The 143,456-nt window shown below is 35.0% G+C and overlaps 3 protein-coding genes and 1 pseudogene across 3 annotated transcripts; all 4 read right to left on the minus strand.

Annotated features, from left to right (window-relative positions):
- Positions 1-24,746: 24,746 nt before the first annotated feature.
- On the minus strand, positions 24,747-25,649 carry LOC145661791 (glucose dehydrogenase [FAD, quinone]-like). Its single transcript, XM_081727128.1, has one exon. It carries the CDS (start codon positions 25,647-25,649, stop codon positions 24,747-24,749), a length of 903 nt encoding a protein of 300 aa, XP_081583254.1.
- Positions 25,650-25,705: 56 nt separating this feature from the next.
- LOC145661792 (glucose dehydrogenase [FAD, quinone] pseudogene) lies at positions 25,706-26,656 on the minus strand (annotated as a pseudogene).
- A 28,649-nt stretch (positions 26,657-55,305) lies between these two features.
- LOC145661793 (zinc finger BED domain-containing protein 5-like) lies at positions 55,306-55,962 on the minus strand. Its single transcript, XM_081727129.1, has one exon. The coding sequence runs from the start codon at positions 55,960-55,962 to the stop codon at positions 55,306-55,308; it is 657 nt and encodes a 218-aa protein (XP_081583255.1).
- Positions 55,963-62,850: 6,888 nt separating this feature from the next.
- On the minus strand, positions 62,851-115,566 carry LOC145662182 (uncharacterized). Its single transcript, XM_081727514.1, has 3 exons — positions 115,435-115,566; positions 73,232-73,313; positions 62,851-67,360 (listed from the first exon to the last, which is right to left on the minus strand). The coding sequence occupies exons 1-3, from the start codon at positions 115,441-115,443 to the stop codon at positions 66,369-66,371; spliced, it is 1,083 nt and encodes a 360-aa protein (XP_081583640.1). The 5' UTR covers positions 115,444-115,566; the 3' UTR covers positions 62,851-66,368.
- Positions 115,567-143,456: the final 27,890 nt, after the last annotated feature.

Below are 143,456 nucleotides of genomic sequence, written 5' to 3' on the forward strand. Positions count from 1 at the left end.
CGACGCTTACGGCATGGGGACAATTCAGTGTGAGTGGCGAAACCATTCAGCAGCACCTTCAACTGAGGAAACACTAGAAGTTGGGTCGATGGGTCCCACATAACTTGATTCCGGGTCAAAAGGCAACGCAAGCAGACACCTGTGTTTCTTTGCTGTCTCGTCTGAGGAAGGAGCCATTTCTGGACAAGGTGTTGTCATGTGATGAGAAATGGGTCCTGTACGAAGTTCCACGGCGCCGTCATAATTGGTTAGCATCCCATGAACGGTTCCAAGACAGCCGAAACCAGTACTACACCAGAAGAAAGTCCTCCTGTGTGTTGATGAACTGCTCGTGGCATCGTGCATCGGGAACTGCTACCAGCTGGTCATCGCATCAATCCAACTGTGTACTGTCAGCAGTTGAGCCGTGTTCAAGAGAAACTCAAAACTCCCAAAGGGGTCCTTATGTTACAGGACAACGCTAAGCCCCTCGTGGCTAGGATGACCCGGGACACCATTTTACACCTTGGATAGGAAACACTATTGCATCCGCCATACTCCCTGGACATTGCACCGTCCGATTATCATCTGTTCCCTTCCTTGGACAATCACTTTAAAGGATGCCAGCTCAAATCCCAAGTAGACTTGCAAAATGCACTTGATAACTTCTTCACTTCACGGAACACCAACCTCTACCGCGATGGAATAAATGGCCTTCCAGAACGTTTGCAGAAGGTTGTCGATCTATTCTTGATCTTCCAGATACGTGTTAGGTGACATATGAATGTCCGGAGGTGGTGAGTGAGAAAGCGATAGAACTTTCTTGTTTACCTATATAGATCGGTTCTGTGTATTGAAATAGTTATACACAAAAGTATAATGTTTGGTCGGGGGCAGTAGTTCTTGGTTAAACATAATACAAACTATCTGTAATATACACTGAGAAAAAAAAAATGTAGGTGGCATACTTAAAAACGTAGGTTACATTCGTAATTCCTGTAGTTTCTGGACTTAACGTACAACCGTATATAACATCCTGCAGCAAACGTATAGCTGAAAAAGTATGTATTATACGCACTGTCTGCATGAGTGCAATGACGTCATTCGTGTGACGTCATCTGCAGTAACAAATATATACGGAGGTGATATCTAGCTTTGTGACGTCAGGATCGTATGTAGCATGTGGGTTAATAATGACGACACACACTGACTATCAGGACGGAGCATAATTTCAAGAAGTATGCAATATACGTTCTTTACGTATGTTTCTTTCGTTCAACCCCAAGACAGCATCTATATTGTACTTGTGCCCCGTACGTACGACTAGATACAGTATACGTATTGTACGTATGTATTATACAGATTTTCCTTATGTCGCACACAGCTTGTCCAGATACAGCATACAGAATATCCATATGCACCATACAGAGTGCACATATGTAGCTTACAGACTGTATGCATGCAGCATATAGATTATACGTATGTCGCGTACAGGTTGGCCATATGTAATGTATGGATTGGATGTATATAGCTAATAGGTTGTCCATATGAAATATACGGATTTTACCTGTAACGCATACGTATTGCCTTCTTGTAATATATGGATTGGACATATGCAGGATCTAGATTGTACGTATAGTGCACCATTATTAAAGTGCTGCAACATACTGCAAAATGCATGATACATTCTTACTGTAATGTTGTCAAATATTGTTTTACTCTGTATGAAAACTAAATAGCTTAAAATATGTTTGATCTCCTTTGTGCCAATAATAATAAAATTAACAATCTTAGTTTGGAGCAGTGAAAGTGTCCAAAGAAATGTATTTACCTGCAGGGTGTCCTATAAGTTTGGATTTCCTGCTAATTCGTTGGGAAGCTACTGCAAAGCCAAGTGTTGAAAAGTGACACGAGCGTTAATTTTAAAATTATGGGCACAAAGGAGGTTAACCATATGTTAAACTATTTTCGTTTTCATACAGAGTAAATCAATATGTGATATATTACTGTAAGAATTTATCATATGCTTTGTTGTTAGTTAGTTCCAGCACTTTAATAATAATGCAAAATGCACAGCCATATACAATCCTATATTCAAACTCAAACAACTTCTCTGTACATTTTAATTAACAGGTATGTTTTTTTTTTTTTTTTTAAATGTCGCAACAATTAAAAGTATGGTGTCAGCTGAAAACGTGTTCGCTCACAAGATAATTTCTACTCAGTACTCGCCATAAAAATGCAACACCAAGAAGGAGGCTGGGTAGCTGCGCCAAAGTTCCCAGGCCGATACCTAATAGTAAGTGCAGAATACTCTTAAACGTCCGCCGTATTCGCTGTGCGACAACGTGGTGACAGCGGAGGCGTTGTGCAGCCATCGACTAAACATATTTATCCTTCCCTGCTCTAGACATTCTGCAAATTTGGATTTTCGTGGGTGCATCCTTCTTAGTGCAACATTTTAAGCAACGAGCGGATTAACAGTCTCATAGATTGCTTAAAGAAAGAGCAATGATTCTCAGAATTACTCGGAAGATATTATATATATATACAATAATTTAAAACTGTTATTTCAAACTTTGCAATTCAGAGCACGAAAAGAACTATAGCTAAAGGAACACTGATTTTAGCCAGATAGTAACTAGTAAACTCAATCACACTCAGTACCATTAGTTCATGGTGTTATCCGTAAGTCAGAGATCATGGTATCTCATTTCGTGTAGACTTTTGCATTTGTTTAATGCTAAAAATGTATTTTATCGCTACTTGAACCCAGTACCATATATATATACCGACAGGACGTACCTTAGTCACAAGGTGACATGAGTGAAACACTAAACTATTCGATTGACACCTGCGGCCTTGTCAACACTAGAGAAAGTTACAAAGTGATTAAGTAAATACGGAACATAGTTCATACAAAGTATAGCGATGTATGAAGTCTCCGTTTCATACGACTTGGATAAAGGATACATCTGAAATTGCAACAAAAAATATATGATTTCTCTGGATAATTTGGATTAGTCCAGAATTCGAACACATATACGTTGGTAAGTCGAACTTTTTTTTTTTTACTTCTTTCTTCGGATTCCCAATAAAGTTGACTACTGAAAAGCTGAGTTACAGATTCTGTATTAAAACAACACCTTTGCTAGACATGTTCAGTATACACATTGTCTTACATACAGAACAATACATTAGTTATTAATGCATGTCTGAAATAATAGTGCTTCGTATAGAATTTTACTTCATTCAAACGTAATAGCACGAAGATAAAAAAATATTGCGAAAGATAATGTTCTTATTACAGAGAAAAAGAGTTGAAATGACTTAACAGTAACAAACATTTTCTTTAAACAGAGACAATATTTTATTCTAATTTATGGAAGAAAGAAATAATTTGTAGTACAGTATCTTTATTAGGGTTATATGTTCGTACAAAAGAATGTAAGTACAATTGGGTCTGTCTTCAGAAAGGACGTACTTTTAGCCACAACCTACACTGCTTCTTTTCACTGTCTTTCAAGCAGAATCCTGGTTTGATGCACGAAATACCTGAAACAAAAATCAGAAAACATTTAAAATGTTACATTCAGGGTGCTCAACTTGGTTGTACTTAACAATACAAAGTATCTTAACATTTTTGAGATTAAATGGACAAAATCTGTTCGGACAGGTATGGACTTTTAGGTTGCACATAGAAAAATTACGAAGTGTTTATTGATGCTGAATAACAACTCAAAATGTATTACTATTCAAAAGTAAGTGGGTACCCCAATGGTGTTCGGGGTACCATGGGGTATCTAATGTCTGTATTTTTTTTAGATATATGGAAATGTATGTCTCTAAAATGTAAGGAACTGACATCTGTTTACCGAAAACCTCAACTCGGTAAGCCTTATGGATATTGAGATATGGTAAAATAAAGAGCGACACCATAGAAGTGTGGGGTTTGAGTACTAGATGGTGCAGTTTCGGAAATGTAATTACGAGGGCTTACAACAACCTCAAAAGTAATTTCAATTAAATACACTACACACACGCCCTGATGGGGCTTTTCGGGTACCATGATATTCGCAGAACTCTCATTTCTAAATATTCTAAAATATGTCTTAATAACGTTTTAAAGAACGTTAGAGGTGTGTGTTTGCCGAAACTGCAAGTCGGTACGCCTAACAGTTACCGAAATATGGTGAAATAAAAAGCGACACCATAGGTACGTGGAGCTTGCATATTAGACAGTACAATTTAGAAAATTAATTAAAATATGACTATCAAGATATTGTCAAATAAAGGGAGGATCCATACAGTTATGGGATTTTCGTGTTAGGTGGTAAAGTTTCCGAAACCGGTCATGGAAAGTTAATAAGCATCAGTAGCAATTTCATCTTAAAGTAATTAGGTACTTCCATGGAGTTTAAGAACATCATGGGGTCTACCAAGGTTAAATTTTAAAAGCTTTGGAAAATATATTTTGACATTTGTAAAGAGTATTAGAAATATGTATTTACCTAAAATTTCCAGCTAGTACATCTAGCAGCTAGAGAGACACCATACAATAAAAGCGTATTAGATCTTGAAATTTCAGAAAACAATTATTGATCCTAACAAAAGTTAAATAAGATGGTACTTCTATGGGTTAAGTGACTACCTCAGACTTGTCAGTACAATTTCGATCGAAAGATTAATTCAGCTCTAAATTTTCTTTGGACAATTCCAAGCGTTCATCGGGCTCTGAAATAAGTGAACATTTTTTGTCAATATCTAATATAGCAAGCGAGATATAAGAAATTATTTTATGACGTCGTAAAAATAGAGACCCACATGGATTTGTACTTTTGAGTCTTTGCTGTAAGAAGAAATTTCAGAAAACAACCGTATATACCTTAATAGAAAATTAAATGGGCGGGAGCACGGTGGCTTAGTGGTAGAGTGCTTACCTCTGGTGTATTGGGTTCGTGGTTCGATCCGCGGCCGTCAGTTTGTAGTGGACATCGTATTCGTGGGTTTTCTAGGAGTACTACCTCTCCTCCCACCTTTGCATTCCATCAATTCTGTCAACAACATTCACTTGCTTTAATCGTAATCTCCCTGAGACTAAAATGCATAATCGTGGGTCGCTACACTGAAATATTTCCTTTTATTTAATTTTAAAATGAAATAGGGAGTTAAGTATGATCGTATCTCTATGGGATAAGTGAAAACTCCAATAGTTTCTGCAAAAGAAGACTAGTTAAAAACCCTACCACTAAGCTACTGTATCCCCGTCCATTGAATTGTCTATTAAGGTATATACAGTAGTTTCCTGAATTTTTTTCTTATGGGAAAGACCCAAAAGTACAAATCCATAAAGATCTATTTTTACGTCATAAAATATATAATTCCTTATATTTTCTCGACTATCTTAGATATTGACAGCGACTTTTCATTCTTTTGCACAGCTCGATGAACCCTTGGAATTGCCTGAAGAAAACCTAGGACTGAACTAAATTTTCGATCGAAATTGTACTAAGGTACTCATTTAACCCATAGAAGTACCCATCTGATTTAATTTTGTTGCGACCAATAATTGTTTCCGAAATTTCAAGATCTCATACGCTTTTATTTCAGTGTTTCTCCAGATGTTAGATGTACTAGCTGGAAGTTTTGGGTAAACACATATTTCAAATATTGTTTACAAATGTCAGATTATATTTTCAAAAGCTTTTAAAATTTAATTTTGGTAGACTCCATGATGTTCTAACACCCCCTGAAGATATCTAATTACTTTAAGATGAAATTGCTACTGGTGTTTATTAACTTTCTATGACCGATTTCGGAAATTTTAGTATCTAACACTAAAACCCCTTAACTGTGTTGGTCCTCCCTTTATTTGACAACATCTTGATAGCCGTTAGTCATATTTTAATTCAATTTCCGAATTCTAGCGTCAAGTATGCAAGTCCCACATACCTATAGTATCGCTCTTTATTTTCCCATATCTCGGTATCCATAAGGCTTACCGAGTTGCAGTTTTCAGTTAAAAAAAAAAAAAAAAATCAGTTGTTTACATTTTAGAGACATGTATTTCCAAATATCTAAAATGCAGAAATTAGGTACCGCATTGGAACCCCATTGGAGTACTCACTTACTTTTGCATAGCAGGGTAAAAACGCCAATGGTTCTCACTTTAAGGTTGAAAACATACTATTTTGTCTCTTCTCTGAGCATCGTGAATCTGTCGGAGCTGTACCATAGTTGGAAGGACTCACTGATCCTTCCTATAATGACCATATAGTCAGAATTCAAAAAGGAGTAGCTGTTGAAGGAAAAACAATATTTTAAAATCCTTGCACCAGTAGTCGTCACCTTAAAATCAAAATGTTCCAGTAGTAGTCAGGATTTTCTACCAGTATTCGTCACTCAAATAACTTGATATAATTTATTCAAAAACGCACTGTGTATCAGTTTAGGGTTAAGAATACAATATAAAGTAGTAAGCTTAATAATTTTGCATCACTTTTAGCACTCAAGAAAGAAAATAGAAACGTTTTTACATACTTTTTAAAGCAATTTCAGAAAGAAAAATGTTAACTGAATTCAAAAGTTAACTGTATATCACTTTCACGTTAAGAGTACAATATTAAATACTATGTTTAATAACTATACATCACTTTAAACACTCAAGAATGAAAATAAACGTTTGTACATTCATTTTAAAAACAATCTGAGAAACAAAATAAGTTAACTGAATTCAAAATTTAATTATACATCACCTTAAGCTTAAGAATACACTATAAAATACTGAGATTAATAAAAAATGAAATCTTTAACGTCCCACGGTTATGCTGGTTAGGCTAAAGGAGACGGTGATAATGAGAAATGACTGAAATGGTGGAATAAAGAAAGTGGCAGGAAATGGGAGAACCCCGAGAAAACCCACGAGCACGGTGTTTGTCCACCACAAAGTCCACACGGCGCGAGCTGGGATCGAACCAGGGACCCCCTGCACCGGAGGTGAACGCTCTACCACTGAGCCACCGAAGAGTAGACGACTGAAGGCGCAAGTAGCATACAAATTTATGATGCTGAAGGCGTTATTTTTCACAGCTATGGAGGAAAGAGATAGAAACAAAAAAATAACAGGAAATCTTTGTTTTACGTCCTACGAATATGCTATGTAGGTTGACGGTCAGAATTGAGTAATGAAAATTGATGATCTTGGAATACGATTTGGCCGAATAACGAGGGAGAAAATAATCATTGATTAAATATTAAATTGAAAAGAATTAAGAACCTGACGCTTAAATACTTATCTATCCGGCACCCATCTTGATCCCCATAAAATATCATGAAGTGCTTGATTGATTCTAAACCCAAGTAATTTAACAAGAAACACAGAATATATAATTTACGCACCTTGAAATGTAGAAATTAATGATTGTAATCCCCAGCTTTCCAATAGACCTTTGATTTCTTCAAATGAAGATTCGGATATCTTGTTTCTTCTCAAGCAATAATGGGTTACAATAATCAGTTGCAGTCCAAAGCCAAGTCACTAAGTGAAGCATGAATATAAAAGAATTCATTAGTTAGATGCATACAAAATCCTACGCATGTAAATCCGAATCTACTTATATTAAATTGTAAATTTAAACAAACTAAATTATACTACAGTTATAGTGACATAAAACATACATTAAATAAGGTATACAGGGTGTCTCAAAAGTCCCCTGACATAGGGTAACTCTGTTATTATCAGAGTTACAACAAAATGTAGGAGAGGAAAGCATCTCCAAATATGATGTTTTCAATCTAAAGTGAAGGAATTTTTAAAATCGGATGACTCGTTTGCGCTGTACACTCTTTATGCGCCTAATGTGAAATGAAAATGCAACGTTGCCATTTACCTGGACCTACAACATAAGTGAATGAAGTTACTTTCTTTTGCGCTAACATTTCGATGGCCAGCCCCCGTTTCAAACAGGAACTTCATTCACTTATGTTGTGGGTCCAGGTAAATGACAACGTTGCATTTTCATTTAAATTTGGGTGCATAAAGAGTATACAGCACAAATATCTCGTCCGATTTTTTTTGAAAAAAAAAAGTGTTCACTTTAGATTGAAAACGTCATATTTCGATATGATTTTTCCTCTTACATTTTGCTGTAACTCTGATAATAACAGAGTTACCCTATGTCAGGGAACTTTTGAGACATACTGTATACATCATAAGAAGTTCCTTTCTAAATTCTACACGGATGTGGTTTCATTGAATGTGAGGTGGGTGATACACATTAGGCCTTTTGGGAGTACATCACACGGACGACCGTAATTTTGTGTTCAAAATTTTTATTATGAACTGGTGGGATATGTGATACATATGGCCACGGGCTAGAATTTTCTCAGTATGTCAAAAATGCAATCAGATTTCATGCAGCTTAATTTGGTGAAAAGCTATTGCCAATTGAACGTTACATTTACCTCTTTCTTGCAGATGTTAAACCATGCCGTTAGCACGTGAGGAATGGATCGAAATAATAAAACTGTGGGACTGGAGGAGTATATGTGCAGTGGTTGCCGATTGCAGAGTCATCCACAATGTGACTCTGTGTCACATGTTTCAGTGCTACAGTAATTAACTAAATTTGAGAAGACGAGCACATTCGTGAACATACATCGTAACGGTTCAAACTCGCGGGCCCTTTTTCCTTCCCCATTTTGAACCGGTACATGAAAATGCCATTTTCTCTATGTTTGCCTGCGCCGATTTTGAAAATTCCTTCACTAATCGATTTCTCTCGACGAGTACTACAAGAATCAGTTAAAATCGCACGGGCCCTTTTTTCTTCCCCATTTTGAACCGGTACATGAAAATGCGTTTTTCTTCATGCTTGCCTGCGCCGATTTTGAAAATTTCTTCACTAGTCGATTTCTCTCGTTGAGTACTACAAGAATCAGTTAAAATTTCGCGGCCCTTTTTCTTCCCCATTTTGATCCGGTACATGAAAATGGGTTTTTCTTCATGCTTGCCTGCGCCGATTTTGAAAATTCCCTCACTAGTCGATTTCTCTCGTTGAGTACTACAAGAATCAGTTAAAATCTCGCGGGCCCTTTTTCCTTCCCCATTTTGAACAGGTACATGAAAATATGATTTTCTCCATATTTGCCTGCGCCGATTTTGAAAATTCTTTCAGTAATCGATTTCTGTCGTCGAGTACTACAAGAATCAGTTAAAATCTCGCGGGCCCTTTTTTCTTTCCCAACCCAATATTTTTATATATTTTGAATGTATTCAAGTATGGAACAAAAGTGTTTAATTAATTCCCTTAGTAGGCTTCTCAACTTAATATTTTTCAACTTAAATTTTATTTGTTTTGATTATTTATTTTCTTGTGACTCAATATTTAATTGCAATCGTTCATTGGGGAGAAGGGTGGCCATTCTCAAATATATAAATATAGTATTCTTAAAATTTATGTCTTCTCGTATTATTAGTTTCTTCCACTAGACCTGGAAATTGCAAAATTAATACCTGGAAAACCTGGAAAATTCAGGGAAATTGAGTTCCATATTTATGTATGAACCCTGCTATTTACAATTTTTTTCGAATAGGGAGAATTGTACAAAAGGGTGTTTTGGGAATGGTATAACAGTAGGTTTCTGGGGGTGTTGTTCGAAATGAAATAAAATCTTTAAGTTTTACGTCCCACTATTATGCTTGCTAGGCTACAGATGACTTGGTGTTGTTCGGTGGGGGTCAATGTTGCCAATTTTGGGAAAAGTCACTAAATCAGGGGAATTCGACCTCAACGATAGCGTAGGGTGACCATAAAATTTTCAGTTAATAACGGGATAGGTTCTGGCTTTTAGATCTACCTTTGTTCTTACCAGTGCCTTGGGGCCGCGGTGGCTCAGTGGTAGAGCGTTCACCTCTGGTGCTTGGGGTTCCGGGTTCAAACCCTGCTCCCGCCAAGTGAACTTTGTGGTGTACAAACACCGTGTGCGTGGGTTTTCTCGGGGTTCTCCCGTTTCCTCCCACTTTCTTCATTCCACCATTTCATTCATCTCTCATCATCACCGTCTCCTTTAGCCTAATCGGCATAACCGTGGGACGTAAAACTCAAAAATTTCATTTCATTTCATTTATCAGTGCCTTGATATCAGAGTTCCCCTCTCTCTCTCTTTGTTACTGAGCGGGTACTTATGAAAAAGGAAAGACACGTTGAAGTTTGTTCAACACACAACCAACTGCTAAATCTCTGCTGTCTTTCGAGCAGTACTACGAACTATAGAGTATGTTTAATATAGAGAATTTCAGTTCAATTTTTGCCTCTTTGTTGTTATTAATACTTTTAAAAGGAGTAAAGGTACTGGGTTTGTTATTTACTTCTTTCATTTACATAAAATGGGACGAATACTACTTTTTTCCATCTACTGACGGGAAGGCCGGGAAACGCCCCTAAAACGGGACTGTCCCGGTCAAAACGGGACGTATGGTCGCCCTACGAATAATTTTTCCGATTGGAGACTTTTATGGGTGATTTTTAAATGACGATTCAGCTACTTATACATTTAGCGACTTTTTGCTGCAAACAAAATTTTCATCTGTAGAGAAGCATTATTAGTTCAAAACAGTTTTTGAACTAATAATGCTTCTGTTTGTTCTTTTTTCTGTTTGTTTGTTTTAATCAGCGCAAGTGATGAAGAGTTTGGAAATACAGCGTACCCACTGGCCCACAATCCTGCATTGTTATGTTGCCCTTGTCCTCTAACGAAGAAGAACTACAAACTTGATGTCCTTTAGTTCGCAGTTTCCGTTGAGAGACACACGTAATACATCTTTACCGATAGCAAAAAGATTAGCTATAGATGCGTGAATAAAGGCGATGTGGATGTTTGTTATATTTGTTCTTTGGGGTCTTTTAATTATTCTGCAGTTTTTCTTTTACAAAAAATTGCTTAACGTAAGTACTGTAGTGTTCATTATTTCGGAACTATTTTGACTCCACAATATGAACAAAAGTACCCGAAACAATCTGAAATGATCCCTGAATTCAAGGATTGGTTGCGCCCTGTTTACAAAGATGTGAGTAGAGCCAGCGGCGCAAATCTGTCTTCAACATTGGGGGGGAAGGGTAAGACCGTTACCATACTTTTTATTTTGCGATGTCCAAAATAGTTATGAAGTTGAAAAACAATGTTGTGGAGTATCAGAGTTGTCTTCAGCATTGGGAAGCTGCAGATTTGAGGCTTATTCTGGGAGACGTCTATTTTATCTCACGTTCCTTTGTAGCAATTGGACAAAAATCATCAAATTTCTCCCAAAAAACACATTTCAAATCGGATTATTGGGGAAAACTCCCCCTCAGTTCCAAGATTGGAGGGGACATGTATCCGTCATCCCCCCCCCCGGGATTTGCGGCAGTGAGTAGAACATATTGTTTAGTTTACATCTACAACTTAAAACAATGCTTATAGACAATGAATTTCTCGATTATTTTTTATAGCGACTTTTCACCCAAAATTCGAGTCGCCACCTCTCGTTTCGCAAACTTATTGTCAACATTTTGGCAACACTGGTTGCGGGGAGAGCTACAATGGAAATGAAAATGAAATGAAATCTTTGAGTTTTATGTCTCACGGTTATGCCGGTTAGGCTAAAGGAGACGGTGATGATGAGCAATGAATGAAATGGTGGAATGAAGAAAGTGGGAGGAAACGGGAAAATCCCGAGGAAACCCACGCACGCAGTGTTTGTTCACCACAAAGTTCATTTGGCGGGAGCTGGGATCGAACCCGGGACCCCAAGCACCAGAGGTGAACGCTCTACCATTGAGCCACCGCGGCCCTAAGAGATTGAGAGTCATAAACTTAGACACTTTCAATTTTGTAATATATATATATATACTGTATATATATATTACAGTATATATTACTGTATATATATATTACATCACTGACTGATAACTAAAATGCTTGGATTGTATATATAAAAGTCACCCCCTGCCCGTAAAAAGCTCCATTCAAACTCGGAATCGAACAATTGCATCTGTAAAGCAGTGCTGAGTTGATTTTAACGTTCCTTTCAGCAGCAAGGCTGTATGAGACATGGACTTACAGATTAACGTGAAATCCGAACCACATAAGCTCCGGCCGGGAATCGAACCCGGGTGTCCCACGCCAAAGGCGTGTACACTAACCACTTAGCCACGAGGGAACCCATCTGGGTAATAGTTAAGAACAGGTACTTCTCATCTCCCGTGCACGAGGATACATCTTATTGTTGCACTACCTAAACACCCTAAGTACAAGGGCAAGAACTCAGTCTATTACCTGCTTTTTAACATCCTAGATCAGCGTTTCCTAACCTTTTTCAACTTGCGGCACACTACGGATGTAACTTGAATTCTCGCGGCGCACTCATAGATAATATTATTTGTAAATATAAAACTAGTATTTTTTCTGCGATTATTGATCTCCTTCTCACAGAGAAGAAAGCTCAATCACTGTTTTTTCCCCGTGGTAAATTATTATGCTTATTTTTCATTCTAATTTAAAAATATAAAACAATTGCAATGAAATATTGGACTCAGGTTTTTAAAACTAAGCTTTCTTGTTCGAAAACTGTATCCAACCTTTCACTAAGAAGTAAGATCACTAAATAACGAACGAACAAACAAATCTTTTTTACTTTTAAAATACAAATGTATTTAATTTGTCGAAAGGATTGAATGTTATTTTAAATTTTCAAGTTACAAAATAGTCTGCAACAATAAAGAAGCAATAATAGTTACAACAATGATAACCAATATATATTTTCAACATTAAAAATGTACAGAAAAGTAACACGGTATGAAACTTAAAGTTGTAGATTCATAGTAGAGGTTCATAGTAATGTGAAATAAAAATATACATTTTTCCTTCGTCTTGCAATTTGATTGCTATAGAATTAATAATTTGCTTCGACTTCCTCGCGGCACACTAGCGGCCCATTCACGGCACACCAGTGTGCCGCGGCGCACCGGTTGGGAAACGCTGTCCTAGATAGTCAATGAATAATTCCTGAAAGTATGGCGTTTCTCGTCCTTCCCTAAATGGGAAGTACGGCTCCTTAACTATAACCCTCATCTGTAAGGCAGTGTAAGCAACAAAAAATTAAAAAAAAAAAAAAAAAAAAATCGCACACTGGATGTTTGCGCAACTGAGGATCAAAACATCCTCAATGGAGTATGAGAAATCGTAAACGTCAATCAAAGTGTGTTTTTGCTTATTCATTACTTCGTTAATAGTTAATTCCTTCTAGAAATAGTGAAACAATACTATGAAGAAACACTAATTAAACTAATAACTATTACGTTGTGTTTCTTACCATACCGTTTTTACCAGCCATAGAATTTGAACCTAGTACTATACTGCATTAGTCACGCCGGAACGAAGGGTGAAATTCAAACGCCTGGCACTCGTAGGTGTTGAAGCTGTGTTGTAGTTACGCGGCCTGCGTTGGTACTCCTCAACATAAATACGTCACTGCCCAAAACCAGGAAACATCACAGACAGAAGACAGGGGCACAATCAGTGCCTGACACTTCACGAACTCAAACCCGCCAAGACTCAACTCAACATGACCTTCAATTACGTTCTACAGTAGAAACCAAACCAATGCTAAGGCACAAACTTACCAACTTCCTATATGAAAACACAAGAAAAAAAAATTCAAACTTTTTGGTTCCAAAGTGATGCCATAACAATAATACTAAAAAGGTTTTAATTCTCAGTAACCCAAACATTAATTAACTAGGGAACATAACAAGCAAAAATAAATAAATAGAAATCAAATCAAATTAAATTTAAAAAATAAAAACCTGACAAGTAAGCTCTCCCTGACTACTTTTTTTTAAAATTTCAGTGAGGCTGTAAAATATATCAATATCTTCGTCAAATATATATATTTCAATGTAAACAAGTTCTTTAAACAAAAGAAAGCTCTGTAGTAGAGCGCTTACCTCTGACCTGTTAGGTCCCTGGTTCGATTCCTGCTCCCGACAAATAGCCTTTTGGTGAACACTGTAGGTGTGGTTATTCTTAAGACTTTCCAGTTTCCTTACATTTTCTTGATTCCACCATTATCATGTATCTCATCGTCACCTTCTCACTTACGTTTATGTACAATCATGGGGCGTTAAACTAAAAGTAAAAAAAAAAAAAAAAAAATGCAAATATCCTAATAAAAATGAGTTTTCTAGACTACACAAGTGGCCCCGCGTAGCGTAGTTGCTAATGCTCTCGCCTTCGGTGCGAACGGTCCCGGGTTCGATCCCGTTGGGGATCGATTTCCTCAGTCGAAAAAGTATCAAAAGATTTTAAGTCCAGCCATCCTGAATGAGATTTCCTTGGGTTTTCCTCATTCACAGCAGGAAAATGCCGGAGTGGTACTTAACATATAGGTCCCAGGCCGTTTTCTTCCTTCCCCAATCCTTTCTTCCCTTCCTTTACCCGGATAGTGTGCTCATCGAGGACGTCATCCCTCATATGTGACGGGCTAACAAGGCCATTGATGCCGAAAGCCCAGAGACCTAAAGCCTAAATCTTCACTACACAAGGGAATTTTCGCGCTGAAAACGGTTTCTTAGCAATTATGTTAAGCAGTCCTGTAGTAACTCTGCACCACGTAATAAATCGTCACATATAAAACGGAATGAATAAACACATAACATTCATTTTGCTACCTTGTAACGTAAAATGTTTCAAAACATTAATATTCAAAGATTTCTCAAAATTCAGATTCACCCATTCCATTCTCCTCAATCATTAACGAGTTGTAGTCATAAACTATATTACTTACTTAGTACTATACTAAAGCAAGTTACACTAAAAGAATATATAATTAATGGAATATTTAACTAAAGTAATAGTTAACTAGTGCACTTACCCAGGTTTTTGTTTCCTTCCTGTCTTCTTTTCAGATTGTAACAACCTCGTTTCGCAAGAAAAAGACGGTAGTTCAATGACGTCAGCCATGGCGAAAGAAAGAGTGTCTATAGGCGGTCTGGATCTCACGTACAGATGGACGTATATAACGTATAACTGAAGTACTTAACATACGTATATGTATGTAAAATACAGAAGATTGTTAGATATCAGACATCCTGCAGCGAAATGATGTAATATCTAAGCGGGTAAAAGGCAGTACCTGTGTAGTATATGGATAAAGTACGCTCCGTACAGATTTCCTTAGTAAACATAATGAATCCTTGTATTTGTACAATATACCGCTGTCCGGATAATGGATTTTTCTCAGTGTAATTTATGAAATTACTATTATTATTATTATTGTTATTATTATTATTATTATTATTAATAATAATAATAATAATAACAATAATAATAATAATGATAATAATAATAAGCTAAAACAGTGTTTTTAGTTTTCCGGAAGGAAACCAAAATTTTCCAGTTTTTTTTCAGGCTTCAAAAACACTAGCTGTAACACATTTTTTTAGATTGTAGCTGCCCCTCTTCAAAAACGACGGGCCCCTCCTACAGAAACCTGCTGGCTACACCCCTGGTCTTAGGTGACATATCGATGTTCTAAGATGATAGGTCAAAAAGCGACAGAACTTTCTTCGTTAATTTTATACATACTATGTAAAACTACTGTATAAGTTCTAGTATCTCGAGTTCGGGAAGTCGGAATGTCAAAATTCCTTAAGATTCGTGTTCCTCGTGCTCTACTTTACAAAATATATAAAAATCAGGTGGGGTCCAGTTTGCTTCCCTGCAACCGAAAAGTACCTTGGAAGTGTCATCAAAGAAGTAACTAAAAAAAAGAAGTGCAAATGATCCCAGGTCAGTATTTGTAACACACAAGTTCACATCAGTACTTACGGAGTTCTAAACCGTAAGAAAGTGGTAGGAAACGGGAGCAAATAAAAAAAGTTGAAACACAGACATAAATCAATACAATTGTCTCGATCGATAGATGCTTTCACAATTGTTAAAACGTGAAATTAAAAACATTGGTTTCGGTTTTGAAAACCGCATTTGCGGTTTCGGTTTTGAAAACCGCTTTTGCGGTTTCGGTTTTGAAAACCGCTTTTGCGGTTTCGGTTTTGAAAACCGCATTTGCGGTTTTCGGTTTTCAGAAAATCGGTTTTCTCAAAAACCGAAAACCGCAAATGTCACAAAAATTCAACAGCACTAGTTAACACCCTAATAAACCCAAAAGCGGTACAAATCAAACATTTCTGGTTTCAACGTTTATCGCGATAGAACAAAAACTGTAACAAATAGTGACAATCGTTTTCCAGAAATCGATTCATTATCTCAAGAGAGCATACCATTATCACTAGCAAATCTATACTAATTACAAGTGGTTAAAATTTATTTGTATTTTCAGTTTCAATATTGAAATTCGTGAGAACAATGGACATTTCCACTGATTGATTTTAATTGTTCTATTAAAAAAAAAAAAAACCTTCAGAGCTAGCTGATTACGGAGGACACTTCCTTTCGCTCATTCGACGATTCTAACTAGTCAAAATTTGGAATTGAATTCCTGTCTGCTACTCGTGCGCTTAAGACAACGACCATCATGTTTGTACGTCACAGATCGGTACAGGGGAAAAGGCCTGGACCGCTCGAGCGAAACGACTTAGCGAAAGATACGATGCATGTTTTTCAAATGTGTACGACATTACTAATAACACAAAGAATAAGAAAAGTAACAGAATTTAAGGTTTATTTAAAAACCAAGCTATTATTTATTTATTTATTACTAATTATTTGAATATACTTGAATATCTTAGGACAAAGTTGAAGTATACTAATTTGCTATATTGTTGACATTGTTTGCATCCTGAGGTAAGAAACTAATTAATATTCTCATGTTTCGGTCACCGACCGACCTTATTAAGCGAATTTTATTCATTCTTAAGGAAGAATCAACAATGTAAAAGCATAGTTATTTGATAGTAGAGTACTAATTTCTTACATGCAAGTTAATCATGTATTCAATAGTTATGCGCTCAGGGGGAAGCCCAAGGAAATTAATACATGAAAAAAACATTTTTCCAAGTAAAAATAATCTAAATTCTTTATTAGTCCAACACAAGTACTCACAAACTTACGATCATAATTATGTTCATGAACATTCTGATAATTTACCAGTGCTATTATCGAAGTACTTTACACATTAGCAATATTATTTCATCATAATATCTTCGCGCTTACTGTCGTTTTTTTTTTAGCCCATGGAACATACTCGTAAATTGTTTATATTAGTCCATGTGAACATTTAAAAATTGGCTGAAGTGTTTTGAGCACATGAGTTAACATTTATACCAACAAATAAACAGATATGGCCTCACAGTAATGGTAACAAACTAGTTACAGTGGCTTATTACTGGATGAAATAAAATGAAATTCCTACTTTTATGTTCCATGAATATGTCCTGTAGGCAAAGGGAGACGGATGATTAATGAGAGTGAATGATTATAAAAGAATCGGTGGAATGGTGATATGGGAGGAAACGTCTGAATCGCGAGAGAACCCATGGACACGATGTTGTCCACCACAAATTCATATGGCTAGAATTCGAACCAGGGACCCCTCACACTAGAGGTGAGTGCCCCACTACTGATTCACTGTGTCCTTTGATAATGTTTGTGATATGTCATGACGAGTAATGAACACAATATTCTGTTCCAATGAGTGAGACAATATAAGAGAAATCAATGTACTGGACGAAACTTAACAGAGGCTGAACTCTTCAAACTTTTTTTTTTTTTTTTACTTGGGACCTCAGAACACAACGCAACACTTTCATGCTATACATACTTTTGCAAATGTACCACCATATACTAATCATTAATCATGTCAGAGCTGAGGGCAGCCTTGTAGCAACCCCAAGAATGTAGGGGAGCCGCTAGAAGTTAGTTAGGGGGAACACCATATTATAGTTTGTTTGCAAGCCTACCTTGAAAATTTTAGGGGGCCAGTAAAAATTTAGGGGGTTGCCTCCCGTGGATATGGGCCTGGCTAAAAGGGAGAAAGATTATAAATATAAATAAACTTACGTTTTTATACTTTGAGCATTGTTTCGTGTGAGGTTATTGAAAAGAAAAAGCTGAAGTTTCAAAGTAACAACATAAGTAACACATAATAAATTTCAATCAATATTCCTCTTATTCAGGTTCGAAAAATTCTGGACACCAGGTAGTCAAGGCGATTGGAAATAGGAGTCTGGCTCCTAAATAAGTTAAATCAAAAATAAAATTATAAAGGCCTATGTATGAAATTGTATTGTTACTGTGCCTAGGTTTGAGAACTGGTGCCTAGGTCACAATAAAAATTCTCGAGCACTTATCTTGTTTATGATGGTCTTTCGGCAGTCTAACCATCTGTCTGCCTCTATTCTCTAAAGCTTTCTTCAGCTTCAAACCAGCTCGGTGACCACAAAGCATTTCTCTTGTAGACACATAGTAAGAAAGTAAAGAACTATATAATACGATTCTTGTAGCATTAAGATAGGAATAATTGTAGCAATGGTGTGGGGTGACCAATTGCTAATATGCAGATCTAATAGTAGAAAAATAAAAGGATGTAAAAGGATATGAATATTTTAAAAGGGATTAAGAGCTTTTTGGTGCAGAAAGTGCTTATTTGTAGCCATAGTATAATAGCATAGAGATTCACGACAAATCTTCAAAATAAAGAAAAGCTATAATATGGTGGCCTAGATATTCTCAATCTATGCATGACTTAATTTGAACTGATATAGTGCTTAGACTCTAGTGTGTTTGGGGTAATACAATAGCAAAGTAATCCTGCTTAAGTGTACAAGTATCTAAAATATTTGTAATAATAGAACATTAGAAATGACCATTAATGCATTTCAAGCTAGGAAAATAGGTCTCATTAACACGTTACGTTTATATACAGAAAGTGTATTACTTATTTTGCCATTTTTCCTTTCACTATTCTACTAAATCTCTTTGTAATTTGCAGTAAGAAACTGTAATATGAAAAGATTCCCTGAAGCTTCCAATGAGACTCACAGAGCGATACGGACCTGTGACGTCACGCGAAAACCCTTGTCTGTGCTGCCGTGACGTAAGCAGCTCATTTTCCATTGTTTGAAGCGTTGTATTTATACCGTATAACGAAGAAATATTTTTCTGAGATTTTTGGTATGTGCTATATTGAAGACTAGTTGTACACGATGATGTTTTTAAATTACAACATTTGGTCAAAAGAGAAATGTCCATTGAATGGAGCTCCCTCGTGGCTAAGCGGTTAGCATACGCGCCTTTGGCGTGGGAGACCCGGGTTCGATTCCCAACGGGAGCTCATGTGGCTCGGATTCCACGTTAATCAGTAGGTCCATGTCTGACATAGCATCGCTGCTGAAAGGGACGCTAAACTAAAATCAACTCAATGCCATTGTGTAATGAAATTAAGGAATGACAAATGATCGGCTTGGGTAATGTGTTGGATAGACGTTGCAGTGGACCTTGTATCAATATCAAAAGCGAAAATTTATTGTTGGGTAAGACTTCTTACGCATTTATGACTGATGTTAGTCCTGTGTGTTGCTGCCTTTATAAACTCCGGAAGATGTAACATAACCGATTGATTCTACATCTGCAAATGACTTACTAGTGCCAAGGTAGAACAGTCTTTCACTAATGAAAGTAGTAACACACAATCGTCTTTTCATTTTTTTTTTACGACACCATTCTAGGTGGGCTGCATGTTAAACGGACAAACATGAACGTAGTTCTACATCCACAAACTTTTAACATGCTCTTTGGTGCAACATTGGTAGTAATGTGACCACAATGCGAACCGAATTGCAACTCGACTCATGAGGATATCCAGACTTGCATCCGTTTGCTGCTGCTGTTCGAAATATGACAGACATGCGTGTGAAACATTCTTGGATCAATAGTTCCAAGATCGATTCATACAATATGATAGGTGATTTTTGGAAACGTCATCCGTCCTTCTGCAGGTGTACAATATGCCCTTGCTCAAATTCCATTAACAGCACGAGCTGAGCTCGCCAAGACCGTGTCAATATGTCTTCAATGTTCAGAAGTTTGTCACAGAGTACACGTAGGAAACATTGGACTACTTTTTGACAAGTCAGCACCTGCTGCTATATTCTCAGATTTTCTGTGACTAGTACTCTTTCCGTTATGCGTCCAAAGTTATAATCACATATAGACAGTGGTGTCGTTCGAATAATATAACAATCAGTTCTATGATTAGTATTTGTCATAATATTAAGAATATTACTATATTATATTATTATTACGATGAAGGCGAAAGGTCTTAGTCTGTGAGTAACGATAATTTCTAATTAGAACCTTTCTATTTCAAGTGTGACCCACTGGTGCTCTTGTTGATGTGTTTTACGTTGCTATGGCCGTAGTTGGATGCGGATAGGATTGCCGTATTGAATTGTTTCACAGGGTTCTCTGTGAACTGTCTTGTTAGCCATTGTAAGTAGCTTACGACCTTCACGCGCCAAGATGACATGACTGAATGACAGATTGGCAACACAGCCGAAGTCATTCTCTTTTTTTTTTTTTTAAATCAAAGGGAAGGTTTCAACCATAATAGGGTGACGAAGGTGGGGCCGAAGTTTGTTTCACATATTTTCCAAGGGCACATTTGAAATAGGAAGCCTCTAACACTAGCCTTTCCACTACGTTCGCTGCCCACCTGCCTTTATTTGAGGTTGGCTAGTGACTACGCACAGCCCGAACTTCCTTTGCTTTTTATCATTAAGATAATGGTAGTATTAAATATAAATAGGGTTGCAACTACTTACATACAATCCACAGATATTTTATGTCAAGCACAATAGAACTTCATTAGTAACTAAGTAGCATAAACACATTATATAAACAACAGAAGTTGTTACCGTTTATTACCTGACCAGGATAGCAGTGCGGTTTTGGGAGGATGGCGCTGCTGTTGTGTTTACATCAGTTTCTTGGCAAGCGCTGTGAGACAGGGGAACACTCTGCAGTGTTTCCAACGGTTTTTAAAAGTTGCAGTTTAGATGTTATGCATAGCCTAATTTCTTTCCGCTTAAAAAAGAACGCCGTAAGTTATGTGATTGTAGTGAACCATTCATGCAATAATGCAGATGTATTCTGAATAGTGATATATGAATGGAAATTACCAATTTAAGAACAACACACACAATTGACAATTCATTGAGCTTCTACCGTGTATTAAAAAAATGTATAAAAATTGATTACGTTTTATTCGATGTCATTATAAAACAGGAGCAACCTGTAAAACGCTGCTCTCGTTAGTTTGTTCGCAAGTTAACATGGAGTTATATTTTTTGTTGTTGATGTGTTTTTGCTTGTTACTTAAGATGTTCTGCAAATAACTTCAATAACTTTTGAGACTATTTGTCTTAACTTGAGCCAAGGGCGGATACAGGCTGAATGTTTGGGGGGGGGGGTCGTTCGAAGTCAAATTAAGGTAAGAGTGTATTAAAAAGAAAGTAAAACAACTTTAGAAAAGGAGAAGTAGCTATTGCCTGCAATTTCTAGAACAGAAATGGCCATCTGCGATTTTGAAGGTGGACATTTTTTTGAGCAAGAACGTCAATGTAAGTAATTTCTTGCAATTTATCATTGCTTTATTTGACTTCTGTAACGTAAAACAAAAAAAAGTAAGACCTACCTATTTTAGGTTTTATTTATAATACAAAGGTGAAAATTCTTAGCTTTTATTTTTAAAATAAAAAAAAAAATATCCTATTCTGGGGGGCAATCGACCCGATTGACCGCCCTGGATCTGCCCCTGACTTGAGCATATGCGTGAAGTGGTTTATTACGAACAGGAAAAAAAAAAAAAGAACTGTGATAGATTGATTACAAGTAATCCAGTTAGAAACACTGCTGCTTGCATTTTAGTTCCAAAACTGGCCGCCCGCACTCGTTCGCTGGTCAGGTAATACCTCTTAGCAAGGGCAACGTAATATTAAACATACTTTGCCAAGGATCTACATGAAGCATACCACCATTAACAGGCTTTGTCAACCATATTTAGATTCAAGTATTAATATTTGGATAGACTGGATGCCAAATGGTATAACTCCAAATTTGAAATTTCACAGGAGAGTATTTCGAACCTCAATATCTCATATAAATCGCAAGCAGAGAATACTATTCACTATCAGCATTAAGAAAAAGAAGTTCATAATTAGGTTTTTGTTTGCAACCATAAAATAAATAAGAAACTTTCATGAGACATTGAACTTTAACAGGTTGACTACCATGAGCATCATATGTGGCTCTGTGGGGGCATGAGCACCATATATGATGCTCATGCTCGATATCACAAATTATTAACCTATTCAGGTTCTTGAGCAACATATATGATGCTCATTATCACAAATTAGTGTGAGACCATGAGCATGACATATGGTGCTCGGCCCCCATTGCTACATTTTTGGGAGTAGCAAAATATAGCGACAAAAATTTGACATGACTATCCATAATTGAGCCAAAGGTAAGAAGAAATTTATGTCCTCCTGGGAGCAGTACCCTCAAATCACCTTGGCAGTCAACCTGTTAAAGTTCTATCTGGAAAAAATCCACTTAGGAGTTATACCATTTTGCATCTAAGTGTCCCATTTGTGTAACCACAAATTAGTTGGTGGGAAAAAATAGAAGTTAAATATAAATAATTTGAAATCAAATAAGCCAGATCTTAACCTAGAGCGTAGAGCGAGCCAAAGCTTGAGAACAACAACTAATTACTATTATTATAGTATTAAAATTATGTATTATTATTATTGTTAATATTAATTCCAGTGATACTAGGAACCATGGTGACTCAGTTGTAGAGCGCTCACCTCTGGTGCGTCGGGGCCCTAGTTCGATCACCGCTTGAGCGAAGTGAGCTTTGTTGTGGGCAAACACCATATGCGTTGGTTTTCTCGGAGTTTTCCCGTTTCCTCTCATTTTCTTCAGTACACTATATTGCCCATTATTATCATCATCATCGTCTACCTTAACCTTGGTGCATTGTCATCATAGGAAAACTGAAGAAAGAAAATGACACTAATCACAACCGTAGCACAAATTTATCAGTTTTGTTACAACAAATTTTCCCTCCAAATTCATATAATTTTCAGATTAGATGCGCAACTTTCTGCCAACTAAAGTAGATGCTTCTTCTGGCTAGTGAAATATAGAAGTGGAAGTGAGGTCTGCATAACTGAAAGAACACAAAAGCATTTGGAGACTCATTACGTGTCGGTTTCCGTCAGCGCGAAACAAAATTTATTTTTCTGACGACATCATGACATTTTGAGTTTTACGTCCCACGGTTATGTCGGTTAGGCTAAAGGAGACGGTGATAATGAGTAATGAATGAAATGGTGGAATGAAGATAGCGGGAGGAAACGGGAGAACCCCGAGAAAACCCACGCACACAGTGTTTGTCCACCACAAAGTTCACTTGGCGGGAGCAGGGTTTAACCCGAGACCCCTAGCACCAGAGGTGAACGCTCTACCACTGAGCCACCGCGGCCCCAATATTTTTCTGACGAGAAATTAAACGCATGTTACAATAGGTCTAAGCAATTACATTTGCAGAGTTATTTTCCATTGATGCAGACTCGCAATTAGGGTTTATGTCACATAGGGCAAACACGAAATTCGGCGCTCTCTAAATATTATTTTAGGTATCCCACCAACCACACGCCCGGAGCAGGTGTCTTGCCCGATCTCCCTTGTTTGAGGCCCTGCATTGATCAGTTGCAGTAGATATATACGTTTCAAAGTATTCATCAATTTTATTTTCCTCTAACCAAGCTCTACGCAGATTAGACACTGAGAATAATTGAAGAGCTTCAGTCTAATCTATCTTAATGCAAAATAACAATAAATAAAACATTCTAATTGAGATGCAAAATAATGTTATGACTTTTGATTTATCCCATAAATTTACAATAAGAAGTAAACTTTTTATTGAATGAATCAGGTCACTCAAATTTACAGAAACAACAAAATTATGGAATATTAAGAACAATTTAAATTCTTTGGAAAAATTTCAATCATTTACTACTGACAAAACACCTATGAATTTGTCCACACACTATAAACAGACAACAAAACGCACTAACATTGTCTTATAATTTAATGCGCTCCCTTGTGACTAAGTGGTTAATATGCACCTTTGGGATGGGAGACCCAGATCGATTTCAGTCGGGAGCTCATGTGGGTCGGATTCCAAGTTAAGCTGCATATCTATGTCTCATGTAGCCTCGTTGGCAAAAGGGACGATAAATACAAAATTAGGTGAGATCAAGTCTTTCAATTAAGTGATATCCTAATTTAAGAAGTAATAAAGCAATTTCTTTCTTGATACTTCGATTAGGATTCCTCTTAAATTGAATACGTAAATTAAAATTGAACTCTACTATTCATAAACTTTTCTGTTCCAAATTGCAGAGCAAAATAAACGTTGATAAAATAACTTATAAGAAAATCCCTTATCCAAGAAACAGTTTAAAATAATTAGAAGAAACTCACAATAAGTTTTACACTCACATTAGATAATATTCTATACAAAACGAATTGTAACTGATAGAAACGTTGCAAAATGACGCCGAAGGACGAATAAAACTTCAAATAACCAAGCAGTGCAAATGAAATCTTCAATAACTCAGAAAACATAATACATCTAAACACTAATCTATTATTAAATGTACTGCTACTATTAAATGCATTATTAAATGTTACTGCTCTTATAGCTTCCCGTATTCTAGCTTAATAACATCAGATGCTTTCTCAGCAATCATAATCGTTCCAGCAGCTGTATGACCATGAACAACAACTGGCATAATAGAAGTATCAACTACTCTTAGACCATCTACCCCATAAACTTTTAAATCTTTGTCCACCACAGCAGTTGGATCTGAAGGCGGACCCATTTTACAAGTACCAGAGAAATGCCAAAGTGTTAAAGAATAATGTCGTGCACAACATTCAAAGTATTCATCCGACAAAAACTGTAAATGGTCACATCCGGGATATTTATTAGGGTTAAGTCTAGCTCCATACTTTTTCATTGTCTCAGTTTGACTTAATTTCATCACGAATTTAGCTCCTTCAACGAGTCTTTTGAGATCTATGTCTTCTGCGAAATAATTTGGATCTATCAATGGATGTTCATACGGATTATTACTTTTTAATCTTATGGTACCTCTACTTTCAGGTTGTTCGTTTACGATTATGACGGACAAACAGTTTTGATACAGAATTGGTTCATATACAGCAGCGTAGAATTCATACGTATATCCGAAAACTCTTGTACTGAAGACTCCTCCATCCGTAGAATCACAGAACGAGCCATAAATGATTTCTAGATCTGGATACTCAGTATCATTTGCATATTTTGTTGGTATAAAAGATATAGCTTCAGCTTCTGGTACTTGCAACACTGGTCCTTTGTTTTTGAATAAAAAATTGATTGTATTGAGCGGATTGATTAATGTTCTCGGAAGTACGAATCCATCAGGTTTGTTTATAAGGAAATCTAATCCACCAAGGGATATATGATCCATTAAATTATCTCCTACCCTAAGATCTTTAATCACATTAATTCCTAACTCTTCCAAATGATCTTTTGGACCAATTCCAGAAAGCATTAATAACATAGGAGACTGTATAGCTCCAGCACATAATATTACTTCTTTCCTAACTCTTACCTTGCGTCTTTTTTTCTGTTTACTATAAACAACACCATAAGCTCTTTTGGTTTTTCATTAATCAATACACGTTCAACGTATGTATTCATAGATATATGTATATTCTTTCTACCTTTAGTTGGACGAAGAAAAGCTTTAGAAGCACTACAACGTAAGCAATTTCGCGTCATAGTTTGAGGTATTGTGAACCCAGTCTGTGATTCACCATTTAAGTCAACGATTTTGTAACCCATTTCTACTCCGGCGTCAAGAAACGATGGTGTTATAGGGTCATGATAACAAAATTTTTCGATTGTGAGATATCCACCTTTACCATGGTATGGTGAATCTTGGTATTCAGAGAGAGTCATATTTTCAGACTTCTTAAAATAAGGTAAAACGTCCTCATAGCTCCAACCTGGATTTCCTAACGCTTCCCAGAGATCAAAATTTCTTTTGTTACCTCGAACATACAGCATAGCATTGAGAGATGTGGTGCCTCCTAGAACTTTTCCTCTTGGCCATAGACATTGATTTCTTTTCATTGCCTGACACCCTTTCTTTTGAGGAACAGTTTTAAATTTCCAATCCAGTCGAGTCCCTACTAATGCTGGCCAAAATAGCGGACAGTCTGCAACTACTGGTTCATCTTCTCCAGCTTCTAGCAAAAGTATTTTCCAATCAGATATTTCACTAAGTCTGTTGGCCATAACAGAGCCAGCAGCTCCTGCACCAACAATAACAAAATCATATTCTTCGTCCGGTAAGGGATAGTCTTTAACACGGTTTTCTTTATCAACAATGTCAGGTCGAAAAATTAGTATTGGAATCGTAAACGCTTGAATAGTCCAAAATACAATTGCATAGGTAATTAATATGCGGCACTTCGTATATCCTGGTCCTCCATATCTAAATATTTCAGGTTGCACCGAGTTGATCTGCTCCGGTTGGTGCACTCCATCTGCCATCTAAAAGAAAACGAAAAAAGATATCTGTAAATTTTAAAAAGCAGTTAACTAAAATCAGTATTTACAACTGAAGCTACTTTTTAAAGAGTGAAAAAAAATATATTTTGAACTGACAAACCTTTTACGGCGTGATTTTCTTGTTTCTTGCTTTATATTGAATTAATTCCTAACTAATCTTGAGAACTTTTGAAACAATTACATTAAAGAGCCATACTTCCTGTTTATATATCAAGAACTACCAACATTTTGCATAATCTACTATGAGCATTTTCAAGATAAACATGAAAGTGTTCAAATATTCAGACGGGATTATATCTTCCGACTTTTCAAGGTAAACTAAAACTTTGTGGTAACTCCAACCTGCATTTCCTAATGCTTTCCATAGATTAAAGTTTCTCTAATTATCCTATTAACATATGCCAACATGTTGGACCCAAATCCGGACGTTGACATATACAATTTTATCCACACATAACTCAATGTATTAATAACCATATTAGCATGGGGGCAATTTGAAGAGTTTTCTCATAGTAAACTTAACCATTTAAATTTTAGGTAGAGCAAATAATTAGTTAAGATGGATGAATTAGATTGTAGAAATAAAAGTAGAGATATCAGATTAGAATATTACCCAAATCTGGTGCTGAGGCCTTACGTTAAAATTTTTAATAGCTGTCATATGAATTTTGAAGATAGGATAAGAATTAAACGAATTTTGAGACAAGGTCGAATAATAAAGTGTGATATCAATTAATAACCAGCATTGTACTCACCCAGACTTTGACGAGTGAAAATTTGAGATGTCAATCCTTCCAGTCAGACGGTCACTTCAGAACTCTCTTTGAGTTCCCTACTCTTTTTTCCACCTACCTTTTCTTCCTAGTTTTGGTAGCGTCATTTCTTCCGCTTACCATTACATTTTTAGACTTACTTCATAACGTGAAGTGGGAAGTGTTATTATTTCCTTGATACATTGCTACGTAACATATTTTTATATTTCCTATTTAGAAGAATGTTTTAACTAGACATAGTTTTAAATTATTATGAGACTTCCTTGATTTCTTTGCATGTGTGAATGACCTACAGCACCAGACTGAGAATTGCACTTTATTTACATTTAATATAACAAGGTTTACAAAATATTGAAGCCAAAACCAATAAAATATTAATCGCCCTTCACCAAAATGCTTTAGTCATATTACATTCCTCCCCGCTTGGATATTCGGCATTTCCAATGTCGATATAAATATTTAAAAATCAAAGTAACACCAAAAGCCTAAAAAATTGAATATATGTATATGACGTTTTGTTAAAGTAAAATTCAGTTTGTGGCAAGCTGAAATAAATGAATTATAAAACACTGCTTAGTCCCAGATAATCATATCAAACGTAGAAAGGAAGACGTTATGATTACGTTTGCATATTGCAAGGTCAGTAATACAGTCACAAGAATATGCATGCGTCCTTGCAATGTCACATGTAAAAAAATCTCCACACAGCAAAACAGAATATAGGTCAGTTTTATATTGTTTGTGTTCTGTGATGGAGTGAATTGTATTTGCTTTTTAAGATTTGTTCGCTGATATATTGGTAAGTAAGTATTTATATCATTATATAAAAACAAAATTCACTTGTTTTTTTTATATACACTGATTGTATGTTATGTGAATTTTTCACTGATGTTCGCAACTGTACTACACTAAATAATTGTGAATATATGTATATATGTGTATAAGTAACATGAAGATAATCATAATTATATCCATCACCATAACTATTCGTGAATTCACTCTCACTTTTCTTTTTGCTAGAATTTAAAAATATGCACTAAAATCACCACACTATTTTACATAATTATATATATAACATTTCACTATTGATACGACATTATTTCACACATAATCACTTAACACTGTTCATTTACACATATAGACTTGGGGGGGAATCACACTAGGGGGGGTTCAGACGAGTATTTCCTGGTTCATCCTATTTCCAGTGGGTATGGCAGGAATCCAAATGTGTCCTCTTCCGTTGTACTTGTTGAAATTTTTAGTGTCCATGGAAAATATATTGATGGAATTTAGTAGTTAATATCGTCTTGATGTAAAGAATGATTATTTATTAGCATATGGTATGTCGACATAGCCGTCTTGAATATATATTCTTTAAGGTCAATGATTGGTGATTTGTAACTTCAAAACTCTTGGGATATTTTAGAGTACATGCATGCTGGTTTGATTGACACGACACAAATTCGACTTAAGAAGAAATATTTGAAGTATAGTTGAAATAAGTAACTATGTAATTTAAACCATGAACGTGCAGAGAAATATTATCTGAAGAGAAATTAGGAATGTTTTGATTTTGTTCATTTTCGTAGTAGATATCATCATATATAGGGTCTAGTTGAGGTAAAGATGGGATTTGAATAGAACAAATTTTCTGTTTTGGCTGTTGAATTACATTTTCTGAAGATTTTCTGCATTGAAAGTAAATAAAAATGGCTAACATAAGGAGAATTAAGATAGAAATGACAGTGAATATAATTATATAGAATATGGCGAAGTTCATGTTGATTATTTGCCCAGACTTTGACGAGTGAAAATTTGAGATGTCAATCCTTCCAGTCAGACGGTCACTTCAGAACTCTCTTTGAGTTCCCTACTCTTTTTTCCACCTACCTTTTCTTCCTAGTTTTGGTAGCGTCATTTCTTCCGCTTACCATTACATTTTTAGACTTACTTCATAACGTGAAGTGGGAAGTGTTATTATTTCCTTGATACATTGCTACGTAACATATTTTTATATTTCCTATTTAGAAGAATGTTTTAACTAGACATAGTTTTAAATTATTATGAGACTTCCTTGATTTCTTTGCATGTGTGAATGACCTACAGCACCAGACTGAGAATTGCACTTTATTTACATTTAATATAACAAGGTTTACAAAATATTGAAGCCAAAACCAATAAAATATTAATCGCCCTTCACCAAAATGCTTTAGTCATATTACACTATTGTAGTATTGAAATTCAATATTCAACAAGGTTAAAATTAGTCAAATATTAAGCTAATTAAAAAAAAAATGTTACAAAATTTGCAGCATGAACACACATGAAATTACTTACGTACATACACCCTCAACACTCACATAGTACGTTGTATTTTATAAATAATGTCGTTATTCATTGTATTCATTTTCACTTCATGTTATACTCAAATTTTTTATCTCTTTGTTAAATGATTGGTTTTAATTTATGTCCTTTGTCAGCAGCAAGGATATATATAGGACAAGATCTACATTTTAACCGACGGGTTTGTATTACATCGTTTGTCAGCAGCAAAAATATAAAAGAATAGATCTACATTTTAACTGATTGATTTGTATTTTATTCGTTATCAAGAGCAATAATATATAGGACAATACCTACATTTTAACTGATTGACTTGTATTTACGTCCTTTGTCAGCAACGAGGCTGTTAGGACGAGATCTACAATTTAACTGATTGATTTGTATTTACATTATTATCAGCAGTAAGGATATAGAGGACAAGATTAGAGGATTTTAACTGACTGATTTGTATTAACGTCCAATGTCATCAGTGGGGCTATATAAGACGAGACACATTTTACTGCTTGATTTTAGTTTATTCGTTATCAAGAGCAAGGATATATATATATATATATATATATATATATATATATATATATATATATATATATATATATATATATATATATATATATAATATGGTATATAGGACAAAACCTACAGTTTAACTGATTGATTTGTACTTACATCATTGTGAACAACAAGGATATATAGGACAAGACTTACAGTTTCACTTATTGATTCGCATTTACGTCCTTTATCAACAGTGAAGACATGTAGAACGAGAGCTACGTTTTAACAGATTAATTTATATTTACGTCCTTTGTCAGCAGGGAGGCTATATAAGACGAAACCCAGAATTTAACTGATGGACCTATATTTAAGACGGAACATACATTTTAACTGATTGGTTTGTATTTACGTCCTTTATTAGCAGCAAGGCTATATAAGACAAGATCTACGTTTTAATTGATTGATTTGTTTTTACGTTCTTTGTCAGCAGCGATGCTATATAGAGTGAGACCTACAGTTTAAAATGGAAAATGAACCATTGCAGTGTGTGTTGTCGAACCCTTGGCCATCTGAACAAACGATATACATGATAGCCACTGAACCAGAGAGGAGAGCACCCTTATTTTATTTGGTTGAAAACGTTAATAATGAGTATAACAAAAAATTAAACACCCTTTATTCAACCAATTATCTTCGTACAATCAATAACAAAAGAACATAGCGTATTTGAAGTTCAAAGTGTAGGGGTCTATGCATACAACATGCTATTGTGAGATTGTAAATTAGGTAGAAGTGAAGTTTGGTAGTTTCTGCAATCTTCACTATTTCCAAAAGTTTTAAATTAAACACATTTTCCAATTAAACTATTGTTTCTTTCCAGTTATTTGGTTTTTCTAGTCACTGACTGTAATTTAAAATTTCACAATGCACTTATAAAAGTGTTAACGTTGGTTTGCTTATCGTAGCTAACGTCAAACGTTACTTTGTATTTCTTATCATAAACAAGTAATGCCTTAAGAACATTAACTACTCGACTATCAAGTAACATAAATTAGTTATTGCTACCGGCTTGAAAATTATATAATATCATCGTCTGACATTCAACACTACGTATCTTCAATTTTGGCGAATTTGAGTTTTTGATACCATTAGAATTAGTATAGGATCGTGCACAATGTAGTTAAGTAGTGTGACGACATATGGCTCTGTTATTTCCTCAAAGTAATACGGTACCTAGTATACTGAGGCTGAAGTTATTTTTTAAATATTTTTTTGCCTCTCGTGTAAAATTGGTGAAATGTTACTTACGCGGTGTTGAATCTCAGACTCGAAATATATACTGTATATTGTAAAGTGTGCCTTTTAATCTCAATATCCAATTTTTTCCCACCTATTCAGTTCAGTAGCGGCATCATTTGATAATGATAGAGTTACTACGGTACTTTCGGTTTGTAATCCGATTTCATGCAATTTTATTTAATTTTTTTTGAAAATATTCATGCAAATATTTGGTTATTTTGTGCAATAAGAATCAATCTTGTATAATATTATAAACAGATTATGATAAGTAAGCTCTTCTTGATTGTTACGACAGTTTTACGAATTTATGTACTTTCTAATAGTAATTTTGTTAGAAAAAACATTTATGCGTGTGTGTATGTCTGTCTGTTAATCACTTGGATAATAATTTTCTTAATGGTTTTTCAATTTTGAATTTTTTAAAAAAGCTTAATGCCTTTGTCAGTTCATTCTACCAGTTAAGGTAATAGTTGATCAAGATAGGGAGTAAATTTGACAACGATAAAGGTTTACTTACACATATAATGTCCTAAAATTGTTTTCCATGATAACATGTCAAAGTTGTCCGACTTTAATGGTACATGCTTGAGTTTCATTTTAGATTTTCGATTATTGCTAAATTACATTTTCTTTGAGTTATAAACCACTGTTTGAATTGTTTGGTTAGAATTTTAGAGAAAACTATACGCGTGTATAACCTAAAACTAGCAAAATAAATATAAATAAATAAAATCGAAATCTCCATTGCATGAAAATAGCTGAAAATAATAATAATAATAATAATAATAATAATAATAATAATAATAATAATAATAATAATAATAATAATAATAATAATAAAGCATTATTTCTTTACGTGCTTAGATTTTCATTACAGTAAACTACATACCGTACATATCGACCCTCCAATACGAAGTGACGTAAACTGGAAGAATTTTGAGGTACGCTGAGTACAGGGATGCGATAACATACTCTCCCACATCACGAAGTGTATGGCTTAATTCATAACCTTTCTGAGATATAAGTCGTTTTCGATTATGATACCCATCAGACATTTGCATTTCCGGTAACCCTCACTGTCATTTACCCTCAAATTTTTCATAGTTTATTTTTTGTACTTTTTTCTTGCTTTTTTGTGCTGTGGTTTTGTTTCCTTACTTTCTCTTCCCCATTTCCTGTTTCATCTTCCAATACAAAAATGGATATGAAAAAAAAGTAAATAGAGAAGAAATGGCGAGGATGATAAACCCATTCCGGTTTTAATTTTCAGATACCGGATCTGAAAGCGGGTCTGAGCCAAAAAAAGCTCACCCTCAATCAACTTCCTCACACTCACCCTCATTCGATTCACTCGTCCTCGCACTCAAATGTCGTTGATGCCCTCACCTTCACCTTCAATCAACTTACACTCATCGCCCTCACCCTCAAACATTGTTCACGCCCTCATCCTCACTCACACTCACCCTCACACTCAAATATTGTTGATGCCTTCACTCTTATTCTCACCTATCTTCAATTAACACGTTCACACTCACTCACTCGCCCTGACTTGTTGATGCTCTCACCCTCAATCAACTCGCTCATACTTACCATATTCGTCCTCACACTCACCGTCAATCAACTGACTCACACTCTCACTTACCCTCACACGCAAATATTGTTGATGTCTTCACCCTCATTCTCACTCACACTGAGTCTCAATTAACTCTTTTACACTCACACTCACTCGCCCTCACTTGACACCATCACCCTTACTCACACTCACTCTCAATCAAATCGCTCACACTTACCACACTCGTCCTCACACTCACTCTCACTCAATCAACTGACTCACTCGCCCTCACACTCAAATATTGTTCATGCCCTCACGCACGCTCACCCTCAATCGACTCCGTCACATTCACCCTCATTTATAAAGCGAGGGTGAGTGAAGGTGAGGGCGCTCAACTTGCGGGCAAAAAATGAGTAAGGGTGCCCATCTCTGATAATTATACCTTAAACATAAGCGCTTTTTTTTCTTTTCGTTCTCCTGCAAAGCTGACTTTTCACAATCAGGGCCTACTTCACATCATGTTTGAGGAGTCGATACAATACATTTGGAATGACATTATATATAACGTTGTGTTTCGCAATTTCGACGGTTTATAAGTCAAAAGGAGGTGTTTCCCGACTCATGTTTATTATAGTTTTCTCTTCTTTTTTCCTTTCGTTTCCTTTGATGTAAGGAATCATATCCTACATTTATGACATGGTGTTCATTGAGAGCTCCTTCGTGGCTAAGCGGTTAGCATATAAGCCTTTGGCGTGGGAGACTCGGGTTCGATTCGCAGCGGGAGGTCATGTGGTTGGGATACCACGTTAATGAGTAGGTCTCGTCTCATATAGCCTCGCTGCTGAAAGGGATTTTAAGCTCAAAATCAACTCACCTCAACTCAATGCTGTTCATTGACAACCTGCATAGCTGTATATTAATTTTTCCTAATTAACTGAACGTCAGGCAACGTTATTATGGCAGCACTTGATTGCATACCAGTAACTTAATGCTTATTATAAGGTTCAGATACAAAACAGATTCAATCGAGACAAACACGTATTTCCAGAATCACAGCAGCAATTACTTGATACATGTGTAATTGAATCATGAGTCAAGCACACATGAGACGGACGGGGCAATGCACATCTAAAGTACTTTCATAGCATGATCATGATATGATGAATTTCGAATGAATACAGAGGAAGTTACAAAGGTTGAAATTTTGACTCCTTCAAACGCCCTTATTAAAAAAAAAAAAAAAACTTCTCACATAAATACATCATGCAATTACATAGATGGCTTTTAATAGATGTGAAGATTGCAATGGCGTTCACATCAACTTGATATCTCCTCTCGAGATATAGTAAAAGTTGTTCAAGTTTGCAACACTGCTTAAAATTATGTAATTTCGAGAACTTGTACTTATATCTATTGTAAAGTATTGTTGTGATGTTATAGAGCCAAAGTAAATCAAAAATTGTTTTAAAAAGTTTCCACAAATACGCCAATTTAAGCAATATATCAATTTTTACAATTTCTCCCGGATGGTATGATATATCAAATTGCTGTAAACGGCTTTATAATCTTTATTTCTATTGAAAACCATGTATATGATTGGATGTGATATTTATTCAACCACCCTTTAAAAATAAAGTCCTCTTTAAAAAAAAAGTCAAATCATCTATTCCTTGTAAGTTTGTTTCTTCTTGTTCAGCGAACGTCATATGATGACTGTAGTATTCGACATTAAGGTACTTTAGATCTGCATTATTCTTCAAGTCTTTCTTTTGTTATTACTGTCGTAGGACCCTCTAAAATTGGGTTACAGTCGAAGTTTGTGATACTATAGTGTCCTTAGTTTTCAACACTGAATGCAAAGTGTGATTCTGTAAGTTTTCGTTCTATATGTACCTACATTTGAAATATGAAATAAACTGGTATAGCAGCATTTGAAAAAATACAATTGTGTGTTGGGTTATTAACACTGTTAAGCTTGTGGTATCACAGAGTATGCCAGAGAATGTCCTCCTACCGATGTTTGCATGATACAAAATTCCATTAGTTTAAAAATTACAAGGGAATATAAAGATAAATGTTTCACTAAACATGAAGGTGCTAATGCTATGCTAACAAACACTATTATCTCATCTTTTTTTTAAATTAAAAAACTATTATTTTCTTTTTCTTTTATAACCCTCCAAGTTGGTCTAATTGCTCGCACACATGCCTTAGGTACACGTGGCACCAGGTTCCATTTCCTTTGGAAAAGTGTTGAAATTTAAATGCGCTCTGGTGGTTCAGATTCTATCTTATATTGTAATTACACGTCTCATACAGCCTCAATACTGAAAGGGAACGTTAAACTTCAAAAAACAAACCAACTAAGTAATTTTATGCCTTGTATGCGTGTGTATAACAAGGATTACACTGAAACATAACTGCAAGCGACGTGGGAATCACAGAGAAGAAAAGCTGTATGCCTTTTCTTTCTTATGAACATGTCAAATTTTAATGGAGCAAACCCGTGTAGAACACGAAAGATGCCTCTGAGCCTATTTAGTCTGTGTTCAAAACTACTTATTTTTTCAGTATGGCATCACGAATAAACTTAAAGTTATATTTGAAATATTTAAGACATGCTGCCGAAGTAATAAATATCACATCGGAATTGAAACATAAGTAATTAAGCTCAGTAATCAACACGTACGCGCCTTTGGCGTGTGAGATCTAGGTTCAATTTTCCATGGAGATCATGTGGTTCGGATCTCATGTTAACCTGTATGTCTACGTCTAATAGGCCTATAGGCTTGCTTTTAAAAGGGACACTAAATTGGAAATCAAATCAAATCAACTCAGTACTCGACATTATTAATATATATATCTTGAAATTCTGAAAATATGCTGTTGAGTTAATATTATTTTTGCTACTTTCATGAAACTGAGTCACCATGTCTGTCCGGATTTCAAATCAAGGTAAAGCTGGGCAAGTCGAATAATAATCATGACTCAAGGATAATAATTAGTGATGAGCAAATGCAAGATCAAGACCAAGACCGGAGTGGTCTTGGTCTTCCACATCCAGTCTTGGTCTTGGTCTTGCGCTGGAACCGTTGGTCTTGGTCTTGCGTACCCAGTCTTGGTCTTAGTTTTGGTCTTGCATGCAAGAGTCTTGCAAGTCTTGCATTTAAGAAATCTCAAACTTTTCATAGGTAAATTTTACTATGGATGTAAAGGATAATAAACTTTACAATGCTCCAATAATAACGGAAATATAATGCGTTTCTAAATGTAATATAGATTAACTTTGTGTAAGTATCATAATAGCGTACAACATAGGTGATGACCTTTCCTTTTTTAATGGGTGCCCACGCTTCACTACTTGTAAGATATGCCTGAATCACAACGTTTCGTAGTCTGTTTATATATTTTTTTTAACAAATCCAACACTCCACTGGTTCCCAAACTGGGGAGGCTACTTCTGAGAGGCATGAAAGAAAATCAAGACGGCACATATTATTGAAATACCAAGAATTGCAAAATTATTTTTACACTCTAAAGGAGCCGGATTTTTCTCTCCAACCACGATTAGCTAATCTTTGTATTAATTAAACTTCCAATCAAATATTCCAGATTCCTATTTTTACTCTATGGGTGAGAAACATTGACATTACGCAAAAGTGATGAAAAAATTGCAGACTTTCGATACATGGGCATGGAGAAAAAAGGAGAGAATTAACTGTGTTAAGCGGACAACGAAAGAGGAGTTAAAAAAATAAAAGTTGGGAAAAAAAGAATTTTAGATATTGTTAAGAGGAGGAAGAGGAACTGGTTAGGATATTGGCTGAGGAGGAACTGTATTATGAGGGACCTGCTGGAGGGTATTGTGGAAGGAAAGAGAGGGAGGGAGCGAAGGAGATTAGTTGAAGGAAGGTAATGAAACAGAAAATTGCTACGTCAAGACGAAGAGACTAGCTGAGGACCACTGAACGTCGAAGCTTCTCAGTTGCAGCAAGAAACCTGCCAATAATGGCAGAGTAGCTATTATGAAGATGATGATATATTTAGCAATATTGACTAAAAAAGAGATAGAGAAAATTAAAATAATAATTATTATAATCAAATCTCTTAATATTTTAGAATAATTTGAGTGAAAACTGAAAACGATTCAACTGTCTATGTTTCTTTTTGTGTAAATTCAATCTATATAAATACTTTTGACCTGTATTGGAAATACAAAATAACGGCATCAAACTCCAATGTTTTTTTAGTTTTATTTGTGAATATGGATTACTAGCATCAATTACCCAGTTCGTTGGGTTAAACTTAAAAATAATAATAATAATATATTTCGTTAGTCAGTCACTTTTTACTATTAGTAAAGCGCTCTCTGATATCGGTCATTTTCGATTATATTTATATTTCTCTCTCCTCCTCCTCCTCCCCAAGTTGCGGGGCTGAATTTGAATTTAAACGGCATCAGAAATGTCACTGTTCGTCTCAGAGACCCCAAAAACTAAGGATTCGCCACTAATATCGGTCGTTTTCAATAAACTTATACATCTCCTTCATCCCCAAGTTGCGAGGTACGGCATCAGATGTGTCATTGTTCATCTCAATGACATTGAAAACCATGAGTTCGACATTGATAATGGTAATTTTTGATAATTTTATATATCTTGTTCCTCCCTCAAGTTGCGGTGCTGAATTTGCATTGAAACGGGATCGGAAGTATCACTGTTCACCTTAGCGACGCCGAAAACTATGGATTCGACACTAATATTTGGTCATTTTTTTAATCATTATTATGTATCTCCCTCTCCCCAAGTTACGAGGCTGAATTTGGTCGTAAACTGTATCGGAAGTGTCAGTATTCAACTCAACGAACTGGAAAGCTATGGATTCGACAATAATATTTGTCGTTTTCTATCGTTTTTATATATATTCCCCTCCCTCCGCCAAGCTACGGGCTGAACTTGGATTTAAATAACATCGGAAATGTCACTGTTTATCTCAGCGACACCTAAAACTGTAGACTCCCTTTTAGTATCTGTCATTTTCGATCATTTTTAAATATCTTTCATTCCCTCTCCCCTAAACTGCACCGTCAAAGTGATATAACAGAAACCACCTCAGGTCCGATCCTCATCTATGTTGAAAATGAGATCGAGTTCGGTCGGGTGGTTCAAGAGTTATTAAATTTTGTTTATTTTTGTACATTTTCCATCCCCACCTCCTACCCTATGTTCTACCGTCAAAGTGATTTGATGAAAAAAAAAAAAAAAAAAACGCCCCAAGTCAGAACCTCATTTATGTTGAAAATTTGATTCAGATCTATTGGCTGGTTCAAGAGTAATGCAGTCACAAAGATAGCCCTTATATTTTTTTAAATTTTTTACATATATATATATATATATATAGATAGATAGATAGATAGATAGATAGATAGATATACACACAGTATATATATATATATATCCCTCCTCCCCCTCCCCTACATTGCACCGTCAAAGTAAAATGATAAAAATCGCTCCAAGCCTGAACTTCATCTGTATTGAATATTTTATCAAGATCGGGGGCCGGGTGTTTCAAAAGTTATTAAGTTTTATATATATATATATATATATATATATATATATATATATATATATATATATATATCCCTTCCTCCTCCTCTAGGTTCTAGCATTAAAATGAAACAAACTCTAAAAAGCTTTCCTGGACCGAACCTCATACATGTTAAAAAATTGATCGAGATCGGTTCAAAAGTTATTGTCACAAACTTAGTCATTTTTATTTTTATTTATATTGATTTTTGTACATATCTCCCTCCTCCTCCTCCACTACATTGTTCCGTCAAAGTGAACTGACAGATAACATTCCAGGCTTGAACCTCATCTATGTTAAAAATTTAATCGAGATTGGTCGTTTGGTTCAAGAGTTATTAAGTTTTGTTTATTATTTTATAACTCCCCCTTTCCTCTTCCCGAAGTTTTACCGTCAAAGTAAAATAATAAAATTACTCCCAGGCCCAAACCTCATCTATGTTGAAAATTTGATCGAGATTGGTCGGCTGGTTCAAGAGATTAGGGGTCACAAAAATAGTCACTTTCAATTTTATAATATAAATTTATTGTTGTAGTATAATGTTATATCGTTCAATCCTCGATGTGCCGTATACCTAAGGAGGCTAAAAGTTATATTAATAAACTATTATTCAATGTATAAGCATCCGCCCATGAAATCAAACTTGCGGTCTCATGTACTAAGTTTTTGTCAATGTCATGAAAATGTTATTTCGATATTAGTTTTAAAAGTTACACATTGAACATTTCCAACAGATTCTTGAGTCTCGGAGCCAAGCCCATACCCATGTAGTCGGCACCTATGGTGTACGGTTCAATACTACATTTCTCTTTAGTTTTGAAAGAAGAACATCACTAATATGATTTGGAATGAAATGAAGTATCTAGTTTAACGTCCCACGATTGTGCACCAAAGCTAAGGGAGACAGTGATGATGAGAAATGGCTGAAATGATGGAATGAAGAAAGTAGGAGGAAACAAAAGATATCGAGAAAACCCATGCACACGGTGTTTGTCAACCAAAACAGCTCACATGGTGCGAGACGACACTTGTGTTGCTTGAGAAAACACGAACAACCAATTCAGAAAACGACATACTGTTGCTGTAAGCTACAGGGGCAGATCGACTCACACGGATTGCATAAACTACTGGGAACATATTCACTCCAGCAGCATTTTTACTGAAGCCAAGAAATCCATCTCCGTCTTTTTTACATTCTATAAAAAAATTCAAGTAGTGCCGGTACTAGTGCAAGACTCTTGCGTAAGAGTCTTGGTCTTGCAGGTATGGTCTTGGTCTTGGTTTTGGTCTTGCACCCCTTGGTGTTGGTCTTGCATCGGGATTCCTGGTCTTGGTCTTGCATGCAAGACTCTTGCAAAAACTGCAAGACCAAGACTCTTGCGCTCATCACTAACAACCAATTCAAAAAACGACATACTGTTGCTGTAAGCTACAGGGGCAGATCGACTCACACAGATTGCATAAACTACTGGGAACACATTCACTCCAGCAGCATTTTTACTGAAGCCAAGAAATCCATCTCCGTCTTTTTTACATTCTATAAAAAAAATCAAGTAGTGCCGGTACTAGTGCAAGACTCTTGGGCTTGAGCTTGGTCTTGAAGGTATGGTCTTGGTCTTGGTCTTGGTCTTGCACCCCTTGGTCTTGGTCTTACATCGGGATTCCTGGTCTTGGTCTTGCATGCAAGACTTTTGCAAAAACTGCAAGAACAAGACTCTTGCGCTCATCACTAATAACAATCGCCAGGATCATGTCGGATAATAATCACAAGGTCGTGCTATTACTGCTATAAACACTTTAATACGTCCCTCATTTGGATCCAGTGTTTCTTCTAGACATGTTTATGTTTGGGCGACAGCGCCTCCCGGAGCTCTTCGAGTGCCCCCGGAGGAGATCAATATAATACGTCTACAATATAATAATAAATACCAGCAGTGGGAGATGTGTTGCTCCGAATACTAAGTGTACCCCTCCCCCGGAACTTTGTTTCTGAAAGAAACACTGGATCGGAGTCGAAAAAGAAGTAATCTCAGCACTGTTATATCAAGTACTAATATTAATTTTAAACGAATTTGCAACCTTGTAACTAATATTGTTGTAAACAAAAACTGGCACTAACAAAAATCCAGGAAAGCATAATATACCAAATAAAAGTCAAATATAAAACCAAATATACAAATAAATAAATAAATAAAGAGAGAGAGAAAGTGAAAGAAAGAAGAAAATTCTTATATATATATATATATATATATATATATATATATATATATATATATATATATATATATATATATATATATATATATATATATATAGAGAGAGAGAGAGAGAGAGAGAGAGAGAGAGAGAGATGTATAAAATAAAGGAAAATATGCAATATTACCTCTTAAAGATTTTCAGAAAGAAACAATTTTCTGAAATATCATTAGCGATAACCGCAGTTTGCACACAGCTCCAATCATGCACATGACAAACTGTAGTCACACCTATAATATACTCAGGGAACGGATGTTGGGAAGAAACAGGAATTGTTCGCTTATCTACTATTTCCGCTACCAATCGATGAAATCGCATTATCTCTATTCAAGTTCTTGATTAGTAGGCATAATGCTTTAAAAACAAAAATTATTAAATAAAGAGCTAAGATATGTTCTATTTTCTACATTATCACATGATTGAATAACATGTATTAACATACTTATTAATAGTCCGATATAAAACGGAAATAAATATCTTGATGAACTAAAGGAAATAGATTAATATTGTCCTTTTTAACGTTTATAAGTTGCATGTGCAGTAGAAGTCAAATTGCAATCTATATAAATAAAAGTGAAAGTGAATATGTTTGTGACTTAACTCTTGAACCACCAAATTTTTGAACAATGATGAGATTCGGGCCTGGGATGGTTTTTATTATTTCACTTTGACGGTGCAGCTTAGCGGAGGGAAGGGAAAGGGAGAAATATATAAAAATGATCCAAAATTAGCAATATGGTAAAAGTGGGTGAATAGAGCCACCGTTTGATAAGGCCACTCTAAGAAAATTCAATCTGGCAACGCTGGACAGCAATTCAGAATGTAAAACGCCACATGGGTGGAGAGCTAAGAATATGAGGAGTGTTACTGAAACAGATGGATAGGTGTTGGTTGTACAGTTTTCATTGTATGAAGATTCAAGTTACGCTCTTGAAGTTAAGTTGTTAGAATTTGACTACAAATTAAAATTCAGTGTGGAGAATGTTGTGTATCATATAACATGTAATTTTCCTAACAATGAAATGTTTCTCTCTGTAAGAGCTATAATTATGGGGCAACAGACAGTCATTTGTTCAATGTCAGTCAGTGCATGGAAGTAGGGTTGCCATCCAGTGGTATGAAAATATGTGTAAATTGGATGAATAGGGCCTAGTTATTTGGGGCGAATAGCACCACCATACTTGTAACATATTTTATATACTTTAAATTATTGTAGACATGTTTTGAAGATGTCTTCACATATTAAGACACCTTTAAGAAAAATATTATTAATTATTTTGTTACTGTTTAATTTCAGATGACCAGACACAAAAGAAAAACTAAAGTCAAATGGACTGAAGAAGTTGTTCAGGTGGCATTGTAGGCAGTTAGAGACCGTATGAGTCAAAGAGAAGCAGCAAGAGTGTATGGTGTTCCCAGAACGTGCTTGCTGAGAACAATTGAAGATAAGGCTGGTTTCAAACCAGTTAAAAAAGAAAGAAGACAAACATATTTTACAAATGAACAAGAGCAGGAGTTGGAACGACGATTAGTAAAAATGTCACCGGAATTCATGATCGAGCACGAACGAAATTTTTGAAGACCAATCATCAACCATGCTGTGCTACGCACCCTGAATTTTCTATTGGAAAATCGAAAGGAAGTCAAAAACGGAAGGAAAAAACAAAGAACATAAAGTTTATGACAATAATTGTGCATTTTGTGGTATTTCGTATTACCACTCCAAATCTTCATCCTTCGGCGATTGGATATCTTCTGAAAATGTAAAGCTTGGTTCCATGCACGATGCATGGGGGCAGAGAAGGAGATTGACATGCGGACGATGCTTGATTACCTCTACTTCTGAAATACAAGTGTAACTTCAGATTCAAGTGTAACTTCAGATTCAAGTGTAACTATTGAGTCTCGAGTGATTTTATTATTACTTTTATTTCGTGCGAGCAATATATACGGTTTACCCAACATTGTTAGGGTCGTCAAGTCTAGGAGGCTTAGGTGGGCGGGTCATGTAGCTAGAATGGAAGAAAGTAGAAACGCTTTCAAAGTTTTGACTGGTAGACCCATAGGAAAACGACCATTAGGAAGACCTAGGCGCAGATGGGAGGATAATATTAAGATGGATCTCGCAGAGATAGGAATACAAAGTAGAAACTGGATCCAATTAGCTAAGGATAGAAGTCAGTGGAGAGCTTTTGTGAACGCGGCACTGAACCTCCGGGTTCCATAGGCCATAGAGTTAGTTAGTTAGTTAGCGAGCAATATAATTTCATATGATATTATTTTCTAATGTGCTATGTTACGAATAACCTACTAATGTTTTTGTGCTTACTCTGAATTCTGAAAGATTTTTTTTTGTTTTGTTTTTACAATATTGTTCTTTGATAACTCATTATTTCATGAAAACTTCGTAATCCAATGTATCACAGTGGGAGTAACACATTATTCATTAAAAATAACTGTTCTTTTTCGCATTAATGCTCTTTTTCACACTATTGGTAACATATATATTTGTTGCCTTGATAAATAAATGTATTTTCCAAATATATTCATTCAGTGATAAGTAAACCCAATGGCCCTATACGCCCTTTGGGTGGCCCTATTTACCCAATCAACAATGGTGAATAGGGCCAATCGTAATACTTTGTCTTTTTTCAATTTTCTGTCCCAACCTTTGAGGATGTGTAAACATTTCTGGAAGGAATCAATGGCTAATCGATGTAGGAAGTATATTTCCTAGAAATTCGGAAGATATAACAATCAGTGAAGAAGCACTAGGTATTTTTTTTAAACACTGGCCCTAATCACCCACAATTATCATATCAGTGTCGAATCCGTACTTTTTGGGGTCGCTGAAATGAACAGTGCTACTTCCGATGCCATTTAAGTCCAAATTCAGCCCCGTAACTTGGGGACAGGGAGGGGGAGATAAACCCTATATGCAAAAAAATATCGAAAATGGCCGATACCAGGGAGCACTTCAGTAATATTAAAAAGTGACTGAGTAATGAAACATATTACTAATTTTTCTTATTTTAACGCTACAAAGCGAGTAATTAACGCTAGTAGAACATAAAACTGGGCTGTAAAGTGTCCAGTTGCCCTAGGTCCCGCATCATAGGAACAAAGAGAGGTAAACAACGTTAATATCTGTAATTCATTTCTGGAATTGCAAATATTTAAAAATGAACTATCATTTGTAAGACTTTTCTTTTCTTTTTTCTTTTTTTTACTGTAGCTATACTATTTATGTTGTGAAGTGTACTGATACTGGGATATCAGTATCACTGATGTGAAAAGTTTAAGCTGTCGCACAATTATACATGGATATGTAATTCTTACCTGCAGAATTAATGAAACTAAGCATCACAAATTGACGAGACGGTTCTGGTATAAAGTAGGTATTATTATGCACATTGGTAAAAATTTATTTGTTGTCACATATCTGAAATAATGTACTTGTTTCAGCTCAGTTCCTAGAGTTATCTCCATCTCAGTCAACGCCAAAGGAATTTCCGGGCCTCGACTCTTATCGCTTCCGTCAGCTGAATTAATATCAATCGGTTTTTCATCTTTAGTAGAAAATGACAGTGAATAAGAGCCTTTTCGAAATTGTTCATATTTGCCCTTCAACTTAACGATATCAATATTTTTCATAAATTCTGTCACTCTTGGATTAAACATGGAAATAATTCTTATCATTATGTCTGTATGAATTAGCCTTTAAGGGAACATACTACTAAATATTTTTCAAAAGCTAACAATTTTTCTTTTGCCAGTTTTTCGTAAATGAAAAGAGATAAGGAAATGTAACTTACCTGAATAATAGATAATGTTATTCTACATCCGAAAGTACGAATCGGAAGAATTTTCAGTGTTGCCACCCATAGAAATTACAGTGTGATCAGAATTTGAATTTGAAAGGCAACGTCTAGAAAGATGAACTCAATTGATGACTTATCATACTGTGTTCTTTGTTAACTACTTTTTAAATAATATTTGTATTTATTTTGTAATAACGTATGTAAGTTATTACATAATAAATACAAATATTATTTAAAAACTAGTTAACAAGGAACACAGAAAGTATGATAAGTAATCAATTACCGTTGAGTTCATTTTTCTAGTTGTTGCCTTAACCTAGATTTTTGAGTAATTCAAAATTTAATCACACTATAATTTCTATGGATGTCTACACTGAAAATTCTTCCGATTCGTATTTTCAGGTGTAGAATAAGATTATCTATTATTGAGGTAAGTTACATTTCATTATCTCTTTTTATTTATGAAAATCTGGCAAAAGAAAATTTGTTAGCTTTTGAAAAGTATTTAGTAGTCTGCCCCCGTAACGAGCAGGAATGGATCATACTCACTGAAGCAGCGCATAAATTAATAATTGTTAACATGAAATTAACGAACGATTATTAGTAATAAACAGAAAAAATAATATTGCTGTCCATTGTTACAGCAAACTTTCTGCCTTCTTCCTCTTCATTAATTTTAATCCTAAATTACGCATCTAATGTCCAAAGAAACATATACACTATGTTCTAAAAAAAATAATTGTTTTTAAAATAAATTCTCATCGAAAACTATTTTACTAAAATTGTGGAGAAATTATTCCCTTATTACTGATTCATATCAACACTAATCAATAGAGATTATTGGAAATCCTCAGAAATTACGCCGTATTATATATATAGGGTGTAAATTAATGTAACAATTGTTGGGAAATGATTCCTGACCCCGAGTTAAGCAAAAAAAAAAAAAAAAAAAAAAAAAAAAAAGATCCTATAAACATATAGCACATTGACAAAGTTAGCAAGGACGGAAGCATGGGAATAGTAGATTTGAAGTGCTAGGTATGGAAATCCAATAAGCTTAATGATAGCGGTCTTGCGACACACACGGGGCAATCCAGGTTTCCCCACGCTAAGAAACTGTCGAGATCAGAGATCCCTTAGCAGTTGTATGAAGTGTAATATCATGAGAGGAAGTATGATCAGAACATGATGGAAACAATTTACAGAAGGCCACACAAATGTGCAAGACGAACATCACAGGGGCCGATCATCGATGCTTACGCCTGCATTAGTTTAAAATTTGCATCAAGCAATTCTGCATAACCGGCTGTTCACGATGTCCGAACTCTAATGTCATTTCCCTCAGATCTCCCGTTCACTGCTGCATTAGATCGTTACAATAAATACTTCAACAAGAATGGTGCATTATGTTGAAAAGTATCTTATGTGTCATTAACTCTACAGTAATGAAATCATTTTTTTTTCATCATGTTCATCTTTTATCTTACAGTCTATTGGAACTTACTTTATGGATGCACCTAGTCGATAATACATTCTTTTATATTCTGTGTTTAACAAATAAAAATCATGTTATTATCATTTATAAGATGATTAGGGAATACTTTCTAATTTCTTAACTTGGTTTTCTAATGTGGTTTTCACTTTTTCAAGAGAATATATTCGCAAACAGATCTTTCTCTCTTTCCATTAGAAATCAAGTAAGTGCTTCTAGGAAAGAAAAAACGAAGTTTAGTTCTGCTCTTATCTTAAAAAGTTAGTGCACCCACAAAAAAAAAAAAGCTAAATCAAGTTCTGTTTTATGAAGCAATATCAAATATATTTCAGATATAATAGACAATTTTGAGAATTCATAATAGTATTAACACTAAGAAAATCAAGCTTGAATATACACTATTTAAACAAATTACGCCTTTTGATAAACTATTAGAACTAAAATCTTCTATATTCTCTGATTTCCGCAGCTAACTTATGAAAAATGTTTAAATAAATTGGATTTAACTTTCATTGTTATGTTGTACAAAATTGGTTTAGTGAAATCGGTTGTTGCTACTAAAATTAACTCTGAAAATGTATATATATATATAAACAAATAAATAAATAAAGCTAATAATTCCTATCTATAGTTTTATTTTACAGTTTCCTTGATTAAAATGCATCATACGTTGGTTGATTAAAATGCATGAAATGTCGCTCATAATTCTTACACGTGCTTCCTGCAGGAACGTGCATAAGCTGGATTGTACACGTATCATTGTACACGTGTTGCGAGATAATAAACTTCAACTAATCTAGACACCCTGGCGGTTACAGTGAACTAAGAGCTATGGGTAGCTTGGACGTTTTTTCTACCTAGTTAGTTTGACTTTTCGTGTTTTGATTTGATTTGATTTGATTTGTGAGTTTAATGTCCCGGGTAGCAACGAGGATATATGCGACGTGTACCTACAATTTAATATGGGATCCGAACCCCATGACTCCTACCGTGAATCGAACCTGGGTCTCTCACGCCAAACGCGCGTACGCTAACCGATTAGCCACAAAGGAGCTCATTTTGTCTTTTCCATCCTTTTTCTACACCGAGTTCATAAAAGACGAGATGTGTGCTCTTAATATGACCTCCGAACGGCCACTGAGACTTAAGTCTGGTGCAGTTAATGGCTGCATAGATAGAGTAGTCACCCGTGCCGATTTTGTTGGGACAGTCCTGATTTTGGAGAAAATGTCCCGCTTCCCGACGTAGCTCTGTCGGGACTTTAAAATTTCCAGACTTTTATATTTATTATTGAAGTTAATAATTATTCTTATAATTATAATAATAATTATTATTATTGTAACTCAGTTTTGACATTATATTATTATTATCATCATAAGTATTCTGCCATTATTGGCAGGTCACTTGATGCAAGTGACAAGCTTTCATGCTCCACGGTCATCCGTTAAACTCTTTGTTTTCATGTATGATATTTCTGTTTTAATATCGTCCAGTAATTTTAGTATCTTTGCCCTCTCCCTCTCTTTCCTGCCACCATAACCTCTAAAATGATATTGCTCCTTCTTAGGTAACGTTCCAACCAGTTTCTCTTCCTCTTCTTAATAATATCTAACATTGTTCTTTTCTCCCCCACTATTTATAATACCCTCTCATTCGTTTTCCTCTTGACCCATCTATTTTTCTGCATTCTTGTCCACACCCACATTTCAAAAGTTTCTAGTTGTTTTTAATCATTTCATCGTAATGTCAATACTTCTAACTTATACAATACAATACTCAACACGAAGCATTTTATGACTCTTTTGCTCAAGTCCGACAAAATAGACTTTTCTTCCTTGTAAAGGCTTTTATACTCCACACTATAAGAGCTCTCAAAAATAACAGGAAGTTTGACAATCGGCAGACAGGTAACAGTGTGATTGGCAACAAAAAGCAAAAGTTCACTTTGTAATTGGTGAAGAACTGAAGATGGACTTCTCAAAACAGCAACAACTACACACATATGAATGTGAGCAGCAACAGCGGCAGTACTGACAGCAACTGAAGCAATAATAATAACAAATGATTCTGCTGTTACAACAAACATTATATCTATTATTATTAAATTATTTGAATACTTAACTATTTCTAATTTTCATTCTGCACGTATTTAGGTATGTAACATGTAGGTCGATACATACTCTATATAAAGGGTGACCCATAATTGTGTATATGATCTTCAAAAACTGAGGTAAAGAAACTAGCAACATAACTTGAACATAAACACATTACTCTCGTACTTTTCCTTACAAGAATTTTAATCTGTGTTCTCCATGGTATGGTCCACCAAATCGATACTATCCAAATGGATACATGCCAGGAGGCGAAGAACAACGTTGTCACAAGCACCTTGACAGACCCGTACTGGTATCCTGTGAAACTCTCCTGTGATAGCTTTCCGTAGTTCGACCAAATTGCGTATGTGATGTTGATACACTTTGTCCTTTACTACTGCCCAGAAGAAAAAAATAGGTGGTAAAAATCGCAAGATCGAGCTGGTCACTCCACAGATCCAAGTCGATCGACCCAGTGGTTTGGAAATGTTTCGTTCAGCCCCACCATCCTCTCTGGCATACACTAGCAGTCCTAAACGGCGTGACAAACATCTTGGCATTTGAAGGCGGCGCTCCAAGTTCCCTCCAAATGCTGCTAGCAAATGAGAGGCCAGCGGTATTGCCACGTTTATTTTGTACACATCCACGTCTATCCCCTGTCACCTGATCACGCTGTAGTTTGTCAGCTTAGCCATAGCCACACCCCTTTACCACTTGGCAACGTCGCGTTATAGCTTGCGTTTTATTCGTGTAGCTGAAGTACCAAGATGTTTGTCACAGGCTTTAAGTTCAGTAACCGTTAACTCCACTCTAAGGCCACACAATGCTGCCTTTTCAAAACTTTTTGTCCAGAATTACAAATATTATAATCAGTCAAACATCATATAAATAATCATGGGCCATCCTGTACTATTGCAATTGGTCACATTTTTATTACATTTTATGCTTTATACCTATGGCCTATGTGACTTAAATTGTCTCAGTTTCCTTTTATTAATTAGATACTCACGATTCGTTCTTCACTATGAAAAGACTTTTGTTATGGTATGGAAAAAGAAACGCAGATACTTTCACCCCTCGCTCCAAATGCAGCATAACGTGTTCCTTCAGTTTGCTTTGGAAAGGTTAGAATCGTACGAATACCTGTAGACCATAATTCAAATTCAACGTTTCCCACCACAGTTTCTCACCTACAAGATAGAGTACTACGCAACTGATGCAAACAATGGAGATTTTCGTTACTATATTTTATGTTATAAAATTTCATGTGAATCTTTTGATCACATAAAATAGCATATTGTTCTTATACAAATATGCGTACACTTAGTTTTTATACATATTATAGTGAGACAAATGAGTTGAGGCTTTAAGAGATACTCAAAGATTATCATCGATATGATAATCTATTGTCTTGAAAGTTCTATGTTGCGGAATGCATGTACAAAATAAAATAAAGTAGTTTCCATCAATTTTCTCACGTGAACTGCCTAAACAATTCCTCAACGAAGAGAGTCTGTAATTCTTTACAAGTGGAATACACATAGTTGTAAAAAAAATAAAATCAAATAAAAAATGCTTGATTTTGATTTTTTTATCTGTCTAATACTGACCTTTAATTGCTAATTAAACAGTACTTACTACATTTTACTATGCCGAATGAATTGATTTAGAACTTTGATTATCCATAATTTAGGAAGTAAAATTCTACATACAATAATATTTCACATACTTATAGAGATTGTCTAGATCTATAACAATGCTAAGCTTGGTCCAGATTGGTTGAGTTTGGCTCATGCTTTTCTTTTCTCCAAAATCCGACTCAGAGTTTGGTAGTCTGTAACTCGGGAGTCCAAGGCTTTCAGAGGTATTTCACGTGCTTCGTATAACAGGTCAAGATCTACATCATACCAAGTTGGATACAGAGAGGTTGAGTTTGGCTCATACATTTTCTTCGAAAAACATGAGTCAAAATTTTCGGGACATCAAGGCTTTCACAACACATTTCATATTCTTATACAGCACGTCAAAGTCTATCACCATGCTAAGTTTGGTTCAGATTAGTTGAGCTTGGTTCATGCTTTTTTTTTTTTTTTCGAAAATCAGAGTGAAAATTTGGTAACCTATAACTGGGACCCCTGGGCTTTCACAACACATTTCACATTCTTATACAGCAGGTCAAAGTCTATCGCCATACTAAGTTTGGTTCAGATTAGTTGAGCTTGGTTCATGCTTTTTTTCTCGAAAATCTGAGTCAAAATTTGGTAATAATTTATCCCAATTATGATGACATTTAAGCCTAAGTTTAGGTAAGGACGCAGATGTCAGCTGGACCGGGAATAAGCAAGGGCAACACCTAAGGCTTTGCGCTTCTTTAATTATTTATTTCACTCATATTTAGGGACAACACTGAATGTCTTACTAACTATTTAATTTATTTCACTTACATCGACAAGGGAAATGCCAGGGTTTCTCTTCGGTGCTTATTTAATTCATTCATATCGACAGAGGTAACGCCAAAGGCCTTCCTCTTCCTTATTAATTTATTTATTTACTCTTTTTTGTTTGTCCTCGTCTTCTGAGGATTGGCGGGGGATTAAAAATGCATCAAAGGAGATAATAAATACCCGATACGAAGGATACTAGTGTAAAATTGTTAGTTTTCGGGGTCGCTGAAATGAACAAATGGCACTTCCGACACAGATTAAGTCCAAACTTCACCATAATCATTTTTGCTGGGGTGGGTGAGGTTAAAAATAAATGTCCAGATGGCCAATATTAGTGTAGAATCCATAGTTTTCAGGGTGGCTGAAAAGAATAGTTGTATTAGTGACGCCGTTCAGGTCCAACTTAACCGTTAACGGGAGCGAGCGTATGGGTAAAATAATAGCATGTTCAAAAATGATTGATATTAGTGTAGAAACAATAGTTTTCGGGATCGCTAAATTGTTTGACGAGATCCTAATGATATTTAACACCAAATGTAGGCAAAAAAGAGGCATGTCAGCTGGCCTGTGCATTGACATAGATAAAACCAAAGGGGTTATTTGGTTATTTGGGTTCGTTATTTATTTATTTAACTCATGTGCACAGAGACAACGGCGAATGATTTGGTGTTTCGTAATTATTTGTTTCACTCATTTCTTTACTTTGAAATATGATGTATTGCATAAACCTCATCCTCCCCGTGTAAAGAATGGGTGTTTCAGCTAGTTTAATGTAATTAGGAAGGCCGCAGTGGCTCAGTAGTAAAGTGTTCACCTCTGATACGTCGGGTCCCTGGTTTGATTCCAACTCGCGCCAAGTGAACTTTGTAGTGGACAAACACCATGTGCATTGGCTTTGTCGGGGTTCTCCCGTTTCCTCCCACTTTATTCATTCCACTATTGGATTTTTTTCGCATCATCACCGTCTCCTTTAGGCTAGCCGGCATAACTATGGAACGTAAAATTGAAGGATTTCATTTTAAAATAATTAAACATATTTATTCATTTCTTAATATTTGTCCAAGAAAAAAAAAGAGAAAAAAATTACAAGAAAGATGGGTGAGGTTGCAATTATTAAAATAATATTTAAACAACCTTCAACGAGATATAAGCGAAATCGATGAAGGGATGGGCAAAAAAGTTATGAATTTTCACCGACAGAGTTAAGATCTGTAAAGTAAGTTGAGTGAGGGACATTAGCCCAACGTCGTATTTCATTCTTAAATGGGAACCTTTTCCGCCCGTAATAATGTTCTCATGGTTGTAGATTTCCTAAACAACAGATTTTACAGATATGTATTGCTGCAATGTTCTCTATGGTAGAGTCTTAACAACAGACTCTTTATTTGAACCCATCACTTTTTATTATAAAAAAATACTCTTATAAAAGTTTTTTTTTAAACATAGTTCTTGTAAGTTTCTAAATGTTTTCAACGTAAGTGATCTCGGAATAAAGGTTCAATTGTCTTTAGCTCGTAACGGCCTTTTGCAGGTATCGGGGATAACTTCTTCGCTCATTGCAGTCCCAGAATTGGGTGGTTAAAGGATATCTGCTTTGCTCATAACAGCCTCGGGAGATAATTATAGGAATTTTCCTTAGCTCATAGCACACTGCGGAGAATTCTCCGTACTTCATAGCAGCCTCAGAAGATGATTTTAAAGGAATTTTCCATAGCCCATGGCGGCCCCAGGAGATGTTAATGGGTGAGTGATCAACGGTAAACTGGTAGCTTCCTCTTCTTGAAGTATTCTTCTATAGGCGTCTTCTTGAAGGAAGGGCCTCTGAGGGGAAGATCGGCCTTCTTTGTAGTTTTTCCCAATTCTCTTCGTGTCTTTCTGGTGTTCTCCTTCCGTCGTCTGGTATTGTTTATGTATGAACGTAATAACACGTAGTGCTTGCGGAAACTAAATTTTTCAATATATATATATATAGGCTATAGACGCACGACAGTTCATATTTGGACTTTTAATCTAAAATATCATAATTAAACATTATTTCAATATTTTTAGGTATTTGGCATAGAATGGAAATAAAAGGAATAGTGTCCTCCCTAAATACCAATGAGGGATGTTCGAGTTTTTTTGCTAGACCTCTAGTTGAGACGAATGCTATATGAAACGCGCAGAAGGAATGGTAACACGTCCACAATAGTAACATGTGGAGAATGTTTCTTAGTTTTTTATGTACCATGCTTCTTTAGACGCTACAGTGTATTTGTACTGTTATTTATCACTATTGGAACATTGAACATAGAACGTTGAAAATAGAAATTAATATCGGAAAGACGATCTGTTGGACTTTACCAAGAACATCAGAACATGTTGAAAAGTAGAGAAAAAAAGGATACCACAATAGAAGCGACGGATTCATTAGGTTCAATATAAAATTAATATAAACACAAAATGCCTGATATTTTTTTATAATTACATAGGGTAGATATTCCGATGTTAAAATATGGGTTTTAATTTGCGCAGAACCTCCTTTTGTCGGGTAGGTAATACTCTTGTTAAGAGCATGTTGTCAGGGATTGTTGCACGTTTGTAGGCATATGGAGCGTAAGTACTCATTCACAATAGTGATCGGAAGGCATCTTCAAGATTATGAGACTTTGGTCTGTACGACTACTTCCTTTGAGAATTTCTCAAGTCAAATGTACGAGTATACGAAACTATATCTCGAACAGTACAAGAACTTCAAGAGAAAATTCTTCGAGTAATCAGTGCAATGGATGGGTGGATGGGCAAGAAAGTTGATATGAATTTCATTGAGAAGGTAAAAGACCTGTAAAGTAAGTCGAGTGAGGCACATTATGCCTGACATCATATTTTATTCTTAAATCGGGACCTTTTCCGTCTGTAATAATGTTTTCATATTTGTAAATTTCCTAAACTACGGTTTTTACAGGTGTATTAAATCCGTCACATTTATTAGGACACCTTTTATACATAGCTTGTTTACCAGTGATCTTTTGCACATATCATTTGCTGTTTGTGTTTGACACCAAAACGTTCTTTACCCTAGATCAGCCTTTCCCAACCTTTTCTGCACTGCGGCTGCCTATGCAGTCAACAATACATGTAAAGGACCCTTGCAATATATACGGTTATACGGTTAGTATTTATATTTTTCCCCATGTTAGTATATATATATATATATATATGTAAATGTAGTGTTTTTGTTTCCATTTGCAGTGGTTATAATCATGTTAGAGTAGTATGATGCCTACTCCGTAATGGGGTGATCCTGGATTTCAAACTTCGGGCCGGACATCTTGACTAAAATGTTGCAAATATGTAAAAAAAAAAAAAAATCAGTACGTAAACAAAACTAAATCACTTACCTTACCCATCAGGTATAGAAAAGAGTATTTTTTCTGAAAAAAAAATAAAATAGTTCAACAAGTTAACATGATAATAAGTGTAAGACTTACCGAGGTAGACAACTTCAGTCAATGTGATGGTTGGTGTTGTCTTTCAGCCACTTACTTAAAAATGTCAGGATTAAACGTAGGAACTTTTAAGCGAAGATCAGCCTCAGCATCAAGTCTATTCCTGTACTTGTTCTTCAGATAACAAAGAGCAGAAAACGTTGATTCACAAAGGTATGTCGTGGCGAACGGCATTAAGCATCGTAGCGCCCTTTTCGAGATTTTGGGATACACTGATCGCGTATGTAAGCAGAAATTAGTCAGTATGGAAGATGAACATTTCATTTTCATAACAGAGTTACACGAAAGTTCGAACAACTGATTTTCTTCTTTGTTTGGCAACTAAATTTCCGTCCCTAGAAAAGGATTTTTTATCCACTGCAGTTTATCTCTGTTTAATGGGAAATATTCCCTGAATTTTAAGGCCATGGTTTCTAAATGTTGTTTCATGTTCATAACAACATCAGGAGGAAGATCTTCGGTTGTTGACAAGAAATCGCTAAAGGTAGAGAAAGAATCATATTCTTTTTTGTCTAGGCGGTGGAACCAAAAGTTTAGTTTCTCGATTGCTGCTTCAATCTTGTCTTGAACCATAAATATGGTAACACTTTTGCCTTGAAGGCATGTATTTAGGGAGTTTGAAAAGCTGGAAACATCTGACATGTATGCTAGAATTGAGAGCCAAGTGAAGTCGTTCAGACGGCAACTCAATTCAAATTTGGAGTCTAAAAGAAATAACCTCACTTCATCGCGGAGGTCGAAAAGACGGGTCAAGACTGTTCCACGAGATAACCATCGAATTTCGGAATGTAGCAGGAGGTGTTGGTCACTCCCCATTTCATTGCACAGTGCATTGAATAATTGAGAGTGAAGAGAATGAGACTTGATACACAGTAATTCACAATTTTCACTGCATCGTCCAGAAGACTTTTCATTTTGTATGGCACATCACGTGAAGCTAACGTTTCTCTGTGGATACTTCAGTAGGTCCACTTCACTAAGAGAGCAACCGATTAAATGCGTACTATCAGTCCTTTATGTTTGCCAGTCATTGCTCGAGCACCGTTTGTACTAATGCCAACACAACATGACCATTCTATATGGTTCTCCACCATAAAAGAATTAAGAATTTCGAACATAGCTTCAACCGTTGTGTGAAGCGGAAGCTGTTTACAGAACAAAAGGTCTTCTTGTATGGCACTATTCTGTTCATATCTGACAAAAGCTAATAAATTTGATTTATCAGAAACGTCCATACTTTCGTCCAGTTGCAAAGTGAAGTATTCATTGTCCATCACTCGTGCTATTAGCATGTCCTGTACATTTCCAGCCATTTCTTTGATTCTTCTTTTGATGGTATCGTTAGATAATGAAATTAAAGATAACTCGTTTGATAATTTTTCCCCAAACATTAGGCGTGTCATTACTTTGGCACCTGGAAGAACCAACTCTTCACCAATTGTGTGAGATAGTCCTTTTTTCGCAATTAATAAAGTTACTTCATAAGAAGCCAACACTGCCTTTTCGTTATTTTGTCCAGAGGAAATGTCCTTAAGTATCTTTTTCGAAACACTAAGTTGTGTCAGCCTATTTCTAAAATACTCAACCAGTTTTTTAACCAGCTCAGAATGTTTACTTTCGACATGTCTTTGCAGTTTCGATGGTTTCATACACTCATTCGATAACACTTCGCCACAAACAACACTGCGGTTTATGAACACCGTTTCCCTCAACTACAGTAAATCCCATCCCAAAATATTTATCACAATATTTGCGTAATTTCTTTTGAACTCTCACAATTTCCTTGTTTTCTCCTTCTATAGTGTCGCTAGTTTCACTTCTTCCGCGTTTTAGCGAAGCTGATTTTAGCCACCGATCTATTATGTAGAATTCACATACACATAAACTCCAGATAAACATGATGCCTTATCTTCAAAAGTATATTAGCGTCCGCTAACACCAATTATCAAGTGTAGCTCTGTTCTGGAATATGATTCAGAGTATTTCTTTCCAACCCCTTCAAGATTTGCATTCGGAACTAGATAAAGAAATAGTCAGGTGCAAGCCTTTCCTTCCAGATGTTCAAGAACCACAGGATAAGTTCAACGCACCCAGTTTGTCAAAAATATGGACGGGGTTGTAGTAGCCGCATCTCACTCGCCAGATTTTCTTTCATCACCTACCTCATGCGGCAATTCAGTAAAATCATTTGTAAATAAATAATCTGGAGGAAACAGCTCTTTTCGTACTTGGACAAAAGCTATTGAAAGGGTGCAGTAGGAAGGGGGGAAAATGTATCTATCGCAGAAAATACCTTGGGTCAAGGGTTTTTGACAAGTGAAAGAATGCCGAGCAAGAATTTTTCATTCCCTTTTTCCTTTTCAAGTCAACTATTATGTCAAAGGAGATTATCGTTTGAAGATATTTTACAAACACGTACATCAGTCTCTACATACTTTTTGGCTGTCAGAAAAGAAAAAAACCGTTGGAGTATATGCAACTTCTTGTAGGTCGAATATCACTTCTCACGCAAATTGACTTATTAATTCGATCATTTAACTTAAAATTTTGTATTTCTCACCACTGTGTGCGCCTTTCTCAGATTGACTTGCGGATCCTCTGATATAATCCTCCGGACCCCAGGCTGGGAAAGGCGGACCCCAGCCTAGATGACCATTGTATAGTGGGTTGACAATACTTGAACGGAACGTTTGGTTTTCTGGATATATGTTAATAAATAAATGTTACCACTAATTCAATTAACTTTCGGAAGCAATGTCTTTATTTGCTCGTATATTAAGTGCATATACGATCTGCAATTGAGCTCTTTACTTTCAATTGGAAGTTCTTGAATGTAGCATAGATTTATATGACCAACATTTCTAATTGATTGATTGATTAATTTTTTTGAGTTTAACGTCTCTTCAGCAGCGACGCTATATGAAACGTTGACCTACTGATTACGTGGAATCCGAACTACATGAGCTCCACCGGGAATCGAACCCGGGTCTCCCACGCCAAAGGCGCGTACACTAACCACTTAGCCGCGAATGAGCTCTCAACATTTCTAATATACTAGCAGCATTATTAAGTAAAATTACATCGAGACATTGGCAAAACATACTTCCATATGAGCATTGCTAAAGTACTTCTAAGGAATGCAAAACTACGCTATCATACTAACATTGTTAAGTTGAAGCGGTGCGTGACGTCATGAATGAAGCTGATATTCAGGAAGATAAAGAGAGAAGAAAGAGAAGGAAAGACTGAAAATAATATAGTCTGTACATATAAAGGTTACATTGCGTTTATATAATGATTAATTTTATGATTTGAGTGCCAAGTTTATGCCTGTTTCCACGCTTAGCTGAAATTTAACTGCAGTCATGTCAGTGCATTTAAGCAATGATTTGTTGTAATTTGACTGGGAAAGCTTGCAGTTTATGTGTATATTATGCACTTTTCTCCCTGGCAAATGGAATATGTGAGAGGTCTACGACATTCATTTCAACTCTCTCTGACCTCATGGTTTGCTCCTCGTATCCACAGTAAATCAAACGAACTCACAGACGGACCAGATAATAACTTCAAGTACGCCACTCATGGATTTATGAACCGTCTTGGAAAGAACGAAAAGGAAGATGGAAAAGAAAGTTAATGCGAAGAAAAGGAAAACAAAAAAGGAAAGAAAGAAAATAGTTATATATATATATATATATATATATATATATATATATATATATATATATATATATATATATAATTACGGCGTTCTTTGGGCTGGATTCCTGATGAACACATTACTTTGGTTCAGAGAAGCCTACTTTAAACTACAGGTCCTTTCCAAGACATCTCTATACGTACAATAGAGTAATCTTGGGTCTTATACCGTAGAACCTCTTTACTCACAAAGAATGTAAATGCAAATCATTCTATTAAACGCACTCGTAGATCAACCTTTCCCAAACTGTGCTCTGCGGAAACCTTGCAGTTCCTCCCCATCAGTTACGAAAATGACAAAAAAATTTGAGGTGCTAAACTAAATTAAATTGATAAAAAATAAATTGCTGTTTCCATCTTGCGGGGAAAACGAGACTACCGCTTTCGAACGAAAAATATTTGTACTTTCTGTGATGGTAACTTGCTAGATGGGAACAGTATTAATAACTCGTCACTAGAATTATCTCGATCTTTCTTGCTTGCAAAGTACAACTTTCTCGAATCGTCGAGATCTCTTTCATTTGTTATATATACTATATCAGGCAGCCATAATTTATTATTCATTTTCTTTAGTCAAAATCTCGTGAGCGTATTTGTTGCTTGGAGAAGATAGCACCTAAATTGTCGTTGAAATGGAACTGTGGCTGAAAACGAACTCCATAAGACTTGAGAGTAGTCAGTGCTCAATCAAAGGGGGATAACAATAACTGTAACCTTACAATGGAAGAAGATAGTGCAATGGAAATTCCTTGGATTTGAGTTCGAAATATGTTGCTAATCATAGATTGTACTTCAGAATCTACGATGCCTAGTGGAGAAGAACCGAAAAGAAGTAGAAAAACGAATTGCTATTAATATTTTACATGAGATTCACTAAGTTTGCTGATAGACGTCGATAGTGTGCCATATGCAACAAAGTTTTGCCCAATAGCTCTGCGTTCCCTGCTCAACTTAGACAGCATTTTGGAACTTATTCTAACTTCACAAATAATACTTCAAACTATTTCAAACGAAAAGGCGACGAACTCCATGCAAATAAGACGAAATTGATCTCATGTAATTTTCATGTGATTTTGTTTAGCTTTCTTTTCAGTAGCGAGGCTATATGAGACGTGGGTCTACAATTTAACGTGTTATGCAAACCACCTGATCTGCTGCCTGGAATCTAACCCGAGTCTCCCATGCCAAAAGCGTGATCACTAACCACAGCTCAGTTGATCTCATGTAAATGCAAATAACCAGAAAAAAACTGAAAGCATCGTACTTGATTAGTCATGAACTGGATCTTACCGGTAAACCTCACACTTCTGCAGAAACTATTATAAAACCACTATTTGTGGAGGTAGTAAAGTGTATGGTGGACGAGAAAACTGCGAACTTGATCTGCTCTGTGCGTAATCGAATGCTGAATCTACCAACTAACTAACTAGCTATATGAATTTTGGAAATCCGGAGGTTCAATGCCACATCACAAAGGCTCTGCGTTAGCTTCTGCTCTTAGCCAACTGGATTCAGTTTCTACTTTGTATTCCTATCTGTGACAAGTTCAGCTTAATATTGTCCTCCCATCTGCACCTACTTCTTCGTAATGGTCTTTCTCTGATTGGGTTTCCAGTTAAAATTGGGAAAGTATTTCTACTTTCTTCTATTCTAGCTACATGGCCTGCCCACCTAAGTCTATGTTCCTCCCTTAAAATATGTAACCATCTTTCGCAACAATACAGTACAAGAGGCATAATTATCGATTTATATATTTTAAGCTTCAAATTCTCCAAGAAGATTAGCGAAAACAAAACATTTTGAGCTGAATAATAACACGAGTTCCCGTCTTTCAGTCAACATTTAATTTCTTCGCGGATTCGGTTTCGGTCTGTTAATGTTAATCATCGACGTTTAAAAGTATCTACTTTGTTGAAAGTATTGCTGTTTTAATGTATCTATAATTTGCAGTATTATAGTCACGCTGAACTTCCACATATTTAGTTTTCTCTGAATTTACTTCTAAAGAAATGTCCTATTGGCGTTTAAGAAAACTTCTGTATTTGTTTCTGTTGTCCTCATATCATTTTCTATAATTAGCATAAGCCATAACTTAGTGAGTGCTTCAGACTCTGGTTGCAATCTTTGATTTTCGTTCTAAGTTATTTTACACCAAAATTGGACAATAATGGAGACAACGAATCTTCCTGTTTCTGGCTATTTTTGACGTGAGAGCTTGTGAACAAATATTTTCCTACTCGGACTTTACTTTGGGATTAATTTAAACACATTTTAATTAAAGTAACTAGTTCATTTTGTGTTTCAAATTCAGTAAGAATGTCAGCGGCGGAAATCTGTCTTCAACATTGGGGGGACAATTAAGACTTTTTTTTTTTTTTTTGATAAGCGATGCTCAAAATATTTGTGAAGTTGGAAAACAATCTTGTGGAGGATCAGGGAGCAGAGTTGTCTTCAACATTGGGAGGCGGGCAGATTTGAGGCTTATTTTGGGGGGGAAATCAATTTTATCTCACTTTCCTTTGTGTCAATCGGACACATCATCACATTCCTCCCCCCCCAAAATACATTTCAAATCGGATTATTGGCGGGACAGTCCTCCCAGTTTCAAGATTGGAGGAGACTTGTTCCCCTCATCCCCCCTGGACTTGCACCAGTGAAGAATGTTACACAATGTTTTCCCTCCTAAAAGAGACGTTGGCTTTTCTGAAATCAATAAATAATTGATGCGCCGGAGTATTACTGTATATTCCCAATTGTTTTCACATATTTGACGAATAGTAAATAACTGATCGATAGATTATCGATTTCGCCTAAATTTACTGAATAATTTAAACTGTATATGGGGTCAATCTTGTTAATGATGTTAAATATAGCCTAATTTCCTATATGAGTCAAACTAAATTTGCGCTGCAACTTCATGAATCCACGAAAGTTATGCGACTTTTCTAGTTCATTTTCATAAATATGTCTTCATAAATATATAATTCTGTCCTTTTCTTGAACTTCGAACGGACGTTTCTTCACTTTTGAATGACCAAAATAGTTTGCTAGCACATTTCATGAGAAATTGTTGTGCAAATTATGTTACTTGGCAGACATTTTTTCTCCAATATAAACAATTTTATCATACCCATATAAGGGTAATGGAAGACAATATTCGATGTTAATGACAAAGTTGCTTCGCTGAAGAAAAAATAACACTCTACTTAGAAAGAATTGAGGATAAGGATCTAACATATTTCAGATTGACTTCAAACTTTTTAGAACAAAATAACAATGTATGATTCATTGTTAGCACGAATAAAAGAACACTTCAATAATTTGTTTCAAAATTTGAATTCATATTTTCTAAGGGCGCCCAGGAATAGATTCAAAAGAATTTTGATTGAATATTATGTCTATTTTTCAGTTATGTCATAACAACAAACCTTCACTACGGCAGAGTATGAGGTCCATATAAACATGATGTCGGACAGCTGCTGTAAGGCATTATTTAAAAAGAAACCCTTTCCCGAATTATGGCCTCAGTTGGAATTTCTTTTTCGATCTTAAGTTTCAAAGCTAAATTACTCTAATGTAATTGTATCGTCTTACACCACTACAAAAACTTATTTGGACGTAAAAGACGACATGCGTCTTTCACTGACCTCTGTGACATTGACAAGCTCTGCTGCAAGAAGGAGGCACATTGTCCAAATGAACTTTTGGGTGTACACCAATATCTTAACAGTTATATAATTTTGTAGATTTCAATAATAAATAATATTGTCTTCAGTTCTATTTCACTGTTGTTACTAATAATACTTGAATAAAAATGCTATTTTATTCATAGATTCACAATAGACATAATAGATTTTCAATTTATTCAGAACACATACTGATAGAACTAAACACTTTTTAGAGATATACATTTTTGCTTTAGAAAAGACTCCCAGCTGAAAACGTTTGGCAACCGTTGTCGTACATTTATGATTAGTACAATCACAACAGCTATGTATACGTTTTTCTTGCTGAAACCCCGTTGCCTACCTTTCTAGGTTCTTAATTATTCATAATACAGTTTCTCTGGTGTAAAGTCATGATATGTTTTTAAAGTCAAAAGAAAGTTTAAAATAGTTAAAAAAGAATAGGGAAAAATAAAGAGAAAGAAAAAGATAGTAGAAAATAATTGATAAAAAGACAGTAACTAGTCTAGATGCAAATTTCATTTTTTCAAATGAAATGGTTTTAGCTTTCAAATATAAAAGAATTAGTTGAAGAGCATCAGCATAACTTTTATTAGTTTTTCCTTATCGTTCTTCTATCAGTCTAGAAAATTGAATTTATATATTAGTTTCAAATGTTTTGTCGACAGATTCTCGCTGCGAATAAAAATAAAACGAAATTTTGTTAGTTTGAACACTTGAATTTATTACAAAATTTGAAAATAAATACAAATCTTAATTTTCAGTTGTTTTATTAGAAAGCATACAGGCAAAGTAATACTACTACTCAGTTTTTACGTATATGACTGACCCTTCTTGAAAGTACATGCCTAATGTAACTACATTAGTACTGAAATATTATTTAACTTACAAGAATATACCATGTTTCTAATATTGTTCTTAAATGAATTCAAGAGCAGTAAAAGAAACGAAAAAGCTTAACTCGATTTTTAAAGTAGTTTCACAGAAGGGTCTACCAATTAGCTTACGTTACCAAACCCTACCAACAATTCTATGTATTTGTGTTGGTAAAATCACATAAATGTTGAACGATTACTTACTCTAGGTGTGCAGACAAGACCAAATTTAAGATCTTGACATTCTTCAAATATCTCAATGCACAAGTTTTAAAAAAAAGATTCAACATACTTGGCATCTTCTTTAGCGATGTAATGGTTATTTCGAACAGATATGGAAGTACAATTATTCTCATAGAATTTTGTTTTCCCTTGAAATCTTTTTTTCTTTTTGGTTTAATGTCCCATGATTATGAACCGAGGTCAAGGAGACGATGATGATAATGGACGAAATGTGGAATGAAGAAAGTGGGAGGAAACGGAAAAAAACCGAGAAAACTCACGCACACGAGGTTTGTCCATTACGAAACCTATTTGGAGGGACCAGGAATCTAATCAGGGACCTCACACACCAGAATTGAGTGCTCTACCACTTAGCACAGTCTTCAGGAACCCAGATTCGTAAGTGAATGTATCTACATAAAACTAACTTCCCTTCTTGACTTTTTTCCTTAGGATTTTTCTAAGTCACCCACTCCATTTCCACTCTAAAAATACCCTTTTGGCGCTACTTCTATTAATACAATTCACTTATAAGTTACAACGATAACGTTTATGTATATTTAGTTACAGGGCAACAAGGCCAATACCTTATGATAACAAATCTTGTTTACCAGACTTGTTTAAACTTGCTTTATTTATGCTGTTAAAGATGTAATAAGGGGGGAAACCATATGAAGTGTATTTTTTATTTCTGTGAAATGAATGATAAGTATTAAGGAAATACAAAGTTTAAAAGTAAAAAGAAAGTTTAATTTATTGATATAACTATCGTGAGAAGTTTTGGTGATAATTTAAGTAATTTTAGTCGAACTGGGACTGCAACATTTAATTATATATGTATGTCATACAGTTATGCTTTGTTTCTCCATATACATAGCATTGCTTACGCACGCTGGTATGATTCTAACGATACATTTATCATTCTAATAGAGAACCTGATCGGAGTCAAAACAAGTTTTCTTCTTACCACACTTACGCACCAGGTCTGATAATCATTAGTTTTGACGTTCTTTACTTTCCACTGTCAAGTCAACCTCAGCTCATGTACGTACAGAACGTTTGTAAATACTTCTAAAGAATTAACTAACTTTATAATATCGCTAATATTTTAACGCATTATTACAATAATCTGTATTACTGAGATAAGTAACAATCTTTTAGTATAACTGCAAATTCCATTTGTTTGGTAGTCGGGCATTATGGGATACCGGTAACGTTGGAATGACAAATGATGGTAAGAGTTGTGAATTGACAGGATAATTTCTGTATTCAAGCGATAATTTCACCTAATATGCAATTCAAAAAAGATATTGAGCCTGCTGGATGTATCAAAGTGCCAATATAATAATGGCTGAACTTCAGATTAGGAAACAAGAAGTATCTAGTGGGACCTCCACTTTTTACATTAAAGTTTGGTTAAGTACAAGGCTTCTAAATAGCAAAACATGAATGCTGATTTCGCTAAGGACTAGATATGCAATATGCTACAAATTAATATACACCTTGTTTACAAATAATACATTTTCAATATTTGTAATTACATCTTCAATACATAAATAATAGATCTACTACTTAAAAGTTGAACATAGTTATAAATGGTAGAAGTTGTTGATAGTAACTAGAAAAAGAACAATGACAGGATGGATTTAGAGTTCACACGGTTCTGTATTATAAAACATTTCCCTCCCTAGCACGATCCTTATTTTTCTCTTTTGCAATGGCAAAGAGGGGGAGTAAGGGGGTTCGTTTTGATCGTCTATCTGGTTACAAAGAATGAATTATAAGTCCTCTCTATAATTTATTAAATATTCACTATTGGATGCTTCACTTTGTCGCAAGCGATATTATTTGCAGTTGACATTAGGGAATCAATTTGCGCCGTATTTCGACTGAATTATAAACTTCCCATTTTATCAATCCTTGACCAGTTGATAGAAGTTCAACATGAATTCTCCCGTTAATTTCTGTATATATCATTTTTCCGTTAAGATTTGGTTGTGGTAGACTGAACAGTAGTGTTATCACGTAAGTACTATTTGGTGCACAATTTACAAATATAAAGATTCAAATTCAATGAGCGAGGGCCAGAATCTGTCACTGAATGGAAAGTATGTACAGTAGTTTCGAAGATGGAGAAGTCATGAAATAATGTGCGCGCTCGCAGGAAGCATTAAGTAAACACATGTAATGTAGATGTAGTTACGTTCGAACGAAGAGGACTTATTGTGTTCTTAATGAATGGCGCCGGGTAATCATGTCAACTGACTTGACATTATGAAAGTACTATTTGCACACTACACGCGCTTTTTCACAAACTCGAGAGCCTAATAAACTCTAACATTTGAACTCTTACTATTATCTACTCAAACTTATTCATAAAGGTTTGAACTAGTGGTGGGCACAAAAACCGGTTTTTCGGTTTTTGAAAAAACGAAACGGGTTTTTGAAAATTTTCAAAAAAACGGTTTCGGTTTTTCACCGAAACCGGTTTCGGTTTTCTTCAAAACCGGTTCTGTTTTCACCTAAACCGGTTATCGGTTTTCTCCAAAACCGGTTCGGTTTTTCAGCTGATCCGGTTTCGGTTTTCTTAAAAAACCGATTCCGTTTTTTTTTCAAAATTTGTTTTATTTCTGACCAGAATGGTGTTTCGTTGTTCTCCGGAAACCGAATCCATTTCCACAGAAATAGTTTTATGTGTTTTCGAAAAGTTTTCACCGAAACTGGTTTCGGTGAAAACCGAAACCGGTTTCGGCGAAAAAACCAAACCGGTTTTGGAGAAAACCGGAACCGGTTTCGGTGAAAAACCGAACCGGTTTTGGAGAAAACCGAAATGTCGGTTTTTCGGGTTTCGGTTTTTATAGAAACCGGTTTTGCCCATCCCTAGTTTGAACACAGTTGGGCAGTTATTCTTCGACCGAGGACACAATCCATCCAAAGCTGCTATTTTTTTTCATTAAAACCAAATTTTATACTAGGACGACTTACTTATTCTGCTGCCTTTCCTCATATTTCTTATGCCAATAACTATGAAAAGGTGTGCAGAGCAAATAATCATGAAACTTGAATTCGACATCCGAGTAGACTCAGAATTTGCATCAAGATTACAACTGTGGCTCAGTCTTTGAAAGACTAAAATGATTTGACAACGTTGCTACCCCAGTTTGGAAGCAATATCCTCATGATCTATACCTAGATCTCGTTCTAATAAGAAGGTAATTGAAACAATTGCTGTTGCATCAATAGGAATCACTAAAACCTTTTACAACTTTAAATTATATTTTATCTTTTAAAGATGTCGGATTCGTTTCATTCGTTCTTGCTTAGAACATTCTCACAATATATTTGTCAAGTGACAATAATCAATCAATGGGACCGCAAAGAAATAAAATAGGTAACAGTAAACATTTTATTTCTTTGTCCAAGTCTTATAAGCAATGATTACTTATTACTCATTACGTAATAGCAGCCATCAGATTTATTTCGTTGAAAATAGGAAGAGATGCTTGAGCTACTTTTATTTGCAACCATTGATGTAATCAGAATAATTTCAATAGTAGAACTGGGTATTGGATTTCAAATAGGTACATCTCTTTTCCTAGTAAAATGAGATTCAATACCTGAAGGAGATATATCATCATTATTTTCATCTGAATAGAACGTTCCTTGCGGACTTTGGTATGAATTGTAGATATCCCCTAAGTTCGCAGCCGAATAAACATATAAACCATGAATAATATTGTCATAACCATATATAGTACTTGCTTTACCGTCATCACGAAAAGAAGAACTAATACTCTTGGTTCCACTGTCAAATTTAGTTCTCTGTGACTTGAATACAACATTACTTTTAGAAGAAGGGAATATTCGTTTGTGTATTCTTCCTTGCTTATAAACGTACAGCGCCCTATTTCTAATGCCGTTTCTATTATTTGGGATCACATTTTTCTCCACTTGAATACTGGAACTGTTATCGCTTGAAAAATCGTTGAAATTATCGAAATGGTGACCAACATTCCAGGAGTATTTACCATATATTAAATTCTGTTGTCCATAAGTAATCTTGTCTTTAGATTTTTCTCCAAAGTTCTCCCCAACTTTAGTTAGGTTTTTCACTGGCTTTGTAAATGACTGAAAGTTGTTATATTGGTCAGTTTGCACACCTACATCTTTGGAATATTCATTAAATACTATATTTTGTTGTCCAAAGACAACATTGCGACCATTAGTTTGTTTAGCCTTACGAGGTTTTGGAGTAAAGCTGAAAGGACTATAAGTGGGTATAGGGTTAATATTTTGGACGGGGAGAACTTGAAAACGCTGGAAAGAAGTGACTGGACGTGTATGTGTTTTCTGATTAGCATTTACATAAAAGGCATATTGTGCTGGTTCTCTGGTTCTATATAGCGTTGGGTTGAGTTCCCATGTTCTTCCAAAATGGTTTCCCGTTAATTTCTCAGCTTCATTCAGGTAATGAAAGTATAATGAATATGGTAATTGCCTTCGTGTTCTATGGCGCACAGTATCGTTGTAATTAGTTAGAGTTATTTTGGCTTCCGTATCTCCTCCTGTAAAAGAAAACAATACGAATATAAAACTTAAAAATTTGTCACAAATATTGACTTCAATAAAAGTAAAGTACCAACATTCTCTTAAGTCAAATCTTACATTTAATACTATCAAAAAAATACAGATATCACACGCGAGATTTATTACAAACGCTGATAAGAATAAAACCCTATGCCAGTATTATCTAAAGTGATACCTTACGTTACAATCAAAGCAACACGGAAGTCAAACGCCAAGATTTGTCACAAATGTTGATAAGAATAAAACTATTATGCTAGTATTCTCTAAAGTGATATCTTTCGTTCAAGACAATCAAAGCAACACGAAGGTCAAACGCTGAGATTTATCACAATCACTGACATAAATAGAAGTAAGTGTTCCAAAATTCTCTTAAGTCAAACCTTATGTTTAATACTATTAAAATAGAAATCAAATGCTGAGATTTATCACAAATGTTGATAAGAATAACACTATCACGCTACTATTCTCTAAAATAATATCTTACTTTAAATACAATCAAACCTACACGAAAAACAAAGCCGAGATTTATCACAAACACTGATATAAGTCAAAGTAGTGCTCCAAAATTCTCTGATGTCAAACGTTGTAACTTACTTAAATTGTACATGTGTTGATAATAAGAAATGTGTAATAAATTACATAAATTGGATTATTTAATATTAGATCGCCATTTTAGCACCCATTGGGAAATATGTCACTACAAAATTTTACAACAAAATTCTACTTAAAATAAATAAAAATTGATTTATTATTCTTTCGCAACTTAAATCTGACTTCGAAACCTACAGGCTCGGACTGGCCAGGGCAGAAGGGCAGGGATACCTGCCGCTCTCTCTCTCTCTCTCTCTCTCTCTCTCTATATATATATATATATATATATATATATATATATATATATATATATATATATATATATATATATATATATATAGGGTGTTGCAAAATAAGTGGAGGTGACTCCTGCCACTGAGACAAGAAAAAAAGTTCTCTTGAACTTTCGGCTATCAGACATAGTTTCGGATCTACAAGGTACCGAAAGCGTGGGAAAATGACTTTCGGACGCCAATAGTTCGAAAAATATCCAACGTAAAGAGGGCGGGTAAAAAATTCACTGAAGAAGTCATACTTGCTGTATTGAATTTTGCATGTTTCACAATCCTACCATGCACGCGCAAGGGATTCCCCAAAGGAACGTAGGGAGTTCCGGATAATCTGCCAAATGAAAATTGGTTTAAATGGATATGGATGATAGGGTTTCTACTAGGTACAATAATTCGTTTGTATTAAGTCGATATCTGGAACAAATACGAAATGGCGGACACCTTCATACCCGTTGTGTGTGGTTGCATAATCGCCAGGTACTGATGCTGGCCAACAGTGACGTTCTGAGTATTAAGTTTAGCGAATTTGTACTCAAATTCTCTAGAAAGACATCTGGAGTGTCGGTAGAGCACAAAAGATGAAGCAGGGTGATTCACATGTGTGGAAAAACTTAACGGAAAATGCCCAGAAATGCACTAACACTCAGTAAACATGAGTTCAAAGCGTCGGAAATGTAAGGAATATCATCAAAAACATGAAAGCCATTGCCAATTCACCAATAATATTCCATCAATCCGATGCAATATGATGTGTACGATTGCATACCAATAAGGATGCAACAACTGAGGCCAAGTTGAAATTGTGCAAGGGGACTCACAAAGAAACTGGGTAAACTAAAGGAATGTCACTAGTGGGATTGCATGATCGATATTGAAATGTGGCCAATGTGTATGTTGATATCAATATGTAGCTAATGGACAAATGTCAACTGTCCCACTACTGCTGGGACACCGTACCACGTGCGAAAAATAGGAAAATAACTACTCGGGTCTTGAATCTGAGGCCGTGGGCTCCCAGTAGGATTGAAAACCGCGACCACGCGAGCGAAAGCGAGCGCTCTAGCCCCCAGGCTCCAGGGAGCCTCACTTTCTCTGTATTCATTTCTTTATGGAGTACCCATTTTGTTTGGCAAGCGCTCTTGTACAGCCTCCCGACATGCTTGTGTGTTTCATTTTCTTACTCCTACTGCACAGTTGTAAACAATCAGAGCTTTAAGACGTTTCTTCCTATTTTTCATGTCGTTTTATTTTCCATATGTATAGTGTTCCAGCTGTAGTGTTATATGTGCCAAATTGGTTTCATTCTCGTATTTGTGTTGGCATGTCCACTGTGTGTAAGATACGAATTTCTGGAGGTATTTTCCTATATTTTGAGTACGTCATATGCTCCAGAAGACGTGGGACATAATACAAGTTTGTTATTTTGCTCTATCAGAATTTGAACCATGTATTAAGAGACTTCTTTTCATATGCGTCGACTGTGGGACACTCTCCCAAACAAAGAGGGACGTTGATACAATCGTGTTCTAGTTACGTTCTACCGAAAAGTGCACAAGATGTAATAGCAGAATGTACAACGTTATTTTCCTAGTTTTCGCACGTGATACGGTGAAAAAATGAAATGAAATCTTTGTTTTACGTCCCACGGTTATGCCGGCTAGGCTAAAGGAGACGGTGATTAAAGAAATGAATGAAATGGTGGAATGAAGAAACTGGGAGGAAACGGGAGGACCTCGAGAAAAACCACGCACATGGTGTTTGTTCACCACAAAGTTCGCTTGGCGGGGGGTGGGATTGAACCCGGGACCCCAAGCACCAGAGGTGAACGCAGTAGTGGGACATGTTGACATTTGTCCATTAGCTACATGTTGATATCAACACATACATTGGCCACGTTTCAATATCGATCATGCGATCCCACTAGTGACATTCCTATAGTTTACCCATTTTCTTTGTGAGTCCCCTTGCACAATTTCAACTTGGCCTCAGTTGTTGCATCCTTACTGGTATGCAACCCTGTACATCATATTGCATCGGATTGATGGAATATTATTGGCGAATTGGCAATGGCTTTCATGTCCTTGAGGGTGATTATTTGAGATAAGTTGTGATATCAATCATTAGAAATTTAAAAATTTGAATAGAAAAATAACTAAATAACGGCATTTTAATATATAGATTTAGAGCTAGAAAATGTAGAGCGGAGACTACTTATGAAATTACTTTCCACTAGGAAAATCTAACCATAAACATAAGGCAAATTGCAATACAAATTAAAGAAATATTTGATTTGCTAAAGTTAATCAAGCTCCATAAAATTAACCGCAGAAGGATAAAATATTTATAAAAGGGAATAAATGACCTTTCTTCTGTACTTGAAATGAATTACTAGTTGCTACAAAACATTTATTTATTCATTCATGTTTAGCGTCTCTTTCCATCACTGGGGGTTTAGAGATGTGGACTTATAGTTTACAGTGGAAAACGGAATCACTGTAAAGTGTTCCATACTCGCACATCGGAACCTAATCACTGTAAATGCGTTCCTTACTCGCACACAGCAATTCAACTATAGTAATCTGTCCCAGGCTCGCACACGGGAATTAAACCCATGTATTGTGTTCCATATTCGTACATGGAAATCGATCCACTGTAATGTGTTTCATATTCGAATATGGGAATCAAACAACTGTACTGCGTTCCATACTCACACATGGGAATCTAATCATTGTAATGCGTTCCATACTCGCACGTAGCAATCGAACCAGTGTAATGTGTTCCATACTTGCACACGGGAAACGAACCACTGCAATGCGTTCCATATTTGCACATAGGAATTGATTTACTGTAACGTATTTCATACTCGTATATAGGAATCAAACCACTGTAATGCGTTCCATACTGGCAGATGAGAACTGAATCACAGTAATGTGTTTCATGCTCTCACGTGGAATCGTACCATTGTAGTACGTTCCATACTCGCACACGGCAATCCATCCGCTGTAATGTGTTCCATATTCGGATATGCGAATCGAACCACTATAATGCGTTCCATATTCACACATGGAATTCGAACTACTATAATGCGTTCTATACTCGCACCTGGGAATCTAATCACTGTAATGCTTCCATACTCGCACGTAGCAATCGAAAACGTGCAATGTGTTCCATACTCGCACACGGGAATCGATCCACTGTAATGTGTTTCATACTCGTATATAGGAATCGAACCACTATAATGTATCCCATACTCACACATGGGACCGAATCACTGTAATGTGTTTGATACTCGCACGTGGGAATGGAACAATTGTAATACGTTTTATACTGGCATATAGCAATCGATCCGCTGTGATATGTTAAATATTCGCATATGATAATCGAACCACTGTAAAGCGTTCCACATTCACACATGGGAACTGAACCATTGTAATTTGTTGCATACTCGCTTAGAGAAATCAATCTGTTGTAATGTGTTCCATACTCGCACACGAGAATCGCTTCACTGTAATGTGTTCCATACTCGCACATGGAAACCGAACCACTGTAGTGCATTGAGAATCGAACCACTGTAATGCTTTCCAAGGTCGCATATGGAACAGAACCACTGTAATGGGTTCCATACTTGCTCATGGAAACCGAATCACTGCAATGCGTTCCGCGCTCGCACACAGAAATATAACCTGGAACCATGTGCACCAAGACTAAACATTTGTATTGCTTACTTATTCAAGAAGAAATTTAATTTGTTTTAAACCGACTTCAAAAAACGGAGGAGGTTCTCTACTCGACCCATTTATATAGATACAGCGTGGCGCACATTGTATCTACTAACTTCAAATGATAACAGAGACATAGTGAATGCAAGTAGTAATTTAGAACAGTTATGAATTACAAGTATATACTGGCAATTACTACGGGATGTAACACATATTGATAGTCCTCAATACACCTTGAAAATAATTTCCTTCCAATTTTTTCCCGTTAGACTGGATGCATTGCTAAAGGCGACGCGGGAAGACTTCCATAACACACCTTAACACACTTTGCGAAATGGCGCTTTTTTTTTTTTTTTTCAGAGCGAATGGCAGACTTCATGTCATGAATAATCTGCAAACGATTGTCAAAGACACTTTCCTTCACACAACCTTGGAGCTTTCAAATCTGGATGAAGAGATGGCGACGTTACATCGCTAAAACGACATGTCACACGATTTGGAAATATCTGTATGACTACAGCTATACTTTGGCGTGCTGTGTGTGTCGTTGCAATGTCCTGTTGAAACCGAATGGTGTTAATCAATTCTCCTGCCTGAAATTCAGAAATGAGGAAATTCTGCTACACTTCCGGAGTCATGCTAAGGAAAAAGAAAGAAATAAGAAAATAGCAATAAACTCACAGATGCCAACTTCTCTTCGTATCACAAGTTTTGGACGTGTAAACATTGTGAATTTTCCTGAGACAAATACGGGAAATTTTGCTTAATAAGATATCCATTTGTTTCATCGGACATCAGGAGTTGTTGGAGAAAAAGTAGTTCTCGGTTATTCATTGCAAAAATGTCACTACAGCTGGCGAGTGTGTTTTGCTTATCAATGTCTCTCAACATTTGAACCGTTTACAGTTTATACAGCCTTGTTAAAATCCCTGGAAAGTCCACTTTCTTTAATATCTCTGAATATTTATCCAGAGGTAAAACACAATCTCACAAATGTAAATCTCTTTCGACCAATTGAAAATCTTTGCAAGGACTGCTAAAGTATTAAGGTTTCCTAGTTAGGGTTGTGAGAGTATAGTCTTCGAAAGAGATGTGGGTGGCCAGGATTTTTTGCACAAAAATAACTTTTTTTTTTTAATTGTTAAAGATATGGCAGTTTTATCAAAAATACAAGCTAGAGTAGAGGCTGTGTCAAGTTCCATGCCTGTGAATTATACCTTCTGTTTACCTCTTTATTGTACTCTCTTACCTTCAATTTCAATCTCTGGAATTGGAAGGCCATGTTGAAGTTGTGCAGCGAACCAGAATAAAAAATTGGCAAAGAATATTTTCTGCAAAAGAAGAAATAAATAAAATAAGCTGTAATAGCATTTGCTGAAGCTATTGTCTTCGTAAATACAAGTTTATGGTATCTTAAGTTTATGGAAGACTGCAAAAGTTATTTATTATTACTGCTCAAGTTATATTTGTTGCAATTTAAGTTGTTTTCGTTTTCACGAATCACCTAACTGGAACAAAATGCAACTTTTTTGCTGATTTTTATGTAACGAAGCGTGAAAATAACTCTGTTTTTATTATTTTATGATCTTTTCTTCTAAGTGTAAGGTTGCTCCTGGTAGGAGGGGCTGCTGACCGTTGAACATAATAATTTGAAACTTAATATGTCCAACTCTTTAGTACATACGTCGTACATGAAGAAAATGAACATTGTAAAAGCATGGAAGCATGTCCTGATCTGGAGTATATGTTTTTATCACTACGTATATCAAGGCATTCGAGCATAGAAACGGGAAAAAAAAATATTCATTCACAAAATCACATTTTACTTGCATATCTGTTCTTCATTTTCAATTTTTTTTGTAGAACTAGAAGACCAATAATATGTATTAAGATTACAGAATCCTCTTCTACCTAGTCATATCTCGTTTTTTTTTTTTTTTGGGACCTAAAATGATCCGAGCAGGCTTTTAGGAAAATGGGGTCCTTTGTCATTTGGTACAGACAACTACACTACATCAATTTCAAGGTTCTTATATATATATATATTGGCTTAGTGTAAGTTTAAGAGTAAAAATTGTGAGTATAGTAATAATATACACAATACAAAAGTTATTTTATAATTTACTAGAATCGATTACCGTTTCACTGGGCTAAAATATAAATTTTAAATGCACAGCTCCTTACCTCATGTGTTCGGTACCTGTGAAATATGCTATTTTTGTTTTTTGGTAGATTTAAACGGCACCAGAAGTATCACTGCTCATCTCAGTGACTCCGAAAACTATGGATTCGACACTAATGTTGGTCATTTTTGATAATTTTTATGTATCTCCCCCTGCCCCTGCCTCAAGCTGTGGGGTTGAATTTTGATGAAAATGGGATCGGGAGTGTCATTCAACTCAACGACACCGAAAACTGTGGACAGTCGACAGTAATATTAGTCATTTTCGATCATTTATATATAATATACTATATATCACCCCTACCCCAAGTTGTAGAGCTCAAAATGGATTTGAACAATTGAAGTGTCATTGTTGTTCTTTTCTGCGATCCCGAAAATTATAAATTCGACATCAATATTGGTCATCTTTGATCATTTTAAAATATCTCCCCTACTTTCGCTCCCGCAAGTTGCAACCGTGAAAGTGATATGATAAAACCCATTACAGGTCCGAGTCTCATCTATGTTCAGAATTTTATTGAGATCGGTCGGGTGGTTCAAGGGATTAAGAGTCAATAATATAGTAACTTTCAATTTTATAATATAGATATTGAAACACCAAATCTTCAAATGAAAGAGAAATATTACATCTATAAACTTTAATTAAAAATTATGTGTACTTTAAATGTTCACGTGAAACAATACATTTATGTTTATGTAATTTGTATTGATGAAGTTTAGTTTTACGTTTACTCGTTGTCCTATTAAAAGATTTCTCGAGTAACATAGTAAATCATTTTTTGAAATCTAAAAATGTCCTTATTTTAAAAGTCGTTATATGGCAATCTTTCCGAATATGTACTGTAGCTTAAGGTATCTTGGAATGTTCAAGGAGGGACACTTTCTAGACGTCCATAATCAATGATATTACTTTGTCTTATACATATTTTTATACACTGAAGATGTAGTAGTCATACATTTTCGCAGCACAAACTACTACCTGGACAGAGCTAATACGATTTAAATGTTAACGATAATGTAAAAATTTCTTTGCAGTAAGATTATTTCATTTTTCATTTATTGCGCCTTGACTCAGTTTGTTTGTGTGGTCGAAGAATAATATTATTTATGGTATGAATGGTCTCGGTATGTGTTTGACCTTAGAATGAAGCATATATATTTTTTCTTTTTTTTAGATCAACATCGTAATGCAATTTGGGGTGTTTCTTCAGTTAGGAGATTAAAAAAAGTCCAGGCTAAAAATCCAGAAATGTAGTCGATAGGAACTCAATTCCGAGCCAGCTGACATAAATGTCCGTGTCTGAACTTCTACTTAAATGTCATCAAGATTATAGCGAATCACCTTAGTGAACCCAAAAACTATATATTCAACACTAATTTCATGCATTGTGTAAATTTAATTTTCACCCAATTTTACTACCCCGATTCCGATGTGGACTCCAAAGATATCGAGGTATCACTATTTATCTTAGAAACCCCGAAAATCATGGATTTGACAATGATATATTTCATTTTCGATTATTTTTACATACTACTCCCTTTTCACCCGTTAGCGGTATCTCACTTCTTGACTAAACTTATTTATTTATTTACTTATTTATTTTTGAAATTGTTCCAGGCATTCTAGACTTATGCTGGAACACACACACATACATAGGCTATATCAATTTATGCACACAGATTTTAAGAGCACTTTTGAGAGATTTGTAATTTAGGGCCCTCGGCCTTGGGCTTTTTCCTCAACCGCCGTACAACAAATTTGGTAAATCATGTAACTAGCTCATGAAACAATCTTCATCATTCTTTTTTTTTTTTTTATCTAAATTGGTCAAACCATTTTTGAAGGGGAAAATGGTAATAGTGGTGTGTGTCCGTTTCTGAGCTTGTTCGATCCCCCAAACTGAGATTTACAGCAGTTATACTCTTTACCATTCTTTCTACTTTCAAATATATGTCGGTATCAAAGCTTGAATTTGGTAATTGACTGACTTGAAAAGTCAATTAACAGGAAAACAGGGGTAAAAGTGCCGTAACCCTACCTCGAAAATATATGTACAGCGTCCCCCCAGTTCCTAAAAAATTACAATGGGCAAAGATAGACAGGGGCGACGGCGTGGCGTCATGCCGCTACCTACCGTCTCCCCACCTTTTCAAATCCTCATTTACCTCTGCAGGAAACCAACCCATAGAATTAATGAACTACATGGCAATTATAGCGAAGTCTTTCAAATAATTTGGGCCAATCAAATTATGCAGGTTACATATCCGGTCAGCAATTATCTTTATGCCAAGATTCCTCCAAATTGAACCTCATATTCATCAGAAATAGAAATACACTTTAGATTCGGTCTTGGTCTAATTTAGTTTCGATAAGAAAAATCTTTAAAATATATAGAAGACTTACGATCCTTTGGTATTGTTATTTTCATTTTTATGTTATTTTAAAGATGTTTGACAGCTTCAGCTTTAGCACTCAAGATATTTGTGCATAAATAATCGAATTTGACAGACCATTTAAGTAATCACTACTCAGTAATGACACTCGTACTAATTTTAACCTCAATCGGCCAAGCCTTTGGGTTTTGCTCTCGATCAAATTTGAACTCGGTTCACCAGTTTTGAATTCCGAATGTTCCGTTTTATTATTAGACAGAAAAAAATCCGTTCTCCGGACAGCGGTATATTGTACAAATATACGGTATCCTCTTGCTTACTATAGAAATGAGTACGGAGCATACGTTATCCGTATGCTACATAGGCACTGCCCTTAGATGTTATATCATGCCGTTGCAGGATGTCAGACATCTAACAGTTTTCCGTATATCACGTACATATATTTATGTTACCTTCGTCAGCTATATGTTATATACGTGTATTTGTATGTGAGATCCTCACCACCTACATTGTCTCATACAGAAAGTACGTATAGATGAAACACTTATACAGAAAGTGTTATAAAACACGCGTTTTCAGTTATACGTCTGCTGTACGTTAAGTCCAAAAACTACAGGAATTACGTATGTAACCTTTTTAAGTACGCCACCTACAGTTTTCTTTCTCAGTGTAGGGTTGTCAGATTCTTGGGCGCTGCTTGGAGTCCACGGCAGGGCCGTAATCACGGGGTTCTAGGGAAAGGACTAAATTTTTGTTGCCCCCCTAAAATTTTCACGGTAGGCTTGCAAATGAACAATAATATGGTTAGATCGGCCCCCCTAACCTCTATCGCTGCCCCTACATTTTTAGGTTGGTTACTGGTCAAGAAACTAAATCAAAAGACTTAAATAGTGCATTATAGTACCGGCCAAGAAAAAACAACCAAAATCGCCGTTAGTTTTAATGGCATTTTTGGTCGTTTATTCTTGTCCCACACTTTACCTGAAGTTAATTATACTATTTATGCCTTATATATTGTACTTGTCTATTATTTACAAACATAATATTTATTGTAACAAAAGGCTAAGTAATAAATTATTTTGATTGTTGCTTCTGTGTCGTCGCTAGGCACCAATACTTGTTTTCGTATTGATTTGACAAGTCTGAGGATGAAACATAAAATTATAGTGACCGAGACGACTCGTGAAGCCTGTGGTCTACACGAACCATTGAACTTTTTTCCTCACGTGTGATGCATCGGAAGAATTCGGTACGATTCGTGGAGCTGCTTTCGGAACGCACACTTAAGAAGAAAAAAGGGTAAATCCATATCAAGTGGTCCAATGCATGTTGCTCGACAATTTTTAAAAATTCTGATTTTTTGTGTGCTGTTACCTTAACATGTCATTAGTCCAAAATTAGCATGATTTTACTTTTATTGGCTTTTGGTTTCGAGTGGCAGCCATATTTGTTTTCGAAGATGTGCCATTTTGTGATGTTGTAAGGGATTACAGAATCTGAAATATCTCAGCCCCTAATTACCCTATCGGTGTGAAACGAAAACCAAAATGTTCAGTAAGTTCTACACTTTAAGAGTGTATATTAGTTATTGTCATTCATAATTTATGAATGGGTAAAATTAAAATTTCAAAAAGTAGGTGATTGACGTTAAAAATCCCAAATTTGGCTCCTATTATTTTTAAGAAGGAAAGGGGTCAGGAAGTTGAGCTTTACTGAATAAAGAGGTTTGATATGGTTCTTATCACTCACCAAGCTTCAACTCTTAGACGTGTCCCCCTTTGTTTCTAGAAATTATCAAAAATTCAGAAAAATGGAAAAAGTGCATATTTCACAGGTATATATCTCTGGTGGGGGACCTGATAAAAATATACAATTCCTCTCCATAACAGGTCTACATGATATTATTCTATTCCCAAAATTAGGAGTTTCAGATTAGACTATAAGTACCTTTATTATGAACACGAAGTTATATCTATAAATAAGCATAGGCAAAAGTACGGATAAACGAGAGTTTACTGTATATCCATCATAAATCGGTTGGCATTGGATGAATAATGCATAGAGTGGTTAAGCACAACATACAAGAACAAGTGTTATCCTGTTAATAAGCAAACAGAACAAATGTACTGAAAACAAAATTCAGCAGAGTTCTTGTTCCAAGGGGTGTTCGATAAGGCTGAAGACCTATCGAACTTCGGGAGTGAAAATTTATCGAGTTGTCATCGGTTACTCGAAACCGTTCGAGTATTTGAAATTATCCATGTTTCGTTTATTACCAAAATTTCGAGTATTATCGAAGTTTCGGGTATTATCGACATTTCGAGTAGAATATTATCGAAGTTTCTGGTATTATCAACATTTCGAGTATTATCGAAGTTTCGGGTATTATCAACATTTCGAGTATTATCGAAGTTTCGGGTATTATCGAAAGTAATGATGAACAGTTCGGTTCCCTCACCTCTCCAATGATTTCTTCTTGCAGCCAAACTAGTCGAACAACTTTTTTCATCTGATAAGTTATTGCAAAGTTGTATTTGTCGAGATCATATGTAAAATTATTTTTCTGCCTGCCCAGTTAGCGCAATCGGCAAAGTGACTGTTGTTGTCTAATGTTGTCTTGGATTCCAATTCCTTTCGGGTGATGCATGTTTTCTCTTTCTCTCTTCTGACAGTGCTTAAACCTTGTAAAGATCTGTGGGAAAAAAAATCCTTCACTACATTGCTAAGAAAAGGAGTTTTAAAATGAACACTTTGCATATACAGTATGTAATACGTATTATATACAACTATGATAACCACGAATACATCGTTTCTTTCGAAAACTCCGATAATCCCGAACTTTTCTGAATATTCAAACGACTCGAGAAATGCGATCATATTAATATATTTCTGTATTTGCTGCTTTCAAACAATTCGAGATTCTCGAACAGTTCGAGTGTCTCGAAGTTGTCTAATGTTTCTTACATTTCCAGTGCCTCGAATAGTTCGAGAGTCCCGAACATTTCGGGAGTCTCGATCCTTTCGAGAGTCTCGAACATTTCCGGAGTCTCGAACATTTCGGGCGTCTCGATCATTTCGAGAGTCTCGAAAATTTCGAAAGTCTCAAACATTTCGGGAGTCTCAAAAGTTCGATAATTCGATAAAATTAAAATTCTTTATCGATGAAACGGTTTTGAAATTTTATCAAATTGTTATCGATTACTCGATTATCGGAACAGCCCTAGTTCCAACATGCACAATCGTGTTCAGACATCATCAGATAGAAATTCACTAATAGTGCTTCACTCAGATGCTTACAGCGCAAGAAGACGGTTGTGTTTCTGCAGATCTGTGTATCAATACTGCATCAAATTAGTGAGGAAAATGGAATGTGATGTAGGCAAATGTATTAGTGAAGAATGTCATAAATGTGTGTATGGGCCGGTAGCAAGATGCATTACGTCCCTTAGTGACTTCAGTGAAGAGAAGAGGAATCTTCTGCTAATGCGAACAAGCAGTGGCATTGCAAACATATGCAACTACCATGAAGTGAAGTTTTCTCGAAAGTATTATCACCTTTTTGGTAATTCGTGTTGCGACCTTCTAAAAATCCATAAAAAAAACTATAACAAAAGGACTTTCAGAAATTTCGAGTGCACATTTACTAAAGGGCAAGAATTATACAGTAGATCTGATTCCTGGAAAATCATTATGTGCTACATGCTACACAAAAATCTTTGTTGTACAAGAAAAAAGCAAAATCGAAAACAATAATGTTGAATCAGGCCTTCAGTTTCTACTGACTTTCAGGAAGTAAATGTGAGAAAAGCGTCCTTGCACTGCATCCAAACAAGTGACACAGTTGCATGTATCTTTAAAGAAAAGTGGTACATTGGAATTGTTAAAGATGTGAGTATCGAACATGATGACGTGAAAGTTCATTTTTACGAACCCCCAGGACAATGAACTTCATTCAAAATTTCAAGAGACGACAAGACATGGGTACCTTTCAAGAACATTTTACGAAAGCTTACACCCAATGAGCTTACAACAGCAACGGATCGGTGTCATACTATAACTCGCAGTTGTGTGATCAAATATCCAAACTTTTTGTGGAACAGACTGTTTAAGTGGTACGTAAGAGCCAGCATTGTTCTTGTATGTTGTGCTTAACCATCTATGCATTATTCATCCATTGCCAACCGATTTATGATGGATATACAGTAAACTATCGTTTATCCGTACTTCTGCCTATGCTTATTTATAGTATAACTTTGGGTACATCATAAAAGTACTTATAGTCTAATCTGAAACTCCTAAATTTCGGTATAGAATAATATCATGTAGACCTGTTATGGGAAGGAATTGTATATTTTTATCAGGTCCCCCACCAGAGATATATACCTGTGAAATATGCACTTTTTCCATTTTTCTGAATTTTTGATAATTTCTAGAAACAAAGGGGGACACGTCTAAGAATTGGAACTTGGTGAGTGATAAGAACCGTATCAGACCTCTTTATTCAGTAAAGCTCAACTTCCTGACCCCTTTTCCTTCTTAAAAATAATAGGAACCAAATTTGGGATTTTTAACGCCAATCACCTACTTTTTGAAATTTTAATTTTACCCATTCATAATTTATAAATGACAATAACTAATATACACGCTTAAAGTGCAGAACTTACTGAACATTTTGGTTTTCGTTTCACACCGATAGGGTAATTAGGGGCTGAGATATTTCAGATTCTGTAACCCCTTACAGCACCACAAAATGGCACATCTTCGAAAACAAATATGGCTGCCACTCGAAACCAAAAGCCAATAAAATTAAAATAATGCTCATTTTGAACTAACGACATGATAAGCTATCTGTACATAAAAAATCAGATTTTTTAAAAATTGTCGAGCAACGATTTATTCCTTTTCTGGACCACTTCAAATGGATTTACCCAAAAATGAAATGAAATTTTTGAGTTTTACGTCCCACGGTTATGCCGGTTAGGCTAAAGGAGACGGTGATGATGAGTAATGAATGAAATGGTGGAATGAAGAAAGTGGGAAGAAACGGGAGAACCCCGAGAAAACCCACGCACACGGTGTTTGTCCACCACAAAGTTCACTTGAAGGGAGCAGGGTTTGAACCCGAGACCCCTAGCACACTTAAGAAGAAAGTTAAACTACAGAAGTGCACTAATAACGTTGCCAAACTTAGAAGACAAGGCAAACGAACCACTATAAACACTTAAAGAACTATAACACCAACACTAACAACTATTTAAATTAAACCATACAATATTAATAGTAAGAAATGTAAATCAACGACACCAACAATAACAATCAAACGAAATTTAGCGGCAATCCGACAACACTGCTCTCTCAGGAAAGGTTCTGCGTATAGATCGAGAGACCATACTGGCAAAATTTTTATGGTTGGAGTTGACGACCTGGATATACCTTCGCATTCGGTGATGTAATTCCTACGTCTAGGTCAAGCTTAACGACTAATCGCGATCACTTTAGTTTCGTTGGAAATGAGCAGTAAATGAGTTCTTCGTTTACAAATCTAGCTATAATATCAACACCTGATAGGAAGGATAATGACAATTGTTGTAAATTATGGACCAAGTTTCTCGAGAAAGCAGGTGCATGTAATCTGTTCAAAATAATGCAGTATTTTTCTCGTTATACCAGTCAGTAATGCTGATGTCGAACGAGTGATTTGTGCAATGGAAGATTTATGCTCAGATGATAGAAATGAAATATCAACAGAACTTGTGTTCACCGAAATTTGTGTTCAGATGATCTTAAAGATGTCCTAGCAATTGGTCTCTTCTTGACGCATGAAGATCTCCAAAAAATATGATTAATAAGGTATGTGGCTATAATCACCAATTTATTTTCATTTAATTCAACACAGTATATTTTTGGTTATAAGTAATAATAGTCTTTTTTTTTGCGTATTTTTGGTTAGTAGTGTTAGTAGTACTAGCAGTAACGATTGTAATAACGTGCAAATCTCTTCTGTCTCAAATTTGTGTCTTCAATCACATCAGCATTGCTGTTTCCTGACTTACGGGTAGCTCAATATAGACACCCTAACCATTTATTCTTGCTATTGTATCGTTATTGTCCGAGTTATTTGTCAGTTTCTACCTGTGACCTTTGTAGACTTTAATCGGATTTAGTTAAGACATAAATATCTTTAATGACAATTTTGAATTGAAATAATCAAAGTGTTCATGCAACAGAAAACGTCACGTTGGTTTATGATTTCGGCATTTTCAATATTTGGCTTTTGTTGATCAATCTTTGCCTTAGGGACTTATAAGATTCCTAAGACTCATTAAGATTATTACGTGTGTAGTGTGTGTATGTTTAAAACTTATTTAGGGACGAGTTTTTAAATATTCATTAGTTTCTGTCTTTGATTCCGGTTGCGCTCTCAACGAAACTTAACGGTGCATCCATTGCTATCAATGATCCTAATTTTGATTCAGATCTATCAAGACGTTCTTTAAGAAGTCCCGTCGGATACCTTTGGCTATCAAGTTTCTCTATATTGAACTATGTCAACGAAAGGTTAAGAATTGATAAGACTCATTAGACAGAACTATTTTTGTTTCATTGTAAAGTTAACATTCCCTCCTCATTTAATTTCGTAATATTTTTGATCCTTCTATAGTAAATGCATTACATGAACTTTATAGTGACAATATTTGTGGTAATCATTCAATTATTTTTTTTCATCAAATGAGTGGCTCCACAGATGGGTCTGGGTTTCCAATTTGATTTTTGTCAAATCGACTTTTCTTTTCTATTTTTATTATAATATATCCTATCATTTCTCAACTTTCTGTCTGTGAACTTTCCTATTCTGATGATCTGGACTTTTATACGCACGAAGTCATTGATGATCTAGCAGGATTGGAAAAAATACAGTTTTTTTTGTAAAAGAACAAAATTTGCGTTTAAAACATGAAAAAGGTGTTTAAAATGTTTTAAACACGTTTTAAAACACAGACGAAAAAAAAATGTTTTAAACATTTTTAACAGTTTAAAACATGATTTTAAACATATATTTCAAAATCGGGTAATAACTTCTTTGTTAAGATTTCTTGCTCTTTACTAGCAATCAGTGATGTTATTCTAATTCTTTAACAACCGGGTATATATATTAATTAAGCCCAATTTTAACCAATAAATGATAAATATAAAGAAAATTAGAGCTATTAATTAAGCTCAATTTTAACCAATAAATGATAAATATAAAGAAAATTAGAGCTATTAATTAAGCCCAATTTTAACCAATAAATGATAAATATAAAGAAAATTAGAGCTATTAATTAAGCCCAATTTTAACCAATAAATGATAAATATAAAGAAAATTAGAGCTATTAGTTAAGTACAATTTTAACCAATAAATGATAAATATAAAGAAAATTAGAGCTATTAGTTAAGTACAATTTTAACCAATAAATGATAAATATAAAGAAAATTAGAGCTATTAGTTAAGTACAATTTTAACCAATAAATGATAAATATAAAGAAAATTAGAGCTATTAATTAAGCCCAATTTTAACCAATAAATGATAAATATAAAGAAAATTAGAGCTATTAGTTAAGTACAATTTTAACCAATAAATGATAAATATAAAGAAAATTAGAGCTATTAGTTAAGTACAATTTTAACCAATAAATGATAAATATAAAGAAAATTAGAGCTATTAGTTAAGCTCAATTTTAACCAATAAATGATAAATATAAAGAAAATTAGAATTATTAATTAAGCACTATTTTAACCAATAAAAGAAAAATTTATACAAAGAATTGAGAGGTCAAGAGGTCAAATTTACAATTTGAGAGGTCAAATGATGTTGTTTTTTAATTTAGTAATTTATTTAATTTTTATCAGAATGATAAACTCTTAAACTAATCTTGAACAACTTGCTAATCTTACAACGCTAAATAGAAATTTGATATAGCGCTTTTAATCATTTCTTGTATCACGATAACATAACATACGCTCCGAATCATTATTCAAACCTTGGGGGAGAATTTGAATAATGATTAATAGCAACGTTTTTGGCTACTTTTGGGCTATTAATAAATAATAGGACAATTTGTTTACCCTCTTTTTTTCTTTATTTTTGTATGAATGAGAGCTCAACCGCAACCTAGTTTAGGTTTGTAACTGAACTATAATTTGATCAAAATTTGATCACTAAGTACAATATATAATAAAACGTCATATTTTTAAAATTTGGTAAAAGTTACGCTTTTTGATTACTTTTAATACTAATATTTATAGATAGGCGTCACGTAATAATTACATTTATACAAGAAATGATAAACCTGTTAAACTACAAAACACAAATATATACATTTTACTGTCGTATTCCACATTTGTTTGTTTGTTTGTTTTTTTTTTTAATAAACTAACAGTATTATTATTAACACATAATAATTACTTTGTTTTAGCCTTTCGCAGTTTTGTGGCTCTAAATATATATAACGATAGAACCTGACAACGCTAATACAAGTACTGGGACGGTTTGAATAGATAGTACAGATTCTTTGCTAATACAAGTACTATCCAAGCACTGTCTCATCACTGCATTTTTTTACAGCTGATTTGCCTCTAGAAATCTGACTGCTATAGTATAATTTGTTGATGAAGTGTTTTTACTTATAATTTGTCTTTACCATATCTTATGATAATATTAATTATCTATGATCATATTATAATGTTTCACTGGATTGTATGTTTGGATGAAATTTACTTTTCAGTGTCTTTTGGTGAACAGCATGGGCAATAGCTGAGTCATGTGTCTGCCCAACAGTAAGAAAGATTATGACCACCTAGCTGTTTAGGTACTGCCGTGATATGTTTAATTAAATGTAAGTTTCCGAGCTTTACAAGACAAAGAGAAATGAAATGAAATGAAATCTGTAAGTTTTACGTCCCACGGTTATGCCGGTTAGGCTAAAGGAGACGGTGATAATGAGAGATGAGTGAAATGGTGGAATGAAGAAAGTGGGAGGAAACGGGAGTACCCGAGAAAACCCACGAGCACGGTGTTTGTCCACCACAAAGTTCACTTGGTGGGGGCTGGGATCAAACCCGGGACCCCAAGCACCAGAGGTGAACGCTCTACCACTGAGCCACCGCGCCCCCCAAGACAAAGAGAAAAATTGCGTTCTACCCTAGTATGAGAGAACTCAAAACACAATTTTTATGCTACTTTATAAAGATAGATCTTTCTTTTACACACACAAAAATACATTTTACTTTTGTTGCTACTTGGTTTTAAAATATCAAAAGCATAAGGTATCAGTAGTGCTAATTTCAAGTCACTTTTACGAAACTGGATGAAAATAAAAGAATTTTGTAATGAAGTTTTATTAATTGCGAGGACGAAAGCCTAATCGATGGCACCCTAATTAAGCTTAATCAGGTTTGACGGTCTAGATCACAGGGTTGTTTTGTTTAAAACAAATGATTAAAACTTGTTTTAAACAATTGATTTTGTTTTAAACAAATTTTATATACGTTTTAAACATTGTGTTTTAAACACGTCTACTTTTTAAGACTTGTTTTAAACATATTTTTATTTTATTTCATTTTTGTAAAAGAAAAATCTGCCAGAGAAAGAAAATGGTCGAAGAGCGCTTCTCATTCAAAATACTATTTTCTTCCCATGTGAATGTTTTGATTTTTCGTGGCTACAGCAGGTCAATGTGGTGATCTACAATTTCTTTTATCTCTTTTTTCCTTGTTTTTAATGTTTATTGTACTGTTTAAATGCTTATCAGTTAACTTGCGATAAAGTGTCGTAGTAGAAGGTTGGACTTCTTATAGAACTGATATTAAAAAATAAATAAAAGAATTATAATGGAAACAAGCTTTGTGTTATATTCAGAAAACAAACAAAGGGTTCTTTGCTGAATTGTGCTTCTGAATTATCGCAGGCATTCGCTGATACAGTGTTGGTTCTCAGTCTTCATATATACGTACATCTTTAGAGAAAGAACCCAAAATTAAAGAAAGAAAAACTACATGACAAGGTGCAATCTAGAGTGTTGTATGATTGCCGCTAAAGAGGGACGTCCGTTTAGAGGTCATCCGCCCCCTAGCCTCAACTTCAGATGTTGGAAGCAGTAATGCTGATCTAGAAACCCTTTGCTGAGCAAAATCCGCAGAAAAAATTTGAAGTCCTTATACCGAATAAATAGACTTTGATCACCATTCCTATTGACCGTAAGGAACTATAGGCCTAAATTGCTCTCTTGTTTATTTTCTGGCCTAGGATTTCAAAGGTGGATCTACTTTCGAGTTTCGGGCCTGCTTAAAATTCTGGAAATTAGGCCTAAGCAACGTTCCAGTTTTGATCATCTATATTTCCTACGTATTTATTCGGTGTAAGGACCAGGGTTGCCAACTCCTCTTAAGAAGAAATCGGGACGGAATAATCGGTGTTGGAACCCGCTCCCCCCCCCCTAGAAAACTACACATACGGTGAGTCATTGAAAACAATGTAAATAATCAGCTGAATAACACGAACCTGAATGAATGCGGCACCTTATTATTATTATTATTATTATTATTATTATTATTATTATTATTATTATTATTATTATTATTATTATTATTATTATTATTATTATTATTATTTTTCCAGCCCCTGCTCATCATTAAGTATAAGCAATATATGCAACAAATTCAAACCAAAACAACTGCAATTTATTTAACATAAACAAAGCTTAGAGAGAAAACTGTATAGATTTTTTTATCACAAATGAGTGCATGACATTGTTGAGGAATTACTGACGAAAAGAATTACTGAAATCAAGTCTTGTTCTTTGGCTAATAGCATGGAAAAAAATCAAATCAAAGTAATTGTAATTTATTTAACATAAACAACGTTTAAAAGAGGTTGCAAAAACAATATTTTTAGTGCTGCATGGAATATACTATCATGATAATCGGTTGGATTATCAACTCAAAACAATTATGGAATAACTATAAATTAAAGACGAGCTGCTATTTTTTATGAGTCAAATTAAAACACACATTTGTTACAAGTCATTCTGTACATAAAACTGCATGTAAAAGAATGTTATTTCTTTGCAAAAATGGCCCAGTAAAATATTAATTAACTTTGAAAATCGATAAAACGGGACAATATGCGTCCCGACGAGTGTCCGGTCGGGACGCTGGACAAATAAGGCAGAAATCGGTACAGTCCCGACAGAATCTGGACGGTTGGTAACCCTGGTAAGGACCTCAAACTTGTTCTGTTGGACTTTGCTTATCTAAAGGTTTCTAAAACTGCCTTACTCTCCCCAAAATCTGAGATTCAGGGTGAGGTTGGGGGCAGCTACCACCTGCCCCACTGATGCCCCTGTCTAGCGGCTGTCATATGAAACTATCCTACGCCATTTTACGTGGTTTTAGTTACATTTATTTCGATCTCTTGACTGCGAAGATATTACGTTTTGAAATAGAATTCATTTCCTGGTTAAAACTGAACCTTATTGAAAATTGACTTGGATCCATTGTGCTGTGAACGCCCTAAACATTACTTTTCTTCAATAAATTATTGGCTTGAAAAAAGGAACCAATCACAAAGGCTTGCGGAAAATATTCTAAAGTTAACACAACGCGAAGTGTGCTCCAAATATTACTTTTCGAAAATTTATTATTTTAAAATAATTTTATTAGCATCAGTGTTCTGAAATAGTAATGAAATTTTTCAACTAAAATATCACCCGCCTCACGATACGTGAGTTTAGCCCCTGAGGACTAACTAGAAAACTTTCAGAAACAGTAACTGTGAAATTACTTGTCTTAGTGCTAAAATAACCCCAGAAGCGTATTTCTGGTAAAATTCTAATCTTAAAACATGTAAAATGATTCCATTTGCATTTAAATTTCGAATTGCAATCAAATATGGCCGCCATGATGCTTGATAGTACCATCTGATGTGTCAGACCAATTTCAAGTTTCATCATTCTCCCTCAATCCGTTCTCAACACACAAGGGTGGTGATGACTTTTATTTCACCATGTATATTGATAGATGGTGTGAAATCTCCATAGTAGGTAGATTTTAAAGTCTACCTAAAAAGCTTATTACAACCAAGCAAAAAGTCAAAATATTGAAGAAATAATTACATGTTTGCGTTTTCTTTGTCATTTGTTACAAAAATGTGTTTTCCATGTTTACTGAATTCCAGCAAAAAAGTAATTTTAATATTGTCATGCGACACGTTTCCCTTTTAACTGTGTCAAAATGAAATAAAAATGAAACTTTTCAATTTAACGTCCCACGATAATGCCGTTTAGGCTAAGAGAGACGATGAATAACTATTTCCCAAATGGGGAATATTGTCGATGCCAACTTGCTTGTTAAAAAATATACTTGCAAATACATGTAACGGACGCTGTAATTGGGTTATGTAGCCTGTTATGTCTAGAAATAAAATTAATAAATAAAAAAAGAAAAAAAAGAATATATTCCTTCTGTTACTATGAAAGGATATAATTAACTGTTTAATACTCACTCCAAAGAGGAATACCCAATGTTTTATTGGTGACGTAAAACTTGATATTGTGGAATAATCAAAGAAGACATTTTAACTTAATGTAAATTTTGTATTGACTAGATGCCCTCTCCCCTACTTCTTTTGTGCCTATTATTGAAGTTGAAACTAAAGAGTTCTATTTTCAGGCTAAATGAGAAAACCTCAGAAAAAAAAATGACAAGCATTTTCCAGCATAACATAATACATTGCGAGATTGAACTAGAGACAATAACCATAGAAATGGGCGCTGTACATCTTGATTACCATGTTCCGTTGTTGAATATACATGTTAACAGAATTTTTAGTTGTTGCATTCAAGGGCGCCGATCCTAGGGAGGCCGAGGGGGCCCGGGGCCCCAAAGCTAATGTGGGCCCCTTACTGTATTTGTGAATATACAATATTTGGCATAATTTGAGTGCAATTTGTCTTAAAATCTTCATATATATATATATATATATATATATATATATATATATATATATATATATATATATATAGAGAGAGAGAGAGAGAGAGAGACAGCGAAAAAATTCCCGGAACGGTCCAATATGTCGCGAAGTATAAAGATAAACAAACCAAAAATAACACGTGTTAAATTGGTTTTAAAAATCTATCCAACGATACCAAACGCAACCCCCTATCCCCACCCTCTTCGGGGATACTGTAGTAACTTTAAAATTGTAAATGGGAACACATAATTTTTATTGCATATTTGGATTCTCCAGAAAAAGTGACAGTAATTTGACCCAAAAGTAGTAGAAAATGGATCGATCTGGAACAGACCTGGCTCAGATCTGGCTCAACCTAGGACAACTCACAAGCCACTGAGAAAATGACCACCTTGCACCGTGAGACCACGGCCTTTTACGACCTCCATTTTAGGGGTGAATTCGTTCCCTTTTATGAGCACTTTTAAGGGGGTGACCTCGTTCTCTTTTACGACCTCCATTTTAGGGGGTGAACTCATTCCCTTTTATGAGCCCTTATTTTAATATAGCAGAAATTACGAACACATAGAAGAGAAGATAACACATAACACTACGTAACATACAGCAGAACAGATAATACATAGCACAGCTAATAAAAGAACATGGCTTATTTTCCAACCCCTATTTTACCATAGCAGAAATTACACTGAGATTATGAACACACAGCAGAACAGATAATACATAGCACAGCTAATAAAAGAGCATGGCTTATTTTAACATAGCAGGCCTCCATTTTTAGGGTGAACTCGTTCTCATTTTTCAACCCTTATTTGAACATAACAGATAATACATTCGAACCCTATAGCAAAGATTCTTTTAAGGAGTGAACTTGTTCTAACCTATATTTGAACATAACAGAGATGATTATTTAAAGAATGCGAAACTTCCGTGTTTTGTTATCAGTTACATAATAACTTCCGCCATATGTAGATAATTCTCATTACGTCATTTATCCGGATTTGAAAAAACATTGACCTAGTTTTCTCTTTAACAGACAATAACTTGTCATTCAACGATAGGAATCCCTGAACGTAATGTAATCAATCACAAAGGTATAAAAAAAAAGAGGGGAATCCCCCAGAGGATGACTCATACTATTGCGCAATATTACGCAATGCTGTCAGACAGGTATAAAAGACTGCCCGACATGTTTTTTGTAATCACTTCCTGTTCACCATCCGAAGAGTAAAGTTCAGATATTTTTTGTGTGTGTGTGCGTTTATATTATTAGTGTGGTTTATTAATAGTGTGGTTTTGTTTTCTTTTGTAAGTAAGACATTTTATAATAATACTATTAATATTATATTATAAAAACTCAGTTCAAAATTATTATAGTAACTTTGAAGAGTTAGTTTAAAAAAAAAATGGCAACAAAAAAGGTTAAATCAAATACTATCAATTCTGATACTCTATTTAATAATAATTTAAAAAAATTTATTTTAAAATGTGATACTGATTTAAATGAGGATAGTGGATGTTTTTTAAATAATAAAATAAAAGACTGTTTAGATATATTACAACAAGAACAAACTAAGACATCGTTTAAAGTAAATTTTTCTTTGGGTACAACTTTTGTAAAACCAGTAGATTTAGAAACATGTAGATTCTTTGTAAATAGTGGTAACGAAATTATTTTACCGAGTACAGATGTGAATTCTATAATAGAAAAATTATTTAATAAAATTTTAGTTGAACAAGAAAATAGGGCTATTAAGAAATCAGGGTGGTCTTTATGTTCTGAACCAAACCATCACTTAGAAATTAAAATCAGTAAATATGATCCGCTTTCCGCTTCTTCTTTTATAAAATTACCTCAATGGATTTTATCCAAAAAATGTGTTATAAATATTCAAAATAATGATAATAGATGTTTTATGTACTGCATTCTAGCTGCGTTGCATCCAGTAAAAGAACAACCAAATCGTGTGAATAATTACAAACAATATAGTAATACTTTATTACCATTATTTGAAAAAACCAATATAAAATTTCCAGTCGAAGTAGAACACATAAGCAAATTTGAACATATGTATAATTCCATATTTCCTAAGGAACAAATTTCCATTAATATATATGGCATTAACTATGATAATGAAACTATTTTCCCATTACATATAAGCGAAAATGCAGGTGTATTTAAACATATTGATTTACTGTATTGTGAAGAAAATTCCAACAGTCATTATTGTCTAATAAAAAATATCAATGCGTTATTGAAGAGTCATAAAGAGAAAACTTATGTAAAATTGCCTCAATGGATTTTATCCAAAAAATGTGTTATAAATATTCAAAATAATGATAATAGAAGTTTTATGTATAGTATTCTAGCTGCTTTATATCCAGTAAAAGAAAATCCAAATCGTGTGAATAATTACATACAATATAGTAATACTTTATTACCATTATTTGAAAAAATCAATATACAATTTCCCGTCGAAGTAGCACACATAAGCAAATTTGAACATATGTATAATTCCATATTTCCTAAGCAAAAAATTTCCATTAATATATATGGCATTAACTATGATCATGAAACTATTTTCCCATTACATATAAGCGAAAATGCAGGTGTATTTAAACATATTGATTTATTATATTTAAACTCTCATTATTGTCTAATAAAAAATATCAATGCGTTATTGAAGAGTCATATAAAATTGCCTCAATGGATTTTATCCACAAAATGTGTTTTAAATATTCAAAATAACGATAATAGAAGTTTTATGTATAGTATTCTAGCTGCGTTGCATCCCGCAAAAGATAATTCAAATCGTGTGAATAATTACATACAATATAGTAATACTTTATTACCATTATTTGAAAAAATCAATATACAATTTCCCGTCGAAGTAGCACACATAAGCAAATTTGAACATATGTATAATTCCATATTTCCTAAAGAACAAATTTCCATTAATATATATGGCATTAACTATGATCATGAAACTATTTTCCCATTACATATAAGCGAAAATGCAGGTGTATTTAAACATATTGATTTATTATATTTAAACTCTCATTATTGTCTAATAAAAAATATCAATGCGTTATTGAAGAGTCATATAAAATTGCCTCAATGGATTTTATCCACAAAATGTGTTTTAAATATTCAAAATAACGATAATAGAAGTTTTATGTATAGTATTCTAGCTGCATTGCATCCCACAAAAGATAATCCACATCGTGTGAATAATTACATACAATATAGTAATACTTTATTACCGTTATTTGAAAAATTTCCAGTCGAAATAGCACACATAAGCAAATTTGAACATATGTATAATTCCATATTTCCTAAAGAACAAATTTCCATTAATATATATGGCATTAACTATGATCATGAAACTATTTTCCCATTACATATAAGCGAAAACACAGCTGTAGGTAAACATATTGATTTATTATATTTAAACTCTCATTATTGTTTAATTACAAATTTAAATGGTTTAGTCAGACATCAGTTAGGTACTCATCAAACATTTATTTGTAGACGATGTTTAATATCTTTTTATAACAAATCAAAATTAGATGAACATGACAAATTATGTAAAGAACACACTCCAACCAAAATTAACATGCCGAAACAAGGAGAAGTTTTAAAATTTCGAAAATTGAAATTGTTATTACAGAATGATGTGATAATAATTGCAGATATGGAAAGTTTATTAAAACCTATAAATAAACAAAGTGGATCTCATACAGTAGAAATCCACCAACATATACCATGCAGTTTTGGTTATATTGTATGTTGGAGTAACAACTATATGAAATCAGATTTAGTTATTTATCGGGGAGAAAATGTATCGATGAAGTTTATGTCTGCTATGGAGAATGAATTAAGAAAAATCATAAACATATTAGATCAAGAAAAACCATTAATACCATTAACTAGTTCTCAGTTACAGGAGTTTAACCTATCCACTGAATGCTCAGTTTGTGATAGTAAATATACGAGTGACAATAGAAAAGTTAAACATCATAACCATTTAACTGGTCAATTTATTGCCACGGTGTGCAACAAGTGTAATTTACAAATTAAGCGTCAAAGTAATTTTATCCCTGTCTTCTTCCATAATTTGTCTGGGTATGATGCACATTTATTTGTGAAAGAATTAGGTTGCACCCCGGGAAATATTTTTGTAATTGCTGAAAGCACTGAGAAATACATAACATTCTCTAAGCACTTTAATTTTAATGGTAGACCTATCGAGTTACGTTTTGTAGACTTATTTAAATTCCTGCCGTATAGTCTCGAAAATTTGGTGTCAAAATTAAAACCTGAGCAATTTGTCTATACAAAGCAATATTTTTCTGATGAAAAGTTTCCTTTAATTCTCCGTAAGGGAATTTATTTTTATGAATACATAACAAATTTAGATACATTTAAAGAAACTGAATTTCCTGGAAGAGAGGCGTTTAGTAGCAAATTGAATGGAACACAAATTTCCGAGACTGATTATCAATATGCAAAACTGATTTGGCGTGTGTTTAAATGTGAAAATTTAGGGGACTACCACGATCTATATTTAAAATGTGATGTACTTCTCACAGCAGATGTGTTGGAGAATTTTAGAAAGACATGTTTAAATGCTTTTTGTATTGATCCGATTAATTGTTTTACTGCACCTGGGTTGGCATGGCAAGCCATGTTATATAGAACAAAAATTGAACTTGAACTTTTATCAGATATCAATATGTATATGTTTGTAGAAAAATCGATTCGCGGAGGTATTACTCAAGCTGTGTTAAGGTATGCCAAAGCTAATAATCCTTACGTACATGATTTTGATGCGGAAAAAGAAAAATCTTATTTACTGTATATTGACATGAACAATCTGTACGGACTATCAATGATTGACTATTTACCATATGGTGGTTTTCGGTGGGAGGATAAAATTGACAACTGGCAAGACAAACATAAAATTATCAATTGGCCCACGGATAGTGAATGGGGATTTTTTCTAGAAGTGGATTTAGAGTATCCAACTGATTTACACGAATACCATTCTGATTTTCCGTGTGCTCCAACTAATGAAGTTCCATCGAATGGTAAATATTCAAAATTACTATTGACACTTAAACCGAAATCGAATTATATCTTGCATTATAGAGTATTACAATTTTATCTAAAACAAGGTTTAATATTGGTAAAAGTACATAAAATATTATGGTTTCGTCAATCTAAATGGCTTGCATCTTATATTCAAGAAAATACTCAACGCCGTGCAAATGCTACAATTGAATTTGAAAAAGATTTCTATAAGTTATTAAATAATTCGGTATACGGAAAGACAATGGAGAATGTACGAAAACGAATTGATATAAAATTAATTAACAATGAAAAAAAGTGTAAAAAATTAGTAGCGCAAAATCAGTTTGAAAATTGGGTAAAATTGGCTGATAATTTGGCATTGTTTCATATGGTAAAAAAATCGGTAACCCTTAATAAACCAATTTACGTAGGAGCGACAGTTTTAGAATTATCAAAATTAGCAATGTATGAATTCCATTATAATATAATGAAACCGCGATATGGAGATAAAATTAGAATTGCATATATGGATACTGACTCTTTCATTTACCAAATTAAAACTAACAATATTTATAACGATATAAAAGATATGAATGAGTATTTTGACACCTCAAATTATCCTGAAAATAATTCTTTATATAGCACAAGAAATAAACACGTTTTGGGTAAAATGAAAGACGAATTAGGTGGAGTTCCTATGATTGAATATGTTGGGTTACGAGCAAAAAATTATGCTATAAAAACTGGTGAAAATAAAGAATTGAAAAAATGTAAAGGGATCAAGAAAAATATAGTTAAAGAACAAATTACGTTTGACGATTATAAATCATGTATATTTAAAAACGAAACGATCTATAAAACACAATTTGAAATTAAAAGTAAATACCATAATTTAACAACAAATCAGGTAAGAAAATTAGCATTAGATCCGTATGATGACAAAAGAAAAATTTTAAATTGTAATATACACACTGTTCCTTGGGGGTATAATAATAATAAAGATGTAAAATGTACGATTTGTATATTGTAAATACGATATAATTTTTTTTTTGGATATATTAGTATTAAAAAAATGTCACAATCAGTTCGAGAACAAATAGTTGCAGAATTACATAAAAGTGCAAGACGAAACTATCCTCGAATACCCGTTATAACGAAAGGGATTCATGATTTATGGCAAGCTGATTTAGTTGAAATGAATAGTGGAAAATTGAAAGGTCTAGCAAAAATTAATCGAAATTTCAAATATTTATTAACTGTGATAGATACATTCTCGAAATATGCTTGGGCTATTCCTGTGAAAAATAAAACTGGGAAAGAAATTACACAAGCATTTATAACAGTACTGAGAAAAGCAAACAAAAGCCCTAAATTTTTACAAACTGACAGGGGTCGAGAATTTTATAATTCAGAGTTTCAGAAGGCGATGACCCAAAATAACATTAAACATTATTCCACGTACAGTGATGTGAAAGCAAGTATTATTGAAAGATTTAATAGATCGTTACGTAACATAATGTGGAGACAATTTACACTGCAGGGAAATTATAAATGGATTGGCATTCTGCCGGAATTACTACATAAATATAATAATACTATTCATTCCACTATTAAAATGAAACCTATCGACGCTGTTAAAAAAGAAAATGAAAAACATCTATTGACAAACATCTATTGCAAAAAGTTTTCTGTGATAAAAAGAAAAAGTAAATTTAAGATAGGTGAATATGTAAGAATTAGTAAACTTAAGCGTCCTGGTTTTGATAGAGGTTTTACACGCAATTGGAGTACAGAAATTTTTCGAATTGCTAAAGTTTTCTTCACTAATCCTCCGACATATCACTTAGTAGACTCAAATAATAAACCTATTGAGGGAAGATTTTACGGACACGAATTACAATTAACGAAATTTCCAAACACATATTTAATTGAAAAAGTGTTGCGAAAGAAAAATAATAAGGCCTATGTGAAATGGTTAGGTCTGCCAAAAAGTGAAAATTCTTGGATTGATTTAAAACATACTATATTGTAAAAAAAGAGAAGTCAAGAATTTATAGGTGAAGCATGTCGTCACAATATCTGTAATAGAAATGGAATGGAAAATTCCTTTTACATGTATGGTAGCAGGTCCTACAGGTTGTGGAAAATCATATTTTGTTAAAACATTTCTTAACCATTATAGCAAGTTATTTAAAAATATTGTATGGTGTTATGGTGAATGGCAACCGTTGTATGATACTATTTCAAACTGTACGTTTAAAGAAGGTTTACCTCAAAATAATGAATTTCAAGCACATGAGGGTCCACATCTTGTCATTATAGATGATTTAATGCGTGAGTGTGACCATCGGATTGTAGATATTTTTACTAAGGGTAGCCATCATAGAAATATAAGTGTAATATTTATCACACAGAATATTTTCCATCAACAAAAAGGAATGCGGGATATTTCGTTAAATTGTCATTATATTGTTTGTTTTAAAAATCCTAGAGACCAAGCTCAAATTAATTATCTCGCACGACAATTGTATCCAGGTAATACAAAATTTATTCAAGAAGCATATCAAGATGCAACTCGAATTGCTCATGGTTATTTACTTTTTGATTTAAAACAAAATACTCCTGATGAGCAGCGAGTTCGAACAAATATCTTTCCAACAGATTCTTTTAATTATGTTTATGTACCTGTAAAAAAATAATAATTGTAATATGGTTTATATTCTAACAACTATTTGTGCTTTAATAGCCGTAAAAAATGATTAGTAAGGAAAATGCACTTTTGTTAAAACTTTTAGCAAAGTCAAAACCGAAAGCACGTAAGGCAATTTTACAAAATGCAGATCCTGATTTAATTCGCTCTATCTGTGAATGTTCCTATAACGTATTACAGGGAAATGTTCCATTAAATAAAACAGAGATAAATAAGCTAAAAAAATATAAAAAGGAACTGAGATATTTGGTGAAAAAAGGTCCGTCATTAAAACAAAAGAAAAAACGAATAATTATACAAAAAGGTGGTTTTCTTACTGCTTTGCTTGCACCTATTATTGGAGGTATACTATCTAGTTTAATTAAATAATTATGCAAAACGCACAAAAACTTATTTTAATCACACCAGAAAAATTACATCATTATCAAACGATATTTAATCTTGATGATGAAATGAAAGAAATTTTAAATAATAAAAGTTTAAATGTAGAAGATAAATGGACAAAATATAGAGAAGTCTTACAAAAATATTTAAATATAATTCAAAAACCGGCAGCAGTTACAACAACAGCAACTACCACTACTACTACAGAGGAAGAACAAGGGGACGAGGATGAGGAGGATGATGATGAAATAATATCTACTCTCCCTGAAATTTGTAAACGTAAAGCGAGACCTTTATTACGTAAATTGAAACAAAATCCAAATATTCAATGGGACGATAATGGAAATGTGAATATTAATAATAAATTAATTCCAGGTGCAAATATAGTGGATTTGATATCCGATTTTGTTAGATGTCGTAAGAAAAATATTTCAGTTGCTGGCTGGAAACCTTTTGCTACATTATTAGCAAAAGCCAATATACCTTTAGAGTACATTGGTAATCCTCAACGAATAGATTATATTAGAAAACTAACAGAAGAAGACGAAGAAGACGAAGAAGAAGATGGTCCTCCACCCCGTAAACGCAAATGGTGTACTTATAAGCAATAATAATAATAATAATCTATTGTTATCTATTGATATTTTTAAGTATATAGAAAGAAAGAAAGAAAGATGAATGAGCCCTATCTCAATTACTACATACACCAAGCAGGAAGTGATTATAACGTGTATAGAGGTGCACCATATCAAGAAGGTTATGGCATTGGTAGTTTTCTAGGAGGTTTATTTCGTACTGTATTTCCTTTATTAAAACAAGGTGCAAAAACTGTTGGTAATGAATTGATACGTACAGGAATTAATATAGCAGGAGATGTACTAGATAATAATAGACCTATTGAAGAGTCTTTACAAGATCGATGGCAAGAAGCCAAAACAAATTTAAAAAACAAAGCTCAAAATAAATTAAATCAGGTGTTGGAAGGATCTGGAAGAAGAAAAAGAAAGAACGTTCATTTTAGTGGTGGTGCTGGTGTGAAACGGATAAAAAGATCCAAAGATATCTTTGATTGATTAATTATGGAGCAAAGTGATAGTTTTTATCTCACACTTCCTAGCAATAGTTCTATGAAATATTTTCCTCAAAATACTCTTGCTTGTTATACTACTAAATTATATCAACCTATTGTACTGGAGAAAGGAGTGTGGGAAACAGCTGTTGTTGAAGTGCATTATACAAGTTCATTTCAGAATGTTTCCAAATATACAAATAATATTTATTATCGTCTCATGAATACAGAAAGCTGGAACATAACTAAAATCTTACCAGGACACTATTATAATGTTGATGATATTCTATCTCAAATTAATCATAAAAGTGATATATTAAATTTACAATTAAAAGTCAAAGCATCAGTGAAACGAATTGAGGTTAATAGAGTAATAAAAGATCAAGAGAAGCATATAGAAGTACGCCTATCTCCTGAACTAGCCCAAATACTAGGTTTTGATCATATTCAACAAGAAGATATTGCAGTTGTTCATCATGCTCGTTATCCACCTGATTTACAAAAAGCGCTACCTACACTTATGTATATTTACAGTGATATTGTAGAACCACAAATGGTGGGTGACACCGTAGCTCCATTGTTACGTATTATAAATACAAATATTACAGAGCATGGTATTAATAATGTACATATTTTTGATAATCCTCATTATGTCACTGTGCAACGTAAACAATTTGATCAAATTATTATTGATTTAAGAGATAGTACAGGTAATCCACTTCCTTTCCAATATGGTAGTGTATGTGTAAAATTACATTTTCGTAGACGTAATACGGTATTGTAAATTTTACCATGTGTGAATATAATAGTAAGAAAAGAGAAAAAAGACAAAAATGCAGTGTGAGTGTATGAAATCAGAATTAGATTTATTTGCTGGTTTACCCACTCAAACCAGTATTATAGGTAATAAAATAGTTCCATATAAACCTGTGGCTTCATTAGCTGATAATGCACCAATAGAATTTGTAGTCCCCGGTCATGGGGATGACTATATTGACTTACCGCACACAATGTTATATGTTAAAGGTAAAATTACTAAATCAGATGGTTCTAATTTAACTTCTGCCGATAAGAAAATCGGCCCTGTAAATGATTTTCTCAATGCAATGTTCAGTGAATTGCAAGTATATTTAAATAATCAACTTATTTCCTACTCTTCACATACATATCCATATCGATCGTATATTGAAAAACTACTAAATTATAATGCTGAAGCTAAATCAACGCATCTTCAAACATCAATGTGGTTTAAAGATACTGCAGGGCATATGGACAGTGTGGCTGATGCTAATGTAGGATTTAAACAACGTTTTCTTCTCACTGCTTTAAGTCAGTCATTTGAATTATTGGGTTATATTCATGCTGATATTTTCAATCAGGATAAATTTTTACTGAATGGTGTACAATTGCGTATTAAACTAATTCCAGCTAAACCTACATTTTGTCTAATGGGCGACGCAGATGCTGATGGAAAAGTTGTAATTACAGATGCAACATTGCTTGTGAAAAAGGTTGATGTATCACCGGCCGTTAAAATAGCACAAAATAAAGTATTACAAAATCCTAAATTTAGAGTAAAATATCCTATAACAAAAGTGCAAGTGAAGACTGAAACTCTGCCACAAGGAATTATGGATAGTACACTTCCAGATCTATTTTCAGGCCTAGTGCCTAAACGTATTATTATTGGTTTTGTTACTAATACTGCTTTTAATGGTAATTATCAAACAAATCCATTCAATTTTCAACATTTTAGTATGTCATTTTTTACATTGTATGTTGATGGAAATCCAGTCCCCTTCAAACCATTACAAACGGATTTTGATAATAATCTATATGTACAAGCATATTCTACGTTATTTACAGGTTCAGGTATTTATTATTCTAATCAAGGTAATGATATTTCACGTGCTGAATATCCTAATGGTTATACTCTACTGGTGTTTGATTTAACTCCTGATTCAAGCGCAAGTGCTGCATTTCATACTAGTCCACAACGGCAAGGAAGTGTACGTTTAGAGGTTCATTTTAAAGAAGCACTGCCATCTCCTGTAACAACAATTATTTATGGTGAATTCTCTTCAGAATTAGAAATTGATTTTCAGAGAAAAATATATATTAATTAAAGAAAGAAAATGTTAAATACAATTGAGCTTTATGAAGCATTACAACAAAATTTGCCTAAAGATCATTTTATTGGTGTGTATGCTGCTGATGAGTTACCTTTGTTTATTCATACATTTCCAGCCGCTATAATTATAAACACTGATTCTAGTGATAAGCCTGGTGAACATTGGGTTGCTGTTTATATATCTAATATGTGTGTGGGAGAGTATTTCGATAGCTATGGTATACCTCCCTATATACAACATCATATAAGGTTTTTAAAACGAAACTGTCTGTATTATACATGGAATAATAGACGTATTCAAGGTGATTTATCTCAATTTTGTGGACATTACTGTTTCCTATATTTAGCATGTCGTGCATCTGGTTATTCGATGCAGGATTTTTTAAACAAATTCTCACTCACTACTATTGATGCTAATGATATTATGCTTCATTCATTTATGAGAGTATGATGATGATGTTATTTTTTTAAACTCCGCCATTGCCGGTCCCAAGCCCTGGATGAGAAAGGAGGAGGGTTGGGGGTGTTCCTACCCCCGTAAAAGAAAATATGCTCATAAAAGAGAACGAATACACCCTTGTTGTGTTATGTACTCTTATGTGTTATCTAATCTTCATGTCATGTTAAAATAGGGGTTGGAAAATAAGCCATGTTCTTTTATTAACTGTGCTATGTTCAACTGCTGTGTGTTCGTAATCGAGTCCACCCCTATTCTCTGCTATGTTCGTTATGTTCACCCCTGCTATGTTTCGTAGTCTCTGTCTGATGTGCTATGTAGTCTGATGCTAAGGGGTTGAAAAAATGTGCTCATAAAAGAGAACGAGTTCACCCCTGGCTCTGTCTGATGTGCTATGTTATAATAGGGGTTGAAAAATATGCTCATAAAAGGGAATGAATACACCCCCTAAAATGGAGGTCGTAAAAGACCGTGTGTAATTTCTGCTATGTTAAAATAGGGGTTAGAAAATAAGCCATGTTCTTTTATTAGCTGTGCTATGTATTATCTGTTCTGCTGTGTGTTCATAATCTCAGTGTAATTTCTGCTATGGTAAAATAGGGGTTGGAAAATAAGCCATGTTCTTTTATTAGCTGTGCTATGTATTATCTGTTCTGCTGTATGTTACGTAGTGTTATGTGTTATCTTCTCTTCTATGTGTTCGTAATTTCTGCTATATTAAAATAAGGGCTCATAAAAGGGAATGAGTTCACCCCCTAAAATGGAGGTCGTAAAAGAGAACGAGGTCACCCCCTTAAAAGTGCTCATAAAAGGGAACGAATTCACCCCTAAAATGGAGGTCGTAAAAGGCCGTGGGCTCACGGTGCAAGGTGGTCATTTTCTCAGTGGCTTGTGAGTTGTCCTAGGTTGAGCCAGATCTGAGCCAGGTCTGTTCCAGATCGATCCATTTTCTACTACTCCCAAAATTAAAACAGTGTCTTCGCAGATGGCGCTTGAATCGACATACAATAAAAGGTGGTGCAGCAAAACGTTATGAAAATGTGCATTGTCAGTCCCTTGCTCTGTGGCCGTGCGGTTAGCGTATTGGTTTACGGGGTCAGAGATTGTGAGTTCGATTCGCGTTCAAGGCAATCTTGTTTCCTTTATTTCACCAAATAAATTCCATATGTGTAACTTCAATTAATACTTTTTTGAAGTTACATAGAATAGAAATTTTGATGATTGTTTTGCAAACTAGCTTTATGAAGTAGTTCTTAGTAATAGGGTTACTTACAACAAAAATAAACCTTTTTTGAAGCCATTTTTTTTGCAAATATGGACAAATACATTATTTTTTTATCGAAGTTAAAATGTATGAATTCGTTACTTGGGTGTAAAAAAAAATCACATAAAAATGTTAATCTGCGCGGGAATCGAACTCAGGACCTTTGGTTCCCACTAACCACATGGCCACAGAGTACGATGCCGAGATACCACATTTTGATAACGTTTAGCGTTCCTTTTTGTGTGTGTGTCGATTCAAGTGCGATCCGTGAAGGCACTGTTTTCAATTTTGGGTCAAATCACTGTCACTTTTTCTGAATACTCGAAATGTGCAATAAAAAATTGGGGTTTCCATTTAAAATTTTAAAGTTGCCCTCGTATCCCCGAAGGGGGTGGGGATAGGAGGTTGTGTTTAGTATCATTGGATAGTTTTTTGAAAACTATTTAACACGTGTTATTTTTGTTTTGTTGATCTTTATACTTCGCGAGATATTGGACCGTTCCGGGACTTTTTCCGTACCCTGTATATATATATATATACATTCTGCATCTGAATGCCCCTCCCCCCAAATTTACAGAGAAATCGGCGCCGTTGGTTACATCTCAAGAAATATAAAAGAAAGTATTGACGAGGTTAAAACTTCACAAACTCCGAGCATAAGAGCGTATTTAATAATACTGCCCGCTTGCACAACCTGCACAGATTCATTCATAAATGTAAGTTTGCGTGATCTTCTTTACTGTGTTTATCAAAGTTTATTCTCTACTAGTGTTCAATTTGAATTTTTATGCACTGATTTGAATAATCAAGGGGAAGACAGAATAGTAATCAGTTTCACTCTCTAAAAAATCGGCCTTCATCTTTATTAAAAGTAAACTGTCCTTCATTGATTTTAGGTAATCTTTGTTAAAAGTAAACTATCTTTCATTGACTTTAGCTAATATTTATTAAAAGTTAACTGTCTTTCATTAATTTTAGTTAATCTTCATTAAGAGTAAACTGTCCTTCATTGATTTAGCTAATCTTTATTAAAATTGTCCTACATTGACTTTAGCTAATCTTTATTAAATGTGAACTGTTCTTCAATGATTTTAGCTAATATTTATTAAAAGTGTATAGTCATTCATTGATTAGCTAATGTTTATTAAAGGTATACTGTCCTTCAATGACTTTAGCTAATAATTATTAAAAGTATACTGTCCTTCGCTGACTTTAGCTAATTTTTAGTAAAAGTAAACTGTCCTCTATTAACTTCAGCTGATCGTTATTAAAAGTAAACTGCCCTTCATTGATTTTAGCCAATCTTCATTAAAAGTAAACTAGAATTCAATTTCTTCCCACAGAGGGCGAAACTTACGCTTATACGGCCAGTTCAATGTCCCTCACAACTAATACGCGCCGTCCGCTACATTTCCTATACTTGTGACACTCTTGCCGGCTCTTGCATGTAACTTATCGCATTATGCTTACGTTTTGGACACTAGTGTACTATGCGTGTGATTGATTTATCTGTTTTTTACGAATATGGAACGAATATCGAAGGACAATAAAAGTATTAAGATACTACTTAATCAGCATTACTAAATATTCATCTATAACTCTTTCAAATATTTGTTTGGTATATAGGTAAAAGCAAGATTGTAACATATGACAGTGAAAAAATCCTACTAACAAATTGTAGTTGTCACTTCGAAAAGTTAGCTAAGTTTCCCAGTCAGTGCCGTACGCAGAATTTCATCAATTGCGGGAAGGGTTTAAACACTCAATCTTATGTCTTTTCAGGACATATGTGATTTTTGTTTGTACAGTGAAACCTCTACTAACGGACACCTCTATAAAGCGGATACCTCCCATAACGGACATATTTTGTAATCCCCAAACACTGTAATAGGAAATAACACATTGGCAAAGCTCTCTAAAGCGGACACTCTCTAGTACGGACACGGACAGTCTTTCTTGTCTGTTATAAGTATTATTTACCTCCTTTTACGGACACTTTATCTACAAACAAGTTGAAAAGTACAGTAAAAATATACAGAACATGAGAGTGTGACAACATTTTGCCTCCTCAACTGTCTGTTCAGCAACCGTGAGGAAGGGTCTCTGTTCCACAACACCCTTATGTCCTTTGCTTGCATTCTACTTCCACCTAACCTTTTTCAGAAACAAAAGTGATTTACAGTTGCCCACTGTTTGGGATGACACATCATTCTACTGTCCCGCTGGAATCTCTAACCAAACAGAAGACAAGTTTGTATTTTTGACCACGGGTACGCATATTGTCTTTTAAAAAAAGTCATTACTGGACTGCAATTAACTCACGAATTGAAGCAACACACTGAAAACGTAGTAAGTAGCGATAACTGTAAAGTGCAGAGAACTATAACATCTTATTCTAGTGTTGTGTCTCGAACATAGGGAATTGGATGACGCAAGGTAATGCACGTACAGTAACATTTTGGTGATATTCATAAATACGTGATTCATACAAAAATATTTTTTCTAATTGCATATTTATTACCTTGTTTATTAATTTACGTAAGAAAATATTGAAACCTCTCTAAGGCGGACACCTCTCTATAGCGGACAATTTTTGATTCCCCACGGCTGTCCGCTTTAGAGAGGTTTCACTGTATTTTTAAAATCTATATCATAAATAACTAATTACATTTTATTTAGTTGAAAGTGTGCTACCTGATCAGCAAGAATTTTACACAGGTTTAAAACGGATTGGTGCCAAAATGTTTATCGTTAATGCATCGTTTATGAACGTTTCTGTACAAAAGTCTTCGTTTCTGCATCACAACAGGAAGTATGAAAGTTTGGCGTATCTAGTTTAGGTGTCAGCCCCTCTCGCAACGTCGATTGGCAGGAAAGTGGTCTCAGCCGTTAGTGAATAGTTCGTGTACTTTTGCGCGAAAAAAAAAAAAAAAAGATTTTGTACGAAATGGAGTGTGAGATCTTGGTTTATCTCTTTTGCGCACCATCTTCCGATAGGCGCCGATGGATTTCGGTTAGATTTTCGGCTCTTGGGTCTAACCTAAGAGAACTGGGACAATTAGAGTCAAACTTGCACTACCCACAGCTCTTTGGCCTATGATTAAAACCCAAAGAAAAAGCAATTTTTCTGTTTACATATGCAAAGTAGTGCAGGGGTCATTCTTCATAAAATTTGCCGTAATGAAAGAAAAGTTGCGGAATTCGCTCTCCATGAAGCTCTGGAAAGTAATATATTTACAGATTTACATATTTAATTTACATATTTTAAAATTTATTCTTAAACTAATTTTATAATTTTAATCTTCAGCAATTAGTTAAAGATAAAAATGCCTACCTATACTGGGGATATGTGGGGATCACCGTCTTCTTTAGCCTAGCCGACATAATCATGCAACATAAAACTCAAAGATTTCATTTAATTTTTTTTTTTCATTTTTTTCTTAAACTGCCGGGTGGAGTGTTTCCTGGAGTGCCGAAGAGCTTCACGCATGGAAAATGCAGTGGCCATACTTGTATGCTATATAATATATTTCTATAATAGATGCATTTTTCACTTTTGAAGTGTTTAACAGTTTTAATATTTAAAATGAATTGCATAATTGGAGATCCAATATAGCAAATTTGTAAAACTCATGTTTTTTCCTTCTAAATAAATACAAACTTTTTCTTTCCGTATTTGGTGGGACTAGGGAGTAGTGATGAGCGCAAGGGTCTTGGTCTTGCAGTTTTTGCAAGAGTCTTGCATGCAAGACCAAGAGCAAGACCAGGAATCCCGATGCTAGACCAAGACCAAGACCAAAACCATACCTGCAAGACCAAGACCAAGACCAAGACTCTTGCACAAGTACCGGTACTACTACTTGATTTTTATAGAATGTAAAAAGAAAAGTAAAAAATCATTACATCTTTCACTTGAATTTCTTGGCTTCAGTAAAAGTGCCGCTGAAGTGAATGTGTTCCCAGTAGTTTATGCAACCCGTGTGAGTCAATGTGCCCCTGTAGCATATAACTACAGTATGTCGTTTTCTGAGTTGGTTGTCCGCGTTTTCTGTATATATTGCTTGTTTTCAAGAGACACAGGTGTCATCTAGTGCCATGTGGGTTATTTTGGTGAACAAACACCGTGTGCGTGAGATTTCTAAGGGTATTTTCCGTTTTCTCAGACTTTCATCATTCCACCATTTTAGTCATTTCTCATCATTACTGCCGCCTTTAGCCTTGGTGCATAAACGTGGGACGTTAAACTAGACACTTTATTTCATTTCAAAGCATATTAGTGGTGTTCTTTTTCCAAAAGTAAAGAGAAATGTAGTATTGAACATCGATAATTCCGTACACCATAGGTGCCGACTACATGGGTATGGCCTTGGCTTCGAGACTCAAGCATCCGTTGGAAATTTTTAATGTGTGCTCATAAAATTAATAAGGAAATAACATTTCCATGACATTGACAAAAAATTTAGTGCATATGACTGCAAGTTTGATTTCATGGGCGGATGCTTATACGTTGAATAATTGTTTATCAATATAACTTTTAGCCTCCTTAGGTATACGGCACATGGAGGATTGGGCGGTATAACATTATGTATACTTCAACAGTAAATCTATATTATAAAATTGAAAGTGACTATGTTTGTGACTCCTGATCTCTTGAACCACCCACTCGACCTCGATCAAATTTTCAACATACATGAGGTTTGGGCCAGAAAGTGTTTTCATCATTTCACTTTGACGATAAATCTTAGGGGCGGGGAGGAAGGGAGCTATAAAATAATAAATAAAACTTAATAACTTGAACTAAACGACTAATCTCGATCAAATTTTTAACATAGATGTTGTTCAAGCCTGCAATGTTATTTGTGAGTTCAGTTTGACGGAGCAACGTATGGGAGGAGGAGGGGAGAGATATACAAAAATCAATATAAATAAATATAAAAGTGGCTAAGTTTGTGACTTAATAGCTCCTGAATCATCCAACCGATTTTAGTCAAATTTTTAACATTATGAGGTTCGAAACCGGAAAGGTTTTTTTTTATAGTTTCACTTTGATGGTAGAACCTAGGGAGGGGAAGGTATATATAAAAATAAATAAAACTTTATAACTCTTGAAACGCCCAACCGATCTCGGTCACATTTTCAACATAGATGAGGTTCAGACCTCAGATTGGTTTCTATTATACCACTTTGAGGGTGCAGTTTATGGGAGGGGGAGGGGAGAGATATTTAAAAATGATCGAAAATGACCAATATTAGAGTGGACTCTATAGTTTTGGGGGTCACTGAGATAAACAGTGACACTTTCGATGCTGTTTAAATCCAAATTCAGCCCCGTAGCTTCGCGGAGGGGAGAGGATATATAAAAATGATTGAAAATGACGAATATTAATGTCGAATCCATAGTCTTCGAGGGCGCTGAGTGAACACTGACACTTCAGATACCATTTACGGCCAAATTCAGCCCGTAACTTGGGGGAGGGGAAGATACTTAAAAATTATCAAAAAATGACCAAATATTAATGTCGAATGTATACTCTTTGGGGTCGCTAAGGTGAACAGTGATAGTTTCGATCCCGTTTAAATGCAAATTCATCACGGCAACTTGAGGAGGGGGAGGAAGGAGATATATAAAAATTATCGGAAAATTACCATTATTATCAATGTTGAATCCATGGTTTTCGAGGTCATTGAGATGAACAGTGACACGTCCGATGAAGTGCCTTGCAACATGGGGGAGGAGGAGATATATACATGTATTGAAAATGACGGTTATTAGTGCTGAATCTAGCTTTTGGGGTCTCCAAGATAAACACTGAAACTTCTGATGAAGTTTAAATCCAAATTCAGCCTTGCAACTTGGGGAGTAGGAGGCGAGAGAAATATAAAAATCATCGAAAATGACGGATATTAGAGAGCGCTTTAATAGTAAAAAATGGTTGACTAACGAAAAATACTTTTTAAACAAAATAACCCAACGAAGTGGCTAATTGATGCTAGTAATCCATATTCACATATGAGACTGATTTTGAACAGTTATTTCAAATAACTTTCAGTTTGATGCCGTTATGTATTTCTAATATAGGTCAAAAGTATTTAAGTTGAGTTTACAGAAAAAGTATAGACAGTTGAGTCGTTTTCAGTTTTCACTCAAATTATTCTAAAATATTTATATTAAGAGTTTTGATTATAATAATTATTTTAATTTTTTTCTTTCTTTTTTGGTGAATATTGCTAAACATATCATCATCATAGTTATTCTGCCATTACTGGCAGGTTACTTTCTACAATTGAGAAACTTCGATGTACGGTCGTCCTCAGCTAGTCTCTTCGTCTTCACGTAGCAATTTTCTGTTTTAATACTGTACCTTTCTTCAACTACAATCTCCTTCGCTCCTTCCCTCTCTTTCCTTCCACCATACTCTCTAGCACGTCCTCCTCAGCCAATATCCTAACCAGTTCCTCTTTCTCCTCTTATCGATATCTAAAATTGTTTCTTTTCCTCCTACTGGTAATATTTCTAACACCTTCTCATTCGTTTTCCGTTCAACACAGGTAATTCTCTCCTTTTTTTCCCCCATGCTCACGCTTCAAGGCTGCAATTTTTTCATCGCTTTTCCGTAGTGTCCATGTTTCTGTACCATAGAGTACATATTGAAATCAGTAAAACAAAATCTCAATATTGAATTGGAAGTTAGTTTAATACAAGGATTAGCTAATCGTGGTTGAAAAGAAAAATCTAAAGCCTTTAAAGTGTAAAAATATTTTTTCAGTTCATGGTATTTCAATAATCTATGCCGTCTTGATTTTCTTTCATGTGTCTCAGTGCCCCCAAAGCCCTTACCTGTCAAATAAAATCTTAAACGTACTGAATAACATACAGTTAGGCCAGTAGAAAAAAATAATAAGAAAAAGCTGACTACATTAATTAAAGACAAAGAAGAAATTTCCAAAATTAAATCCTTAGAATAAAAGCCAGCTAAAAATGGCATTCCACATAAAGCCAAGTTAGCTACATTTAAACAAGATAAAGTAAGGGGCATCTGACTTACAAGTGCTCCTATTCTACGGATATCTTGTGTATCTCCTACACCATGAATAATCGCTCCTGCACATAAAAAAAGTAATGCCTTAAATAAAGCATGTGTCAATAGATGAAAAAAAGCTAATACAGGAAATCCCATGGATAAAATTATTATTATAAGACCAAGCTGACTTAGAGTAGATAAAGCAATAAGCTTCTTCAAATCATATTCATAATTAGCACCAATACCAGCTATAAATATTGTCAGTCCTGATAGTAAAAGTAATACATCGCCGGCATAAACACTTAATAAAACGTCTCTAAACCGAATTAACAAATAAACCCCAGCAGTCACAAGCGTAGAAGAATGTACTAATGCTGATACTGGTGTAGGAGCGGCTATTGCCGCCGGTAACCACGCAGAAAAAGGAATTTGTGCACTATTTGTTATTGCAGCCAAAATAATTAAACTAGAGATAATTACTATTTCATTATTATTTAAAACTCTATGCAAATAAAAAACATAATTTCAACTTCCATAATTTAGTATTCAAGCAATAGCTAATAAAATTGCTACATCTCCAATACGATTAGAAAGCGCGGTTAACATGCCAGCATTATAAGATCTACATTTTCCTCTCCAGTTTGGGAATCAGTGGACTGTTGGATTTGTTAAAAAAGTAAAAAGACTACGAAACATTGTGATTTATCTTATAAGTAGTGATAGTGGACACCCATTAAAAAATAAAAGTCATTGTCTATGTTGTACACTATCATCATACTTACACGAAGGTAAACTATGTTACATTTGGAAACATCCATTGTATTTCTGTTAATATTAGCACATTGTAGAATTTATTATCCCTTATGTACAGAGTAAAATTTATCAATGAAAATTATAATATATTTTAAAAGCAAGAGTTGCAAGACTCTTGCAAGCAAGACCAAGACCAATACCAAGGCCAAGTGTTCCAATGCAAGACCAAGACCAAGACCAAGACGACCCCGTTCTTGGCCTTGATCTTGCATTTGCTCATCACTACCAGGGGGAGCATATTCTTCCATGTAATGCCATGATTGTTCCAATTGGACAGATTTTATGGATTGTGCCCTCCTGTTCCCCTTGTATATGTAAATAGTTAGAACGAGGATGTTTCTTTAACGATTGAGACAATTTGCCATGAATCGGCGGTGGTGGGGTTGGGGTGCGGTGCTGGCGCCTAAATTAGATACCCTAATATCTCACAAACAAACATTTTGAGTGCATAAACATGCACAAATGATCACTAACAATTAATACCATTTTTGCACCAATTGGTATTGCTGGAACTGGCGCCTAAACTAGATATGTCAGCTTCGAATTTTTCATGGAACAGGCGGAACAAGTTGCTCCTTCCCTTTGGTGCCACTCTAAATGAGATTTAAAATACTGTAAAACCTACATTTTCTAGGGGGAAAAGTTAATTCGCTGCCTTATTGCTACCGTGCCTTCATTACCATTTCGTCTGCTCCGATGCTGTCAGTGATGAGAGGGGTGTTTTGGGGTTTAATCAATTTTATGATAAATGTACATATATTTTAAATATTAGACCTATCTCTCACCTTATAGAATTTAAAACGAAACTAAAATCTTACACTCGGCATTTTCTAAGTAGTCACCATAATTCAACAAAACGGTTAACTGGGTATTCATCAAATGATGAATTGTCATATTAGTAATTTTTATTTTCTTATTGAAAAAGCGTTTGGAACATCTCGTCGTAAACAATCCTAAAACCCTCACCATCCAAGTACTGCGTTTTTACACAAGGACTGACAGCCAATCATAATCAACATCACTATGATATAGTTAAAACTAATGAAAATATAAAAACAAACACACATACAAACAACAACAACAACAAAAGAAATCTGATTAGCGCCAGAGACAAGGGCGCCCATCAGGGGAGGAGCAAGGTGGGGCGCTCCCCCTATAGGAAATTGTACTTGGGAATATCGAAAACCCAATAGATTTTTTTCATTAATTACAGCAAAATTTGAAACTATATTTGAAATTTCGCTTATACTTGGAACAAGGCTCTGGCAAACAAGGGGGAGGAAACCTGAGAGAATATCTTTGTAGAATGATTTTCTATAAAAAGTAATAATGTCTGTAGTCAGAGAAGAGAAAAATGCACTATAATGCATATTTTAATGTATGAGATTTGAAAAAAAAAAATAAATCTTTAAGTTTTACGTCCCACGGTTATGCCGGTTAGGCTAAAGGAGACGGTGATGATGAGTAATGAATGAAATGGTGGAATGAAAAAAGTGGGAGGAAACGGGAAAACCCCGAGAAAACCCTCGCATACGGTGTTTGTCCACCTCAAAGTTCATTTGGCGGGGGCTGGGATCGAACCCGGGACCGCAAGCACCAGAGGTGAACGCTCTACTGCATGAAATTTGATTCTACATTAAATTCATTATTTATTAACGAATTGAAATAGTGAAATTTGTGATGAAAAGGAGGGTGCGAAATCTTGGCGAACGAGGGAATTCCCCCCACTAAATATTTTTTAACAAAATTCCCCCACTAAATCCTTGCTGGGGGGGTAATACAGTGAAATAATGTAATAGATTTATATTTGTATATTTGTATATTTGGGGCGGTATTTGGGGCGGTATATTTGTAATAGGCTACCTAATTTTGTATAGTTTACTACTTATGTTTGCCCAAATACGTGAACTTTCTATATCGAAACTTGGAAGTGTAAAAGTGCGCAGAGATTTTTTTTCTTATTCTTCAGTCCTCCAGTCTCCTCTCACTTCGATTTCATTATTTCGCACTCTGTTGAAAAGTATTAAATACCGACAGGAAAAATACTAACAAACCTCCCTTTTAGGCGCCCCTACAACCACGCGCCGGGGCACATGCCTCGCTTGCTCCCTCCTAGTTGCGGCTCTGTGAGCTACGTAAGTAACATACAATGGTTACATAATGCTTTGACTTTTAAGGCTATAAAGAAAGAAAGAATTGCAAGATTTGTTTAACTTTCAGAAAGAAGTAACTACGGGATTAAAAATAAGGTACGAAAGGCAACTCATTTGTATTAAAAGGAAGTTAGACTCACACTGGTCTATGCTTTCACCCAGCAGAGTATTGTTTGGAACCCAATATGTGCCTTTTGGAATCTTGCACTTAGATTCACATCGGAAGTGACAAAATGAATTAACTCATCCATTGTAGCTCTCCCTCCACCGAACAACACCCCTAGAAACCTACTGTAATACCATTTCAAAACACACTTTTGTTCAGTTTTCCCTACTCCAAAAGTCTTTAAATAGAAAGTCTTACTCCAAAACAGACCTGAAATACGTTATTGTTGTCCTCTGTATTAATATGATCACCTTACGGTTCAAAGCGAAATTTATTTCAAGATAGGAAACTACACAAAATTTATGCCAAGTCTATATTACAGCAACTGGGTACCTAAGAAAATGTTAAATCAAATAAGTCAATTGAAAGAAACGGCATTCTTCAAATTGCCAAGTAGGTATTTTAATTTGCCAACTTGTTAAGAAATTGGTAACTTTCGGGGGGGGGGGGAGCTCCGCCCTTACCCCCTCTTTAAGGACGCCTCTGTGTGGGAGAAGTTTTTCTGGTGTTCTCTGGTTTCCCCCACGTTCTTCATTGCATTATTTCGTTTATGATCATCATCACCGTCTCCCTTAGAGTCGGAGAAAATCGTGTGACATTAAGCTAAATAACAATAAAAAAATAACCACAGAAACGATTCTTAATTGATTTGATTGCACGAGCAGTGTAGGAGATTCTGGGCGGAAATACCTCCACAAAATATTTTACAACATTTTTAAGAGAATAAAGTAAGATTTTAGTACTATAAACAATATTATTAATTTCTTTTTAACCATAATGACAAATTTATTATTGATCATTGCAATTTCACACAGATTAGCATCAAGAGTAATATTGCATGTCATATAGCTTTTGTTTGAAAAAATGCAAAGAACAATGAATCCTTTTAATAAAATTTAAATATTACTTTTTAGTAATTACAAATTGTAATTATGTAAGGTATACAGCAGAAAGTACGCAGAATATTTTTAAAATGAAAATGAAGTGAAATCTTTCAGTTTTACGTCCCACGATTATGCCGTTTACGCTAAGGAAGACGTTGATGAAAGAAATTGTGGAATAAGAAAGTGGAAGGAAACGGTAATATCCCGAGAAAATCCACGTATACGATGCTGTCCACAACAAACTATCTTGTCCGGGAATCGAATCAGGGCCCACGCAGCAAAGATAATCACTCTACCACTGAGCCACCATGCCCACCTCAGTATAAGTTTCTACCAAATCTGTGAAAATACCTATGAAAATTTACAGCCAAGGTAGTACCCAACCTAGGTCACATAGTGTTAATCCACTAGCTGCCTAGATAACTCTTTCTCATACCTTTTCTGAATGATAATAAACCATACGCCACTGTCTGACAGACACCAATAGGCGTGGATAAATGCGAAAATTACTGCCTAATAATAATAAAATAAAATAAATAATAATAACACAGTGTTTCTAATACTTGTTAATAAAGATGAAATATTTAATTTTTGCCGGCTAGGCTAAAGGAGACGGTGATGAGAAATGAGTGAAATGAAGAAAGTGGGATGAAACGGGAGAACCCCGAGAAAATCCACACATACAGTGTTTGTTCACCACAAAGCTTACTTGGCGCGAGCTGGGATCGAACCAAGGACCCCAACCGAGCGCTTTAACACTGAAGCACCGCGGCTCTTAATAGTTGTTGAAAATCAAATAGAAGATTGTGTTGAATGAATCCAAATGCTTTCCTTACTGTACATTTAACTTTTTTTTTAAAAAAATAGTGACAACAAGAGAGAAACAAGAGGGACGAACGCCTCCACGGTGACATTCCAACCCCGCCTGCCCTCCTCCAGACATACTGTATCGTAATATAGGTAGTAATATAAAATTATAATTTTCGGTATAGAGAAATATATCTGATCCTCAGGAAAAGGAATGTTTGTACCCCTCCGCTTGACCACCAAGAAATTACTGCTTGGAATGAAACTAAATGGAAATGACATATAGGTATTATTCACTAATACAAATTCATTTGAGCCATTATCATTCGTACATGATATGATTTTCACTGTACAATATATCTGTCTTGATTCATGGGCTTTTGGCATTTATGGCCATGTTAGGAGGTCACGTATAAGGAATGACGTCTCTCGGCGATTACATTATTCGAGGAAAGGGAAGAAAGGTTGTCTTGAGTTGATTTTAACGTCCCTTTCAGCAACGACTCTATATGAGACGGGACCTACTGATTAACGTAGAATTTGAACCATATGAACTCTTGCCGGGATTCGAACCTGGGTTTCCCATGTCAAAGGGAACCTGGGTTTCCCATGTACGCTGACCGCTTAGCCACGAAGGAACTCTGGGGAAGGAAGGAAGAGGCCTGGGACCTGCATGTTAGGTTCCGTGTAACTGGAATAAGGACTAATCGTTGGACATTATATCGCGCTATGTATTAAAAGAAACACACTTGAGTACAACAATTAGATATTGAAAACTATTATACAATATATAATGATACTCAAGATATAATATTACTTCGTTTATAAGTAGCTGAACACATTAAATTAATCTGCTTAACAAAGCTTGGTTTAACTTGCACAATAAAGAATTAGAGAATAATTGTATTTAATTATAGTGTTACTTCACTTACCTTCCACATTTTGAAGAGCAAAGTCCGTGTCCTCAGCACACAGGGGCTCTCAACGTACTTGTAATAACGAAACACTTAACTACGTCCATAGAAACACCATGCTTCAACAATGTTAACTGCTCGGGGTCTAGGCCTTTGTTTGGTTCAACATCACGCGGTTTCACTCATGTGAAACGACATGTAAGACTAATGTGCAACCTCTCACGGAAGGGATTTGTGACACTGTGCTTACTTCTTCCTCTTTTAATGTTTACAACTTAATATTCAAACATTTTTTTAAAATAATCACCATTACACAAAAAACAATCTCAGCGTTTAGCAAATTGCGCCAAACTTACGCCAACTATAAATACGAACGCAATGAACCATACTGAATACATTTCGTTCGTTCCCATACACAATAAAAATATCAAAAGATTTTATCCTTGATTTTTAATTTCATTTCTAAGCAAGTGGCATTATACTTAAATAAAAGGTAACAGGAACAAGCATTTACTGACATTTTATTTTATTACAATTTCACAGCATTTACATTCGACCATTTTCACACCGAATCCACAATATTTCATCTCAAGACAGAGAAAGCAGGGTGGTAGACGACAACAGTGGGATTCCATGTGTATATTGCATATGTAATATTCATTTTGTACATTTCAAGCAAGAACTGTTATATAAGCAATTCTCTAAATGACTTGTTTAATGTGAGAAAGAAAAATGTAAATAAGGCTGTTATATGTTAGGTTAAGGAAAATGCTCTCAAGACTTAAGAACATACGTTAGACAAGGATATCGAGCTAAGAATTCATTGTAATGTGTTCGAATAAATTAATGAGGAAACAAGTACTTATCTTTAATCAAATTATGTATTGTAGTTTGAAAACAAAAGTAAAGCATTTAACTTATGAGACACTTGATTTGGTTGGTTGGAGTTCAACGACTGTTTGTAGTAGTTTTGCCCCGAGACGAGAAAAAAATCGAGACATAGTTCCTCGTTTCGTTTCGTAAATTTTGTAGAAATCTCGTCTCAATTTTCAGAGAATTTTTTCCTTACCTCGTCCTAATTCTCAGAGAATCATTTCTCATCTCAATCCTAAAATAATTCTCTCTTATCTCGTCTCAGTTCTAAGAAAATTATTATCGTCTCGTCTCAACTCTCAAGGAATTCTTTCTCGTCTCGTCTTGTTTCAACTCTCAAGAAGTTTTTCTCGTCTCGTCTCGTCTCTACTCTCAAGGAGTTTTTTTCGCGTCTCATCTCAATTCCCAAAAACCTCATCTGAATTTTCAGAGAATTCTTTCTTATCTCGTCTCAGTTCGCAGAGGATCATTTCTCATCTCAATCATAAAATAATTCTTATCTCGTCTCAGTTCTAAGAATTATTATCATCTCGTCTCAACTCTCAAGGAGATTTTCTCGTCTCGTCTTGTCTCGTCTCAACTCTCAAGGAGTTTTCTCGTCTTGTCTCGTCTCAACTTTAAAGGAGTTTTTCTCATCTTGTCTCGTCTCAACTCTCAAGAAGTTTTTCTCGTCTCATCCCAATTCACAGAAATCTCGTCTCAATTTTCAGACAATTCCTTCTTACCTCGTCTCAATTCCAGAGAATCCTTTTCGTCTCAATCCTAAAATATTTTTCTTGTCTCGTCTCAGTTCTAAGAGAATTATTATCGTATCGTCTCAAGCCTCAAGAAATTCTTTGTCGTCTCATCTCAACTCCCAAGAAGTGTTTCTCGTCTCGTCTCGTCTCAACTCTCAAGGAGCCTTTTCTTGTCTTATCTCAATTCCCAGAAACCTAATCTCAATTTTTAGAAATTTTTTCTTATCTCTCCTCAGTTCTAAGAGAATTATTATCGTCTTGTCTCAACTCTCAAGGAATTCTTTCTCGTCTTGTCTCAACTCTCAAGGAATTATTTCTCATCTCGTCTTAACCCTCAAGGAATTATTTCTCGTCTCGTCTCAATTATCATCAATTTTCTCGCCTCGTCTCAACTCTCAAGGAATTTTTCCCGTCTCATCTCAATTCCCAGAGAAATTTGTTCTCGTATCGATTCCACTCTCTGAAAATTCTTTCTTGTCAAGTGTAAATCGCAGAGAATTCTTCCTAGTTTTTTCTTAATTTTCAGGAAATCATTTCTCATCCTATCTCATTTCGATTCTCAGAGAAATCTCTCTCCCATCATCTCATCTCGAAACTTTTCTAATTTCGTTTCTCAATTAATGTTCAAAATTGATGTCCTACGTTTTCTTAATTTCGTTTACTTATCAATGCGGATCCAGACGAAATCGATCAACTGTCGACCAAATATTTACTATTCGCCAAATACTCGAAAAAAAGTGGAAATACAATACCCCGGTACATCAACTATTTATTGATTTTAGAAAAGCGTACGACTCGGTTAGGAGAGAAACATTATAAAACGTTCTTACAGAACTTGGAATACCGAGAAAGCTAATTAGATTAATTAAGATATGTTTAAATGGATCCCAAAGTAAACTCCGGGTAGGAAAATTTTTGTTCACGAGGTTTCACGTCGAAAATGGCCTGAAGCAAGGAGATGCGTTGTCGCCATTATTATTTAACTTTGTTCTGGAATACGCTATAAGGAAAATCAAAGATAGCAATCAGGGCCTACAGTTGAACGGGCAGAGAGAAAGAATTTCAAGTTCAGCTTGAAGCTGTTCTGTTTGATGGTTCACCAGATCTGGACTCATGATAGATACCCTTGTGGAGAAAATACTTTTCTGCCTATTGTGATATATCGCAGAACCGAGAATAATTCCTGTCCGTTATGAAGAGGTTAATGAAACGTTTGGAGGAGAAAAGGACTGACCGCGTCCGTGTCTGAGAGTGTCTGTAAACGGGAGGGTTTTGTTCAGCAAGAGAACTCATACTTTTGCCGAAAAAAAAAAAAAAAAAAAAACCTGTCCGTATTATAAGGGAAGTTTCACTGTACTTTCGATTTCAACACTTATTTCAATAGGGTGAAGAAGTTTTGGAGGGATTTCGAAAAGCCGCTTTTTTTTTTATTTTTAGATAGAATCAGGGTCCCAATAATGAGTTTAGTCTAGACTTTTATCTATCTGTTTAAACCGGAGATGGTGAGCATCTATTATTTTTTTGGTAACAACACTGATCGCATAACGAATAAAATAGAAATAGATAGCGATTAGCATTTTGAATAAGGATTCAGCATTGCAAGAATACGTTTCATCTCTAATTTTCCTCCTTTATTGCAACACTTAGTGATAGAGATTAATTAGAATTTCGATGTTAAGCTCCGCACAGTAAAAAGGAAAAAAAAAAGGTAATAAGAGATAGTGAGTAGTGGATTATTGGAACCAGAGTCTCTGGAACAAGTTCTCTTTCTTTCATTGCAACTTATATTTATAGATATATCACTTCAAGTCTGAGTATTGCATCACCATAGTATAGAAGTTTACCGTAGTTTTACACTGTGAAATGAAAATCACTTACTGATATTCAGTATTGGTGTCAGACTTCCACATTATCTAGGTGCAAGAAACAATTGACATATTTCAATAAGCAATATTCAACAACGGTAGGTCATCTATAATACTTCCACCGCAAGTGACGTAGCAGGAAACATTACAACTATTCGAAAGAAATCAGCTGCGAAGGTAAATTACCCCCTAATTTTAAGACTTTTCATATTTATAGTATCGATTTTGCTAATCACTCATTTGGTCAGCACTCATTGGTTTATTCGGTTGTTGTTTTAGCAGTCGATGTTTTGTCTGTAAATTGTACATGACAAGCCTATATATACTTCTCGAGTTGGATAGCTTCATAAACATAATATTAAAAATTAAAAAAAGTCCTTTCCGACTTTTTTCCCATAGGACGGGAAATAGTCATTATTCAAGATTTCATGTAAATGCCGTATTTCAAATATGTAAAACAGTAACGACAAATTGACAATAAAATATACACACATTTTATCTTCTCTTTTAACTGCTGATTTCAAATGCAGTTAACAATTACAAGTTTCAATTGCTCAATTGCAATTAACAACTAAATGGTTGGGATTGCTATTGAACCTTTGCGATTGACAATTAATGAATTAACAATTACAAGTGATAATTTCCTGGTGATCAATTAACAATTAACAACTAAATCAAATAATTAAAAATTACTAATTAATAAATAAAATTAATATTTTATTATAGAATTCAATGGCAATTGATATTAAATTAAAATCACTTGCAATTAATTTTCAGAGCAATTATTATCACTTGATTGATTAATTGCAATTGGTTTTAATTGATTAATGTCCAATGGAGCGTAGGACCAATACTGATAGTTGACTAACCTACTATTTTTCACTGTTGGCTTTACGATTTTGTTGCAAGGGCTATAGTCTGGATTTGTTTAATGTTAAATTAGAACGAGAATCACCACTTGAGTTTTTACTCCAAACTCTGTATTCACAGCAATTTAAATCTGTATTTACGCACAGTTTAAGCAAAACTACGAGGCATGAATCTGTAATAATGCTATGTGAAGATTCAGACATGACGAGAATTCCCAGATGTTACAAGATCACAGTATTGTTTTCCTGCTAGAACACACACGTGTGTTATTAATTTATTATTATAATTACTGTCATTATTATGTATTGTGTGTGAAAGAGAAAAAGAAAATAAACAAATACGTTTTTCTGCCCTGTTTTTTTTTTACGTGTTATGAAAAAATCAATTTACATATCCTCAGCTCACTAATTGGCGTTATTACTGCTTTTGAAGCTGTGAATGTGGGAAACATTGGTAAATACTCTGTTTATCTTAATAGAGTTCACGTAATATATCATAAAATACTCAGTGTATTAAGAAAGAAATCCTGACATATCGTTATATAGTAATTTTTACGCAGCATTGTATTTTGATGCTTCACGTTTTGTGTAAAATTGTGGCTATGTGAATCTCATACCTCAATATTAATCAGCCGTTCTAGTTCGACTCCTTCATGAGCGAGGAGGGCAAGGGGGTTTTCTTTATCCCCCTGGTTAAGTCTGCTTCCAGACATGTTATATTTTAATGTACAACAAGTAATATAAAAAGTACCGGTTTTGATAAATGATAAAATAGCTGCCCCTCCATTTTCGTCCCGCAAAGAAATTAAAACGGCGTCGCCACTGCTTCTTTACTTCGGTACTCGAATATGCACTTCATTTTCTTTCGTGGAAGGACATCAAACGTGTCATCTCAATTATATGGCTACCGCAGGTCCTATGTGTACATGTGATCCCGTGTTCGATGATTACTCGTCTCGGATAAAAAAATGAGCAGTGGCTCGGATTTCACTTCAAACATTAGGTAATATTTCTTATACCCTTACTATAGAACAGGGACGTTTAAATAAAGTCAATCCAACTATTAAATATCAAGTGTCCATGATCTGTCTACGTTTGTTTTGATTTCATCTCGATTTTATGCGTTATGTGGTTACGACAAGAAACTATCCAAAAAAATCAAGCAATTCAAACAATATTGTTGCAAAATTAATTGTAATTGAGTTTAATTTCAATTAATTTCAATTTGTTCTTTGCAATTAACATCAAAGTTGCAATTAATTTTAAGTCAATTGTTAATTGCTGACCAGGGAAATGAAACTTATAATTGTTCATTGTCAATCGCAGAAGTGCAATTGAAACATTTAGTTGTTAACTCTAATTGAGCAATTGAAACTTGTGATTCTTAATTTCAATTGAAGTCTGGAATTAAAAGTGAATATAAGATGTGTGTTTCAGTTTCAGGCAGTCAGCTAAAAACATTGGTGTTTACCGAAAGGATTGAATCTATTTTACCTTTCTACGATCTCAATACATTACGTCTTATTAACGTTAATGGAATTAACATAGGTATTAAATAGTAGGTATTTCTTCAATATTAGTACCGTACAGCGGAAAAAGAAAGTGCAAAACTGAGTCATTAATATTTATAGATGTTATTGAGCTGAGCAAAATGGCGGTGCGGGCGGCATGGTGGTTTAGTGGTAGAACACTTACATCTCGAGCGTGGAATCCCTAAGTCGATCCCAGGCACGGTAAATTTGTTGTAGACAACATCGTGTCCGTCCTTATCTCGGGGTATTCTCGTTTCCTCCCACATTCTCATTTTCCATCATAGTACACTTGCTTTAATCACCCGTCTCCTTGAACCTAAAAGGCATAAACGTGAGACGTTAAACTGAAAGATTTCATTTTTGAATAATATTTAATGGGAAGCTATAAATCCTCATGAGGAGTTTTCGAGGAAATCAGGATAAACATTTATTTTTTGAAACTTAAAAGTTGATGTAATAACCGCGCCATCTATTAGGATGGAACTAAGTCTAAAAGTGTACCGTCATTGAGATTTTCGTTGCCGACACTGAGAAGAAAACAGTAAACAATATAGTTAATGAAATAAAAGCCCAGAGTTATGATCAACTGTAAATCCCTAATTTTTACTCTTAGTCGTTTTTCAATTCTTTTTACATCTCACCACTTCCTACCTCCACCTCTCATCCCATATCGACAGAGGATAAATTTCAATTTAATCTGTATAAAGAGTGTCCTCAACTGTTCAGCGACTTCGAAAACTAAGATTTAAACACTAATATCAGTGGTTGTCGATTATTTTTATATTTCATCCCTCCAATCCTTTAGCCCTTTTCACTCTCATGCCGAAAATGTTATAAAAACTTAAGTTACGTCATGGTTCACTCATATACCTAAAATCATTATATTTGGTGCAGCGGTCTAGGAAAGTTTCCTGTCAAACATCATTATATTCATTTATATACATAGTAAAAACAGGGTGGGCCACTATTTTCAAACTACCTAGTAACCTTTTAACAAATATTAAGAAACACTGAAATGTTGTAGCATGTAAATATGAGCAGATGACATTGCTTAGTGCACTCAACAATACCATCAGATCAACTGTGTTGCTAGCAGAACGTAAAGTTGTAACGAAGAAAGTTCTGTCGCTTTTTGTGGAGGTATGTGTTCAATTGACCCTCATACCGTGAGTTAAATGCGAATGGAGATAAGGCGAAGGTCAGTTGTAGGTATGGGTATGTCCAACATACTACCTGCTTGTGCGGCAGTTCAGTTATACCGTGAACTTGCGTAAGGGCAGAGTGAACATGGAACCTGCACAGAGCTTCATAAGGCGTATATGCTGTATGTGTTCAAACTGGGTCAAACGCCATTGCAGCGGGGCGGGAGATATGCCAGTCGTGGGGTGAGTGTCCTGATTACGTGGACAGTGCAGCTGTGGTTTAACAAGTTTAACGACGGTGACGAAACACTTGATGACTCACCACGTGCTGGAAGACCAACACATGTACAAAATGATGTTCAGGCAACAATGGAGGCGAACAGTGGCCAGACATGTGAGCAACTGGGACTACAATTCAGTGTAAGTGGAGAAACCATTTGGCAGTAAATTCATCAACTTGGGAAGCACTACAAGTTGAGTTGATGGGTCCCACATGATTTGACTCCCGGCGAGAAAGGAACGCGAGCAGGCACCTGTGTTTGTTTGCTATCTCGTCTGAGGAAGAAATAACTTCTGGAGAGGATGTTGACGTGTGATGAGAAGTGGATCCTGTATGAAGCTGCAAGGTGCTGTCATCATTGGTTATCATTCCATGAGCCGGTTCAAAAGCAGCCGAAACCAGCACTGCACCACAAGAAGATTTTCCTCTGTGTTTGGTGGAGTACTCACGGCATCGTGCATCGAGAACAGCAACCACGATCATCAATGTAACTGCGTACTGTCAGCGATTGAGCCGTATTCAAGAAAAACTCAAAACTCTGGAGGCAGCATTTCTGAATCGCAAAAGGGTCCTCCTGTTACAGCACAACACTAAGCCCACGTGGCTAGGATGACCTGGGATACCATTCTACGCCTTGGATGGGAAACCCTATTGCATCCACCATACTCCCCGTACATTGCACCATCCGATTATCACCTGTTCCATTCCTTGGACAATCACTTTAGAGGACGCCAGTTCAAATCCCTAGTAGTGGTGCAAAATGCACTTGATACCTTCTTCACTTCACGGCCCAGTAAGTTCTACCGCGATTAAGTCCGTGGCATTCCAGAACTTTGGCAGAATGTCGTCGATGCGGATGGGGACTATTTTTGATCTTCAGGTGCGTCTTAGGTAGCAAATCGATGTTCGTAGGTGGTAGATGAAAAAGCGACAGAAATTCCTTGGTTACCTTTACAAATTACAAATTTTCATATTAAACGAACCACTGTTCAGTGTAGCAAACTAAGGCCAAACTAAAGTTTCACAAACACAAAGTGCAAATTTTGGAGGTCTCTACAATAGAAATAATGCAAATTAGACGGACGGGACAATAAACATTTAGAGTACCTTATTGTCGATTAATCTAATCATATCAAGTATTTTGAATAAACAGGAATGAAATTACAATGGATTTTGTAACTTATTTTTTCAATAGATTTTATTGAAAAAATACTTAAATACGTACCTCATCCAATGACGTGAGTGATTTTCGATAGACATAAGGATTATAAAGTCATTTATAGCAGTTTGATACCGGTAGCTCAAACTATTCTTGGCATATGATAATATTGTTAAATTTTGCAACAATTATGCTTAAATTCATGCAATCGTGAGTACTTGTAAGTACAACTACTTGAACACTGCATAGAAAAACGACGATCATTTCCTTAAATTTACCACAACTATGTTATTTTAAGCAGTACAGTAATGTTTATTAGTATATCTTTGGAACGGTTTGAGATATCATCTTCCTGGAAACGACATTATTTCTATAATCTTTATGTCGATTAAAAACGATCTACGCAATTAGATATGTTATTTATCTAAATATTCTCTCGAAATAAAGACTTTCGAAAAACAGTAAAATTTTTTGTTACTATTTATTCCAACTAACTTATGTCATGATCGTAGTATTCGCAACTAGGGAAGGTTGCGAGGTGTTACTCTGACTTCATATCGATACTATGCTCAATCGTCTCGTTTTTGCATATGTAACAATTACGCAAACGGAGAAATCCTTGATTGGAAGGGTGTTCGAATTACGAATGTTCACAATTCAAAATTGAACAGATTTTGCGAATAGTTTGATGTTACCACTTTTTGACATAGACGCTTCGTTTTTGGTTCCGGAAGGTTTTCTTCGATACTCATCACAATGGCGAGGTAAGAACATAGTGTGCAAAATAAGGGCACTTATTGTGGAGGGGGTGAGGGGTAATGGCGTCTTACAACTTGTAAATTGACTCCTGTTTGGCACACAGGATCGATAAGCTAATAAAATGTATTTGCTACCCCTATTCGACTGTATTATCATTCAAATATCACTTTCCTGTGTGGCTACTTTAAAACTGAACAATGACATTTGTCTCCAAAACGCTTTGCCAGGCTGCGAAATTGAATGAAGAACGTCATGGTGTTCATAATTAATCTTATGTCAATCTATATTGTAATGATCTTTCCCTTCTGTAGGTAGGAATGAGACCAATATTTTCTCTAAAGGCTCTGTCACCAATGTGTTGTTTTTCCCAAATCAACTGTCCAACAAACATTTTGTACCACTGGGGCACACAACACGGACAACAAAAATCAGTTTATTACTAAAATGAAGTTAATCGAAATAAATTATCTACCACAGGCTGGCACTGACAGTAACTACGAATGTCAGTTTACACCACTGGCATTTCATTTGTAGTCAATCGTACGGAATTGGTGATTCAAACTAATCGCGCTGCGCCAGAGCGGTCGGCTGTGGAACTATCCTGAGCGGTACACCTTGTTGGGTTCTGTCGGGCTATACTTATGCATTGCAGAAGACGGTATTTCAATACATCGATTGCCTTTTTTTTTTTTTAGCTTTTAGCGAATTGAAATTCCGATTATGGGAAAATATTGGTCAAATTTGAAGATATTCAGCGACAAAATAGGTTGAAAAATTAAAAGGAAAAAAAAAACGAAAATGATTAGCGGCAATGTGCGCACAAAGCTGCAAAAAAGGTGGCTTTTTTAACTCGATAAATTTTCACTCCCGAAGTTCGATAGGTCATCAGTTTTATCGAACACCCCTAATTTGTTACTCATTGCACATGTTGTATATAACTAACATAATTTTGTTGTCAAATATATACCTACACATTTGAATAAAGCGGACGAAGCCTCACGAGCCGTGGGCTCGATCCTCCGACTACCCTGTTGGAATGGTTGTGGACTCGTGTCCTTCAGTGGTTTCATGCCACCTGCTGCGGATGCGTGGCTCTTATGCCATTATGTGGGCTACCATTGACCATCAACCACAAATGAATGAGACAGCAATGTACGGTACATGCGAATGTCATTGCTGGCGTGCTGAGTGGTAAAACGTGCTTTTGAACGAGCCCCACTTTAACTTATCCTACATTATATATATATATATATATATATATATATATATATATATATATATATATATATAAAATAAAGATATACCTTTTCTGTCGAGAATCAAGCTCAAATCACAACTTTTGAGGTGAAAACTCACCCGTGTCGCCACGTTTGGCCTAATCCTCGTTTCGCCTAACCAATTATCTGACACTTATATGACAGATAAATGATAAGATTTGTGTCCTCCATTTTAGGCGAAAAAAGGATCCTCGTTTGGCCTAATCCTCGTTACGCCTAAAATAGCGGACAATAAAAAGAAATCGTGGAAATTCAACTAGAGGGAAATTATATAAGAGAAAATTCCCTAGTATATAAAGAATTAAGAAATGCAAAATATATAGATTAATATTATATTAACTATTTTCGAGAAGTTAGGATTACCAAAACTCCTTTATGTATTTACTAAGACCATGGATATATACGAATATATATGAATAGGTGAATAGCAAAACCCGTTAAATTCATATTTTAAAATTTGTGACAAATCGAGAAAAACTGTTTAAACACGTCATAATTGTAAACTAACATTAGAAACTAGGGAACATTAAAAAATTAGGAATAATGTGAGTGTTGGCCTGTCGAAAGCTGTATAATCACACTAGTCTGTGAATTGCGTTATTGAAGAAAATAGTTTGGATTTAACAGGTTTTGCGTATGTAAATGGAAATAACAGCTTTTGCATCTGGACGAGCGGCCATTTTTGTTGAGGCTCACGATACAAAACCTATCAAAAAGAAAGGGAGTCAGAGTCAGAAATCAGTATTATGCCTACTAAAATATTGGGGGGGGGGGGATGTGTTATCAACTATACGTTGCACAAGATTGGCACAAATGAATATGGGTACATAAATGCTACATTAATTTTGTCCTAAATTGAAAACAATGGATCCAAATGTGCAAAAAATTGAATTATGTAACCTTCTTTCCATCATCATCTACTAAATGGAAATCCATATCGTCGTTGTCCTCTGGTGCATCACCATTTTCTCGGATTTCTATTCCTCAAAAACCTTTTTATAAAACGTGAGCTTTCAGCTGCTTTCAATCGTCAAACCCTTCGTAACTACAAGCGGAGTTAGTTATACCTATCCGTATACATTTCTAAACTGAATGACTATATTTTGGAAGAGTTTGTAATATTTATGGACTAACATAGGGTGAATATTAATTTGCCAATCATCCCAATATATGAATTTGAAATATAGCAAAACAAAATGTGCAAATGTTGAGTTTGAGCAAAACAGTGGCAGAAAGAGAATCAGAAATGGTAAATAGGCATAAGTGGCCAAAATTTTTAATATGTTGTACCAGAAGCATGTTATAATTTTGAATGATAATTGACACGAGACATTTTAAGAAAGAGGTTCTGCTGAAGCTGAAGAGACCGTTTAGAGAAGAACCTAATCCAACAATGTTCTGTTCAAAGTAAAGAGTTACCGTGAAGTACAAAACAAACAACTTTTAACCATAGATAGTCCACTCACCTTGTCTTTTTGGCTACATTTCGTTTCCAGTTTTTCATGTGTCTTGTACGTTTTCTAGACAATTTTGGTGTTGTCTAATAACAAAATTATGATCATCGCTGCTTAGAGTATCGTTTTCTTTCGATTTTGCGTGCATTTGTCTAGTAATTATTAACGAAAAGCAAATAAGCACAGAAAAGTTTCACGAACAGTTAGGTTAAGACGTATAATGTCTCCATTTTCAGTCCAGGGTGCGCGGTGGCTCAGTAGTAGAGCGTTCACCTCCGGTGCTTGGGGTCTCTGGCTCGATCCCAGATCGCGCCATGTGGACTTTGTGGTGAACAAACACCGTGCTCGTGGGTTTTCTCGGGGTTCTCCCATTTCCTCCCACTTTCTTCATTCCACCATTTCATTCATTTCTCATCGCCGTCTCCTTAAGCCTAACCGGCATAATCGTGGGACGTAAAGCTAAAGATTTCATTTTCTTTTTCTTTCAATTTTCAGTCCAAAAATAAAAAAAAAAATGAAAGCACACACTTCAAATTCTGCCAAATAAAATTTCGAATGATTTACGAAGAGTTGCAATAAATATTCAAATTACTAATCTAATCCTATACAGTACGAAACCTCAAATTGTTTGAAATATGGAATTAACCGGGTTTGACTCTGCTTTTCTCATTAGGTTATTTGCAGGTTTGGGATTTAACAGTTTATGAAACTGAATATGGAAGAGGGATTTAACTGGTTTTGCATCTGTATTTCTCAGTTCTTCACATAGTAGCGAATATTTTTTTTTCGAAAAAATTCCCTCCAGTTTTTATCTCTACGATCTTTTTATAGTCCACCATTTTAGGCAAAACGAGGATTAGGCCAAACGAGTATCCTTATTTCGCCTAAAATGGTGGACATAAAGCTTATCTTTTATCTGTCATAAAAGTGTCAGATAATTGGTTAGGCGAAACGAGGATTAGGCCAAACGATACAAGATCAAACTCACCTGCGTATCGAAAATATTTAAACAAGTTGTACGCTAGAACCACATAAAGGAAGTAGATTTTATTATTTTCCCAAATTTTATGTTTTCGTGCAGATTATTTCAAAATAAACTATCATTTGACTAACTATAGAAATATTCATAATATTTATTATATCATCCCCTTTACTTTAAAAGATAATTTTATTTCTCTTACTTTCGCTGTTTACCAATTTTTGTTTAACAAATTGCAATAGCATAGTAACTTTTGATTTTTTCTTAAGTTTGACGTCCCAAGGTTGTATTCCAAAGCGGTGATGGTGATAGTGAAAGAAATGGTGGAATAATGAAAATGACTGGGAATGAGAGAGCAAAAAAGAAAATTCACGCACACGTGTTTGTACATCACAAAGCTCACTTGACACAACCTGGGATAGAGTCCTCACACATCAGAGGTCTACTGCTGAGCCACCAAGGCCATGGAATTTTGTCCTCTGTTTCGCATTTTGTTATTTTTCAATAAATAAATAAAATAACTTTTTCACAAATGAACTTTATTTAGTTCTAGCAGAACTCCTCATCTTCAATGGTGTACTACGCAGCATGAATATTTTCTGCTGATACATCCCTCCGGAAACTAATTCTTATTTAACGGTTCTTACATTGTTGCATAAATTCTAAAATGATTACAACATAGATAAGCAGTTTAATACTTAGACTATTCTTTCTTGACTTTCTCTCAGATTTCACCCCAACCTAAAATTTCAGCAACCACTTCGCGTCAAAATTCTTCCTCCATAAACCAGGGCCGGTAACGTGATCCTGTCATCCATGTTTTATTGGAGATGAGGGGATATGGTAGGAAACGGTCCATGCTGCGAGAATAGATCTTACATGTAGGGCTGCTCCGATAGTCGAGTAATCGACAAAAGTTCAATAAAATTTCAAAACCGTTTTATAGATAAAGAATTTTAATTTTATCGAATTATCGAACTTTCGAGACTCTCGAATTGTTTGAGACTCTTGAATTGTTTGACATTCTCGAATTGTTTGAGACTCGAAATGTTTGAGAGTCTCGACATGTTTGAGACTCTCGAACTTCGGTTTTTAGAATTTATTATCAGATACTTGAAACCCTTGGAGTATTTAAGATTGTCTAAATTTCGTGTAATATCTGAACTTCGAGTATCATTGAAACCAACTTTTGGAATTTTGGGTTGCTCCCTATAGATCGTGCTCTCTGTATGTGATGTCCGACAGTAACTTTCGAACAAATTGTACGATTTTGATGGAACTTACTTTAAAATGTTCATCTTTGCTTCCGTCGTACACCTATTGTTCTTTGTTGTCTTACGACAAGCAGAACTCCCTTAAATTCGAGTATCTGTTCTTACTTTGGGCGTATTCGTGATGTTATGACTATTATTAATATTACTATTTTCTCATTATTAATATCACTTCTATTACTATTACTACTATAATCTTTTACTGTTATTTTTTGGATCTGATTTAATACGTTTCAGTAGTATATTTCAGTCTTTTATCTTTCTTCATAGTAGACTCATGGTATTATGTAGGTTATGTGAAGTAGGTAGATTTTACATCAAATTATTGATATATTTTAGAATAGTTTAAAGTTATACAACCCAATTAAATTTTAAATACAATCAAAAATGCGAATGCTGCAATGGCAATAGAAAACTGAATTACATTACATTACTAAAGATCTCTTTCCGTCTAATACTTGCTGCATGTGAATGAAAAACAAAGTAGACAGCACTTCCGCCAGTGTTCGCCAATTTTTTTACCACCATGTTGCCCTCCATTTTCTTCTCTGCTGCCATTTTGAAATGCCTATATCACTCACTGCAGTAATACATAACGATTAGAAATCGGGACTTGAGACCACCCTTCTATTTTTAGCGGACTTTTCTATGATCAAAATTTGTTTTGCCCTAATCTTGAAATGCCTATGACCACGTATCACAGTCGGACCCATTCATCTCTCTGATTAGGTTCGCAGAAGAACTCTGATTTTTGCCGTTTTCGAACATTCCTTTTTTGCATCTGCTGGAGCCCGCCCCCGATGAAATTATAAGTCTGTAACCTGTAGGTGACTCGTGCAAAGAATCACTCGATTCGGTTCACCAGTTTAGAATATTAGCGTGATTGTACTTTGTCACTTTCCTGTTGCCTCCATTTTCTTTTGGCTACCATGTTGAAATGAAATGGAGCAACTGACAACTTTTACCGTGCTGGTTCTGTTGTCTGTGGCACTAACTTAACAGTGTTAGTGCTTGCAAAAGCGCATTGCTCTATCTGGTGCTCTTTGCATGACACAGACACACATATACACGGCGCGATCCCGTCCCTTCTTATAGGTAGGCTAAGAAGGAGAGAAAAATGGGTCAGAGTGGACTGCCTGACAGCTATAAGGTTTGAATCTCAATTGTTTGGAAAGCCATGATAACATCTAGTAGTATCCATCCCCACTCCTATGGGGTGATATTGATAAATTCTAATTACGGGTAAAATACCAAGCATTAATAAGCACTTTTTTCCATCATACCTGACATAAATATTCTTAATTTCCTTATCGGCACTTAAGATATCTTGGCAACCTTACTAGCAAAGCCTGTTAGCTTGCTGCACGCCAAAGCTTGAGATCCTTGATTCGAATGTCAGTCAGGCATATATATTTCTTTTGGCGCAATTAGCCTCGCGCATAAGAGACGGATCTAAAACCACATCAAAAATATAAATCATGGTTGACAAAATTTGGTGACATATGAAAACTTTTGAATACTCGACTAATGAAGTTCCGTAATGGTTCGATAATAGACGAAATGTCAGTATATATTGAAAGTTTCGATAATGCTCGAAACTTCGATAATATCCAAAGTTTCGACAATACGAGAAATTTTGTTAATATTCGAAGTTTCGAGTATACCCGAAATTTCAGTAATAATCAAATTTTCAAAATTACCTGAAATTTTGATAACACTAGAACTTTCAAATATCCGAAACTTTGATAATATTTAAACTTTCGATAATGCCTTAAACTTCGATAATATTCGTACTTCCAATTAGTGATGGGTAGTTCGGGAACGATTCGTTCCAAAACAACGAATCCTTTAGTGGAATTAAAGGAGCGAATCTCTGAAATGAAGCGGATTGATTGGCGGAATCAAAAGACGGATGCAATCAGCGGAAGGAAGAGATGGATTGAGACAGTGGATTCGGTTAATGGAACTGGAAGACGGAACCAAACAAGTTCAAGAGTAGACCCAGTTGATGCATTGATATAGATTGAATCAGATAAAAGCAATATTGCAAAACAGATTGACAATGTATAACAGAGAAAGAGAAAACAGGGCCTACGGCGCATGCCTATAAACAACTAAGCCTTCTCTATGTGATTTTTCTGTCCTTTCTAATAATATTTTGATCACGAAACTTCTCTACAAATGAAGGCAGTGGAGAGGGTGACAACTAGTCTTATCACAATGTTTGTTAACTTTCTTATCTTCCACAAGTGTTCAGGATTACCAGATCTACTGATTTTTTTGTATTGCAATTCAGAAAATGAGTTCTTTGGTGTAAGAAAAAATATCTTAAAAGTATGACAGTAAGTGAAAGTATGACATGATGCATCGTCTTGTATCCTAATGTAAAATTCACAATCCATTGTTTGATTGGGTATTAATATTAGAGCTAAACACAAAGACTATATGGGATAAGCTATATTTCATAAAGTGAGATTCAAAACATTACTCTGACATTTCTCAAAGGCAAGCACCTTCATTGGGATCGAAATCGGAGCCATACGAATATTAACCACTTCGCTTAATTCTAAGTTAAAGTAAAAGTTTGTTTCATTACGAATAAATGGGTGGTAAAGTGGTGAATATATATATATATATATATATATATATATATATATATATATATATATATATATATATATATATATATATATATATATATATATGACTTATATTTATAAACACCTGAAATTAAACGAACTTGAGAGCTTGAAGCCATCTTGACGAACCTTTCTGTACGCCAATGGGTGAACTAATAATCTATACTTTCCAAAATTCTAATCCTTCCTATTACTAGCTTTCTAAGCCAAGGCTGCCAATATTTAAGAAAAAATAATAATCTTCAGTTAAATGTCCCGTTCTTAAGATCCTAACGAAAGTAAATGATTGATGGTAAGAAAATGGGAGGAAGCGGGAGAACCCCAAGAAACACCCTGTAATAAAATGTTGTCCACCAAAAAATACCATTTTATGGGTTTGCACCAGGAGTGACACTACGACTGTGACACCGCGACTTCTCTCCTCTACCAATAATTAGTACAGCCTATAAAAGACATCACTGTTGAACTCCATCGGGCAACCACAAGCGACAACTAGCGGTTAAAAAATAATAATAAGTAATCCATTTGCTTTAAGTTGCTCAGGGCTTTTCATTGTTTGTCGCTCTCAGTTGCATGGCAGAGTTACTTCTTGAGGGTTGTTCACCACTGCCTCTCCATTTTTCTCATTTCTCAAAATACTACGCAAATCAAATAACATTCCTATTATTTTCTTTTTTTAATGCTCTACTGTTCTGCATCGACGCTAAGCGAGACGATGATGAGATAGATGATGATAATAATAGAGGAATGACAAAATTAGGGCAAAACTGGGTAACCCCGAAGATAAAGCCACGCACATAGATGAGAGATTAGATCAAACCAAGAACCCCACTTACTAGTGGTGAGTGCACTATTACGCTTTTATCTGATTCCACCTATATCAATGCATCAACTGAGTTTACTCGTGAACTTGTTTGGTTCCGTCCTCTAGTTCCATTAACCGAATCCACTGTCTCAATTCGTCTCTTCCTTCCTCTGAGCGAATCTGTCTTTTGATTCGGTAGTCAATCCGCTTCATTTCAGAGATTCTATCCTTTCATTCCACTAAAGGATTCGTTGTTTTGGAACGAATCGTTCCCGAACTACCCACCACGACCTAACATTAAAATTTAACTCTAAATTTCTTTATTACTTAGCAAAAGTACTTAGTAACGTATATTCTATGTTGTCGAAAAGGTTGTGTAGGCCCTAAAAGTTGTTTTACAACCAGCATTAGCGTTATAACGTTGCTAGAGTTAAGAACGGCAAAAGCCGTGATCAAGATAATAATGGATTATTTTATTGTCCGGAGGACCCAACAATAAAATGTCTTACGTAAGTAATGTACTTTTTATATATAAATAATAATTTAATGCTTGTATTCAGACATCTTTAGTGCGTGGGGTCCATGGCTCGTTTCAGCTTGCGTCAAGTAAAATTTTGTGGTGCGTTAACTCCATGTACATAGATTTTTTCTCGAGGTCCTCCTGTTTCTTCCCGCTTTCTTCATTCCAACATTTCTTTCATTACCACAGCCACCATTTTCCCTAGCCTCGGAGTACAAACGTGGAAGTTAAATTTAAAAATATAAACTGTATCCTGACATGTTTTCTAGCTTGAAAATTATACTCACTAAAATATAAGTAAAAGAACATTATTACAATAATTAGTTAGTTTAAATACCTTAGATCGAACCAGCGAGGTACACAAGAAGTTTGAGGTTTAAACTCTCTTGAGCAAGATATTATGGAATAATAAACTTTTATTATGTTAACTTTCATATATATATATATATATACAAAACTCATACTTGTAGTAAAAGAATAAAATTGACTGGATGAACACCCCTTTATGAAATTCTGCATACGCCACTGGCTCGAACTATATAGAAGACAACTTCCAGAGTTCAACTTACTCTGGGATGGTATGAAACTATCGCATGCGGATCCACTGACGCATCCACAGGGAGATCTGGAGGTCCAACCGATCTAGCCTCCCGCAAAGACTACCTTTTAATAGGCCTATATATAAAAAGAATGAACCACGTTATTCTGAATTGATGTAAAATTCTTACGTATTTTAAGCCTAGACTAGCTGAACCTGCGCTCTCTACACAGCGCATCATTCGCATATGAGCATAAATCTCCTTCTCATTTCTCACAACATATGTACATGTCACTTTACAGACACAAGTGAAAGACGTCTTGATTAAAAAAAAAAAAAAAAATCGGCAAGGGGTATCATAAAAGGGAGATATTTTCGATTATTTTTTCTCAATATCTCTCACTAGGGATGCGCTCGAGTCGAGACATGTCTCGAATCTCGACTCGACTCGACTGGAATTCGAGTCGAGATTCGAGTCGAGACACACGTTGTAAAATTCGAGACGAGTCGAGACAAACCTATTTCTCGACTCGATTTTTCGCGTCGAGACTGCTCGTGAAAATCTCGACTCGACTCGAATGTCTCGAAAATCTTTTTATAATTTTTAATATTTTTTTGAAGAAAGTATTCACTCAGAAACAGCCTTGAAACCAATTGCAGCATTTATTACTTTAGAAAATTATAGAACGCATAAACTTAATAGTTATTTTTTCGAGATCAAGATTTAATTTTCAGCTCAATTCAGTTAATTAAAACTAATGTCGTGATATTGATTGTACTTCAAATATAATAATAATAATAATAATCGACTATCTACTTTGTATAAAACTATTATCCGTATCCTATATGTAGTTTGTATAAAACTATTGCGATAAAGTGAACTTCATAAATTCTCTGAATGAACAATTGGCAGTCTATAGTAATTTAGCATAGTTATAATTATTGTTTTCGTTCCCATGAACGGAATATGACTACATAACTTCTGGATTATTCGCTTTCCTAACTATTTTGAGGCTTTATTGTGTTGCAGCGTATCACGAATTTCGATTATTATTATTATTATTATTATTATTATTATTATTATTATTATTATTATTATTATTATTATTATTATTATTATTATTATTATTATTATTATTATTCTGCCTTTCGGAGGATCCTGGGACTAATGAGGATTTTTTTACTCGATTTTAGATTTTGGCCTGGAAATGTTTCTTCCACTTTTCTCGATCTTCAGCTTCCTCTTTTAATTCCCAATATTTTCTCCTATCTTTCAAATCTTGGATCAGCTGTGTTCTTCTTCTTCCTATTCCTCGCTTCCTTTCCACCTTTCCTTCAATGGCGGTGTTAAGAAGACAATTTCTTCGCAAGATGTGTCCAATCCTATTGGCCTTTCTACGAAGAATGGTGGCTAGAACTGTCCTCTTCTCTCCTATCCGTTTCAAAACATCTCCGTTTGTTGTTGCTCTCTCTGTCCATTTTATCTTCTCCATCTTCGTCCAACACCACATTTCGAAGCTCTCCAAATATTTCTTCTCTAACTTCCGTTATGTCCATAATATATAATGTAACATTTGTTGTATATCACATATTATGATACGAGACTATTTTACATGGTATATTACAATAAATGGACTGCTTGGGTGCCAAGAGATAGGTACCTTTCACTTCTATAGATAGGTATTTTTTAAAAGGATTTTTGTAAACACTAAATCATAAAACAATAAACTACATACAGTAGTTACGGTTTTGGTTCCCAACATAAAAGAAACTTGGATTGTCCATGAGATATTGAACTTCAACTTTCACTCCTGGAAAATTTCAGTTTTGGAGTTAGGCCACTTGGCATCAAAGCAGTTCGCTGTAAGATAAATACACTCCTTACTTTACTCTAGTAACATAGTTGTTCAGGAGCCTGGGATTTCCATCCTCTTAAATGACAGCTGAACGATTGCTTAGGAGTAATAGTGTATTAAGTTTTCGAGCTTTGGTGCGTCTCCGTATTTATACATTGATATAACTTTTAATATGAATTTATTTAGCTTTCTTTTGTTATTGACTTAACACCGACTTCTCTCTGTTTCATTGATTCTGCACACTGCTGAAGGAGAAATGGGTTTAGTAATTTTTATTTTCCGAAAGTCACGTCTGAAATGTATTTCACTTACTTACTAATCTTTTTGCAACGCTATTTGCTTTTTCTTTCTCTCTTTTCATGACAATTCCAAATAGTTTTGTTTGGTGCTGGGAGTATATTTTATATTCACCTAATAAAATTACGGGTTCATTTTGTAATCAGTTTTAAATTTACAGAAACTATTAAGTTCACAATCAAATCGCACTAATTGTTTAATGCATTTCGTATGCTTTTGTTTTTATGCAGTTCATTAAGGAAAATCTATTTCATAATCGTAACATTCATTACTTTAAATACTAAGAAACTATAAAGGTAAAGGTGACTCGACCTAGCCCCGGGGCCGCTGTTACTCAGTGGCACAGCTTTCACCCTTGTTGTGTGAAGACTCTAATTCGATCCCAGCTGGTACCAAGTAAGCTTTGTGGCATAGAAACACCGTGTGTGTGTGGACTTTCTTGTGGTTCTTTAGTTCCCTTCCACTTACTTCATGCCACCATTTCATTCATTCTCAACATCACCGTTTTCTTTAGCTTACAAAAGACTGTTTACTTGCCCACTAGTTTTATTATTGTGAACTAAAACTCAAGTGTGCAGTTATCTTGGATATTTCTGTCCCTTTTTACTTTACAACTTGAGGTGGGATGAGGGTCAGGATGGATCTAGTGATATACTGCTGAAATAAATGCTTCAGTACAGTGTCGGAAGCGGTATGTATTGTTTATGTTACTTACAATGTTACTTCCCTATAAAATATAAATTCACCCTTTCTCCCCTTCCCTTATTCGAATACAGTGAACCGACTCTTTTGCTGAAGAAAAATGCTAAGAGAAAATTGAACTATCTGTGTCTTAAAATTTTCTTTTGTATTTGTAAGGTTTTGCGAGTATGTTTTAACATCAATATGAAAAAATAGCGAGCCAAATGTTTAACCATGGACTCCTGCTGCGAACTGACCGTGACTAAACACCTGACCTCGCTCTGCTCATTTTCTCTCGCACACGTGAAATGGGTTTGTTGTTTCCAAAACAAATGGAAAGACAGTTATCTGGTGCGTTTGGGTATTTTCCCCGCAAATAGGCATTATTGCTATGTTTTAATGATCAGAAGAAATATCAAAACCATCCGATACACATGATACGAAAGAGCGAAAAGAGGAAGGCAAATATTATAATAGACAAAGTTTTCCGCGTGGTACCGCGTGGTAACAATACTTCATACTTCTATCATTTGGGGCACATCTCTATGAAGTTGTTTTCCACATAAGTATAGCTTACTTCTTTTTGAAGTAGCTCCTTCGTGTCAAAACTGTGTTTAGTTTTGTTTCGTGCTAAGATGAAAGAGAGAAATGCAACATTTGCTTCCCGGTGAACTTATATATATTATTAAGATGAGCGGTAATAAGCGAGGTTTAAAAAAGAGTGGCTTTCGGATCTACAATTTAACGTGTAGTTGCAGTCCGTGTTGAGAATCGAACTAAATCTATGTAAGATCTGTTAACATTGAGCTCTTTTGTGCTAAAAGTGAACTTCAGAAACACAGAAAAGACTTGAAACATCAAGCTAATATAAAGGAATTGTAAAATGTACTGCATCTTTTCTGTGGCAAGAAAAATGCGGTGCACAGGAACACAAGAATCGTGTTAAGGACAATATTTTTTTTAAATTCTTGCCGAACTTAATATCCCCTTCCACACCATAAAAGAAACTATAATGTTTGTTAAAAGAAAGGGCACCTAATATTTTAAAATTTTGTTTGTGATCTTATCATGCATAATTATATATAATGCCTTTCATACACCGAGAAAGAATTCAACTGCACGTCATAGCACCTCTAAAGCGATATTTTTCAAACTTATTTATTGCTAGATATTGTAAATTTACGGTATCTATCTTATTGGGTGTGAAGTTTTGAGTCTAATCGGAAAATTGCATGACTTCGGACAGGAATTCGCAGTTACGAAATTTGCATCACTGTCTAATGAAAGGATGTCTAGAAAAAATACTACTGGAAAATAACTGAAAACACAAGATGGATTTGATAGCCAAATTTACGTCATGTTGGTGCGTCATCATTTTTCTTTAAATAGTTGTATTTAGTATTCGATTAGAGTTTAGTATACGTTTTAGCATCGAGGTTTTATGAGACGTGAACTTACGAATTAACGTGGAATCAGAACCACAGGAGTTCCCACCGGAAATCAAACCTGGGTCTTCCGCAACAAAGCCGCGTACGCTAACCATATGGACACAAGGGGGTTCAATATTTGGTAATGTGTACATAAAATTGTGGAATTGCGCTTGTATAATGTTAGTAGTTCTACCTAGGTACTAACATAAATTTTCACAATACTCAGCTTAATAAAGTATCTTTAAATAGAAAATGTTACTCTTTATGTTTCAGTTCCTGGTTCGACTGAAGGATGGTACAAATTCCAATGACCTTTTCTGGGATCCTACTTTATGCAGTAGATCCATCATAAACTGGGTGTTTGATACAGATATAGACTAAAAACTTACAAATATAAATTTAAGTCACATTCAAATATCTTTAAACTAAAATTGAATGTATACATATGATGTGCCATTTACTAATTCATTTTTATCGTTTGTGTAAGAGTCACGTTAGTTCTTTAATACAAGTACATGAATACACTTAGCTCCTCTTAATGAAAGTAAGTGGTGGCTGGTCTTTAAAATTAGTGTGGAAAGATAAGTAAAGAATCTGGTATGATTTAGAAAAATCTATCGTAATTCGGGTGCGTGTTTGGCATCATTGATTGTCTCAAGTGTAGCAACCCTGACTTAATTTTTTTGCTTCGAGAAAGATGGATTCTCTGTTATATATCAGATATATAGTCTCAAGATGGAGCAGTATTCTCTATGACAGTATATTTGTTGAAATAAGTTATTTCTGAGTGTATGACTGGAATTAAGAACTATCTTGAGTCAGTTCGACTTGTTTCTAGTTAAGGCTACGTAAATCAATCCTTAGATAGAGAAATATATTTCTATTATGTTATTTCTTAGCAGGGTGGGAAAAATCATGATTTTTTTAAAAAAATCATTTTTGTTGATTTTTTTTATTTAAATCGATTTTTTTTTATTTAAATCAAATCTTTCTCCTCGTATAATACAAGTCGCGAACTGAAGAAAAAGCATTAGGAATTATTGCCATTAAATGCTAATTACGCCATTTAAGTGAAAGTATTAGGATTGAATTTTGCATTATCTCCAATCGTTAATCTATTCAATCCCAAACAATGTTTTTTTTTAATCCTTTTAAATTATGGCTCTTTTTAAAGGTAAATTATAGACTTTCAGTAAAGCAGCTACAGCATCATCCCTATTTATCCTAGGATCATGGTACATACATAACTCTCTTTAGAATAGAACAGCTTATGAAACGGCAATATTCACATTTCCCTATCATGTCCCTGAAGCGGGAAATTTTGAGAGTAACCGGATTTTTTAAATTTTTTAAAAAAAATGTTGATCCCGTCTGGACTCCCCTGTGTTAATGCACAGATCTCAAAATCAACTGGGAAATACTAACGGGTGTACTAAATGTGTGTACAAAATTTCAAGTTTCTATCTTGAGTAGTAAGGGTGAGGAAACTATTTAACTAGGGATGGTATCGACACGAGACTTTGTACAGTCTCGGTCTCGTCTCGGTTGATAAATAACGTCTCAGTCTCGGTCTCGTCTCGAATAAAAGATCACCGTCTCGGTCTCGATCTCGTCTCGGTCAACAGATGCTTGTCTCGATCTCGGTCTCGGTCTCGAGTACCAAATCTCGGTCTCGTCTCGAAAGTCTCGAAATAAATAATGTGAAATACAGTACAGTCTCGTACAGTCTGTCGTTTCCGCTTATTTTTTCTTTTCATTTTGACTTAGAATTATGGTATTATGTACCTCTTCGTAGCTAATTTGCTAGTGCTAATGCTTTCCATGCGCGTATTTCAGGTTCAATGATCAGTGGATATATCACGCTAAAACCCAAATAGAACCCATATTTCACTTTCAGCAATAGACTTTGTCTCATATAGCCTCAGAACTGCGTATACAATTAAACTCTATTAAATTAACTCCAGTACTCTACAGTAGTTTGTTTCCTTCCTTTGAATCAGAATTGTTCAATACCTCCTTACGGATAACGCAAGACATAGCAGCACGAATGTATTTAATCGTACCGAAATTGAAACTTTACAATTTCTCATTTATTATTCAATACATTCTGCTTTGACTGTCATTTTAAAAACAAAATATAATGTTCATTATCTTAACAAATAGGGTAAATTATTACTACAATATACGTAATTTGTTTGAAATTGATGAAATGCTATATTACCGTTTCACATCTCCGTGTTTAATTGCCACTTTATAACACGAACGTCCTGAACCTTGTGGTGGGAGCTACTACACTCATCTTTGCTATCTGAGGTCTCGAGTTGGATCACAAAACAAATTAGATTCAAAGTCCAATGTTTCGCATAGTTCGCGTCTCATTTTAAGTGCATTCTCTTTCTTATACAAGTTCATAAGATCGTAATGCATTACGTAAGCACACATCCAATGCCGTAACAGATTAATCTTATTCCTGAGCTCTCAACGGTGCATGCAATCTTTATTCGAGAAAACTAATCTTGCTTCATTACGTTGAAATTTTATATTGATTAAAAATTACTTGCGAAACATGGACATACAGGTAATTCGAGTTATCTGTATCTATTTTTTCTCACTCGCCAAAACAAGTCATTCTTAACTTTCTAGTTTTCTTTTGTATTAATTTTCGTAGTTTTGCTGCAACATGATGGATTGAATAGTCAAAAATATTTTTTTTTTCGCTCTATGATTTTCATTAAATTTTGTATCCATTTTTACCCTACCTTACCTAGTAAAAGTAATATATTTAGTCTTAGTTGAGGAACCGGTTTTTCTTATCTGTAAAATTACGAAATTATGACTTGGTTTAGTTTACCTCCGAGGTTCAGATATAATAAAATCATCACCATCATCATAATCAACCATTATCAGTTCATTGCTAGATGAAGGTCTTTCCAATTCTTCTCCACAACTATCTAACTTGGGCAATTCTTTTCCAGGTTACTCCTCAGTGGCTCTTGATTTCGTCATAGTTTCTTGTATGGGAAGGTTTCCTAGGCTGGTTTTGTCTCGTGGTATCCAGTCTAGAATTGTTATCGTCCGTCGATCATAATTTCTTCTTGCAATACGTCCAGCACACTTTCCATCTCATATTAAATTATTTAATTAGCACCATCAGTATTCATTCCTATATATTTGGGGTACAAATAGTTCGAATTCGCTACTTTCGGAGTACAGAAACGCTACTTTTTAATCTTCAGATCTGGCAACACTGACTGAATGATTTAAATCAACACAATGTGAGGACCCCCATTTGGTCTAGGGGCTAGCACTCTTGTTTTCGGTTCGCGTGGTCTGGAGTTCGATTTCCGGTAGGAGTAAAGTTGAACGACCGAAGTGGTTCGGATTCCACTATAATCATTAGCTCCACGTCCCCTTTAGCCGCCCTAGTATAACTGTGGGACGATAAACTAAAACAAAACAAAACAAAAGTGAACACTGTGTATTACTAACTGTAAGTTCTTGAATTATTGCATATAGCTATTTGGTATAGATCGAGTTTGAGGTGGTCGGTGGTCAAACTAAAGCAAGTGAAATGTAATTAGAGTGTAATTAGAACTTTTAATTAAGCACGCTCTTAATCTAAAGTGTATACCAGGCCTAAGGCGCACCCGGGAACAACTGACAAGTTATCAGTTACTTTTAATTTCAGTTACAGTTTGCATTTACATGTATTGCTGGAACGAAAACTTTGACATTAAAATTATAAGTAGCCCAAAGACTATGAAAAAAACGTCATCTTTTGAAAACATTCTTCCACCAGAAAACAAATTACGAGTAATTTTAAAACATTTTGTAGTCTAGCTACCTCATTTGCACTAATATTTAGCAATTTATTTAAATTACCAGCACTGCTTAAAATAACGTAACTGCGACTTGTAATTAAAACTACCAACAACTATTGTTGTAATGTTATAGAAGCAAAGAAAAGCAACAATCATTATAAAAATTTAATAAAAATACGTCATTTTAAGCAGTATAACAATCACTACCAATGTGTTTGGTATCTCTGACAGTGTTGCCAGCTCTACTGATTTTGCAGGAGATCTCCTACTTTCTCTCCGTTCTACTGATCTACTGCGAAAGAAAATGAAAAGTGAACAACCTCCTGCTTTTTCTTATTCGAGAAGTTGAAGTAATATATTATTATTAATATTGAATTTTGAATGTTTCCTCACATAAAAGGATGAAATTTCTCTGTTATAATACACAAAGCTTTGTAGAGCGTATAGATATAGAGCTTTATTGTATATAATACGAATCCAAAGAATACAACTGTACGTCATCTTCTATATGCATTATGGTTAGAGTTTTTACGACTTTCTGTAAGATTTACAAGTAAGTGTTGTTTAGCTTGGTACTTGGGTTGGAAGACTGGCTTAGATCATTTCTCCACGATCGTCAGCAAGAAATCGTCTTACGCCACGATCACGTGTGACTCTACCATATAGCTACGTTATCGCTACGTGCATGAAAACACATTTTCCCACTCCACTTTGCTCTTTCACTACGTTTTACTTCACACACGTATGTATCAAATAATATTAATATAAATCGGGACTTTTCCCTTTCATTTGCTCAACGTAGTTCATCGGAAATGAATTCTGGACTGCTTGTTTTGACTACTGCGCCCTTAATAATGGCAAATTTTACTGCTCCCCCTTCCCGGGATTTACATTCAAACGCCACCACTCTATGTGTCTACTGCTTTCTCCTGTTTTTTATCTTCGAATCTCCTGCTTTTCCAATTGACTGGTCTGGCAACACTGATCTCTGAAACGATTTGAAATAATAATTGTTGTAAATAGCGTTATAAGCATTTAAGTCTTTTGGAAGCATCTGCATGATGAGACGTGATATGTCAGCGCGTTTTCGAAGTAAAGTCTTTAGAAACACTTAAATTTTCCGTTTCTTGTAGCTTTGTTCCTTCATTCATTCGAAATATATTATACCATGATCACAGTATTTGACGCTAAGGTACAGTTGATGCGCATTGCACCGTCCATGCCGTTTGAGCTGTTAGAGATTTCCAAGCTACACT

Source organism: Thermobia domestica, chromosome 10 (genome assembly GCF_964235325.1).
Source record: "Thermobia domestica chromosome 10, izTheDome1.hap1.1, whole genome shotgun sequence".
NCBI lineage: Eukaryota > Metazoa > Arthropoda > Insecta > Zygentoma > Lepismatidae > Thermobia > Thermobia domestica.

What these genes read in the sequence shown, in the direction of transcription:
- LOC145661791 (XM_081727128.1), bottom strand. Translation starts at nt 25,649, where the DNA reads ATGCTTTCTGGAATTGGTCCAAAAGATCATTTGGAAGAGTTAGGAATT.
- LOC145662182 (XM_081727514.1), bottom strand. An exon ending in TCCAGAGATTGAAATTGAAG is followed by an intron (nt 67,361 to 73,231) that starts GTAAGAGAGTAC and finishes TTTCTTTTACAG; the next exon opens with GAGGAGATACGGAAGCCAAA.
- LOC145661793 (XM_081727129.1), bottom strand. Translation starts at nt 55,962, where the DNA reads ATGAAACCATCGAAACTGCAAAGACATGTCGAAAGTAAACATTCTGAG.